Source organism: Schistocerca gregaria, chromosome 8 (genome assembly GCF_023897955.1).
Source record: "Schistocerca gregaria isolate iqSchGreg1 chromosome 8, iqSchGreg1.2, whole genome shotgun sequence".
NCBI lineage: Eukaryota > Metazoa > Arthropoda > Insecta > Orthoptera > Acrididae > Schistocerca > Schistocerca gregaria.
This window is the reverse complement of record NC_064927.1, coordinates 246127668-246271846: the sequence shown is the minus strand read 5'-3', so window position 1 is coordinate 246271846 and position 144179 is coordinate 246127668.

Genomic DNA, 144179 nt, shown 5'->3' with positions numbered 1-144179 from the left:
CATCTTTCAGCTAATTTTCGAGGCAGTGCAGCTTACCGAGAAGAATAGAAGCAGGCTTGTTTTAAGTTTTCTAAGATAATGGGAGAGGTTATTCCAGAGGCGAGTTCTAGCTACTAAGATGGACTTCGAGAAATTGGCTGAACAGCGGAGCGGGAGGGAAAAGTTTCGGCTCTGATGGGAAAGTGTCTCTGCCACGTTGTTTAGACAAGGGAGTTCATATGCTGCAATGTTAGTACAATGAACGCAGTAAACATTGAACATGGGCATCAGATCTTTGACGCTGTGACACAAGTACAATAAGATTTGATTTTGTTACAGCGATAAACTGAGTTTGAACATTGATTATAAAGCTGCATTCTATGTTATAAATAGAAATTAGACGTATTTTACTGACTGGTTTGTTAAAATGAAAGACGTAAGCTGTACCACCTCTATACATCAGACTATTGAATAGCATGTAAACATGATTGTTTTACGATAAAGGTATAGGAACTTTGCATTACATTCACACAAAGTGGGAAGAGAAATGTAATGTGAAACACCAGAGAAGTTTTACTGTGGTCATCTTGGACTATGGCAGTATTATGTTGAAACTATATGGGAGAAGGAGGGGTGGACCAAGCGTCAGAGAGGTGAAGTCTTGTCTTCATTTACCTTGTGGGCAAGGGTATAACTGAAGAAAAGTTAAGGGATACTGACTATTCCCTCGAAAACAAGGAGTGTAGTGCTTTGAATAGAACAGAGTACACGTTTAAAGGCAAATCACGTCTTGAAATATTGCATAATAAAAGCGATTGTAAATTAATCTCCGCATTGGTACTACATAAGTGCACGTGTTTTGTATAAGAATTGCTGTATAACGAGCAAGAAGCTAGAGATCATATCACGCAGCCTAAAATTAGAAAATATACATGGGACGAAATTTCGTTACAAACATTTTTGCGTTTTTACCATGTAAGGAATATTGCTGTGGCGTCCGAGTGAGCGAACTGTGTTTCACACTGTGTACAAACCAAACTCAAACTGAAGCGTTGGGCAGTACACTTGATTGCTAAACGTCAGTACTGCTGCTGGCCATTGAAGTCAGTGCATAATGGAGAGGTTGAGAACGGAATGTCCTTTTTGAGACAAAGAATACCTCGATGTATTGGAGTATGGGAACTCAAAGAACAACCGGCGTTGTGTTCTGATTATCTTCATCAGTTACATCAAGCGGCTCTGCGTGGTATTACAGGAATTACTGCACAGATACGTTTGCACTTTTGGTAGTTATGTGAACTATACATTATGGTATTTTTAAGAGAACTAAAACCTAATGACAATACCTGCAATTATTTCGTGCAGTAAAGTACCGAAACACACACTATAAATCTGGTCTGTCACATTATTACGATTCCTTTTTGACTGTAGCAATCATTCCATTACGGGTAGTTTCTGATGGGAACTAAATAAGACAATGGTTTTCTCGAATTTCTTTCCAGGGCCACTCCTCATTTTCAGCTTCGACTGAAACAGGTACGTTACCTGCCATATAATTTCGAGAAAATGGCTGAACTGCATATAGCGATCGTAGATTGACTACGTCATTATTAATGCCCGTATACAGGCAAGCACAGTGCTAGCGCCGTGGGGGAAACACCCTGTGCACAAGATGTCCCAGAAGGAATGGTGAGTATTCAGGGATATGACAGGAACGCTCATTTAAAGTAAAACGCTTCATATAGGCATATTCATTGTTCGGAATTCTATCCGAGATAGGACGCTTCTAAGGTACATTTGTTTTTGGGCTAATGGCGCCTTATCCAACCAACCTCTTTGACGTTTTATTCTGGCACAACATACGTCGTTACCTTCAGCCTCTCTGCTCTGCTCGGGATGTCTTCCTGCCATTAAACCAACACGTAGAACGCTCAGCGGTGTTGTGAGTGAAGCAATGCGTGGGACGGAGTGCGTCGGAGTCCAATCGTCATTTGCTTTCATTAAATTATCCACTGACGAAGCCATATTTACTTGGAATGGAATCAACAGAACATGTAAGTTCATCGACGGTCGCAGGAAAATCCACACGCTACAGTGGAAACCTTTTTCCAGGTTGGTTTCTCCATTACCTGAGTCGTACTGGATAACGTCGTGGGAACTACTCTCATAGCTACAACGCGTCTCAATAACAGAACTTGCAAAATCTAACTACTGAGATACAAAAGTCTGCATTATGTTTTCTAAAACATCGCTATCATTCTTGGTTCACAATTTTGATAATGGTTTTAAATAAACTGAAAATTGACTTTTGGGAGGTGGACAATGACTCTGAATTAATCGAACTAAGTGGCAGTCTCATTTCTTTTGACTTAATAACATTTAATGACACTCCAATAATAATTGAGCTTTCTCTGAAACCACGTAACTCTGATCGTAGAATGACAAAAATTAAACTTCATATGTCCAATTTTCTTTGAACAGAATTCCAAATTTCTCTCACAATGATCGATAAATCCTAAAAAGAAAATGAAAAGTAAGAAGATTCCTAATCTGGATGCCTAACGAACCAAGAATGCTGCAATATCAAATCATTACAGCAAATAAAACTTAATCATTACCTATAATCTTTCTCCGTGTCATTCTCCATATCAGCCATACGACTATGGAACGCGCTCCCGTGTGATCTGCGTCTTATCCAGAACCACTCAGCATTCAAGAGGGAACTCAAGACTTTCATATTAGGGACAGTATAGCCACCACTGTTGTGCCCCTCTCATCTCTTTCTTTCTCCTCTCCATCATAGCTTCGAATTTTACCATTCTATTTCTCTTCCTCTAACCTATCTACCTCTTCTATATCTCTTTCACGCCATTCTATCGTCTTATGTGTCTGCTCGATGAGAATAACTCACAAGCTGGAAGAATATAACAAGAAAATTCCCAACTAGCAATAGGACTGACATTCATAAAAGAAAAATATGTTTACTTTCATATACATAGTTATTATTATTATTATTATTGATTGTTATAATTATATTTCGACTGTTATAATTATCATTGTATTACTTTTATAATCTCTATTTTTTTCTTTAACGTTAATACTGTATAGCATGTTATATGTCCTTAATGTTCTGTAGAAACCGAAATTTGTTCAATCTGAGTGTGCCTGGTTAGGTGTAAGAGAGGTCCTGAAGGCCCTAATCTTGCCAGGTAAAATAAATGCATAAATAAATAAATAAATAATTTTCCGCTCCTGGTAGGTGAGCGGTCAGCGCGACAGAATGTCGTACCTAACGACCAGGGTTCGATTCCCAGCTGGGTCGGAGACTTTCTCCGCTCACCGACTGGGTGCTGTGTTGTCCTTATCATCATTTCATCGACACGCAAGTCGCCGAAGTGGCGTCAACTCGAAAGACTTGCACCAGGCGAACGGTCTACCCGACGGGAGGCCCTAGTCGCACGGCATTATTACTTTATTACTTATAATTCATTCTTCACAAAGAGTAACCACTGTAAAAATCAATTCTTTTTCTCTCCAAAATAAATTTTCCGTTAATCTATAATATAATTTCCAAAAATCTCTATTTTTTGCTAGATACTGTTACTAAACCTAAACTCAACTGTTCACGTTTGTCACCGAAGTTCAACTGTCTGTCTCCTCTCCTCTCGACCAACAGATAGACCTGGAGCCCATCTTCGCAGAACAGGCATAACCTCTAAGTCATGTCTGTGCAGCGCAGCTTCTCTGCCGAGGCTTCGCGAGCGTGTGCAAACAATTCAAACCTTACGAGTGCGTCTCGAGACATCCAAAACAAGAAAAATTCCTACGGAAATTTACACACTCTTTTCAAAGTGTGAGAGAACACCTCGACCGCAGTTACCCTAATCGCCAAATTGGTCGTCGTAGTTCAGTTAAGTGACCGCGAAGATCGTCCGATCATAAGCCATTTGCATATGGGGTTCGATTACGATCGAGGTGTAGAAACGAAAGCTGAATACGTGAGATCAACTGCTTGGTCACATCACAGACGGTGGTTCCCTTGTTAGGGAACGTGCAGAGGAAATGAAGCAAGCAACACAACGTGTTCTCCAAAGAGCGCAGAAATACACTGAAACTGGAGGTGGGACAGACGAACATTTATTGTAAACTGTACAGCAGCTGTAATGTGAGGACCGCGAGGAGTGACCGCGAGGTTAGAGGCGCCATGTCACGAATCGGGTGGCCACTCCCGCCGGAAGTTCGTTTCCTCCCTCGGGCATGGGTGTGTGTGTTGTCTTTAGCGTAAGCTAGTTCAAGTACTGTGTAAGTCCAGAGACAGATGACCTCAGCAGTTTAGTCCCACAGGAATTCACACGCATTTGAACATTTGTAACGTGACGTGTTATGCTTGGTGGTGAATGTGTTAAAAATAAATATTTTTCAATCCATGCTTTGTAAATTGCATGTTATAATGTCTATCAACTGTTACACATGAGTTAACTTGACAGTTTTTCAATAATACAGAAACACGTAATTCTGGCTTCAAATGATAGTTCCTATCACATCCCTGCGTATTGACCACTGCTCCTCGGACACGCTACATACGCAACTGTTTGGAGAAAGTGAAATACCAAGACTAGTAAGTGTGATTACAATGAAATTTTTTCCACCGATTACGGACCGACGCTACACAAATGATTAGATTCAAAGGTCTGTGCATGCACTGTGAGTGTGGGAAGTCAGTACGGAGCAGCGCCACCATGTGCTGCAATCATAGCCTCTAGATGTCATGGTATGGAATCAGAGAGAGCGTTAATGCGCTGCTCGGGAACACTGGCACGCGGTTTTTAGGCTCGCTCACAAAGCATCTACTGTGACTGCAGGAGGTCCTGAACGAACAAGGTGCCGGCCGAGCATACCCCAGACATGTCCGATGGGCAACATGTCAGGCGAACGGACCTGCCAGGAAAGCCGCGATACTCCCCGTTCTTCAAAGAGGGCTTGCACATTCATCGCCACGTGCGGCTGGGTGTTGTCCTGCTGAAATATGGCATGTGGAACGGCCTGCAGGAGAGACAGTGCCTTTGGCTGCGAAAGTTCCCTGGTGAAGCGGCAGTTCTTCACATTGCCCTCAAGATGTAGGAGAGATCTTACGCTACAGGCAATCACGCCCCAAACCATCATACTTTGCATTTGGCCGCTGTGCCGCTCAACAATAGACAGCGCGATTGTGTTCACCACAACGGTGTCGAACGGGTAAGTGGCCATCATTGTACGACAATTTAAAACTGGACGCATCCGAAAACAACACATTTTACAGCTTAGTATGCCACTGTCGGCGTTTACGTGGCAATGCATGCAGCGTCGGTGGGTTCTGGTCAGTGAAAGTCGATGCAGTGGCATGAATGCCAACAGCGCAGCTCGTAGATATGTCTACACCCGCAGCAGTGCATCAACATCGCGCCAACACTATGGACGAATCTGCTCCGTCTGTTAAGGCCAGGCAGCAAGAAGGTGGTCGTGTCGCGCTGTTGTCACATTGGGTCGTCCAGACCCTGTAGGCGCTGGGACGGCACTCTTCTCTCCACTGGTTTCACATACGCCTCATTGCTGTAGCAGCGTGCCCTGTAGGAGCCGCAATGTCACCATACGACAGTCGTTCTGACCCGTTCGAATGCACCCATATGCCGATATTCCACCCTGTGATGTCGGCGGGGTATAGTGGCACTAGGTTATCCGTTTCCACTTCTGACGACGATTCCGAACATAACACGGACCTGTCTGGTCAAACAAAAGAGGACGCTGTTGGGCCTACGTGCACACCTCCTTTCTGACATTCAAATCACTTATTATACACTGAATAGCCAAAGAAATAGATACAGCAGCTTAATATCGTTAGAGACCCCGTGAGCACCCAGAAGTGCCGCAACACAACGTGGCATGGACTCAACTGACGTCTGAAGTGGTGCTGGAGAGAAGTGACACAATAAATCCTGCAGGGCTGTCCATAAATCCATAAGAGTACGAGGGTGTGAAGATTCTCCTGAACAGCACGTTGCAAGGCATCCTAGATATTGTCGATAATGTACATATCTGGTGAGTTCGGTGGCCAGTGGAAGTGTTGAAACTCAGAGTGTGTCCCTGGAGCCACCATGTACCAATTATGGACGTGTGGAGTGTCTTGTTGTGTTGGTGGAATGCCCATATCCGTCGGGTTGCACAATGGACATGAATGGATACAGGATGCTTATTTGTGTGTTACCTGTCAGACTCGTATCTGGATGTATCAGGTGTCCCGTATCACTCCAGCTGCACACGTCCTTCATCATTACAGAGCCTCCACCAGCTTGAACAGTCCCCTCCTGGCATGCAGGGACCATGGACATCGTCTTCATACCGTACACCCCCATCCGCTCGATGCAATTTGTAACGAGACTCGCCCGACCAGGCGACATGTAAGTCATCAACAGACCAACGTCGGTGCTGATGGGCCCCGGCGTAAAGACTTGTGGCCTGCGGTCATCAAGGGTACACGAGTGGGCCTTCGGCTCCGAAAGCCCATGTTGATCATGTTTCGTTGAATGGTTCGCACACTGACACTTGTTGATGACCCAGCATTAAAACCTGCACCAATTTGTGGAAGGGCTGCACTTCTGTCACGTTGAAGGATTATCTTCAGTCTTCGTCGATCGCATTCTTGCAGGATCTTTTAGCGGCCGCAGCGATGTCGGAGATCTGATGTTTTACCGGATTCCTGATATTCACAGTACACTCGTCAAATGGTCGTACGGGAAAAACCCCACTCCATCGGTACCTCGGAGATGATGTTCCCCATCGCTCGTGGGCCGACTATAACACCACGTTCAGACTCACTTAAATGTCGATAACCTGCCACTGTAGCAGCAGTAACTGGTGTAACAAGTGCGCCAGGCACATGTCGTCTTATACAGCGTGGTCCATTGATCGTGGCCGGGCCATATATCTCACGAAATACGCGTCAAACGAAAAAACTACAAAGAACGAAACTTGTCTACTTCGATGGGGAAAACCAGATGGCGCTATGGATGGCCCGCTAGATGGCACTGCCATAGGTCAAACGGATATCAACTGCGTTTTTTAAAATAGCGACCCCCATTTTTTTATTGCATATTCGTGTAGTATGTAAAGAAATATGAATTTTTGTTGGGCCACTTTTTTCGCTTTGTGATAGATGGCGCTGTAATAGTCACAAACATATGGCTCACAATTTTAGACGAACGGTTGGTAACAGTTAGGTTTTTTAAAATTAAAATACAGAACGTAGGTACGTCTGAACATTTTATTTCGGTTGTTCCAGTGTGATACATGTACCTTTGTGAACGTATCATGTCTGTGAACGCATGCTGTTACAGCGTGATTACCTGTGAATACCACATTCATGCAATAAATGCTCAAAATGACGTCCGTCAACGTCAACGTATTTGGGAATACGTGTAACGACATTCCTCTCAAGAGCGAGTAGTTCGCCTTCCGTAATGTTTGCACATGCATTGACAATGCGCGGGCCATGGTATGGTGCTTCGACGGCCAATCCACCTGTCATGAAATATGCTATTCAATACCGCTTCAACCGCACACGAGCTATGTGTCGGACATCCATCATGTTGGAAGTTCATCGCCATTCTTTCATGCAGTGAAACATCTTATATTAATATCGGTAGAACATTACGTAGGAAATCAGCATACATTGCACCATTTAGACTGCCATATATAAAATGGGGGCCAATTATCGTTCATCCCATAATGCCGCACCATACATTAACCCGCCAAGGTCGCTGATGTTTCACTTGTCGCAGCCATCGTGGAATTTACGTTACCCAATAGTGCATATTATGCCGGTTTACATTACTGCTGTTGGTGAATGACACTTCGTAGCTAAATAGAATACATGCAAAAATCTGTCATCATCCCGTAACTTCTCTTGTGCTCAGTGACGGAACTGTAGACTACGTTCAAAGTTGTTGCCATGCAATTCCTGGTGCATAGAAATATGATACGGGTGCAGTCGATGTTGATGTAGCATTCTCAGCACCGACGTTTTTGAGATTACCGATTCTCGCGAAATTTGTCTGCTGCTGATGTGCGGATTAGCCGCGACAGCAGCTTATACACCTACTTGGGCATCATCATTTGTTGCAGGTCGTGGTTGACGTTTCACATGTGGCTGAACTCTTCCTGTTTCCTTAAATAACGTAACTATCCGGTGAATGGTCCTGACACTTGGATGATGTCGTCCAGGATACCGTGCAGCATACATAGCACACGCCCGTTGGGCATTTTGAACACAATAGCCATACATCAACAAGATATCGACCTATTCCGCAAATGGTAAACGGTCCATTTTGACACGGCTAATGTATCACGAATCAAATACCGTCCGCGCTGGCGGAATGTTACGTGATACCACATACTTATACGTTTGTGACTATTACAGCGCCATCTATTACAAAGCGAAGAAAGTGGTCCAACTAAAACATTCATATTTCTGTATCTACTACACGAATATGTAATCAAAATAGGGGCTCATATTTATAAAAAAGCAGTTGATATCCATTTGACCTATGGCAGCGCCATCTAGCGGGCCAACCATAGCGGCATCTGGTTTCCCCCTTCAAACTAGACGAGTTTCGTTCTTCCTAGTTTTTTCGTTTGATGCTTATTTCGTGAGATCTTTGGCCCGGTCACTACCAATGGACCACCCTGTGCAGGCGTTGCCGACCGCAGCGTCGTATTCTGCATGTTTATATATCTCTGTATTTGAATACGCATGCCTGTACCAATTTATTTGGCGCTTCAGTGTAGTTCCCCCGTTCTACACGTTCTCTTATCGTGGTTTTTTGCCGATCATTGATTCTGCATATTTCAATTTTTTAGGAACAGTGTGTGCTATGTATTACTAACACTCGTGTTTCTCAGTTGTTCTAAGCAGTCTTTCCATATTTGGAAATATTTTCCTTTATCCTCTTCTTCCTGTGCTGTATGCTTCGAGTTTTTTCACTGTGCAACAGGATATTATAACGTTTATCTCACGTAGGCAGAAGCGGGTATTTTCCGCGGTGAACTTTCCCGGCGGCTTCTTCTCCGACGCGGCCGTTCGCTCGGGAAGAGGAGCGTTGCCACACAGAGCGAGTCGCGTTTCGGCTCGTCCCAGTCCGGTCCGGTATCCTACATTCGCGAGCCAAGGGCGCCTTCACAGAAGCTTACGACACCGGAGAGTGCGGGGCGGGATGCGATGCGATGCGATGCGCCGGTGAAAGGTCAGCCCCGGGCCGGAGTTCCGGACTTTATTTGCGTAACGCCTCGATTCGACGTGGGCGGAACCGGCAGACGTATTCACACTCTGCGCAGGCTCCACTGTCGCAGTCTGCTACGCCCAAGATAAACGCTCTATCGGAATGTCGCTGTTGGGGAACGCCTTAGAATTAAGACACCAGGGCCAATGAGACTGGCTGTCCTCGACATACATCCCCGAACAGTGGTGAAGACAGGCCGCTGCTAAACTATCAGCACGTCACGAGTGGCAATTGAATGCCCACTAGTTGTAAAGTTGAAAGTTTTCTTATCACGTAGTGGAAAAGGCTTCTCAACATATCTGCATCCATACCCTGTAAACAAGTGTGATGGTAGAGGGTATTTTCCGTTCTACCACATACGAGTGTTAGTGTGAGTGTCTTCCCCTTACCTTAGTATGTATAAAGCGGTAAGAATGCCTACTTAAACGCCTGTGCGTGTGCTGTAATTGGTCTACCGTGTTTGCGGGATGCCTACGGGGAAAATACTTTCAAGAGGACCACACGGAAATCGGATTTTCGTATTTTTTTCGTTTTAAATTTGTGGTAGTGAAGTTCAGAAGTGATATATGACTCATGCATAGCAGTTTCACGAACTCTTAAAAAAATCTCCAGGAAAGCCACTTTAATGCCCTAAGATCAATGACAATAACAACAATACTGATAATGGAAGCTATAAAAACAATTGATAGGTGAACGAAACAGATGTTTTATGATATAGCGAGTTCTGGAGCTAGGTAATTTAAGGAGACTGTACCAACTAAGAATACTGGGAGATGGGGAAGATCTGATTGGAAAGAAGGATGTACAAGGCTAACGAGTGTTTACAGGGACAATGGTAATCATTATTGCTGCTTTAGTAGATATGTCTTTAACTGTCTTCTAAAGCTATACATCCTATTCAGTCCTTTAATATACTGGGGGAAGTTATTCGAGTTGGGTTCCTGCTGTTGAGAAGGACCTCGAGAAAGTGGCTGAACGATGGAGTGGGACAGAAATGGTTTAGCTCTGATGGGAAAGTGTGATTTTGCCGTGTTGTTCAGACAAGAGCTTTAAGGTCTAGAGGAGATATGGGAGACAGAGTGCGTTGATAAGGCTGTAGAGAAGACAGAGGGTATGGAAATCTCTGCGCTTCAGCACTCAGTCAGGACAGTTATGCGTATGGCAATGAAATATGATCAAAGAGTAGAACATTACTTACATGACGAACACAGGAATTCATAATGAGTTCCAAGAGCCCTGAGCTATTCTGAGGTTGCCTTTGGGGAATAACATCACTATAATCAATAACTGGAGCTATAAGTGTTTGTAGAAGTTTTTTTCAGATACAGGAAAGATTTTTTTATACTGTTTGAGGGTACGGAGAGACGCTGATGCCTTCGTGCACATTGCAGTTGGGTGGCCAGCCTCTGGGTGACACTTGATACGAACTGTCTCCATTGTGACTTTGTGGTGCCGAACATGACGCATTGCATTGGCCGAGAAATCCAGTATGCTAAGTGAGGCAAGTAAAATATCGACGTCTACAGGGCCAGGGGCTTTGATAAAGCCTAAGAAACACATGACAGTCGAATCTTGCGCGACCGTGGAAAGCTTCTGGTCATATGTCTGATGGTAGATGTTGTGCTGAGATGTTTGTGGAAACCTGCTGGTATTCGTATAGTAGGTTGTTTGCGGTTAGGTAGTTTATCAGCTAATCATGGCTATATATTGTAGGGCCTTGGACAGCGCAGGAAGAACGCAAATAGGTCGGTAATCAGAGGGTGCTGTGGCAACGTTCTTGTTTCGTAGTGTTTTCCAGGCGTCATGGAAAACACTTGTGGTTAGGGAGTGGCTGAAGATATCTGTTGTACTTGACAGTACTGCGTCAAAAATAGGCTTCATTTGGACTGTGATGCCATCGTGTCCAGTAGGTGCTCATCTCACACGCATGATGCGTTTTTGACTGTATTGCAAATAACATGAAGTAATCATTGAGTTTCTGTATCGTTTGTGATTCAATTGCGGCTAGGACTGCTGGATCAGCTGCAGCTTCCACCTTTTCTACACCAAGACCATGCACGTTTCTGATAGGACGGTTGGACTGTTGCTTTCGTTACAGATTGACTGAATCTGTTCCACTTGTGCTTGTAAGCAATATGATTTTCACACGTAGGGCGTCGTTTGTATGCCCAATATGCAGTACCTCTGAGATTCATGAGCTATTTTAGTCCTTCAGTTACACAAATTGCAGATTTCCTTCTTACTATTCCGGTCTTTAGGGAAGCGTATTTGTCTTACACTTGAGTAAGTTTATTGGTAAACCCATGAAGTGTTCGTTTACATCCAAGACGGGGATTGCAAGGAGACCCTCAAACTATTTCTTACACATAAGTTGTAACTTCAGATGAATTGATATATTTGAAGTCACAGTATGCAATCAGTTGTGGCTCCTTTCTGAGGCAGTCTAGTGAATACGTTATGAAAATTATTTCATAGGCAGATATGTCACGGCTAGTCCCGGCGGAGGTTCGAGTCCTCCCTCGGGCATGGGTGTGTGTGTTTGTCCTTAGGATAACTTAGGTTAAGTTGTGTGTAAGGTTAGGGACTGATGACATTAGCAGTTAAGTCCCATAAGATTTCACACACACAAACATGTCATGTGCAGATATTTGAGAGGTACACACTACTCTGTTTGGGGATTTCGTTGCAAATATGTCCGTGAGGGTGTGACTACTGTTCGTATGATGGGTAGGAAGAAGCTGAAGAAGCGACACATTTGAAGAACAAGGCATCCGCTTAAACGTAACACTGGACGGAACTATTGTACAGAAAATTTATGTTAGTGTCACCAGCTGTAATTGTATGCTAATATGTCGATTCGAGACTTAAAAGAGAAGTTTCGGCGGTAATTTATTCGGTTGAAAGTAATTGGCCGCGCGGAGTAGCGGCCCGGTTTGAGGCGTCCTGTCACGGACTGCGGCCGGCTGCAGTGGCCGAGTGGTTCTAGGCGCTTCAGTCTGGAACCTCGCGACAGCTATGGTCGCAGGTTCGAATTCTGTCTCAGGCATGGATGTGTGTGATGTCCTTAGTTTAGTTAGGATTAAGTAGTCTAGGGGACTGATGACCTCAGATGTTAAGTCCCATAGTGCTCAGAGCCATTTGAACCATTTTGAGCCAGGGACTGCGCGACCCCTTCCGCTGGAGGTTCGAGTCCTTCCTCGGACGTGGATGTGTGTGTTGTTCTTACCATAAGTTAGTTTAAATAATGTGTAAGTCCAGGGGTCGATGACCTAAGCACTTTGGTCCTTTAGGAATTCACACACAGTTGAACATTTCAAAGTAATTGTACGGCTTTTTGAATAAAAGTTCTGCCATATCATGGTGTTTTCGTGCATTCTATAGAAAAAGAATATGCTTGAAAGTGATATTTTTACCTTATTCATGTAGTTATAACAAGCAAGTAAAGTATCGAAGCTATCGTACAGCTTGTATTTCGAAGAGAATGACAGTATAAGTAAGGTTTGGAGTGGATGTCTAAGGGGAATGCATTGAAACAGTAAGAGTCAGTGAAATGTTTCCTTTGAGGTTGAAAGTAAAGAATATGTTCTATATTTGTTAGATCGAATGGACATCTTATACTGTGCTGAATTTGTGTTCATTTTAAACGAATAGGATACGTAAATCGTAAAGAGTATCTGCAACCCTAACACTGATTAGCTAAATATCAAAACCGGGAAGAACTGGAGACAGAAACGTGAAAGAATTCTTCTAAGTTGGAAGCAAAATAATAAAAGTTTGCCGATGAAAGCTGTATGGCACAGATGAAGAAAAAGATAATCACTGAAACAGCCTAATTGTAAAAAAAAAAAAATATTCTTGGTAATGAGAAAGTTCCTAAATCTGTACGTGTGATAGCAAAAAAGGAAAAATATTGGTTGGATAAGTACAGCGTTAAAGAGGAGGAAGGTAATATTGCATGGAATGAAATGTGAACTGTTGGAATGCTCGACGAAAAGGGAGAGGAAACTAGAATAGTAACTTAAAAATGAAGTCGGTAGACAAAGTATGACATGAGATTTCAGAAATGATTGACGTGATATTAATTGGAAAATATCTATCAAAGTAATGGACTGCTTAGTGTGACACCTGTTGAATCATCCAGAATTACTTAACTTGCCATTAGAAAGAGTACATTGGAAATCGTAAAGATAGACCAATATTGGCATAAGTACAGTGCCGGAGATTCTGGATGTAGTAGAAATGTAGAGATGAAAAGATTGGCTGAAGATAATTGTTGACCCCGTTGGATGTTTTCCTGTGGGGGTGGTTGAGAGGCATAGTCCACAAAGAAAAATAAACACAAGGGACAAATTGATTGTTTGGATTATGTATAATTCAGCCCTTATAAAATAACACGAAGACGACCACAAAGGAGAGTCATGTGATGCTGGGAAGAGTATTCGAAAGTATGTTGAAGTCGGAGATGGAGTTTATGGAAATCAACTTTGAACATAATTACTTGCCTTTGCTCTATACCATCTGCATATTTCTTAAAAGACATCATAGTCGCCGTTGACTGTATAAAATATTTATTGTTACTGATGCAATTTCGGCCTTATGGCCATTTTCAAGTAACAATGCAAAGTCGCATTCTGTCAGAATATAAAACTATCTGACATGAGTACATGTCGTCATCAAAATGCAGCCTTTTGACTGTGAGAGTCCCACAATATATATGTCTGGGTTACATTCCAACAGTTGTTCGTATCGCGGTGGCCAATAAAAATTAGACACTTGTTATGTGGGAAGATTTATTCCAGTTTTCTCTAGTAGCACACATTGAAATATTCAATGAGCTTCCAGGAACACCGCATATGTTTAATGCCTTTCTGATGGTTTTGAGAGAATGCTTTAGTCTTCTTTGTCGTTTTATTAAAGTAGACCCCTACTGTCAAGAAAGCTGCAGATATAAAACCAAGGGACTTTCCAGAGATAGATCGGTGGCGTCATTAGCAACATTGTAATTAGTAGACAAGTCATGAGACGGAGGACGAGCTTCTGTTGGGGAAGGGTGTGAGGAAAATTCAATCTTGACCGTTTTAAGGGAACTAACCCGAAATTTTCCTTAAGCGATGTTAAGGTAATCAAGCAGAACCTAAACCTGGATCGTAGGATGGGGATTTGAAACCTCGTCCTCCATAGTGCGAGTCTAGAGTCTTGTCTCACTCGGTTCGTGATTAGTGGACTGTTACACTGCTATGAAATACGGATTCTAGTGGCGTCGTAGTGGTTGCCTCCGATGAAACGGGGGAAATATAGGTCTCGGGTGACTAATACCAATCGAAGGATGTATGTGTGCAAGCTCATGTGAGACAACCATGTGGAATGACCAGGACTGGTCGAGATGTTGTGGATTAAGGTCTGTCAATAGGTGCCGTGTGTCGAAAGAGAACGCACTTGTGGAGCGCCCAATGAGGTATAGACACGCGGTGAAAGTCAGAGGTGCTCTTCTGAAACCATACAAGCAGTTACAGAGTAGCGCGGCTACTGTGTACAAACATCTCGTCGGTCTGTGTACGCTGAGAAACCCCAGGGGACGAGTAAGCAATGAATGCAGTTAATTTAGACGAGATTGCATTTACGTACAGGGATTTCCAGGAGGAAAGGACCATATTCCGAAACGTGGCAGAAGTGGTCATGTGAAACAATGAAGTTCGTATGGACATTTGTTCTACCGTAAATGTTATCATATGAGAAAACTTATACAGATTTTAATAACTGTGAATTTGCATTTTTTGTTTTGTTTTATTTCCCAGGTACAAATTCGCAACATGACATTATAAGCACAAGTAAAACAGTGAAACCACAGTCACACCAAAGTTTTGTTTGGTCACGACATTCGATGTCATAAGCTATGGTCTTCCTCCTGCCTTAGAACGAATTAGCCAGACAGACCTAACAGAAGCGACACAAGACAGTGTGAGGCCCTGGACACTAACCACAAACCCTTATTCAGCAAGATTGACTCAAACTTTGAAATGCATAATTTTACTTACATATGATATATGACCTTAATGACTAACAAAATTTTATTTCACTAGTTTAAATGTCGTATTAGTAGAAACAATTACTTTCATTTTCGTACAAGTGTCTGTCGAACACAGTAAACGGTACTCCGGACTCTAAAATATCTATTGTAGTTCATTTTTATTACTTCCATTCATTTAGCAAAGAGAAGCAACTGTTTAGACAAGTAAATAATTCGATGTTGCCTTGTGTTTTGTGTCCTTTCTTGATAATGAAGCTGCTAACTCGCTGTGCAGTAGCGTATAAAGATTATCATACGTTGGAAGTGTTACGGCATACAGTCAGCGCCGGCACGCCATTCGGGGACGACAGAGAAGAGAAGGCTGTGAGAAGAGGTCAGCCAGTCGCACGCTGACCGATTTCCCTTCACGACGACAACGCTGCAGCAGCGGCCCCTAGGTGAAGACGACATAAGCGCTCGATAGCAGCTTCGACGTTAGACACTTCGTTAGAAGAGGCATCGTACCCTCTTCATTAGCAATCTCCACGCAGCACAGTTAGAGATCAGCAGTCACTGCAGTTCGGTTGACAGACTATTCTTACTAGCGGTCGCTTGGACCATAAGTGTTTCTTTTGTTTGGCTATTCGGAAGAAGGCTGATTATTTTGTATGTTTCCCTTTTCTTGCGACACATCTGTGTAATTGCACTTGTGGATGATCGTGTATAAAGGACTACAAGACTTCTCAGGTCAAAGTTAAGTATTTGTACTTGTCTTGCTGTAATAAAACTCATTAATCCGAGTTGTTTGATTGTTTGTCTACGTAACTGAGTATGCAGGATTCCTAGAGACAGAGGAGGCCAGTGTTATCTAGATTCAACTCCAGCTTGTTCCGAGTCGTTGCTGCTTCCTCTAGGAAATTTCGGTCTGGACGAGAGTTTCGCCATCAGTTATGCTTTTCACAAACCGGAACGACACGAAGGAACATGTCTACATTCGAACTCTAATACGTAGATGCATTTCAACATTCATACATCCGTCTGTAGATTTAATCATTAACTGTCCTGTTTAGACAAAACATACACAGATAGGTATAGTAGAAAAATGTGAGAGTAGGACTCGCGCTCTGAAAGTTCCGAACGAACTTAATTATGTACTTTGGTAATAATAATCATAATCAGTATAATGATTTCGTGAGGCACAATGGCGGGCTGCAAGTACATCTTTTGGACACCAGGGCAGCGGCTTGCATGTCCCTATCGATCCCACTTATCTAACAGGAGAAAGGGGACCCCTAGCTTAACGTGAAATCCGAACCACGTCTTGTTTCTAGCGATTACATACATCATTGACAGACGATATAATTACAGATAACCAATTTTCAGGTTTCTCCATTTACTTGTCGTATGAGACCTAACTTATTGTCAATGAGCCATGCTGCGGCTCGCGTTGGCGCTGTTTGTAGGTTTCCGCCCTCTGTTGGCGGCCAGACGGTATCGTTTAGTTGTCTTCTTCTCGTGTTGACTGGCGCCACTCGGTTTTACAAGCGTTGCCTGTCCGCTAGTGGCAGCAGAAGCGGTTATCGATATGTATTAACTGTTGTCCTATCTTTGGAGAGACGTCGTTGTTTTCCGGGTCGTGTGAGTGGGCCAGTGCGGTGGGGGAGTCAGGAGGAGCCAGGTCCGCGCAGTACCAGAACACACCGAGACTGCTGGCGCCACGCATGGGCTGCCGGATGGAAGGGCTGTGGTCACGAGGGTGCACGACCTCGTCGTAAACCGGATCCAGCAAGCTTTGAGATGAGTGCTTTTCAATCCAAGTATAGAAACCTCCACCATTGTGATATCTTGCGATTCTCCAGTGACTTGGGTTCGCGTTGCTGCTCGTTGTGTCGCCGAGGTGAAGAGCAGCGAGTGGAGTGCTTGGGGAAGGCGGATCTGATTAGCTTTCCTCGACGTCTTATTACCATTTACTGCTTTCAACTTGTTACAATTTGTTCAACCAGCGGTAATGTTTCTTGTCTGGTGTCTGGTGCCCACTAACGCCCCAGTTACCTGCCCTCGGGATTAATGTATGTAATGGCAGTGTACGATTCCTAGCCTTGCCGCTGCTGCCCGGCAGGTCTGTAGTTTTGACAGCTTTCTTGGTTGGTAGGCCGGTTGGTGATTCTTCCACTCTGGTCGAAGTAATTCCTTTCTCGTTCTGAGCACTCTAAATACGTTAGTCTGGGCACGTACTGCAGACCGTCGGTCCCGGCTGTGGTGTATTGTTCTACCGTTGCATTTGGTTTATCGGGCGACAAGTAGCTTTTGCAAGATTATCATTAGCCATTCCTTAAACTACCACTAGTATGAGTTACCATATTGTGAAGTGAATGCAACACTTGGCAACCTATCTCATCGCTCGCGAAAGTGTTTGTTGCCGAACCGTCTCAGAGGTCGATTCCTGGAGCACCGTCTGGGGCCTCTTGGTTCTTCTAAGACATTGTTGTTGTTGTGGTCTTCAGTCCTGAGACTGGTTTGATGCAGCTCTCCATGCTACTCTATCCTGTGCAAGCTTCTTCATCTCCCAGTACCTATTGCAACCTACATCCTTCTGAATCTGCTTGGTGTATTCATCACTTGGTCTCCCTCTACGATTTTGACCCTCCACGCTGCCCTCCAATACTAAATTGGTGATCCCTTGATGCCTCAGAAGATGTCCTACCAACCGATCCCTTCTTCTAGTCAAGTTGTACCACAAACTTCTCTTCTCCCCAATCCTATTGAATACCACCTCATTAGTTATGTGATCTACCCATCCAATCTTCAGCATTCTTCTGTAGCACCACATTTCGAAAGCTTCTATTCTCTTCTTGTCTAAACTATTTATCGTCCATGTTTCACTTCCATACATGGCTACACTTCATACAAATACTTTCAGAAACGATTTCCTAACACTTAAATCAATACTCGATGTTAACAAATTTCTCTTCTTCAGAAACGCTTTCCTTCCCATTGCCAGTCTACATTTTATATCCTCTCTACTTCGACCATCTTCAGTTATTTTGCTCCCCAAATAGCAAAACTCATTTACTACTTTAAGTGTCTTATTTCCTAATCTAATTCGACTACATTCCATTATCCTCGTTTTGCTTTTGTTGATGTTCATCTTATATCCTCCCTTCAAGACACCATCCATTCCGTTCAACTGCGGACACTATAGAACCGCGGTATTGACCGTCTAGGCATGGTTGAACAACAGACAACCCTAGCCGTGTATCCCTTTTCTGGTGGAATGACAGGAACTGATCGGCTGTCGGATCCCCTCCGTCTAACAGGCGCTGCTCATGCATGGTTGTTTACATCTCTGGGTTGGTTTAGTGACATCTCTGATCAGTCAAAGGGACTCTGTCTGTGATACAATATCCACAGTCAACGTGTTGTTCAGGAGTTTTGGGAACCGGGGTGATGCAAAACGTTTTTTAATATGTACATCAGTATTGAATATACAATCTTCAGCATACTCTCACGAACTGCGAAGAGAACAAAACTATTACTTATTTGCATTGCCGAGTGTACGAAAGGTTTATGAATTGTGCGTATTACGTATTAGGATGTGTATGCTGAAATTGTTATTGTTGTCAATAAGATAATGATGATGATGGCGATGACGATGTGTTTTTTGAGGGTTGGACAGCAACGATTGTAGCGCTCAGTGTACAGTTTTATGACAGAGCTTGGATAAATGTGACGGAATCACGAAATTTCAACAACAATTAAAATATGAAAACACGCTGAAGACATGCGCGCTTGCGACCACATACACACACACACACACACACACACACACATTATGTTTAATCGGGTTACTCCTGGCTATTTTTTAGTGATCGCCGTATGAAAAGTTTGACGTCCTTCCGTGGTTTCTTTCTTGTTATGTTCTGACAGTAGATTTTACTATGATGCATACATCGATGTATCTCAGGGATGTGGAAGAAGACAAAACAATTCAGGATCCAGCTTAAATACAGTTCACTATAACTGGTAACTAAACGTCGTTTATTTACTTCTCTAATAGAAATTAATCACAGATAAAAAATGTTTTTCATTGTCTGCTTTCGTAGTTTTGGGTCTAACAACTTGAAATGTAGTTTGCTTTGTATCCAAAACCCACTTTTTCGTTGCGAGAATGATTTCAATACTTACTTTCTCCAGCGACTGCAGATGCTAAGCTGACAGTTAATATTAGTCGATTATTGAACAATGGGCCATCGCTTAGCGTTATGTTTGCTAATAATTTCGGTCTTTTTGTCTATCTCTATTTCTGTACATGGTTTATCACACTTGTGAAGAACTCGTGATCTTTGGAATCAATACTGATTATACGGCGAATTCACTTTTTGGAATAAATCGGATAAAACACGGATTTCAGAATACTGATATATTGTGTAAACTTCCAATTCACAATTATATATCACGTCGAAGCGATTAATGCTAACGGACAAGGCTTTTACAGAGCTGATCTCAACACAGTGAGAGCGAGACACTATTGTCTATGTTACTTGTAGATTAATACAAAAAAAAAAAACCAATTCTAATCGACAGGATTCTTACTCCTTTACACTCTTAGGTTTTCATCGTAATCCTTTTTTATAACTAATACTGAAATATTTCAATTGAACTAATTGAAGTTTATTTTTATTAAAATTACGGCTTAAGACCGTCAAAGACTGGCTACAACACACACACAAATACGGAAAGCACGCATTTCCTCAGATCTAAAACTTACGAAAAGAACGTGAAATTCATTGTAAAGGATTAAAACAGTAAAACAGATATCTAATCCTTGGAATAAAAATCACGTGCTGGGTATATATCACGGCGATCTTCCCTTGTGGTGGTCAGATGTGGTTGTCCAGAACTTCGGCGACGAACTTCTATGTCCTCACGTTCGCATGCAATTGAAGTATCGTTCCACTCTCACATCCTAACGCCCCACAAATTTGTCTATTCCAAGAATCGACCAGCTGGCCAAATGTAGCTGCACAATGAGACACATCTCAAGCTCTGTCAGGTGGGAATACAGTATGTGATCAAAAGTATCCCGACACCTGGCTGAAAATGACTTACAAGTTCGTCGCGTCCTCTATCGGTAATGCTCTTCTTTCCTTCCTTCTTTCCACATCAATTCTTACGACAATTCACTTAAACTTCAGTTTACTCTTTATCAATATAAAATTCTGATGCAAGTCTGTATCTGCTTCAGGATTCTTCTTACAATCCAACACCTTATTTTTGAGACTCTGTCTCACAATGATGTAATGGACGTGGAAGCTTTCCGTGTGTTCAGGCCTTTTCGAACTATACATCATCCTCTTCTGATTTTTGTACGGCGTATGCTCCACTACTATCTGAAATTTATTTCAGAACTCAGTTGGTCTTTCTTCCATGTCATTTTTACTACCAATTCAATATTCTTCCGCAACTCTTACTTCTGTTCATTGTCCTACTGCTACGTTTGAATCGACCATTGTTATTACAGTATTATCTCCCTATACATACGGAATTGCCAGTTCAGTATCCTCATATACTCTGTCTCTTCTTCTTGACGTCGGTGTGTATACTTGAACTATTGTTGGCATTGGTTTGCAAACCTTTCTGATGAAAATAGCCGTATTTCAGTAACTCATTCTCTGGTCTGCCCATCTATTCATAACAAACCGTACTCCCGGTACACTATTTTCAGCTGCTGTTGATATTCGACTGATATTCGCCTGATCCCTGTCATCTTAGTGACCCCCAGTATAATTAGACGCAGCCTTTGCATTTCTGTTTCCCTATGTTCTGTTTTCCCTATCACCTTCAAGCGTCTGACATTTCACGCGCCTACCTGTGGTAAGTTACAGTTATCTTGAGTAATGGCTCTTTCTCTCGTGACAACTTTCTTCTTGACATACCTCTCCCTGAGTGCCGAGTGGGAACCAAATCGTCTGGCAAAGTGGAGAGATCACCGTGATATTTTATTATATTTTATTCACTCTTATGGATACACATTACGTGCTTTTGTGCAAGGGTTACCATTGATTTCCACATCTTCACGCTGCTGGATACTGCTGGTTCTTCTGGCTTTTCGAGGTAATTTTCCACCCCAACTGCAAGAGCTCGCCCATGAACTCTGTCGGGTCCTTCATCTTCTTCGGCAAGAATATTGATAGAGAGATCACCATGATACTTTTTTAGTTACAGGCCACATTACTTGTGGATACACATTATGTGCTTTTGATGCAGGGATTTCCACTGTCTTCCACATCCTCACGCTGTTGGATACAGCTGTTCCTTCTGACTTTTAGAGGCAATTTCCCACCCCAGTGGTAAGAGATTGTCCTGAAACTCAGTCGGCTACTCCGTGTGCGTTGACAAGAATGTTGCTAGGACAGTTGTGACTCCGTATACCAGAAGTCTTCGTCCGCTGTTGCTGCTGATTTTCATTCAAAATTTAAGCAGCTGCTGGTATAGAACTGAGGACCGAAGACGTCTTGATGGTTTGTCATAAACTCTGTCGCTGGACCAGTGGTCAGATCCTAAACATAAATAAACATAATTTAATTCACATAAGAAGACGAAGAGCACCGACATAGTTTCATTAAGGGATCGGCAATCAGTCACTGCAATGTGAAAGCCTTCTAGGTGTGAGTAACGCAGATGGCATACTCAAATTTATTATAAGCAAGATAACAGGAATTAGTCACTGGAATGGCAAAGCCTTCAAATATCTAGGTTTTTCTATGCAGAGCGATGTAATCTAGCTGTGAAGAACGCAGATGGCACACTCAAATTTATTATAAGCAAGGGAACATGAAGCGTGGTGCAGAGATGGAAGCTTCTCTTACTCCCCCCTCCCAGCCCCCCTCCCGCTGCTAGGCAAATAAAGTATTCGATCTTTGTTCACAGGACCCGCATCCGTCGGACAGACAGATGTATCGGCTCGACATCAGTCCGAGGAAAGCCGGAAAGTGTAATGGAGACTGACTGGTAGAAAGTGTACACCCACTTATACCGATTATACCGACATGTTTGTCATGAAATCTCGAAACGATCGTCCGCCAATATTTTCCTTGTAAAATGAAACTGCAAGATGACTGTAAAACCTAAAAGCTTCCAGCAGAGTTGCGTATTCATTGCGAGATGATTTTTTTATTGCAATGTAAGCCATGGAAATATCTACCGAAAATCTGTGACAGAAATTACTTGCATGTTTCTGAAGGTGTAGAACGCTGGACATACACCATATAAGCGGCCACTAATAGGTGTCTGGATATTTTTTATCGGTAATGTTGATCTCTTCACATGCTAACCTTCCTTACGTGTTTTAATTCTAAGAAATGTCCTGAATTCAGAACATTTTAAATTAAAGTTAATACTTTGTGTTACGCTTCGTTGACTCTTTAATTATGGCTGGTGCTTAGAGTGTAGCTCTTGTCAACGACGCACAATAGCATGGGATAAAATGCTATTTCACGACATTGTACTCTGTACTGTTCTGCGGTAACGTCAACAAGTGATATATGAGTCCTTAGTCGCTACAGTCACTTCATATCTGCGTCAGCTGTACATATCACGCTTTAAAAAAGGAAACTGCAATAACGAATTTTTTAATTTGCGTCAGACATCCAGTTCTGCCTACGTGTGGTGCCAGGGAGGGAATCATTCGAAATTACGTATTTCGGAAACGTGAACCAGGAGTGACGCCTGATTTACCATTGTTCTGTTGGTCTCACTGTAATGTTGTTGGTGATGTTCCATTGATTTCAGATCTTGACTATGGGCAGGCCAGTCTATTTCAGGAGAGTCAGCAAATCATTGGTTCACAGATGCTTTTTTATGAAAGGGTGCAGTGTCATGCTGATGTAAAGAATCATCGTCATTTTGTTTGTCACTGCTTCGTCAATTTCGACTCTTTGAGACGTGAAAATTAAAATCTGTAACTTTATGAGGGACTTTTCTTTCGTGTTCAGCAAGCGCCTATGGCTTTCCATTTCACATGACTCTCACATGTGTCATGTACCTCAAAAATCCAATTTAACTGTATTTGCACCGAAACGCTCCGGGAAAAGCATTTACTATGCACTGTATTTCTACATATATATTGATAATTGTATATATTATTACATTCTACGTATACTTTGTTATATTCCGAAAATTTCAGTCCTGAGTTACCACGATTACTGTTGAGTGAAGTATAAGCCGTTACCCAAACCGTAAGATCCCGTGTCGGTATACCTATACACTAACATGAAACGATTTAACTTCTAAATGTTTCATAATTACATGTAATGGAAGGATTTAATGTTACGGGTACCGCTGACTGTCAGATAAGAGATGATAAAATCTCTCATCCAAAGGAATGACTGTCAATGTCAGCTAGTTCATATGGCAGTGAGAAAGTGAAAAACAAACCACATAGTTTCCGTGACGAAAACCGCTTAACGAGAAGCAGTTTTCGCCTGGTAAGAGTGAATACCGTTAAACAACCTGTTGGTCGGTGATGGCAGTCCTGTAGCGTCTCATTACATAAGTTATAGCGGCGCTTTACTTGCTCGCAGACACGCATACTTCTTGCTTTAACGAAGGCCACCGCCGCACCTATGTCTGCATCGTTTCAAATTTTACACTGTCCAAGACGCTTCTCCTATAGGACAGAGCCATACGACGCAGCTGTTAAGAAACCTCAAACTACTAGAGGAAAGGAGACAGACGTCTTTGTCTATCTAACTTATTTACGTTTCCTGTTGCTTTCATAACGTAAATTAACGATGATTTTATTTAGATAGTTAGCCTATGTAAAGCTAAAAACATAATGACATCAAGAGGAATGTTGATGTCCATTGCCAGATATTTTAGTTGCGACTATAATGGAACAGTGGAAAAATAAAATAAGAGTGGTTCTGAAGGCCCCTTATTAACCTAGTTTCACTTCGAGAATGCCGTACAACACGACGAGATGGGTTGGGTCGCACTTCCCAGACAACCCCCCGAAAAGATCGACGCCTTATACGAATGGCGTTCCGGGATATATCTGCGTCCTCCTCGGCTCTGGCTTAACAGTGGAACGGTGTAACACATCGTACACTATCAGAGGTGACATTCCATCGCCATTTATTACGGCACTGGTTACCGTAGTTAGTGCGTGCTCAGGCCATTGTGACCGATGTGATCTACGTGACTGATATCTCGCGACCAGTAGTCATAGCATTTCTGCACAACACCACAGACGCCACTTTTCAACAAGATAATGCTCGATAACAAGTTGCTACACGCACACATGCCTTCTTGGTGCCACATGATGTCAGCTTTCTGCCCTCTCCCGCCAAATCACCTGACTTGTCGCCAATCCAAAATGATGGAACGATGGGTGCAGCGCTGTGACAGCCACCACAGATGGCCTTTGGAACCAGGTGAATGTAGCATGGACGGCACTATTGTCTTATGTCACCTTCACTCATTTGCAAAAACGTGATTCCAGGTGAGTACAGGATACGAAATTTTAAAACTTACGACAAGTGTTTCAGTGCAGCTGGGTCAATTTGAAAAACTAAATTAGTGTTTGTACTTTCACAGTATTGTGAAACAAAGTCTGTAAATGCATCCACACTTCTTTAAAAAATAAACGGAGGCTGCTTTACGAATAGTCCTCGGATTTTAATTTTTCGATTTTGTTACATTGGCATTTGAACTTTGAAGCGATAATGTTCTTAAACGTAACAGCAACATTCAGTTGTACACTCATCACTGAAGTTTTTACATTGTGTTAGTGGAAGTTGGCAAGGTTCCAGGGCCAGTGTCAGTTTGAATCAAATCATATTGTTCGATAGTCTGCTACGTTATCTAGAAGTTTCTGATGTCTGGCTGCAAAGGCTAGTCTCAGGTACTACTGAGGGATTATGATACTCTTTTCACTAATAGATAGCCGTCCGCTGTGGCCGAGCGGTTCTAGGTGCTTCAGTCCGGAACAGCGCGACTGCTACGGTCCCAGGTTCGAATCCTGCCTCAGGCATGGATGTGTGTGATATCCTTAGGTTAGTTAGGTTTAAGTTGTTTCAAGTCTAGGGGACTGATGACCTCAGATGTTAAGTCCCATAGTGCTTGCAGCCATCTGAACCACTGTTTTATGAAGGCTAATCTCAAGAACTACTGTAGGGATTTTGATACGGTTTTCACTAACACCTAGACTGATTTGTGTACGTAATTTATTACCGTCTGACGAAACAAGTTGCCGGGTCGCCGATACTTAACCGTCTGCCGCCGGAGCAGGTAGCTAGTAAAACCCTAGAACAACTGCGTCATTGAAGTTTCCATCGTCTTATTGCGGGCATCTTCTGGGAATAACACTGACGTTTCGATCGACTCGGCGACAGTTCACCACAGGATATATGGAAAAGGAACTCTGGAATGTAGATAGCATGCCCAGAATAGGGCTGCTGCAAAGGCTCTAGAAATGTCGGACGTGTAATTGTTTTATTGTTTCTTGAAAGAAGCGGAGAAACAACGAGGGTTATATTATTCAAGTTTGATTGTGCTGTTAGGCCTTAGGAATGTTCCACAACGCCTATATTCCATGTCATGACGTCATAAGCTCGTTACACCATGCTTCCGAGTTCGTGTTCACGGTAGATGTGAACACAAGATCAATTTTTCTTTCCTCGCTTCATAAGCGTTTGAAAGACAAGAGAGCAGATTTTTAACGACACGAAATGTCGTCCACCGTGGAATGTCCAGTGTCAAGTGTATATACAGTATGTGTCATTATAAATGGATGAAGTACTCAGTACTAAAATAAAACGTCTCACGAAACATGCGCCCTGCAATAGAACCGTTTGAAACATAGACAAGAATTTGTTGTTAGCACTCACTGCTAATTCTGTTGTTTGTATAAATGTCGAAATGTTACGAAAAATGTTTGTGAGACATATTTTATAACTGCATTAATTGTAAAATTCTATCACAGTTTTTTTTTAATTCTAAAGAACAATAAATATAAAACTGAATGTCAATTTTTATTTTATAAAGAGGTTGGGAAGCTTGTGTTTGTAATCAACCATGTACGGAATTCAGAGCCGAAGTTAATTACTGTGTTACAGTTGAAAGTATTGGATAGGTCTCATTCACTATGAACGTTGAACGTTGGTGATTTGGTGAATGTGAATAAATTACAACGGAAAAACAAATGTAAGGAAAGAAAATGCTGTTTCCTTATTTTGTTCACTACGTAGCGCATAGGCGTCAAAAAATGTTTGGTTGATTAAAGTAAGAAAACAGTTTACTTTTTTATTTTCAGAAAGCTAAGCTTAATTCCAATTTATTTTTGACCGCTTCAGTATGTTTATCAGTGGATAAAATACTTTTTCTCCCGTTGCTTAATCAGGAGTTTCCCTTTATTTTACCATAAAAAAGTACATCTGTATCTCAGAAAGTGCTGCATGCAATGAATCTTTTATGTTTTCTATGCTTGCACCCACGTGTAACTTTATAGGTTTATAAGTTTGTAAGATATGTGCTGAGACTAATATTCAGTTTAAGTTTTCTTCTTTCTAAGTTCCTACCTGTGTGTATTTCTAAGTTGAATGTTTCAAAAGAGTGTTTCTACTTCTCAATGAAACCTTTTTACTTTAATCTGACGTAACAAAACTTTGTGCTCTCTAGCACCTGTATGTAATCGTTACTTATACTGCATGTGCGGTTTCTGTGTTAGAGGAGCCTATGTGCATAATTACGTAGACTGTACGCATTCCTTATGACCGATCAGTATCTGATCTGCCACATGTGATAACAGTACTGGTGTGTGAACCTTAGACGTAATCTCAACGATTACTTCTCCAATGAAAAACAATTGCACAGCTGCAGAACTAAACATCTGAAAGTCATTTAAATCTGAAAAGGCAACCTCTGTTGCCTAATTGCATAAACAATTATCAGGTTGTCTTACGTGTAAGACAACGGAAAAACTGCTACATATTCCAACTGTTTACCCGTAACAAATTACGTTGCTTTGCATTATTAAACTAACATTGCCATGTAAATTGTAAGATGTAGTGCCAGCTTAACATAAATTGACAGATGGATCTCGTGAATTGCAATGCGAATCCAAAATACTTTTCTTTTAGAACTTATCATTAGCAAGTGGGATGCGGAGGCTCAAAGTTTAATAATTTTAAAACTAATTGAATTTAATGTTTGTAATAACACTATTTAACAAATTTAAACTTTTTTCTGCATCTGGATCATAAATGGGTGAATTTACCTAATTTTGGGGTGCTGAATACACTGGTAAAATCAGTTTCTCTCTATGACGTCACATTTCATAGATAGACAGCAGAATAAAAATTGGTTATACTGAAAATTGACACAATTAAGTCAAACAAAAATACATATTCAGAACGTTTGAAATCAATACTATCTTGTATGTATGCATGGGCATGATGGCAATGAAAGGTCCAAATTAGTTCAGAAGATATTTTCACCTTTAATCGTCTTTGGTTTTTGAAAAATGCGACGACGGGGCTCTTCTTTTGTTTGCCGTATCACCACTCTCCCTAACAAGACCCCAGCAGTAGTCACCCATCATCGAAGGGTTCCAGTGGCCTTGGCAACGGTGTTCCATGGTAAGAACGTCTTGGTGAAAGTGTTCATCATGCTTATCGCTTAAAGCTCTCAAATTTTCTCAGAAGAAATCACGGTGAGAATGTAAAAACTGAATTTTAAGCGACTTTTACACCCAATGTTCTCATAGTTGTCCAACAGATCATTCACAATGGTAACATAGGTTTTGTCTGTTCTGTTACCCAGAAAGTCATTCACAATTACTTTAAAAGAAGGCCAAGCAGCTAATTCGATCTCCATGAGTTTGGTATCAAAGGTTGGGCATTTCAACAATATTCTTATTTGTGGTCAACAAATATACCCTCTTTCAGATTTGGGAAATCTTCTTTTCAAGTGACTGAAGGCCTGACCTTCTTTATCCAAAGCTTTTACTGAGTTCTTGATAAGGCCCAACTTGATATGAACGTGAGGCAAAATGGCTTTATCGGGCTCAACCAATGGGGTATTGTTCACATTTACGTTTCCAGAAACATATGACTTCTGTATAGGCCATTCCTTGACTGTATAGTGGTTCTTGGTGTCACGGCTGTCCCAAAGGCACAAAAAGTAGCAGTATTTCGTAAATACAGCCTGTAAACCTTTAAGGAGCGCAGAAATTTTTAAATCACAGCAAATGTGCCATTCATGATCCCTATATTTGATTTCCTCCACAGGAAAGTAAGTTTCTTTCATGTTCTAGTGAGTAAGCCAAAGGTACCAATGGAAACACATTGCTATTATGCAGTAGTACTGCTTTAAAGCTAGTTTTACTCGAGTCAGTAAATAGTCGCCACTTCTGTGGATTATGTTGTACATCTAGCTCCATCATCAGATCATTAACATCGCTACATACACACACTGAATTATGGATATCGAAATATTGAACGAGGGAAGCACCTCTTGATCTGAAACATGAAATTTTTGTCCCTGGAGGTAGAAGGTTCCGTTGTTACAGTCTCGGCCCCAAGAGTTCAGCTTGCTGTTTCGAAAGTTTTAGATCGCGAACCAAATCGTTCACTTCCTTTTGATTAAAGAGCTGGAGCGAAGTGTCAGGCTATTGAGGGCAGAACTCTTCCATATGTTCAATACTTTCTGATTCACTGGACATGGTGCCTGGTTCCGTGGTTTTCAAGCTCCAGACAGGAACAGACAACCCTTTGTCATGGGGCTCAGGCAACTGCACTGAAGATACATTTGGATACTTTATTTTATTTTGTTTGAATGTCCCGAAATATTAGTAAGGTAGATGTAACAGTCTGAATACTGGTCTTTAGGCTCACACCACACCATTGGAAAAGCCAATGGCATGGCTCGGCGTTTTCCTTTCAACCAGTCGGTTAATGTTGTAGTACAGGATTTTTGTCTTGATCACCAACAGGACACTCAAAATACAATTTATGTGCCTTCTTAACCAATTCAGTGATTGGTTTTCTTTGGGACTTTGGAGTGAATTTGCCACACACATGACAAAAGTTATCGGGGTGGTTTAGACAGAAACGAGATTTACTGGTTGCCATTTCTCTTAGTGTAAGTTTTAAACACGAAAAGTTTGCACTATCTTTCACAGGAAACACTCAATGAGGCTCTCTTTCACACCACTGGATTAACCACACCAACCATTTAATGACGATCTGTAGATCTCCTAGCTCTCCTCTGCAAATCAAAAACAAACAATTAAACATCAAACAGAAGAACAGCAAAAAACGAAATACTGTATACGAAAAATAAAAACAATTTTTAAAACTCAAAAATAGTACGTGCTATAACATTTTGAAAGATATGTTAGGATTCTACACACCAAAATACGTACTATTTGATGTATCACATCACAGATGCAAAATGGCTGTTGACTAGTGTAATCAACAGAAACCAAATATGAACATATCTACGTCATTGGTTATTAAAATAGCTGAAATTTGGTAACTTGTAAGGTTAATCTTTGTGGCAAAATTTTCATGAAAACTGAAAATTAGTTCTTTAAATAAGATTTACGTTCAGAATTAGAAAATGAGGTGTATTTCATCCTAGATTACATGCATTTACGAGATAATGAAAGAGCTGAATCTTAATAGTCAAACAACACAAGTTAGGAAAAGTTACAAACAAAAACTGAAAATGCTTCCTGAGCGTGACATACACTTTCTGCAAAGCGTGAGCACGCCTGTGGATATTACCTTCTTTTAATAAATTCCAAATTACAACAACAGCTTTCTAAAATTGGGCCTCAGAACTAGTAAACAAGTCAGTTTCCGACCACGCTATACAATGCAGTCTCTTTCTTCTCTCTCTCTCTCTCTCTCTCTCTCTTACGCTGACGCGGACTGATTACCTGACAACAACTTATTCTTAAGAATCCAGAGAGTCTCCTTTATACATGTACCTAGGAAAAGTGCACAGTGTGGCCAGTATCGCTTACAAAACTGCCACTTCTTATGATGTAACAAGCTTTCAATTTGGATACTACATCTCTTCAGGGCTTCGTCAAGTTACTCATTCATATTTGCAAGGGAGACTGCGCATTCGATTTACTAATAATCGCTCTTAATCTCTTGGACGTTAGTCAAGCTAGCAAGTTACATTTCTGTTAATCTGATGGCAAATGAATAAGCTAGACCGCAGACGCGTTTTGGAGTTATGTTTCTTAGCACATTCAGTATGGATGTAACGGCCAGGTGAAAGGGGTTCGCCCATGTTTAAAACAACATGCGTACGCTGTACGAGCAGCTTTTCTTTCTGTCACCGGATTTCTATGCAAATGGCTCCATAATTAATTCATTTGTCATGTTAATGACGCACGGCAGCTGTTTCTGGTCCACCTACGCAGCACCAGCTGTGACACGAGCAGGTTGAGAGAGCGCTTCTGGATGAAGTGCCCAGCCTTCCAACACGTGTCAGCCACGTTCCTTTCCGAGGCTGCGCGTCCTTTCTCTGGGCCGACAGGAGTACTTTTCTTCAAAAGTGACTTTTATGAGGAAAAACTGTCTGCCACCATTTTCTTTTCTTTAAGTGGATAAAAAGCGTTTTGATTTTTTTTAACCAAAACATGATTAGTGAATATTAACTATAGGTTCTTCAGTAACCAGTATTAATGCGAACTGCTACAATGATAAAAAGTCACAGACACATCACGTAGTTCTTAGTGTTTGCTTCACAGGTATTTTCAAAATAGTCAGTTCCCAGTTCCCAGTTCCCGATTTCTTCTGTTTCTTTTTCTCATCAGTAAGAACACGTTCAAGAAGCAATTCATGAAGAGAAAGGAAATTTCGGACAAGCAATGGAAATGTAAGTGGAACAGGCAGAAATGCTAAGATTGGCAGACGACTTAGTCCTTCCGCTTTTATCCTAGGGAGACGTAGAAGACTAGTTGTCAGGAATACACAGCAAAAGAAAAAGGCTGAAGGATAAGAGAAGGGAAGACGAATCTGATGAAGAGCAGTAGAAAGAAGAATAAACAATTTGCTTACCGTAAAAACAGCGAACCAACACCAGTGGAAGACGTGAAAGAGTTCTGTCTATGAAGCAAGATTACACAGTATGGTCGAAACCACAAGCGAGATTGAAAGCTCTGTTGTCTTGTAACTTTATCCAAACGCACAAGAAAAATTTTGAAAGACTTCTTTAGCTGAATCATGGTCCTTTTTAATGTATAACCGTGTGATAACGCTTTCTAACTTGAATAGATTTTGCGGAAATTATTGAACTTTCGCGAGTGCAACATCAGTCTCATAAATATGTTTGTCATTGAATTTAGTTCCTAAATGACTTTCTGTACGACTAGTGAATGCTTCGACTTACGGACCCCGTCTTATAGACGAAGGAATGTGCAGTGCAAATGCCTTTGTAGATTGTACGATCTGAATCTAATTGTACAAAAAAGTGAATATTGAAATCCTAACAGTCATTGACGAAATTATACAGAGGCCTCAACTGATTTGTGATTGCCGGCGGAATTGCGTTCTGCGATAAACTGCTACACCTGTATTTACCGTGGAGCTGAAAAGAGCACTGAAAATACAGCGTAGTGCATGGCGGTAAAAAGCACGTGCATTACTTGTACGAATAGAGTCGTTAAATGGGGCAACGAGTCCGGTAAATACCAGTACTGACCGTGAATAAACAAAAACACGTGGTTTCAAACTCACACTAAGGGAAAATTTAATGCAATGAAGAGACGAATGCTGTAACATTTTATAAAGACGTTCTAATATTCAAATTCTTTGTTTACATGTCAGGCAGTCTCAAATCAACAGCTGTAAAACTTCTCAAATGTCACATCAAACCCATAAAATACATAATTCTACTATTGCAGCTGAGAAATAACACGGTCAACATACTCCACAGAGAGATAGAGAGAGGGAGGGAGAGAGAGAGAGAGAGAGAGAGAGAGAGAGAGAGAGAGAGAGAGAGAGAGAGAAGAGACAGAGATTGATATGTATGCTGAGAAGCGCAATTGGATGTCTTTATCCACATGGGCCCAAGTTTTCGAACCAACAGGAAATAAAACCGTGTCCCAGTTCAATTAAATAAATATGCTCCACAAAATATTACTCTGTGAGACACTACATGTACCAAAAACAACATGCCGTAAGTGAAACACAGACGAAGACACGAATCAAGCCAAGAGAGTTTAGCGATCTCACCCAAGTAAGTGTTGCAGCATGATGAAACGGCAGATCTGTACCCTCACGATATCGAACTTGGCCCAGAGAGGCGTCTTGTTTAGGAGACCATGCTTCCACTAACCGAAATTCGCTACAAATTTCTGATTAGATCTCGGAAGAAAGTCATTGAGCTCCAGGAGAGATACCAAGCGAGGCTACACAGAGATAGTGTGGAAGCGAGCTAAGATGTGCAGCCTGTTAGAAATGCTATGCTTCGAGAAACAGCAGAATGGGCATCAGTGTGGGTACAAGTTTTTTTGCTGAAGTGTTCCATGCTCAGGAGTAGATTGATACAGGTGGAGAAACTTTCTTCAGGAAAAGAGCTCTTCCGGTATTAGTTGTTCATATGGGACTGAGGAAGAAGCTCTGTAAAGAACGTATATAGTGTACAGCTCTGCATGCAAGAGGTATGTGGACCATTGTAAATCCGGAGAAAAGGGAAGTGGAAGAATTAGAAATGTGGAGAAATTAAAGAACGTTTACTATTCACTGTTCGCATGAAACACATTTGAAAAAACGCCAAAGATAATATTTGAGGAATATGGAAGACCCTTATCGAAAGCAACGGCAAGTCAGCGGGGCATCTGGTACCAATCCATGGCGGTGTGGTACAGCAACCGATGGCAATAATATGAAAGAACAAACACTCTCTGGTTTCAAATCAGGATTTTTTTTATTTTATTTATTCTCCAATGACGCGTTTCGCCTTATACAAGGCATTTTAAGACTGGCTGGCATAATATGGTGTGAAGCACACAGGATGTCCCACGTACAAATGTCCCAGCAGGGGACCATTCTGGTCAGAATTTGAAAAAAATGTTGTGCAGTGTCTGATAGAGAAATTGTTAAGTAGACGGGAAACGGGGCCTAAATCATCTGAAATCCTCAGCGGTTAGTAGCTCCTGTCAATTTATTTTCTTTTGTTAGTTAAAAACCCATTTAAAAATTGACAGGGGCAGCTACCCACTGTGACTGTCGTGTGGCTAAGGCACGGGTTCCCGTGTACTTAACCTATATGTATATATAGCGGCACAATGATTTTTCTTTTTTCCAATTTTTGCGTCGGCGATTTCGTACTGGGACATTTATATGTGCAGCATCCTATGTGCTTAACACCATATTACGCCAAGCAATCTGAAAATGCCTTTTACAAGACGATACGCGTCATTGGAGGATAATAAAATAAAACATCCAGGTTTCCAACAAAGACTGTTTGTTCTATCATGCTGATGCTTTACTTGGTGCTAGAAGTAACGCTGGAGAAAAAAAAAATCACTGCTGACAAACTTTAGAATATGCAAAGCAGATTAAAGAGGACGTTGGATGTAGTAATTACGGGGATGAAACGTTTACCCCATTAAAAGTTACGGGAGAATATTGTTGTGGTCTTCATTTCAAAGACTGGTTTGACGCAGCTCTCCATGCTACTCTATACTTTCGTTGTAGCTAAAAATTTTGTTGGTATTGGTATTAGCTGTGGTGTAGTAGTATTAATACAAGTAGTTGCTTTCTTAGTGGACAGGGAATTTCAAGACCGCTATTGTTAATTACATAAATAGTTCTACTGGTGTAACTGAACTTAGGCAATGTAGACGTGTAGGGTTTTTCAGTAACTGTAAAATTATACCATGAGTGAGACGTGTGGGCCCTGTTGTAGGTTTGTGAGTAGTGGATTATGGTGTGGGATTTGTTCAAAGTATTTTTATTGTGGGGAATGCAGTGGGGAAGCCAGTGGGCATTCTAGCGAGATCCTCTCCTGGGAATTCAGAATCTGTAGTAGAAATAAGTTGATAGAAGAGCAGGAGCCTAAGATCTGTGCCCTTCAGGTGCAGTTACAACGCACAAAGGAGGAACTAGATAGGCTGAGGAGGGCGAAGGGTATTGGGAATGGAAACTGCCAGTTTTCAAGAAGGTAGCTCGGAGGAGAAGGTATTCGGGCAGTTATACTTTGCGTATATGCAATAGATTTGGCTGACTGTCAGAGTGGAGAAGAGCCTCTTGTAGCTGTAGATGTAGGGAACATGCAGCAGTCCTCAGCAGTTAGGAGACCTAGGTTAGTTGCTAAGTCACACAGAAAGAAAGAGATTCTGCTGCTAGGTAGTTTGCGCGGTAGAGGTCTGGACCAGCAGTTGCACGAAGTGTTGAGGTGTGAGTACCAGGTCACCAGCATTGTGAAACCTAGTTCAGGGTTAACTCAGGTGACTGACAGCGCAGGGAAGTTATGTAGGAATTTTACAAAGTAGGATCAGGTAGTGATAGTGGGTGGAGCAGGGAACAGTCTTCATAGGGACGAGGAATATGGTGTAAGTGGTGACCTGGTAAAGATAATTACTCATACTGGTGGCACTAATGTGCATTTCGTGCACCTGTTTCAGCGTGATGATCGGGCTCATTTTAATGCGGATGTCAGGCGCGTTAACATGGGACTGAAGAGGGCGCTGATGGCGGAGGGCATGGGTCACATTTCAGTGGTGCCAGTTGGGTCTATCAGTAGATCAGGTTACACTTAGCATTGCCCGCATCTCAATAGGTATGGGAAGGGGAGGCTGGCAAAGCTTATAGGTGACAGTGTAGTGGGTGGTGGCGATGGTAGTGGTATCACTCATGGAAAAATTCCTGTAGTAGTTGGTGTTTGGCCTGCACCTTTTGTAGATTGAAGTCAGCTGATAGGTATATCTATTTAAAGGAAGTCCCTCTAACTAAGGGCTAACTTACAGAGGACGTCATGTATACAGGTAGAGAAGGAATTAGATTTCATAAAAATATAAGAGGTATTAGAGATTAAGTTAGTGAACTGCTTATAGATGTTGACTCTGAAATTATTGGTATGTCGGAGCACCACTTAAATAATTTCACAATTCAGAGGCTTCCTTTACAAGGATAAGATTAGCTGGCTGTTTTTCAAGTAGTTGCTTGTACGGTGCGTGAGTGGCTATGTACATAAAAAACAGTATTCCATTTGAGTCCATAGACCGATCACAGCACTGCACCGAACACATATTTGTTGTGCAGGGGCAGCTGAATTTAGTGAAACTAAACTTCTGATTGTTGTTCTTTATATGTTCCCTAACTCTGACTGCAGTGCATTTCTGCTCAAGCTAGAGAGGGCTTTGGATTCACTTTGTTGGAAGTACCATAAATTAGTTATATGTGGAGACTTCAGTATAAATTTTGTGTATGATGGTGAAAGAAAAAGGATGTTGGTTTGTTGTTTTTGTTGTGGTCTTCAGTCCTGAGACTGGTTTGATGCAGCTCTCCATGCTACTCTATCCTGTGCAAGCTTCTTCATCTCCCAGTACCTACTGCAACCTACATCCTTCTGAATCTGCTTAGTGTATTCATCTCTTGGTCTCCCTCTACGATTTTTACCCTTCACTGCCCTCCATTGCTAAATTGGTGATCCCTTGATGCCTCAGAACATGTCCTACCAACCGATCCCTTCTTCTGGTCAAGTTGTGCCACAAGCTCCTCTTCTCCCCAATCCTATTCAATTCCTCCTCATTAGTTATGTGATCTACCCATCTAATCTTCAGCATTCTTCTGTAGTACCAAATTTCGAAAGCTTCTATTCTCTTCTTGTCCAAACTATTTATCGTCCATGTTCCACTTCCATACATGGCTACACTCCATACAAATACTTTCAGAAATAACTTCCTGACACTTAAGTCTATACTCGATGTTAACAAATTTCTCTTCTTCAGAAACGCTTTCCTTGCCTTTGCCAGTCTACATTTTATATCCTCTCTACTTCGACCATCATCAGTTATTTTGCTCCCCAAATAGCAAAACTCCTTTACTACTTTAAGTGTCTCATTTCCTAATCTAATTCCCTAAGCATCACCCGACTTAATTCGACAACATTCCATTATCCTCGTTTTGCTTTTGTTGATGATCATCTTATATCCTCCTTTCAGGACACTGTCCATTCCATTCAACTGCTCTTCCAAGTCCTTTGCTGTCTCTGACAGAATTACAATGTCATCGGTGAACCTCAAAGCTTTTATTTCTTCTCCATGGACTTTGATACCTACTCCGAAATTTTCTTTTGTTTCCTTTACTGCTTACTCAATATACAGAATGAATAACATCGGGGAGAGGTTACAACCCTGTCTCACTCCCTAACCAACCACTGCCTCCCTTTCATGTCCCTCGACTCTTATAACTGCCATTTGGTTTCTGTACAAATTGTAAATAGCCTTTCGATCCCTGTATTTTACCCCTGCCACCTTTAGAATTTAGTATTCCAGTCAACATTGTCAAAAGCTTTCTCTAAGTCTACAAATGCTAGAAATGTAGGTTTGCCTTTCCTTAATCTTTCTTCTAAGATAAGTCGTAAGGTCAGTATTGCCTCACGTGTTCCAGTATTTCTACGGAATCCAAACTGATCTTCCCCGAGGTCGGCTTGTACTAGTTTTTCCATTCGCCTGTAAAGAATTCGCGTCAGTATTTTGCAGTTGTGACTTATTAACCTGATAGTTCGGTAATTTTCACATCTGTCAACACCTGCTTTCTTTGGGATTGGAATTATTTTATTCTTCTTGAAGTCTGAGGGTATTTCGCCTGTTTCATACATCTTGCTCACCAGATGGTAGAGTTTTGTCAGGACTGGCTCTCCCAAGGCCGTCAGTAGTTCCAATGGAATGTTGTCAACTCTGGGAGCCTTGTTTCGACTCAGGTCTTTCATTGCTCTGTCAAACTCTTCACGCAGTATCGTATCTCCCATTTCATCTTCATCTACATCCTCTTCCATTTCCACAATACTGTCCTCAAGTGCATCGCCCTTGTATAGACGCTCTATATACTGCTTCCACCTTTCTGCTTTTCCTTCTTTGCTTATAACTGGGTTTCCATCTGAGCTCTTGATGTTCATACAAGTGGTTCTCTTATCTCCAGACGTCTCTTTAATTTTCCAGCTGGCAGTATCTATCTTACCCCTAGTGAGATAAGGCTCTACATCTTTACATTTGTCCTCTAGCCATCCCTGCTTAGCCATTTTGCACTTCCTGTCGATCTCATTTTTGAGACGTTTGTTTTCCTTTTTGCCCGCTTCATTTACTGCATTTTTATATTTTCTCCTTTCATCAATTAAATTCAATATTTCTTCTGTTAACCAAGGATTTCTACTAGCCCTCGTCTTTTTACCTACTTGAGCCTCTGTTGCCTTCACTACTTCATCCCTCAAAGCTACCCATTCTTCTTCTACCGTATTTCTTTCCCCCATTCCTGTCAATTGTTCCCTTATGCTCTCTCTGAAACTCTGTACAACCTCTGGTTCTTTCAGTTTATCCAGGTCCTATCTCCTTAATTTCCCACCTTTTTGCAGTTTCTTGAGTTTTAATCTACAGGTCATAATCAATAGATTGTGGTGAGAGTCCACATCTGCCCCTGGAAATGTCTTACAATTTAAAACCTGGTTCCTAAATCTCTGTCTTACCATTATATAATCTATCTGATACCTTTTAGTATCTCCAGGGTTCTTCCATGTATACAACCTTCTTTCAGGATTCTTGAACCAAGTGTTAGCTATGATTAAGTTGTGCTCTGTGCAAAATTCTACCAATGTTTCCTTCTCTCCCTTTTCCTACACTCGAATTCCAGTCACCCATGACTATTAAATTTTCATCTCCCTTCACTATCTGAATAATTTCTTTAATTTCATCATACAATTTTTCAATTTCTTCGTCATCTGCAGAGCCAGTTGGCATATAAACTTGTACTACTGTAGTAGGTGTGGGCTTCGTATCTATCTTGGCCACAATAATGCGTTCAATATGCTGTTTTAGTAGCTTACCCGCATTCCTATTTTTCTATTCGTTATTAAACCTACTCCTGCATTCCCCCTATTTGATTTTGTGTTTATAACCCTGTAGTCACCTGACCAGAAGTCTTGTTCCTCCTGCCAGCGAACTTCACTAATTCCCACTATATCTAACTTTAACCTATCCATTTCCCTTTTTAAGTTTTCTAACCTACCTGCCCGATTAAGGGATCTGACATTCCACGCTCCGATCCGTAGAACGCCAGTTTTCTTTCTCCTGATAACGACATCCTCTTGAGTAGTCCCCGCCGGAGATCCGAATGGGGGACTATTTTACCTCCGGAATATTTTACCCAAGAGGACGCCATCATCATTTAATCATACAGTAAAGCTGCATGCCCTCGGGAAAAATTATGGCCGTAGTTTCCCCTTGCTTTCAGCCGTTCGCAGTACCAGCACAGCAAGGCCGTTTTGGTTATTGTTACAACGCCAGATCAGCCAATCTTCCAGACTGTTGCCCTTGCAACTACTGAAAAGGCTGCTGCCCCTCTTCAGGAACCACACGTTTGTCTGGCCTCTCAACAGATACCCTCTGTTGCGGTTGTACCTATGGTACGGCTATCTGTGTCGCTGAGGCACGCAAGCCTCCCCACTAACAGCAAGATCCATGGTTCATGGGAGGGGGGGGGGGGGGGGGTAGAGGATGTCGGTAGATCTCCTAAATTCAAATGAAACGTTGCAGACTGTGATTTTTGTAACTAGGGTGCCGGGGAACAGTATCATAGCCATGGACAATATTTTTCATCATTCTTCATTACTAGATTGGCAATTAGTGAAAGCTTGAATCTCCTCTCAGACCATGACGCACAAATTTTAACACTAAGAGTCTTTTGCACTCTAACAAATATCACATGTAATTACAAACTATGTAGGAAAGTTAATGCAACAGCAATAGAGAGTTTCTTAAACCTTGTCAAGGAACAAGAGTGGCACAATGTTTATAGTGCCATTAATATAGATGACAAATATAATGTTTTCCTTAACAAATTTCTCATGCTTTTTGAGAGTTGCTTTCCATTAGAACATTCTAATCGGGATGCAAGCAGTGATAGGCAGACCGGGTGGCTGACTAGTGGGATTAGGATATCATGTAGAACAAAGCGGGAATTACATAAAAATATTAGAAGTATTCACTATCAAGTTGCAGTAGCCCATTACAAACAGTATTGTAAGATGCTTAAAAATGTTATTAGGAAGGCAAAGAGTATGTGGTATGCAAATAAAATAGTTAATTCACAGCTTAAATTTGAAACCATATGGTCAGTTGTGAAGGACGTGTCTGGTCAGCAGCACAAGGTCGACGATATAAAGTCAATTCGCAGTAAAAATATTTTAGTTAATGATAAATCATATACATCTACAGTATTTAAAAATCATTTCCTGAGCGTTGCTGGTGAATTAAATAAGAATTTGGCTTCTATAGGGCATCATATAACTTTCTTGGCAAATACCTCACCGAGATTGATGTCTGAAATAGTCCTCTGTGTTACAGACAAGAAGGAGGTTGAGTCGATAATTAAAGCACTGAAGGGTAATAACTCTCATGGTTATGAGAGAATATTAAAGTACTGTACTGTACATTTTATCCCTGTATTTAGCCATAATTGTAATTTTTCTTTTAGGGATGGTCAGTTTCCTGAACGACTAAAGTACTCAGCTTTATAAAAAGGGGGAAAGGGATAATTTAGACAATTTTAGACCCATTTCTATGCCATCACTGTTTGCTGAAGTTACTGAAAAGGATTATTTATCATTTTATGTTTCGCGATTTGCTATCAAATGTACAGTCCGGCTTTACAAGTCACTTATCAACTGAATTGCTATATTGTCTTTTCTCTGTGAGGTACTAAATGGGTTATAAAACAGGTTTGGAATGCTCGGCATATTTTTTTATTTAACTAAGGCGTTTGGTTGTGTTGACCTTAAAACATTGCTCCAGAAGTGGACCATTACAGAATACGGGAAGCAACTCACAATTGGTTCACCTCTTACTTCAGCAACAAACAGCAAAAGGTTTTGTGTGGTAGCTGAATGCAAGAAAGGCTCTTAATTAATTTTAACTCCTTTCATCACTTGCTGGAGTTATTGGTACCATTAACAATAATCTTAAAGGAATGGGAAGATCTGAGGCCTTCTTTGTTTGGCCAAAAGTGTAGATAGTACTGAAATTTCTTCTGCTAATTCTAACTAATTTTTGTCAACAGAATCACCATCACTTAAAATAGACCCTAAACTCTTATCATTTCTTTCAAAATGGTATTTGAAACACACATGTATTAAATAAGAACTGCAATGATTACTGTGAATACTAAGTTCTCCATATCGAACATATAGTGCATATAGTGGTGAGTAGAATTTAAAATGAAAATAATTGTATTTGGACATCTGACAGGTTCATCTTGTGCTTCGTATGATAAGTTCCTTTTCGTTCTTCTAATGTGGTTGTGATGTTATTGCTGATCAAAAATTACCCTCCAAATCAGTTTCAGTAATAAGTTCTTTTGCAACAATAAACGTATCATAGAGGTAGAATCCAATCAAAGATTCACATAAATTATTATGCAGGTTTGTAGAAAAATCATGCACAAAGGCTAAATCAAACTTTTGATTGCATCAGCTTGGTTACTGGACAAATGAAATTTAGTAATCTGTGCCAAATAACTAATAAAGAAAAACTTAAACCAATTTCTTGGTTCTGGTAAATGCTTTGCAAAGAATCATATGCGCCTACCAGTTGGATCCTGAAAGGCTTTAATGTATCCATTCAACTGTTCCGTCTGGTGTCACTTAATGGTTTCAAAGCTGAACCGTAAACATATTTTAACAGTATTGCCTATCGAAAAGTAAATACTCAAAAAATAAATATATTTTTTGAACACTGTTAAGCAAATTACAATTTTCAAAGTGTGCCTTTGCCATCCTATTAACAATAATGTTGAGAGAGAGGCTACTACATGGTACACAGAAAACTTGTGAATTATATTATTTAATTATAGATTACGCTTCTGCTTTATCGCCCTTCATATTGAACTCATTGTCTTTGCCTTGTGATACCCTGCTAATCTAAACCAAGAAGATTTAGTTCCAAATTATAATATCAGTGTTTTCCTTGTGCATCTTTTCGACTCGTAAGAATCCAGGAAAGCTGTAACTGGTTTTAAATTCAACATCAGCGTCTAATTTATTGATCGATATATACCTGATTACAGGCGGCAACTGTTCTACATTACTAATGTCAGGAATACAGCCTAAAATTATGCAAAAATATTAGGATACTTGTATTTCATTAGTAATATGAGATTCTAAAGAGTGATGCAGAACATCTATTATCTCTTTTACATATTTCTCCAGAGATAGTGAGATTCAGTTCCTTCTTTCTTTAGCGCTTTGCGGACATTCTATTCAGCCGGCCGGGGTGACCGAGCGGTTCTAGGCGCTACAGTCTGGAACGGCGCCACCAGTACGGTCGCAGGTTCGAATCCTGCCTCGGGCATAGATGTTTGTGATGTCCTTAGGTTAGTTCGGTTTAAGTAGTTCTAAGTTCTGGGGGACTGATGACCTTAGAAGTTAAGTCTCATAGTGCTCAGAGCCATTGAACATTCTCTCCCATAATGGGATTAAGTTCATATGACAAGTCAACTATTTTTAAGAAATTACCGTTATTGTACTCGAAAAACCTGTCGCTTGTACTCAAATATTCCAGATCACTTTTACCAAGCATTTTAGTAGTTGCTACCATTCTTGGAAGCACTTCGTTCCAAGGATTCGTTTCGGCATTAATAACTTTTTGAGTGGTCGCATGTCTAATTTTATAACATTTTTAACTTTCGTTCATTTCTAGCCATGATTTTGGGACTGAATAAAATTTTCGGGAACATTATGCTCTATTGAGGTTTCGCCTAAGGCTTCAAAATTCTGAAAGCCGCCTTTGTATGAGAATTAACTATACAGCCGAAAATTTTGCAACAGGAACAGTAAACGTTCTTTGGTGAAAGAGAGCACATTCGTCAACTGATCTATTGTTTAAAATTCGTGTATAATAATTAGTGCTGAAATGTCGACCAGTGTCACTGGAAGGAAATTTGTAATTATGCAACGGTTTAGGTGGACCTTATGTTACTACAAAACTTATTTCGTCCTCTCCTACAATTACTGGCTAGTATGCTGGCTCAAGTTTTGTAAGACGCTTTCTGTGGGTGTCACGTTGGTGTCATTTTCTTCAAATCATTCATCTGGTGAAGATTAAGTAAGAGTGCCGTCAGTCCCAATTGAACATGGGACATTTATTTGTTATTGTCTTCCTTTTATTATAGCATTTTCTTGAACAAACGTACTTGACGATAGATTCCCAGAGTCGTCATTTGTTTTGGTAAAGCTGTGATGTAAGATTTAACGCGCCAGCTTGTTTTTACCTTTCGTCTTCCTATTCCAGGCTTTTTTCTTATTACTGGTAACCAGACAGTTTTTGCTTGATAGACATTCTGGAAAAGGCATGCACATAACTCACATTATGGAGAGTAAATTATAAAAAGTACTACAAAAAAAGTTTATCCTTGTTCTGATAACTATAGAATCATATTTCATATTCCCTGAACAGACATAAAAATATCTGTATCTTACACAAAATATTTTTCGTACTCTATGAACTTAAAGAAATTGTAGTGGTACTGTATATGTATTTTACAATGACAAATATTTCATCATATCATAAATATTCATTAAAAATAATCGTGCAACTTTTGATTTTGAGATTTTATGCAGTTCAGTTGTTCATGTATATTAATATAAAGCCAGTTTTATCGATTCAACGAACTTAATAAATGTCTTCTTTTATTCATTCAAAAAATTATTTTCTTAGAACAAAAATATAAATGATTATACCTATAGAATACCTTCAAATCTGAGATAATATTTTACTGATTCATTAAACAACTTTTTGGACGAATTAAATATTTAATTCCTTTAAAAACTCTTTCATTGTTTCTATGCGGTAACCAGTTTATGGCAAACAAGTGTCTATGTAGCTAAACAACACTTTACTTATAGGTGCATTTACCTTTAAAAAACCGGTAATTGCGTGTAGGACATGTGCTTTGCGTATTTCGTACCACGAATGGTGTACTGCTGAAACTCGCTTTACAGCGGCTCACATAAAAATAGGTCGGTCACACAACGGCGAAAATGATGTCACAGGGCATTCGGCACGGCAGGGAGCGGTGAAGATGAAACGGAGACTCTCTATCGCGCAGCTACAGGCCTCGCACCGAGAGACGTCATCATAATAATGAGTGAGTAGGTAACCGACGCGACAGACCCCACTCGCATGACTACAGTTTACATGTTATGATCGAATCAGCAGTAACTTTTTAAAACTTTTTTGCTATTTGTCACATCAATTTTTTCTCAGACTTATAGCCAAAATGGCGCTCCTGAAGTTTGGCGCAGCGGACAAATGTCCTGCTTATCCGCCCCTAGCGTAGGCCCTGTTCAATATGCGTTAGTACTCCCACACATTCATGTCATTGTTCGATTACAACTACAATGACTGGATTGCGATTTACTGTTAGAGAGGTCACAGTTCGTAGTAATTGACGGAAAGTCATTGAGTAAAACAGAAGTGATTTCAGGAGTTCCCCAAGGCAGTGCTATAGGCTCTTTGCTGTTCCTTATCTATATAAACGATTTGGGAGACAATCTAACCAGCCGTCTTAGGTTGTTTGCAGATGACGCTGTCGTTTATCGACTAATAAAGTCATCCGAAGATCAAAACAAACTGCTAAGCGATTTAGAAAAAATATTTGAATGGTGCGAAAAGTGGCAGTTGACCCTAAGTAACGAAAAGTGGGAGGTCATCCGCATGAGTGCTAAAAGGAACTCGTTGAACTTCGGTTACACGATGAATCAGTCTGATCTAAAGCCGTAAATTCAATTAAAAACCTAGGTATTACAGTTAAGAAGAACTTAAATTGGAAAGAACACATAGAAAATGTTATGGGGAAGGCTAACCAAAGGCTGCGTTTTATTGGCAGGACACTTAGACCTGCTAAGGAGACTGCCTACACTACTCCTGTCCGTCCTCTTTTAGAATACTGCTGCCCGGTGTGGGACCCTTACCAGATAGGACTGACGTAGTACATCGAAAAAGTTCAAAGAAAGGCAGCACGTTTAGTATTATCGCGAAATATGGGAGAGAGTGTCACAGAAATGATACAGGATTTGCGCTGGAAATCATTAAAAGAAAGGCGTTTTTGGTTGCGGCGGAATCTTCTCACGAAATTCCAATCACAACCCTTCTCCTCCGAATCCGAAAACATTTTGTTGACACCGACCTACAAAGGGCGGAACGATCACCACAATAAAATAAGGGAAATCAGAGCTCCAACGGAAAGATATAGGTGTTCATTCTTTCCGCGCGCTATGCAAAATTGTAATAATAGAGAATTGTGAAGGTGGTTCAATGAACCCTATGCCAGTCACTTAAATGTGATTTGCAGAATATCCATGAAGATGTAGATGTACACGTTACAGTAACAGTATAAGTCATGATTTCGTTTTGACTAGGAATTCAGCTTGTGCCTCTGTATCGCAGTTGTGGAGCACCTGTAAATAGAGCCCGACACCGATGTTTATCAAGTGAAAATGTAAATGAACTCGCCCACACAAAACTGCTGTTACAACAATACTGTCCCGCACAATCGGTTGTCTACGACCAGTAGAGCCACACAGTTACCGTAGAGCACAGTGTGTATCTGCGTAGCTGATACCAGCGCGAGGCTGCTTGAACCTGCGCAAAGATGGTTGCGCCGATGGTAGCGGATACGCTCCTATCTACTGAACGAATCATTGCTCGCGTGTTTTCAGCAAGCCGGTAACTGACACGCTGGTGTGCCAGAGTGGATGTGTTTTCACGTCGGCTACTCTGCGGCTATTTTTTGACTAATTGCCTCTCTTTTCATTAAAGGTCATAGTTGCTCGTACTGTGATATTTAGGGACTACTTACAACACTGCACGAAATTCGAATTGTTTTCAATCAAAAATAGGAGTCATTGCAAATTTGTGTGCAGTGTATCTCAGATCTTATATTGCTGCATATGAAATTAGCTAACATACTGAATTTTTCGTCAAACTACAGAGGAGCAAAATTTCTACGTCCAGTTACGACAAAATGGACTCTATGTAGCGATCGCGTGCGAGCGAGAATTAAGTATTCATAACATCTCTCATATCTCCTAAACGGCCCGAGATAATGAAACGAGATTTTCAGCTAACAACAACACTCAAAAAGCCAGTTGGTTAATATGCGTAACTTTTTTATCTACTGTGACGTATCAGTATCTACATCTGTTTTACGCTGGAATAAAGAATTTTTAAGGGTCATCGATAGCTGTCGAAATGTAAGGCTATTACACAAGATAAGTTAAGAAGTTACACGTTTATTTTTATAACGAGAGTTAATTTTTTAGTAACGTATTGACCTAACTTGTCGTCGGTTCCTCATTTGTTATGCTACTGTTTCAGCATACTGCCACAGTTACCACTGCATTAGCACGCTAGTGAGGTGAACTTGTGTAAACTGTGATCTGCGCTTTGTTGTTGCAAAAGAAGACAGATTTTAACATGGCAACAAAAGAAATATAAATGCCACTCAATATTTCTCTCTGGCTACGCTTCTCTTAGTGTAAGGAAAAAAGGTTAAAATCTCAAGCGAAAAATAAATTGTTCCTTTTGCTGCTGTTCCAGCGGATTTCTGTTAACCAGGCGGTTTTTTAAAAATTAGTAGCCGGTATTCAGGTCTTTCTATGCCTCAGTGATTTGAGAAATATGAAGAAACTCACACTAAATGGAACATCTTTTTTTATCATATGAGTGAAGCACTAAACTAATTCACCTCGGACATGTTTGGGTTCGTAAGAGATATTGATAATGTATTTTTCCCTTGACTAATAGACAACACTGCAAATTGTCAGAGTAGACAGTTTTAAAGCAACGAAATAAAATGTTACGACAAGAACTATTATTCTGTTTCCTAAAATGAGCGTAGTTCTATTCGTCAAAACACAGTTAATTCCTTTTGTTCGACCAATCTAAATAGCCGACAATTTTCATCAGTAGAACAGCTCTATGACAACTACTTTCCTGCTTTAGAAAATAAACAATTCACTGCCGAGCGTTGAAAATATATATATGAATAATTTGAGGCGTGTAATCTGAGTCAAAGTACACTTTCGCGGACTCAACGAAGACAACGTACTGGCCGGCAACATCTTGCGGAATAATTGCCGTCGAGTATCCGTTATTTTCGGTTACCGATTCTATCCGTCAAATATTGCTGGAAAATTTTCGCCAGTGGTGTCAGTGTTTTGAAAGCGAGGATCCGAATGAACTTCGGGTATGATCTAAAATGAGGAATAGCTGACTAAGACAAATGTAAAGTAGATATGGAAGGTCTATGTTGGATTCCTTTCATGTTAATTTTTTAAATCTGTTGTCATTTACGGCATAAATTCCTCTTCTAAATTTACTGTGGAGTTTCTGACTATCTGCGAGGAGACTGAGCAGTGGAACGTGTTACTTTTACACATAAACAAGAACGATCTGTCACACTACCACTCTTTAAAGCACAGTTTATATCTAATTCATATATGTAATTCATGTCACACACTCTCATACGGAACCTACATCCGCTTTCTTTTATATACAGTATGTGATAAAATACTGTAATCCCCCTTCCCTTCTGTGTGAAAGAATGAATGAGCAAATATATTTCTAGTTGCATGCTGGATGGTAGTAGACAAGCCTGTCTGCTAGAGAACAGTAGGACCAACGTCGGAACAGGTAGCTACGCTTTCTAAAAGCAAAGAAGTTTCTATTCTTAGTATTGTCCTGTCCGTCCCTTGTCATGTTGATATAGGAAGCTGCCTCTCTGGTCACTTCCATTTTGTATATGGAAGCACCCTTGGTAGAAACCCAGGTCAGTCTGTCCGTGGCGAGCGTCTGAAGTGGTAAGATCTCCGGCTAAGCGCGTGTCTGCTAAGTCCGTAGGACAATGGATTTCTTAAGTTCAGCCTAACTGAAAATTTAATCACCTTTATTTCAGGTTTAGCTCTAAAATATATAATGTTGTCTTAAATTGCAACGCAGTGTGATTCGAGTGTACAGTTCAGAATATCTTCCGGTAGTTGCTTTGTCACTACTTTGTGAGTAAAGTGGGACCACGTGTTGATCAGTAACTCTAACTAAGATCATCAATCTTAAATGCGAATGTGCGTGAGATTATAACGTCTCGTCTTGACAATATTTTTCTACATAGCAACTTTTCTTTATGTTCAACCCACGTGGGGTGTACTTTATGAGACCAGTACCACGTGCGTATACAGTTGTTTGACCCATCAGGTTAATAGTAGGACGATAGTAACCAGTTCGAGGTTTTTGTTTTGTGAATTGCTTTTCGATCTAATTTATTTTAATTATCAAGATTATTGTGGAGTACACTCTTTTGTAAACCAAGTTGACCACGTGAAGCATGTGGTGTAATCATCAAAGTAGCCCTCAGCTATTCTTTTCGGGAAGATTTCACAGAGAGTTAGTATGAATTTAGTACACCAGTGTGTGATAATTACATGACGGACAGGATTGCGCTACGAATGTAACTTCTTTAGGTGAAAATTGAATCGGTTGGTTGTGGTTAACTTCCGCTTGCATATGTTTCAATGTTCTTCGTGTGTTATTTTATGAATGTGGTGTCGTATGCAGTCTCCCAATCTTGGCTCCATATTTGATGTGTTCCGTAAGATTACAAACTCACATTTTCACAATCCTAAATAAGGCACCAGCTTAGTTATGACTCAAGTTTAATATGCTGAAATTTCAATGATCAATGTTAAAATAAATTTCCAAATATAAACTGATTTATTTATTTTTTAAAGTTCACTTTTTTATATATATATCACCGGTTTTCGTATGTCTATTAAAAGATTATAATTAATGTTGGTCTGATTGGGAATTTGGTAAGCTAGATTGGATACCTGGTGAAACAGTTGCGCAGTAATGCAAGGTTAACTTCCTCAGATAGCTCACAGCTTTTAAACCGCTCTTATGGTCAAGATTATCAGCACCGCTTTCATAAGAAATTAATGCAACAACGTTTCAGATAGTAACATGAAAACATCACAACCTTTTTAGGTTTGGTTGAAAAACCAATAAAAGGAAATAAATTCAGTTCGTTACAGCGTTAACTAAATATTATTTACCTCTTGTCACTTTAAAACAGAAATGTCAATATTCATTTCCAAAAAGAATGGCTGTCTGCTTAACTTCGTTGAGAATAGTGGCTGATATCTAATTTCGTTCAGAGGTAACGATAGAAGAAAGGTAGGAAACTAATGATGTGTTGTTGGTGACCGCAGAACCTAAGACTTTAATGAAATCCGATGGCACCGCAGGTCCTAGTCCTACAGGAGAGCACCATAGGACGTGCTCCATACAGGTTTTTGTCTCCATACTCACTGAGCCACGTTCAGAATACGACCCAGAACAGTGGTGCAGACATTAACGATGATGGACTGTACGCCGCTACTTTGCTTCACCTTGTCGGCCACATTTTGCAACTGGAATTTACTTTCATCCCTAGAATTCGAACCAGTCATCTCTCAGGCAGTACCAGGGCATTAGTGTCCTGGGTGGACTTGGTCAGAGAGACGAGCATCGTTTCTGATGCAACGCTTCTATTTCCGTATCACCTCCACATGAATATTCATCCACACACACCCACTTCAGTGTTACACGGCATACTTGGCACAAGGTGAACCTCACCAGCGCCATACTTAAGACCTCGGCGACATCCTAGGATTTCGCACTGACTTCTTGGTAAAGTTTAAGTGGAGATGATTTCTCATTGTCATTAGGCTAGAGCTGGACGATATGTGCAGTGATGACTTCTGAAAGATTGCGCACAAAGCAGAGGATTTTAAAATCATGTGCGAAAATGGTTGCGGGGTCCAGTGATTCCGAATTTCAGTACTCTGTATGCCAAAGATGCCACAGGCTGAAATCCCTAACACAAGAAAAGAAGTCAAATATGTAAACTAGATCTAAATGCAATATTATAAAATGAGTAAGTTTTGAGGTATTCTCATATTACAGTGCTAAAATGGATAACATTGTAGCTAAAACTATTCATTTCAAAAATCCAACTGAAAATAGAAGAAAGAAATTATCTTCTCGCTTCTAAGGAAGTGTAGGCCATATGACTCATTCTAACTCCCATTTTGAACCTCTTGCTAGCTGTTCCGATACTCCATCGACTTACTGGCTTGTACTCGTATAATATTTTCGTTATTTTACTTTTCCCCATTCATGATCCTCTCTCTGCCTTCTGTTATAATCAGTAGAAAGTAATAGCAGTCTCCAACATAAACGTCTTTGATGGATCCATCAACTCCACTTTATTGCCGACAACACATTTACCGAACTGTGATAGCATGATGAATACCTGTTGACTCAAACGAGTGATTCCTTTGTGCAGTAACATGAACTTTTAATGTTTATAAATTTCGATAATGTAATTTTATAGCCACATTTTGCCGTGTTTCTTTAAAAAGAGAAATATTGTGAAGGACTTAAATAAGCACAGATGTTGCGAAATAGCTGTCAAAATACGACTTCCTTTAAATCAGCGAGCGTGGTCTTCTTAACCCCTTGGCTATCCGTGCACAAATCATGGTCAGAGCTAAACTTCGTTCCTGCGTCACAGCCTGTACTCGTACACACATTACGTAATTCCTGTACAGGGGAAGACATTTTAATTGAGAGTTACTGCCTGGTATCGGTGGACATACACGATACTGCAGTGCATATGTTGTTAAGAATAAAGATGCATGCATTCATGCATGCATGCATGTCCGAAGGAACGTTAGATCTTTCCTCTTAACAAAACTGGTGCTGTAATATCGTAATAGCAGAATAGTAGTATCAGAGTGGCCATTGCTTCACATACGAGGGTTGGAGCTTTAATAGTGGCAACTATTTATTTACTGCTCGTACAAAACAGATACGTGTTTAAAAGTTTTACTGACCTTCAGAGTAGCCACCAGCGTTGTGAATAACCCGTTGCCAGCGATGTGGAAATCGTAGGATACTCTTAGCAGCGCCAGTTGTGTCGACCGTTCGATCGGCACGGTGTATTGCCCGGCGAATTTGTAGCAGTTCTGAAGCGAACTGTAGATGATGATGTCATTTATCGTCTTGTAAAGTCGTCAGATCTTCAAAGCGACGCCTAATGATTTACATAACATATCTGTATCGTGAGAAAAGGGACAACTGACCCTGAATATGGAAAGGTGTGAAGTTATTCTCGTAAGTACTAAAAGAAATGAGCTAAATTTCGATTACGCGATAAGTCAAACAAATCTTAAGACTATAAATTGAGCAAGCAGTGAAGGAAACAAAAGAAAAATTCGGAGTAGGTATTAAAATCCATGGAGAAGAAATAAAACTCTGAGGGTCGCCGATGACATTCTAATTGTGTCAGAGACAGCAAAGGACTTGGAAGAGCAGTTGAATGGAATGGATAGCGTCTTGAAAGGAGGATATAAGAGGAACATCAACAAAAGCAAAACGAGGATAATGGAATGTAGTCGAATTAAGTCGGGTGATGCTGAGGGTATTTGATTAGGAAATGAGACACTTAAAGTAACGAAGGAGTTTTGCTATTTGGGGAGCAAAATAACTGATGATGGTCGAAATAGAGAGGATATAAAATGTTGACTGGCAATGGGAAGGAAAGTGTTTCCGAAGAAGAGAAATTTGTTAACATCGAGTATAGACTTAAGTGTCAGGAAGTCGCTTCTGAAAGTATTTGTATGGAGTGTAGCCATGTATGGAAGTGAAACATGGACGATAAATAGTTTAGACAAGAAAAGAATAGAAGATTTCGAAATGTGGTGCTACAGAAGAATGCTGAAGATTAGATGGGTAGATCACATTACTAATGAAGAGGTATTGAATAGGATTGGGGAGAAGAGGAGCTTGTGGCACAACTTTACTAGAAGAAGGGATCGGTTGGTAGGACATGTTCTGAGTCATCGAGGGATCACCAATTTAGTATTGGAGGGCAGCGCGGATGGTAAAATTCGTAGAGGGAGACCAAGAGACATATACACCAAGCAGATTCAGAAGGATGTAGGTTGCAGTAGGTACTGGGAGATGAAGAAGCATGCACAGGATAGAGTAGCATGGAGAGCTGAATCAAACCCGTCCCAGGACTGAAGACCACCACAACAACAACATAAATTCAACTAAATATTTAGGGATTACAATTACAAATAACGTAAATTGGAATGGCCACATAGATAATATTGTTGGTAGACCAAACCAAAGACTGCGATTCAGTGGCAGAACACTTAGAAGATGGAACAGGTCTACTAAAGAGAATGCTTACACCACGCTTGTCCGCCCTGTTCTGTAGTATAGCTGTGCGGTGTGGGATCCACATCAGGTGGGACATCGAAAAAGTACAGAGAAGTGCAGCTCGTTTTTTACTATCACAACATAGGGGGTAGGGGTATAGTGTCATAGACATTATACGTGAATTGGAGTGACAATCATTAAAACAAAGATGTGTTTCGTTATGACGCGATCTTCTTATGAAATTTCAGTCACCTAACCTAACCTAACCTAAACTAACCTTTCTCCTCCGATTGCGAAAACATTCCGTTGGCACCCACCTACATAGGGAGAAATGATTGTTGTTGTTGTTGTTGTCTTCAGTCCTGGGACTGGTTTGATGCAGCTCTCCATGCTACTCTGTCCTGTGCAAGCTTCTTCATCTCCCAGTATCTACTGCAACCTACATCCTTCTGAATCTGCTTAGTGTATTCATCTCTTGGTCTCCCTCTACGATTTTTACTCTCCAAACTGCCCTACAATGCTAAATTTGTGATCCCTTGATGCCTCAGGACATGGCATAGCCAAGTTGTGCCACAAACTTCTCTTCTCCCCAATCCTATTCAATACTTCCTCATGAGTTATGTGATCTACCCATCTAATCTTCAGCGTTCTTCTGTAGCACCACATTTCGAAAGCTTCTATTCTCTTCTTGTCCAAACTATTTATCGTCCATGTTTCACTTCCATACATGGCTACACTCCATACAAATATTTTCAGAAACGACTTCCTGATACATAAATCTATATTCGATGTTAACAAATTTCTCTTCTTCAGAAACGCTTTCCTTGCCATTGCAGTCTACATTTTATATCCTCTCTACTTCGACAATCATCAGTTATTTTACTTCCTAAATATCAAAACTCCTTTACTACTTTAAGTGTCTCATTTCCTAATGTAATTCCCTCAGCATCACCCGATTTAATTTGACTACATTCCATTATCCTCGTTTTGCTTTTGTTGATGTTCATCTTATATCCTCCTTTCAAGACACTGTCCATTCCGTTCAACTGCTCTTCTAGGTCCTTTTCTGTCTCTGTCAGAATTACAATATCATTGGCGAACCTCAAAGTTTTTACTTCTTCTCCATGAATTTTAATACCTACTCCGAATTTTTCTTTTGTTTCCTTTACTGCTTCCTCAATATACAGTTTGAATAACATCGGGGAGAGGCTACAAGCCCGTCTCACTCCTTTCCCAACCACTGCTTCCCTTTCATGCCCCTCGACTCTTATGACTGCCATCTGGTTTCTGTACAAATTGTAAATAGCCTTTCGCTCCCTGTATTTTACCCCTCCCACCTTCAGAATTTGAAAGAGAGGATTCTAGTCGGAGAAATGATTATCACGATAAAATAAGAGAAACCAAGGCTCGTACAGAAAAAGGTGGTTCATTGAGCCCTCTGCCAGGCACTTTATTTGAATAGCAATCACGTAGATGTACTTTCTGGTTAAGTGGTGGTGATAAGTGCTATGGGACCAAACTGCTGAGGTCATCGGTCCCTAAGATTACACGGTACTTAATCTAATTTGAACTAACTTACGCTAAGGACAACACACACACATGCCCGGTGGAGGACTCGAACCTCTGACAGGGCGGGCTGTGCAAACCGTTACAAGGCGGCTACACCGCGCGGCTTTTTTGTACACCATGGGTGCTTTATTTCTTCTCTTGCTTGAGGCGTATCCATACCTAAGACACATTATGAACCCTTTTACACGGTCGGGTTGTAAGGTGTCAGGCAAATCCAACACCTTACATGAAAACCCTGACATGATAAGGAAATCCAGTAGTATGTCACATAGCTCGGAATAAATCGTGACATTAAATTAACCAAAGTAATACGAGTAACGAATGAGCAAATGGAATACCACAGACTAACACAAGAATGCCTAAATGCATGTCGTACCTTCCCACCGTGAGGCAGACGCAGTTCCGAGGCAAGAAACGAGGACAGAAGCCGAGAGCAGAACCGTGTTAAGCTAGAAAAGGGAGGGGCTGGGCACCCACGCCGTGAGCCTACCTGTACAACTATACAACCCGCACGTTTTAGCGTGAGGCTTTTTCGCGTCTCAGGTATGTCAAGGACAATCCCCAGCCCATGTAAAAAGCTAGAGCCCTCCAGAAAAGCAGTATAGATCTTACGATAACACAAAAAGGGCCACTACCACCCGCAAGTTTTAGCGTGAGACTTTTCCGCGTGTCTGTTACATTAGGATCACTCCCCAGCCCATGTTAAAAGATAGAGCCCTCCAGAAGAGCAGTATAGACCTTACGATAACGCTAAAAGGACCACAGTAGCTGCAGGTTTTAGCGTGAGACTTTTTAGCGTCTCTGTTACGTTGCAAACTTTTAAAAACTTTGCCCCACCACGAAAAGTATAACGTTTCTCATTGGATAGACAGATTTTTTGTAGGCGGAGCTTAAGGTTAACATTGAGACCCTGATTGGTCAGATGAAAACATAGCCAGATAGTTTTTTTAAACTAACTTCGGTAAATTGTAGTAAGGAGAAGTTAGAAAAGAGTTAGTTCCGAGACGGCGGGCTGGATGGCTGCTGCGCCGGCCACTGCCGCCCTGACGCTGCTTAGATACCGACAAGGTAATGAACGCACGCGATGCCGCATTTTTGAGCGCATAAGGCTTCACTCAGAACTGCAGAAGTCTCATCTGTTACACCCCTTTTTTGCGTAATACTAATGACGATCGTTAAATAAAACTCATGGTGTTCACATTTGCCACTTGAAGTAAAAGTCTGAGTCGCGATAATTTTTCTGTTATATAGTTGTTGAGAAGCCACATCAGCCACTGTAATTTACGACAAGTTAGACAAGTAATTAAAGATAACTGAGGGTCACAGTAGACCATTTTGATAGTTTTCTCTTTTGTGAAACTTAATTTAAACCTAGATTATAGAAGTGATATGGCATAGGTCATCCTTCGATCGATTGTAGAACTTGGAAACCCATTCAGGGAATATTCGTTCACATTTTTGTTGAACGCAGTTGGTTTTTACCATCCTGTATTAAAAACATTTCCTTTTATCAATAGTGCAATTTATAAACGATGTTTTGTGATTAGAAAAAATTTCCAATGGTAAACTTAACTGCTTTTTCGACGTTATTTTACCAGCTAACTAAAAATAGGAAAGCCTTGAACCCTTTCCACTATATTTAGTTAGAATTAAGATTCTTTCACAGGGAGTGCAGTGGAGCTGACGCTGAGATCATTTAGTATTTGGTTATATCATCGCTAGTCTCACTGAACTCTTCTGACTTCTACATGTCATGTGTGGTCTGGCGTCTCCTTACCAGCAACAGGTCCCAGGTTCAAACTAGTTAATTCCCTAAAAAACACGCTCAGAGCGTCGTTGAGCGAAAGTGGTAGGGAGACACGATATAGTACAGTCAGACACCACCATGAATGTTTAGAGGGTATCGGGAATTTCATATTATACATCCAAGTATTCGTATGAGATTATACTTTCTAAAATTCTTCGTTTCAAGCACAACTATTTATATCTTTATAAATTTTCAAGATATAGTCCTATCATAAAACACCTTTAAATTTAAAGTAATAAAATTTTATTAATTTCTTTGACTGCCATGCAAACCTATTTGCTTTAAACTGTGTCTTTGTATGTCTTGTTGGAATGTTGGCGGGATGTTGTGGAGTTACTGAGACATGTCGTGTTTGTGATGGGGTAGAAAGTCGATATTGTAGTTCGAAATGACTGTTCAGGGAAGACGATGAGAGTTACAGTGTGGTTCCGATATTTGAAGATTTCAAATTCAGATGTTCAAAGTGCAGATATTTTTATTTCAAGAATCCTAGAGTCAGTATTGTTATTCGCACAAAGCAAATTTGCGGCTTTATAATACCTCCATAAGATGACAAAGATGCCAACTTCGAGGCAATCAGTTGAGTAAGAATTATATTTTAGAAAAGTGAATATAGCATTCAATGCAACTCCATCCAAAATAATAACAAATGTCCGTTGCAAGGGCAAGTCACTGTATATCAAGTACTGAACAACTGTATTATATGCAAGATATCTCTGATGACGTAAGCACTGACGATACGTTACAATCTACCCCTCCGTCCTGGCTAGAAGGGATGGGCACCGAATGTCCGACCTTTCGCCGCTGCAGTATCGATACAGGTCATCTGACACGTTGCTGACTCCTTATAGAGCTCACGTGCCTGGCAAGGAAATACGAGGTGTCGGTTCTGCAGCGTCTTCTCTATAATGAGGGCCTTTTGGGCCTTTTGAGTCATCAGTCGTCTGACTGGCTTAATGCGGGTCACCTGGAAGTCCTCTCCTGCGCAACCTCTTCATCTCAGAATAGCACTTGAGACCGATGTCCTCAATTATTTGCTGAATGTATTCCAGTCACAGATGTCCTATCGTCCTCCCCCCTCTCCCTTCCGATTCTGTGCACAGCCTCCTTATTCATTATCTTATCAATCCACCTAATTTTGAACATTTATCTGTAGCACCATATCTCAAATGCTTCGATTCTCTTCTGTTCCAATTTCCCCACAGTCCATGCTTCACAACCGTGCAATGCTGTGCTCAAAACGTAAATTCTCAGAAATTTCTTCCTCAAATTAAGGCCTATGTTTAACAGTAGTATCCCCCATCTCGTGGTCGTGTGGTAGCGTTCTCGCTTCCCACGCCAGGGCTCCCGGGTTCGATTCCCGGCGGGGTCAAGGGTTTTCTCTGCCTCTTGATAGCTGGGTGTAGTCTGATGTCCTTAGATTAGTTAGGTTTAAGTAGTTCTAATTTCTAGGGGACTGATGACTATAGATGTTATGTCCCATAGCCATAACCATTTTGACAGTATTAGACGTCTCCCGCTCAGCAATTCCCTTTTTGCCAATGCTAGTCTGCTTTTGATGTTCTCCTTGCTCCGTGCGTCACTGGTTATTTTACTGCCTAGGTAGTAGAAGTCTTTAACTTCATCTTCTTCGTGACCGTCAATCCTGACGTTAAGTTTCTCACTGTTCTCCTTTCCGCTACTTCTCATTACTTCCGTCTTTCTTCGAATTACTCTCGGGACTATAATCTACAACAAAGAGTAAAGTAGGGGAAATTTGGACAAAACCAGGTACCTTAAACCTGATTTACATAAATTATTTTCAGCGAACAATAAATTAGGGTTATTCAGATTTTTTATATTCAACAACATGATGCTAGTTTGGTTTCAACACACAAAATAATAATCTTGTTAGGTGCAGAATACACTGTTTTACACCACCCTTGGGTAAAATGGGGCATCCATTAAACAAACTTGAAAAAAAGGAACAAGTTTTATTCTCCTGCAAAAAATATATGAAAACAAAAAGAAACCCTTAAGAATACTACGAAGGGATACCATAAACCTATTTTAGCTACCAAAACTGTTTTTTTACAATGAAATTCAAAATGTCGTAATATAACAGTAATATAAACACTGATTTTTATTACTCGTCCTAAAAGACATGTTATAAAGAACCGACATCGCAGACGAAGTACTGGTCTTTTTCCTGATCACTGGACTGCTGTTCATGAGGCCAGACACGACGATATAGAAGCTGGATCCGTCCGTCCTTTGATAACACATCAGCATGTAAGCTATTACAAAACAAGCATGATTCACTTGCGTCTTCTTCTCCTGATGAAGTAGAAGAACCTTCTTTCTTTTTTCTCTCTCTCTCTTTTTGAGCTGGTCTAGTCTTTCCATCAGTGGTTTTCTCCCTCCATGCCTTCTTCACAGCTTGGGGCCTTTGGTTCGTCCCAATAAAAATCTTTCGTTTCGGGTTTTTTTCTTTTCTTCTCTATTTTGTGCTTCCCCTTTAGCTTTTAAATAATTTTTGTATGGACAGGAGGTAAATATTTCCGCATTGCTCTCTCTCCTATTGATGATTTTATTTGCACATTCCGCGGAGCCAGCTTCAATAAAAGGCACTGGAATCTTTGGAGAGACAGAGAATGACGATGGCGTACCAGAAGTTCGAGCAACCGCAACCCAAACCATCCGATGTCATTTCCGAAGCCCCTGGAACAGCTACCAATTTATTATCTCGTTCTGGAATATTATCGGTTGTAGAAGATTCAGAGATTTTGTCTTGAAGCGTTCTAGCTTGCGGGACGTCGTCTTGAAACGTCTTAGCTGCTGGCAATTCCTCCTGTGCTTTTTTGCCCTCTGGTTGTTTTTTCCTTTGCAGTGTGGGGCCCATCCGGGTAGTTTGTCTGCTGAAAACGCTGCTCCAAAAAGCGCCAACACTGGAAAAAAATGAAGCAAAAACATTAAAAATCTGGAAGCTTTAAAAAACAAGCATCTTCTAATGTAGATTATCTAGAACTCTCCGGCATGGCGGATGCTTTTAGCTACGATCGTAATCAGACCCACGTCAACGCTACTCGCAGGGAACTGCAGGTAACCGTTTACCCGCATGTCTATTTTCACCTATTTCTCCCCTACGTTACATTTGATTTGTAAAGAGACGTTGGTGTTCATAGTCTTTCTTACTCACATCAACGGATATGGAAGTAGCTACAGACTTGTTTAGGGTAGTGTGTTTTGTGACCCTTGTTGTCCATGCTGTATATTCTTGGCCTGCAAGAGAATATTAACAACATCTTGAGACTTTTCGGAGATGATACGTTTATAATGAAGTTCTGTTTAATGAAACCTACACACATATTCAGTCGTATCTTAATAAAATATCAAAGTGGCACAAAAATAGGAAACTTCCGTTAAATTTTCTGAACTGTAAAGATGTGTACTTGACAAAAGGAAAACCGTCGTCTGCTAGGTCTACAATATCTTTCTTCGTCTTTATTCTGGCCTTTATCCCTTATCTTTACGGGGTTGGCGTTTTAACTTTCGGATTTGGCAAATGCTAGAGGCTGGCTGAATGCTCTTTCTATCGCCACACTCCAAACGCTTCGATTTTCTTCTTTCCTAATCATAGTCTATGAAGCACGTCCTTACAGTCTTTTGCTCCAAATGTATATTCTCAAGAATTTCTTACACAAAATGAAGCCCATGTTTCAAACTGATAGAGTTCTTTTGGCGGAGAATCTGTTTTTTCTTGTGCTAGTCTGCTTTTTTTGTCCTCTTTGACTCGTGCGTCATATATTTTGCTTCCAAGGTTTCAGAATTTCTTTATTTTGCATACTTTGTGATCCATGATTTCGATAGTAAGTTTCTCAGTAATCTTGTTCCTACTACTACTAACTACTTCCGTCTTTCTTCAATTTACTCTCAGTTCACAGTCTATCTGCATTAGACTGTACATTCAATTCTGTATGTCTTGTAATTTTTCGTCGCTTTCACTGTGAACATTAAATACTTTCAGCGAATCTTATCGGTTCATATTCCTTCACTCTGAATTGTGATCCCACTCCTGAATCTATTTTTTATTTCTGACAGATGTGTTCTCGCGGTTCTAGGTGCGCAGTCCGAACCCGTGCGGCTGCTACGGTAGCAGGTTCGAATCCTGCCTCGGGCATCGATGTGTGTGATGTCCTTAGGTTACTTAGGTTTAAGTAGTTCTAAGTCCTAGGGGACTGATGACCACAGCAGTTGAGTCCCATAGTGCTCAGAGCCATTTGAACCATTTGACAGATGTGTAGACGTATAGATTCAACAAGCTTTTCAATCTTGGTCTTTGATATTCCTGTTCCTTCTTTACTTTTACACATTACCTGTCTTTCGCTGCAGCTTAAACCTATTTTTCTTATAACACCAAATCATATGAACGTGTTCTGATTTTTCCTAAGCCTTGCTAGGAATGTTACGCGTGGATGTCGAAGCCGATGTGGAGCGGCTCACAGTGAAGGTGACGTTGGGACATCAAATGAGAGCGGGGTGACAGGACACAGGAGGGGGACTTGTAGGATGGAAGGTGATTCGAATCTGTGGAATTCAGAGGAGCTGGTGTAGGGTGGAAAGATCCAGATATCTCAAGTTGCAAAGTAGCATTTAGAACTGAGCATATTGTGCCATTGGGTGGTCAGTCTTCATTCTTGGCAACAGTTTGGCAGTGGTCATTCATCCTGTGGACAGCTGGTTCGTAGTCACACAGACATAAAAACTGTGCAGTGCTTGCAGCAGAGTTAGGGTACGGTTGGTGCATTAGGCAGAACTTGCACCTGGTTGTTCCTAAGGTATATAAAATGGTGGTAAGAGATTGGGTGTGGCACAGGGATGGAGTAGGGTCTTGTTTGGGAAGGTGATGAATCCCGTAAGAGTTAGGGCAACATGTGCGCATTCGCGCAAACGAAGGTGGTGCGAGTAATGAGTGGATGGGCAAATATCTGTTAGGAACATTACGTATGTAGATGGTGGACAGTTGGGAATGTGGGTCTCACGGGAGGCGTGCTAAGGATAAGTCCCTGCAGACGCTCTATCCACCTGTGCCCTCGGTGGCTCAGATGGATAGAGCGTCTGCCATGTAAGCAGGAGATCCCGGGTTCGAGTCGCGGTCGGACACATATTTTCAGCTGTCCCATCGAGGTATGTCAGAAACACCTGTGGCCAACTGAGGGTTTGAATTAATTTTCATTTAAATCAATAAACTCCTTAGATCTCACCATTGACATCAGTACACGCAACGATTATTTCAAAAATTATAGAAAAACTACAACTACAGACACAGTAATATCTTCTTGCTTACAAACATGAAACTTTCCACTCAATGGTACACATTCTCATACGTATCCCCATGAGGTTGGGTTGGGTTGTTTGGGTAAGGAGACCAGACAGCGAGGTCATCGGTCTCATCGGAATAGGGAAGGACGGGGAAGGAAGTCGGCCATGCCTTTTGAAAGGAAATATCGCGGCATTTGCCTGGAGCGATTTAGGGAAATCATGGAAAACCTAAATCAGGATGGCCGGACACGGGATTCAACCGTCGTCCTCCCGAATGCGAGCCCAGTGTCGTATCCCCATGTCCAGAGATGATTTTAAATCAGAGTTTGATACAATAAAATTTATTGCCACAGCCAATGGCTTCAGTACAGTTATTATTGACCACTTTTTGCACAGGAAACAAAAACGGAAAATTATGTTCCTCCTCTATGCTCCACCTGCTTCCCCATCCACTGTCTGCAAGAAATGGTGTACACTACCAAATCTAGGTAAGGTATCACAGACAGTAGACACAGCACTGAAAACATGTAAGTATAGGCTTTCCTACTATGTCAAGAACACGAAAGCCCAGTCTATTTTAAATAGCAAAGATAAGATCCAGTTATTAGGCAACAGTGGGGTATACAAAATCCCCTCTTATGATTGTGACAAATTTTACATCAGTAAGTCAGGCAGATACATAGCAACTACGCTGGCTGAATATGAACGCACATGGAGGTTGCAAAATGCTGACTCCACAATTGCTGAGCACGAACGGAGTGAGGGTCACAACTACAAGCCAATGTGCCATGTACTTCACTTAGTAAACAAAGGCCATAAACTCAATCTGCTGGAAGCCCTGAAAATAAACATCTTGCTCACAGTCCAGATCTAATCCTAAATGACCAGACGCAGCTTAACACCTTCCCTTACCTAAACTTCATATAATCATCTCTGTTGTTAATTACTTACCACACTGCCTGTTCCTACAAGTTCCGATTTTCTTGTATGCATTAAGTTCGTTTGTTTCATTGAAGTTGTCTACGAATTCCATATAGAATAAAGTTTCAATTGTTAAGGCTTTCTCTTAACTGGTGCATATATTAATGTCCATGTTTAACACCTCTTGTAGTTGTCTCATCAAATATTGTTTATATTTGACTTGGTCCATTTATTTAATGCAAACTGTTAAATAGCCACAATCTGAATATAGTGTTAATGTTGAAGTGCACTACCACCACACTGTCAAAGACTGCATTTACTGTATGCGTCCTCAAACGCCTCCATTTTCCTGCATTTATTTATTTCTGTTTACCTTATTGATATTGCTTAAGTTCCTTATGTATTCTGTAGTGACATTGATAATTGTTTCTTCTTTTAATTGCTTTATGTATCAGTCCTCAAGTTTTATACCTCCTGCTGTAGCCTTGTCAAGTACTAATTTTATTTTATTTTATTAGTTTTGTTTATTAATAGAAACAGTTATGTAGGCATACTTTTCCTATTTTGTGTTGAAGTGTTTTCTGTCTATTCCATTTTTATTTATTTACTGTTCAGTTTTTTACTTCTTCATTGCATAACCACCACACTGTCAAAGATGCTACTTACCGTGTGTTTCTGCCTCAGTCTAGACGTGTTACGTCTCTTCCAAAGGTGTTTGCAAACGTTGTAACTCCTGTGATGACAATACTCAGTAAATGTCTGAAGATGGCTTGTAAGCCGAAAACCGGTTAACACAATGAAAGTAATATTGTGGAACAAAAGCAGTCGGGTGCTTATCATTTATTATAATGTTGTTCTTCCACGAACCGAGGGAAGATTCTGTTAAAACAATTATTGAACATTATAAAGAGAAAGAAACGAAACTGGATTGGATAAATCTTAAGAAAGAAAGAGGGGTGGGAGAGGGGTATGAGGAAGGGAAGAGGAGGTGAGGGTGGAAAAGATGTCAGATCCTAAATGATGCCGTGGACAGCAGTACATACACCAACGTTTGAAGGGAAGCAATGGATCGTAGGAAATGGAGACGCAAAGGAACTGTTGTTCTAGCAGAAAACTGATGATAATGAGGTGGAAAGAATGCATTTAAGTTGTGTAGGATGGAGAAGACGTCAGAGATGATTCAGATTGTATAAACGGAATGGAAGAAGCAGAAAGTCAATTCATACGCCCACCAGTTAGCAGGACAGTAAAGAAAATTTTTGAGACAACGTGAACAGCTACAAAGCGACTGGAACAAATAACATCCTTGTCGAGATATTGAATTATACTGAAAATAAAGGTAAAAGAACAATAGTATTGAGTTATTTTTGTCTGCTATGTTAATGGAACTCTATCAACGGAATTAATGAAGAGCAAAACGGTTACCACATTTAAGAAAGTAAATGTCAATGATTGTTCAAATTGTAGAACCTTCGTGTTACTAAGCCATGCTTCAAAAATCCTCCTTAGTATTGTGAAGAAAAGATTAAAAGCTAAGATTAACTAACGTTTAGCAGAAGCACAATTGGTTTTAGGAAAGAAAGAGGAACCAGGAAAGCTACAATGGGACAACAACTGACCTCAGAAAGAAGAAATGAAATGCACAGGAAAATGTAAGCCGCATTCATCGACGTACAGAAGGCATTTGACAGAGTGGACTGAAGGATACCGCTTATAAAACTAAATAAAACTATAATATTGTAGAGAGAAGAAAGGTTGATTATCTATCTATACAAAAATCAGGGTACAGAAATAAATACCAGTGGCATTATGAAATCTATTAATTGGAAGCGCAATACAAAACGAAAATTGACCCAAATGAGATCGTAATTAATGGTAAACAAATACATTGTATTTGATTTTCTGAAGACATAGTACTCTTTTCAGATTCTGCGAAGGTCATGAGTTATATGTTACAAGTTTTGTCTTGTGCCTCAGGCAACTACACAATGAAAGCAAACACAAACAAGACTAACATAATGGTGACCGATAAATCAAAGCATACAAATAAAGGCAAACATTAAGACAGGAAATAAAGTAGCCTGCTATTGCAAGTAAGTGAATTTTGCTACTTTGGAAGAACAATAATAGATGAGAGTATATATATGTAGTGGAATATGTTGTGAAAATTAAAAAAAAAGAAAGATTTGCAGTAACTAACTTCAAGCATAACAGTAACTTATTCACAGACAACCACATTAATATAAGTACAAGAAAGAAATTTATCATGACATTTATTTTGATCATTTTAAGCTATGGTGGTGAAGAGTGCCCCCTAGAGAAACAAAACGAGAAAACATTTAGCGCCACAAAAATTCATATATTGAGAAGAGCTACTAAAACGTCTTGAACTCAAAGAAGAACTAATAAATAAATACGAAAAGAGACTGAAGAGGAAAGAGTATTATTTAATACGATACATGGGAGAAAAGCATAATTAATTTGGTACCTACTTTTAAAACAATAGTATTATGAAAAACATTTTAGATGGAACAATGCTGGGAAGTGACACAAGCGGCAGGCCCAGAACATCCGTTTCACAAAGTGTTACCAATGAAATGAATCGTAGCAGCTACAACCAAGTGGTACAGATGGAAAGGGACGGAGAAAGCTACTTAAAAAGCGTGTTGAGGACACAATGATGGTAACACAATTTTTTTACTTCTCAGAGTTCTGTCAATTTCTGTTGTCACCTCATTTCAGACGCTGTTGTCCACTGAGCAGATTCTAGACAATTTGAGAGTGACAATCAATGAGTAATTTACCACTGACCTAAACCAAATGTTGCAAGGAAACGTCTTGGACACGAAGTTTTGGACAAAGATACATCAACTACTATGCCGGCACAACTGTAGTGCTCGGAACACACACTCCGAAAAGTTTTCATTTCACTTGGTTAGCCTGAAATCGATCCAGCGGCCCTTGGTATGATGAACCCGTAGAACACTAACATCCATGCATCCCTGGATCGAATTGCAGTCTCGTCCACGAGTGTCGAAGCCGTTCGGTATAAGGGCAAAACAGCATTTACTGGCTGTAGGCGTGTCTCCAATAAACATACAGAGACAGGGTTGGAGCAAAGTACCGCTGTTATTGACAGGGTGTAACAAACTTTTCATTCAATACTATGTTTTAAGAACAAATTTTGCAACTTTCTAACTGATTACCAATACTTTAATGCAATATATATTGATGCAAGCAAACGGTAGGGCACTCCTGGTCGTTCCGTCGTTACTGCCACCCGCATCTTCAGATTCCGTCTACCTAGTTAGTTTACGGCCTTTAACGCCGAATATGCGAATTTTCGAATTGTGGATCAGATGAAACGTGATCGTGGTTTCAAATTCCTGATCGGTTCTTATTCACTTAGTATCCCACACACCACCAGGATAAGTACCCAGCAGATATATGATCCAATCACATTATTGTGATTACAAATCAGAAGCCACAAAAACCACCTTTGGTTGCATGGACGTCCAGGAAGAGGGTCAATGAGGATCTGGAAGGTAACGACAGGAACGTGGAGCGGATTCCATTGCCGCGGCCAGCTGCGCTTGGTTTCTCTATTGGGGATTCATGGAGCGAACAGCGCGATCGAGGTGGTACACCCATACTCTCGACTGGGCTTAAAACCGAGTTAGATGGCCAGGAGGTACTGTAAACTCATCCGGGTGCTTCCAGAACCACGTATGGACTGTGTGAGCTGTGTGTTGGGTTGTCCTGCTGGTAGATGCCATTGTGCCGTGAAAAAAAAAAAAAAACTTCATGTAGGGGTTGACATGGTGTCAAAGTACATATACATGCTTTTGTACTTTCCAGGATGGAAAGATCATCCAGGAAATGCAACGAAAACATTCCCCAGACCATATTGTTCCCTCCTTCAGTCTGGACCTGCCTCAACGAAAAACGCCATTGTTTCAATGACAGCTACCCTAATTCGAGTATAATATCTGGGCACTCTCTCCTCTATTTGACGATAATACAAAACGAGGGGCCCCTCTTATATCTTTTTCATGTCCACCGTCACTCCAACTCAATGCAGATAACACACTGCACAGCACAGCAATACTCCAAAAGAGGTCGGACAAGCGTGGTGTAGGCAGACTCTTTAGTAGACATGTTACATTTTCTACATATCCTGCCAATAAATCGTAGTATTTGTTAGCTTTCTTTCCCCACAACTTTCTCTATCTGATCATTCCAATTTCAGTTGTTAGTAATCGTAATCCTTAAGCATGTAGTCGAATTTACATCCTTTGTGTGATTTATCGTCTAACCGAAATTTGGGGAATTAGTTTTTAGTGCTCATATGGATGACATCATTATTTAGTGTCAACCCCCACTTTTCGCATCAGATACCTCGTCTGAATCATTTTGCAGTCGGTTTTGATCATCTGATGACTTCAAAAGGGGTTAAATGCCAGAGGACACCTCAGATTGTCACCTACATCGTTTACTTAGCTCAGGAGCAGTGGGGGCCTGTAACACGTCCTTGAGGAAAGCCAGGTATTACTTGTGTTTTACTCGATGACTGTCCGACAATTACAACGATATGTGACCTTTCTGAGAAGAAACCACGAATCCAATTACACAATTAAAACGATACTCCACAGGCATGCAATTTTACGAGACGTCGCTTGTGCGTAACGGTGTAAGGATACTTCTCGAAATCTAAAAATATCGAATCAATTTGATGTACCCAGTCGACAGAACTGATTTACTTCGTGAGAATAAAGACCTAGTCGAGTTTCCCAGAAACGGTATTTTCTGAATTCGTGAATTTGTGTTTATATCGTTTTCCTCTTGGTAATTCATGATCTTCTAATACTGTTACAGTTCCAAAATCTTTCTGCGAATCCATGTTAGTGGTAAGGATACTGACGTGACTTGAGAAATTTTCCAATCATTGGGTACGGTCTTCCGACGGGCGAGCGGGGTGTACGTGATTGCTATGTATGGAGCTATTGTATTAGCATACTCTGAAAGAAGCCTTACCAGCATGCAATCTAGACCAGAGGCTTTGCCTTTGTTAAGTGCTGTTAGCTGCTTCGCTACATCGAGGATAGGTACTTCTAAGTTACTCATGTTGGCAGTTGTTTTTTCATTTGAAATCTGCAATATTTGCTTCGTCTTATTTTGGGGAGGCATCAATCGAATTTTTATTTGCTTTGCTGAACAGTTGTATTTGGCGTTCACCTCTGAACGGTATAAGGGAGCATACTGACCAACTGTCACATCACAGTGGAAAAAAATTTGTTTGCGCCCACCGACTCAAAGAGAAGTGATCATCATAATAAAGTAAGAGAAATCAGAGCTCAAACGGAAGGATAAACTTCTAATTTTTCCCTGTGCTGTTCGAAAGTGGAATGGTAGAAAGAATGGAGAAAAATTGGGTTTAACGTCCCGTCTACATCGAGGTCATTAGAGAAGGAGCACAAGCTCGGGTTATGGCAATGATAGTGAAGGAAAGCGGCCGCGCTCATTCAAAGGAACCATCCAGGTGTTTGCCAGTAGCGATTTAGGGAAATGTGGATAGCCGGACGCGGGATTGAAGCGTCGCCCTGCCGAAAGCGAGTCCAGTGTGCTAACCACTTCGCCACCTCGTTCGGTGGGAACGCTAGAGGAGTAGCTTGAATATGTTGTGATGAACTCTCTGCTAGGAATTTAATTGTGAATTGTAGAGCAATCATGTAGGTGTAGATGCAGATGTACACTACTCGTCATTAAAATTGCTACACCACAAAGATGACGTGCTACAGACGCGAAATTTAACCGGCAGGAAGAAGATGCTGTGATATGCAAATGATTAGCTTATCAGAGCATTCACACAAGGTTGGCGCCGGTGGCTACACCTACAACGTGCTGACATGAGGAAAGTTTCCAACCAATTTTTCATACACAAACAGCAGTTGAGAGGCGTTGCCTGGTGAAACGTTGTTGTGATGCCTCGTGTAAGCTCGTGTAAGGAGGAGAAATGCGTACCATCACGTTTCCGACTTTGACAAAGGTCGGATTGTAGCCTATCGCGATTGCAGTTTGTCGTATCGCGAGATTGCTGCTCGCGTTGGTCGAGATCCAATGACTGTTAGCAGAATATGGAATGAGTTGTTTCAGGAGGGTAATATGGGACACCGTGCTGGATCCCACCGGCCTCGTATAACGGATCGTGCTGCCACGTCTCGATCCCTGAGTCAACAGACGGGGACGTTTGCAAGACAATAACCATTTGCACGAAGAGTTCGACGACGTTTGCAGCAGCATGGACTATCAGCTCGGAGACCATGGCTGCGGTTACCCTTGATGCTGCATCAAAGACAGGAGCGCCTGCGATGGTGTACTCAACGACGAGCCTGGGTGCACGAATGGCAAAACATCATGTTTTCGAAATGAATCCAGGTTCTGTTTACAGCATCATGATGGTCGCATCTGTGTTTGCCGACATCGCGGTGAACGCACATTGGAAGCGTGTATTCGTCATCGACATACTGGCGTATAACCCGGCGTGATGTTATGGGGTGCCATTGGTTAAACGTCTCGGTCACCTCTTGTTCGCATTGACGGCACTTTGAACAGTAGACGTTACATTTCAGATGTGTTACGACTGTGGCTCTACCCTTCATTCGATCCCTGCGAAACCCAACATTTCAACAGGATAATGCACGACCGCATGTTGCACGTCCTGTACGGGCCTTTCTGGATACAGAAAATCTTCGACTGCTGCCCTGTCGAGCATATTCTCCAGATCTCTCACCAACTGAAAAGGTCTGGTCAATGGTGGCCGAGCAAATGGCTCGTCAGAATAAGCCAGTCACTACTCTTGATGAACTGTGGTATGGTGTTGAAGCTGCATGGGCAGCTGTGCCTGTACGCGCCATCCAAGCTTTGTTTGACTCAATGGCCAGGCGTATGAAGACCGTTATTACGGCCAGAGGTGGTTGTTCTGGGTACTGATTTCTCAGGATCTATGCAAACAAATTGAGTGAAAATTTAATCACATGTCAGTTTTAGTATAATATATTTGTCCAATGAATACCCGTTTATCATCTGCATTTCTTCTTGGTGTAGAAATTTTAATGGCCAGTAGTGTAGATGGGTGTGAGGAAGAGTGAGAGGGACTCCATTCGTCTGATGCAATAATTGTAAGGGGGCTGACGCTCGCCATGTTGAGCGTCCTAAACGAGCAACTGGAGCAACAACAACGAAGAACACTCTTCCCGTGATGGGTCTGGCCGTGTCACTCGCTGACGCAGAACGAGAGGGAAAGCGGTCTCCCGGAACAGAAGCAGCTGAGGCCGGCCGAACTGCAACGGAGTGGAGAATACCGGCGACCGATTTATGCGGCTGTGGCTGTGGCTGCGGGGGCGGTGGCGGGGGCGGGAGCGCCGTCCTACTTTCTCGGAGGCGGAGAAGCAGGCGAAGGTGTCGGTAGACAAGAGCGGCGGCCGCCGCGTCAGCCGTCACCGGACCACACGCTGACGGCAGGCCGCGTTGCGTCAGGTCCAGGAGGTCTGCAAGACACAGAGCGCCTGTTACTCTCGCGGAGCAGGTCACCGGGCGACGGCTGCGGCGTTGCAGCACCGCCACACTGACCTAAGGGAATTAGGCACGATGCGCGGACACGTCGCTCGGATGCTGCAGCACCCAACTTGCAACATGAGTCACCTAAAGCTACATGCAACGTGACAGTCCAGTTATTACATACCGTTTCAGAGCGTGTAGAGCACGAGAGGCCTACCGTCGACCGCTGTGACCGAGCGGTTCTAGGCGCTTCAGTCCGGAACCGTGCTGCTGCTACGCTAGCAGGTTCGAATCCTGCCTCGGGCATGGATGTGTGTGAAGTCCTTATGTTAGTTAGGTTTAAGTAATTCTAGGGGACTGATGACCTCAGATGTAAAGGCCCATAGTGCTTAGAGTCATTTGAACCATTTTGAACCGCTACCAGCGTACTCAAATTCTACTACATTCCGCAAAAATATAAAATGTAATTCATTATTGTCATTGTTATTATTATTATTATTATTATTATTATTATTCACGTATGGGCCCAATAGGACCACCCGAGTTACAATCAATCAATGTCGCTTGTGTTGGTTGGTCCTCCATTGTGTACAAATTTGTTTCATACTCTCAGAATGAAGTCTCTTTCTTTCATCAGACCACGTGTTACAGTTCTACTTTCTCTCTGCCCAATTTTTCAATCAAATAACTTTTCTGAATGTTTTCCTATATATAACGTCTGCCTGAGTTACAGAGGCTACTTTAAGATCCTCCTTAATCGCAGCGATCCATTTCATAGGCTCACTTTTGGCTTTACTTCTGTTTTAGTGGGATTCTACTATTTGTTTGGCCATTGTGTTAATGTGCTCATAAAATTTAAATCTTCGTTTACTCATGTCACCATGTACGTCTGTGAATTCTTCTATTTCCTCGTTACTTCTCCGTCTACAAATTTCTCCATCTGTAATTTTCGGGCCTAACATTTTCCAGATAATATTTCTTTCTTTTTTATTACTTAAATATCCCTGTTTCTATTTGAAATTAAAGTTTCTGCTCCATAAGGACATTCAGGTTTGATTACAGTGCTGTTATGCGTAAGTTTACTGAATTTAGAAAGTGATTTTTTAATATAAAAATTCTATAAATATAAATAAATATAACATAATATCTTAATATAGTTGCCATTTTTTGACAGTGAACTTCGTTCGCAGCTATATTTCAGTCCATTCTCTTGTATGATCTCACACAAGTATTTAAAATAAGAAACCGTTTTCATTTTTCCATATTTCGTGTTCAAAAACTTTGGGGCCTATTTATTGCATGTCATGTATTCCGTTTCATCGAATAATATTTGTAGTCCTAATTTGTCTCCAACTTCTTTAAGAATTTAGATTTGTTTTTGAGCTGTGGTAATATCCCTAGTGAAAATTGCCAGATCGTGAGCAGCAGCGAGGCAATCTATTCTAATGTTACTTCCACCTAACTTCACATTGATCTATATTTTCACTCGACTTTTGCTCCCACCAATCTGTAATTACATTTATCAAAATACTGTTAAACAGTAATGGGGAGATTCTATCTCCCTGTCTGATATCAGTCTTTATATCAAATGATTCAGAAATTTCTCCCATGAAGTTAATTTTAGAGCTAGTGTCGGTTACCATTTTCTTAATCACTGTTAGAGTTTTATTATCTAGTCCTTGTTCCTTGTTAACTTAATCGTAGCCCTTTTTAAAATCCACAAATGTACATGCAATATTGTTACTAGAAATCCTTTGGCGCTTAAGAATTACTTTTAAATAAAGAATTTGTTCCGAACACGATCTGTTTGGTCTAAAGCCTGCTTGATAGTCAGCAATTTTAGGTTCTAACTGTTCTTAGGTTCGATAAAGTAAACATTGCGAGAGGATTTTGTATGTGACAGGGAGAAGAGAGATTCCTAGGTAATTATTAACATCGATTCTCTCCCCTTTTTTATGCAATGTATGAATTAGTGTAGTTTTCCAGTCCTCGGGTATTTTATCAGTTTGCCAGAAATGTCCTACTAATTGAGTGATCTCTTTTATAGAGATAGGGGCAGCTGATTTTAGTAGTTCCGCAATTATACCGTCTTCTCGCTATGCTTTATTGTTTTTAAGACTCTTAATTGGTTCAGTTATTTAGATTTCGTCAGGTTCTTCAGAGTTTGGGTTGGTATTATCAGTTTTTGTGACTGGAGTTTATTCACTGGTTATGCAGAGCTTAATTTTTTTTAAAATAATTAGTAAGTACCTCACAATTTTCGTGGTTGTGAATGTTTAAACTGCTATTTTCATATTCGAAGCAAAGACTTTGAGATTGGTAACCGGTTAGTTTTGTTTGAATGTTTTATAAAGGGTTTTTCTATTATTCTTTTGGAATTCTTTTTAGATTTCTAAAAGTTGGGCATTGTCATGTTTTTTTTTTTTTTAGTCTGTTGGGTTTCTTACATTTAGAAATGAGTTGTACATATGTTCAGCTATTTCACAGTCCGCCTTGCACCAAAGGTGTTTTTGTTTTTTTTTCGAAGCGGAATTAAATTGTATGCTCTCTTGATGACGTTTTCTGTTAGGCTTTGTCAATTATTGGATTGGTTATTTTATCAAGTTCACTTGTTAGAGTTGGTGTTACTTTAGCAGTGTAAAATTTTGGTACAACATCTTTTATTTCGAAGAGTTTTTGTGGTTGAAGTTTTGGTTTTGCTTTTATTCGCGTTAAATAATGGTCAGAATCAATATTAGCACATTGAACATTTAAAATTTCTTTGTAGTTAGGGTATGAAATTGCTGTACGATCGATTTTAAATTATCCGGTAAATGTGTTGGGTGTCCGCCAAGTTTTTTTGTTTGCATAGATTCTTTTTAAAACGTGTTGACGTGATTTTAAAGTTAAAACTTTTGCATGTTTCAATAAGTCATTGGCCATTTTGGTTTGTCCATTTATGCACACGAAATCCAATCCAATACAATACAAATACAATTTGTTATACAGCCCACATAGATTGACGACGACATAGAAGGTGAAAATTAATAAAAGCGACAAGCTGCTAGAGAAAGGATTCCTGACTAAAAAACGTCCTATGAACATGTGTGTAGAACTGCATCATGGTCACGGCAGATGGCGCTGTCTGTTAAAAGTCCTCCATACCTAGCAAAACACATTTACCAGAACTGGCACGATCAGTCTGCATAATCGTCATCTGTCTGCTACAGACAACCCTCGGGGAATGGTTGTCGGATCTCATCAGCATCAATGAGTGAACCGGGATTCTTGGCGACCACGTACTTGAGCCAATTATTATTCCCCAATACCTCGACAGGGTAACGTACATGGACTTCCTGCGGAATATTATGCCTGGGCTACTCGACCATGTACCTTTGGAATATGACAGGTTATTTGTGATGGAGCACCATCTATCTTCCGCATTACTGTTCGCCGACACCTGACCAACGTAATCCACGGACGTTGGATGGGACGTGGAGACCCTGCAGCATGGCCTGCTAGATCGTGGGACTCAAGCCCCTTTGAGTTTTACCTCTGGGGGCATCTGGAAGGCGGTGTGGATGCTGAACCAGTTCCTGATGTGCGTGCCCTTCAACAGCGCGTTCATGATGCCTTTGACGCTATTCGGAGTGAGGCCGGAACGTGAGAAGGAGTGTGGCAGTTCATGGTGCAACGTGTGAACGCTTGCATTGCATCCAATGCAAGCCGCTTTGAACGTATGTTGTGACCTGCATGCGATGCAGCTCTGTACTGTGTTCGGGACGATGTGTTGTCGTCGGACACACACCACCCATTTCGGGACACATGTACATTGGACATTGTTTCCTCCATTTCCAGTCAGGAATGTGGCCCTGCAGTTGGTCGGTTTTGTTAATAATCACACTTTATAGGCTAAAAAAAGAATTTAAGCTATAAAAAAGTACATTCTAACTAGCCATTTGACAATAAGTGCCGGCCGCGGTGGTCTCGCGGTTCTAGGCGCGCAGTCAGGAACCGTGCGTCTGCTACAGTCGCAGGTTCGAATCCTGCCTCGGGCATGGATGTGTGTGATGTCCTTAGGTTAGTTAGGTTTAAGTTGTTCTAAGTTCTAGGGGACTGGTGACCACAGCAGTTGAGTCCCATAGCGCTCAGAGGCATTTGAACCTTTTTTTTTTTTTTTTTTTTGACAATGTCAACAAGGACGACTGCGATGAACGGGGCCCGGATCTAGGGGTGGCTAGCAGGGAAAAAGGGGGGGGGGGGCAAACCGCCTCTACCCCGGGCGGTGATTTCAGTGGGCACCAGATTAATATTTTTGAAGAAAAAGTCTTGTTTCACATAGCGCTTAGCATTTAGTGCACGTTGACCTGTCGATTATTCATATGATTTTGAAACGCGGCCCAGTTGTTTTTTGAATGCGTGTGTGGTGTATGTGATGTCTCTGTCAGGGGAATCCCCGTCACATGTAGAAATAAAAAACGTTCCCGCAGACAAATGGGGAGACGGCAATATGAGCTGAGCCGAATGAACCCGAACGGTCACGAATGCCCATCGATGTTTATGTGGTCGATTGGGTGTGCAAATGATCAGCGTTGATGTAATTATTAGCGACATCTGTAGATTCAGATCAGCACAGTGGAAATAAACGAATAACAGGAATAACAGGTAAGAAAGATTATATATTATCTTCTCGGTGTACCCCATAAAACGATATTTTTACAGTAAGTTTTTGCGTGATCGCTACACTACCAGTTGTGCAGTCCAAGGTTAGCAGCCGCTGAAGTTCTATTCTCGGAATAGCGAGCAAAACGCCGCGTTGTACGAATACGTAACAACGCCTAACCGGAGAATAAACGCGGGATAAATGAGCGTGTTATTCTTGCAGCGTTAGCGAAGTTAACCGGAGAAAAAGTTTTCACAGTTGCAGGTATAGTTAAAGAATTAGTTATGACAAGGTTGTTTGCTAGAACGAGGAAGGAGAGGAAACGGGGACATCATACAAATTGTATGTAAGAGTATGACGATTCCAAATTTATATAAAAAATTCGTACTACCACTTTTCTATCTCATGCTTGAGAAACTGGAGCGTATGAATGAACTATGAAACTACTTCCTAACGCAAAACCTTTTGATTGTAGTCGGCCTAAAAAGCATTTGATGTTGGTACTTCGTAAATTATGTTCTGTCGTGTTATTTCTGTAAATGAGGCACATAAAAACGACCATTTGTGTCACAACAGTATCCCTTATTTGGCGTGTGTTACAGTTACAACAATATATTCATTTCATTTTGCAGACAGTGACAAAATGCACGCAATGAAGTAGAGAAACCTCACCACTCTTTGGTACTATTCGTATTAGCTGCTTTTTCAGTAGTAGACAAAGCTATTTTGATTTTTCTTGTAGCAAAACGTTTGACGAACTTTTACACCGTGTAAAGCTGTAGCAACATTAAAGAGAAAAAAAGTTCTGGGACCTAAGGATTTTAGAAATGTGTGCTGTCTTGTCTCTTGTCGTTACTGATTTTATGTTTCCTACTCTTAATTTTGGTCACATAAAAGAGGAAGTTATTAGTTAATAAGCAATAAAGAGGGCAAATTTTCGGGAGAGTTCTTACTCTCCGGATCACAAATAATCCCATCCAGTATCACTTGTGAGCTTTTCTGTAAGGGGGACAGGATGTAAAAATGGCCAGCTAGGAGCAGGAAAGGCACCACAGAACATTTTAATTTCCACTGCCCTGAATATAGGTTTGATGGCTTCCATTACAAAATATAGACGTCTGATTTCCACAGAGCGAAAACCATTAACATGCGATAGAAGAATGCTGTTTGACTAGGCATTGCACTGCACTTTGGCATACTTTAAACCAACTAACATTCTTACATTTCCTCGAACATGTATGTCTTGTATATCAAACTCTTCCGAGAGATGTGCACTACAAAATAAGTATATGTTTGAAAAATCAATTATTTTTGAAATTTTTGACAGCTTATATCAAATGGTCGAAGGGGGTGGGGTGCCACTACCAAGTGGGCTGCGGTGAAATTGAAGATTGCGCATCATTCACAAGGTCGCTGCTAATACAGTAATTGTAGTTTGATGCCACAGGAACTTTATCTCTAGGCGGAACTTGAGTTTGCAAGGTGTGAGATATTCATTCATTCGCAAGGGCGTGTTGTTAGCTTTATGTATAAAATGGTTTAATATTTCTTAAAATGGTAATGAAATATACGAGTCTGTAAATGTAGCAATATTTTTCCCACACTGTGGTAGCTCTTTGTCTTTGTTAGAGAGGTAGTACAGACACTTTCCAAACTCAATGTTGTTTTGGGATTAGAAGGAGAAATTTTTATCTTGCTTAACACATTAGGATAATGTACATTTTTCCCACATTGTGGTAGCTGTTTGTCTCTGTTAGAGAGGTAGTACAGACACTTCCCAAACTCAATGTTGTTTTGGGATTAGAAGGAGAAATTTTTATCTTGCTTTACACATTAGAATAATGTACATTTACATTGTCTAACTTCTCGCCTCCGATGACGACAATAGATCTTTCACTTTATGGATTAAGATATATACTTCAATAATTTTATTCTACACAATATACGGTGCGTCAAAGAGGACTTTACAGCTTTGGAATGACACAGAAATTTATCGATATAACTTACAGAATCGTTAGTGTGTCATTTTTAGCAAACAGCCTCAAGTTCGATTCACATAGTCCATCAGTACCCCATTCCGCCACCACGGGTGCCAACGTACTGCACAGTTAAAATGACTACTTCTTTATGCGGAGCGTGCTCGCTGTGTGATTTGGTTTCCTGAAACGAACTCTAAAACCACGGTTCGGCTTAAATTTCGCACCGAATACGCTAAGAACCTCCAAGCAGGACTAAAATTTACACTTGGTGCAAGAACTTTGTGCAGATGGGTTGGACAAGAGATGCCCGATTTGCTGCAACGAATGTGGGAGGAAACTGATTACCAACAGAACGTTTCCCGCATCACAAATGATAGTCACATCAAATAGACATTGCCACTGTTATGCGAAACTTGATGTTTTTTGCTACGAAATGAAACCTCTACTGCTTCTGTAAGGTGTCTCAATAAATTTCTATATCATTCCAAAGTTGTAAAGTATTTATTTTTTAACTTATCATGGATTTTATTACTTTTAGCTGTCATCACGACTTATGATAACAAAATGCAATCTTTAGTGAATTATTTATTATTTTTATATTATTTATTTTAAGACTGTAATGATAGTATAAGCTACACAGTTGAGTGATTCGAAGAGAATTCCAATTTGTTTACGTATCCTATCATTACAGTTCTCCGACTGTCGATTCTATCACTTGCTCTTCTTTGTTAGAGAGCTGATACAAACAGTTTCCAAAGTTGAGGTTATGCTTCTCCATACCCGGGTGCGAAATGCAACAACTGTGGTTGTTTTCTGTGTCTAGTCGTACTCCTAACAAGTCACTAAGTGTTTCACGTTATAGCCTACAACGGTTTTAAGTTTTAATGTCTGTCAACATGGAGAAAGCCTGTTCAACATCTGCATACCCATACGGCAAGATTAGTATTATTTTTGCTAGTTTGGCAATATTCGAAAAAAAACATGGTTCAAATAGTTCTAAGCACTATGGGACTTAACATCTGAGGTCATCAGTCCCCTAGACTTAGAACTACTTAAACCTAACTATCCTAAGCATATCACACACATATATGCCGAGGCAGTTTTGAACCTGCAACCGTAGCACCCTCGTGATTCCGGACTGAAGTGCCTAGAACCGCTCGGCCACAGTGGCCGGCGCAATATTCGAGAACTCATACTGTTCATCGAAATGAACATGAAACGTGTAGATTAAACTGTACGTAACATGCGCTGTCAATACTAAATCTGTATTATTCTGTAACTTATAAAAGTTTTAAGATTAATATAATACAGAATTACATATGTTTTGTACTTGGAATGGAAGTTTAGGGGGGTTTTACTTTCAGGAAAGGGAAATTAAATTACGCATCATTTTAACAGTTTTAGAATGCTACCGTTACGCCGTGAAAATGAAAATACTCCACTATACGTAGAGCAGTTCCGCTAAGGTTGACAGCACTAGGCAGCCCGCAAGCTGGATCCGGCCTGCCATTGGTTTCAGTCCGGTCTGCGGAAGAAATTCTCAGGAGAGGGAGCAAGGCGAACGCATTGTTCACCGTCCGGATAATTCCGTCAAGGCTCGGCTGTTTTCGGTTTTGCAGCTCAGGACGTAGATGTGTGATTCTTTTGGTTACTCTTGTCATGCGCAGTGCCATTTAGTCGCCGCTGGATTTGAACAGCAGAGAGAAACATATTTTCAGCCTGAGTGCGAAGTTAATGGCCCATGTGCGTCTGGAGAATGGGGAAAACAGCTCACATCTTGAAGGAGTGAGGGGAGAAGTCTCTTCATCTATGGATCATTGCTAAAAATGAAAAAGCAGTGTGTTCTGCGTACGTCTATACTGCATACTGACAGATCGCAAACGTTGGTAGTAGGCGGCAATGGAACGAAAATTATCGACTAGTCGTGGAATGTTACGATCTGAACAAGGCATAAGGGGCTATCACTTGATGAACAAAGAAGAAATCTGCTGACATTTCACGTGTAATGTTCTGTGCTATTTCTTTGTTAATTTTGCGCGAGTGTGTCTGTGGACCTTTACTGCATTTATTCGCAAAATTCCTGGCATTAAGAAGAGATAAGTAGATGCTGAATGTCACCAATTCCAGCACAAATGGATGGAGGATTATTTCTTTAACATGTACAAAAATAAACCTGTTTGCTTGTTGTGCAGTGAATAACTATCTGATGTGAAGGAATATAATACGAAAAGCTACTTTTCTACGAAACACACTGATCAAAAACTGTCTACAGGCCAACTGCGGAAAAACAAAATTAAAATAATAATTTCCAATTTGGACAAGTAAGTTTCAGAGTTTCTACGTGTAATAATGTTCACGTTCTCTTGAAAAGGCGTATTTTGAGGGATGAAGTATTGTGATGGCATGTCGGAAAGCTTATCGTCAAGTTAAAACTATTATCCATAAATATTAGCGTCACCGGCACTTTTGTACGTGAATCAGGGCAGCTGTTCACCAAGGGTTGACGATACCAGCTATAGAGAGCAGGATTTAGCAGTAATTACTTATCAGGCCCAGAAACGGCAAATATTGTTTGGATTTCCTCGCTAGTTGAATCATTACCAGGCACCTGAGTGTACATGTACGTAGGAAACCTGCAAACGGATGAATAGAGGAGTTAAAAATAAGCAAGAAAATTCACGCAGAGGTAAGGCGATTTATTTTTGCTTTATTACAGACAATTTGTGTTACTACATATTTGCTTAGTTTCTATTTCTCTTTTTTTCAGATATTCAACTTGCTAAAAATGTGTACCATTAGCTCTAACACAAGCTTCTAAACACCTCATCATAGACTGTTTTACACACTCTCATATTCCAGATATCTGCTGTACCTGATGAAATCCTTCTTGAATGCGCTGAGGAAAAACGTCAACATTCACATTAGGTCTTGAAAACAGTCTGTCCTTTAAATGCCCTCCAAAAATTAAAATACAATGCATTGAGATCAAGGGGTCGAGCACAACAAAATGTTGTTACCCGATCCATTTATTTGGCAAACAATGATTTTAAATATTCCATCATGCATAGACGACACTTTTTTACATAAATCTAAGGGAACATCTTCCAGCAAAAGGTTTCAATATGCCCTCAAAATTCATTGCATGTTGCCTCCGTCAGTATTATACGGAAAACGAAAGATCCAATTAATCTGTCTCCAATTAAGCCAGCCCGTACATCTGTGCTAAACTGTTGTCGACGTCTTGTTTCCACAACTGAAAACGATTCTCATCCTCTTATACATGTATGCTGTGAAGATTCTGCGCTCTATTCGTGGTTAACTGTGTTTCATCAATGAACTGTATTGTAAACATAACGTGTTGATCCCGAGCGCACATCCACAGTAATAAAGTACGCCGGCCACTGTGGCAGAGCGGTTCTAGGGGCTTCAGTCAGAACAGCGCTGCTGCTACGGTCGCAGGTTCGAATCCTGCCTCGGGCATGGATGTGTTAGGTTGAAGTAGTTCTAAGTTCATGGGACTCATGACCTCAAATGATGCCAGCACGGTAGCTCAGCGTGTTCGGTCAGAGGGTTAGCAGCCCTCTGTAATAAAACAAAAAACGGAGTTAATGGATCAACAACGAACTTAAACGGGTGTCCGCCCCGAGCAGATGCAACGAACCAAAGTGAACAAAATGAGATAAAAAAAATATATATGTTAAGTCCCATAGTGCTTAGAGCCATTTGAACCATAGTAACAAAGAACAAAAAGCCTTTCTGGAATGAAAATCTGTTTCAGTAAGACGATGCACTTGAAACGCTTTCCACATCGTCATTTAACAAACGCTCTCAGTTTCTGCGATTTGTCTAATACTGCTGCAATTATTGCGCTCAATATGATAAAGTACTCCATATTCTACATCAGGTATTTTAACGGTATTTGATCTTTTACCACGAAATGATCTATTCTCAAAAGAGCCTGTTTCCACAGGACATCCATATATTCTTCGAAAGATTTTTTGTTGACTTGATGTCTGTTAGAAAATCTTTCAGCCTTCAAACGTCTGGCTTCAGACGTATTGAAGTTTGCAACACAATACGTCAAGTGAATGTCCGCCATTTGCTGATTAAAGTACATTTTAGTCACAAATGCTTAATACACACCAGTCCGATAAGAATACGGCCGAGCAGGCGTTACGCCCGTGACAGGAGACAATACGTCCCTCTCTAGCTGAGGTCGCTAACGCACTCTTGTCCGGTGCGCCCCTCATGGAAATAAACAATTCGATACCAAGTGTGTGTTTGTTTGTGGAGAGGTTGGAGGAGGATATTTAATACACACTACCAATTAGAACTTTAGAATAAGCTTCCAGAAGAGATAGCGTTCTGAATACTAAAAGACTTTGGTTTTTTACTAGTACCATGACCACTAAAATAAACTTCAGAAGGCTTTGACTTAAAAGAAAAAATACCTGTAGAACTAAGCTGGAAATTTGAAAACGAAAAGTCATAAACGAAGCAGATGAAAAGAAGCAAATATGTATTAGCAAAAGTGTGTCTTTAATTAAGAACATAATGAATTCACCAGATGCATATATGAACATTTTTACTTCTTTTTAAGTTCTCTTTCCACTCCCCAGAGGTATCCCACCTATTACTCAACACCCGGCATACACTATCTGGGCAAAACTATCCGAACACCTATTAGTGGGCGTTAATACGGGATGTAGTAGTAGTAGTAGTTTTATTCATCCGTAGATCTCTTTTTACAAGGATATAGGACATGTCAAAGTATTTACAAGCTTAGATCAATTTACAATAAGCTAATTCGTATACACATATATTTACAGACTTCTAGTTAGAGACAATCATTAGATTTTACTCCTGGTATACAATAATTTATTTACAAATAACTCATTAAATAATGTAATGCCACACTATTCACTCATATTTCCCTATCAGTCACTGCACACACTATACACACATTGTTTCATAGCACTTCACTCACTACACACACACACACACACACACACACACACACACACACACACACACACACAGGTGATCCTTGGGCCATTTTCTGTACTGCAAGTTCCCATTTGCTATCCTGAAAAACTGAGTCAGCATCCCTTCATAATGAGTGAGATGTTGAGCTCAGAAAGAGGAAGAGGTGTTAGTATTGTGCTATGCATAGCTTGAGGGGAGAGTGTCTCTAGAAAGGAAAAAAGAAGAAAAATAATAAAGTGAAGGTGTTATGTGGAATATTGGATGTTTTATAATCATCATTATTATTATTATTTGTTTGTATAACATTTTTTTATCAAACCCCTACTCTGCTTTATCTAAGTAATCCTTCAATGTATAAAATGTATTGCATAACAGGTACTTTTTAGCTGCCTTCTTAAATAAGTGTATTTTTGAAATTTCTTTAATCTCTTTTGGTAATTTATTGTACAGTTTTATTCCTTGGTAGAAAATGCTGTTTTGTGTTTTATGTTTATTTTTTCTTGGTAAATGTAAGTTGAGTCTATCTCTTGTTGCATGGTCATGGACAGAGCTGTTTGTGCAGTAATTGCCAATGTTGCTTTTGATGTGTACAACTGACTGGTAAATGTGTTCACATGGAGCAGTTAAAATTCCCAGTGTTTTGAACAGATCTTTACAATGAGCTCGACTACTATTTCTGGTTATTATTCTTATGGCTCTTTTCTGGAGTTTGAAAATTGTGTTCATATTTTGTGGATTTGTTCCCCAAAAAAGAATGCCATAGCTAAGAATTGAGTGTACATATGAATAATATGTAACTAAAAGACACTGCATGTTACACACAGATGATAGAATTCTAAGGGCATAACATGCTGATGACATTCTGTTTGCAAGTACCTTTGTGTGTTCGCACCACTTCAGCTGAGAGTCAATATTCATTCCTAGAAATTTTGCATTTGTTACACAGTCTATAGAGGTGCCATCTACATTTAATTTAACATTGTCATTTTTCCTCTTCAAACTGAAGTTCATGGCACTAGTTTTCTTTATGTTTAATGTCAATTTGTTGCTTATTGACCAATCGTAAACTTCCTTGAGAGTTTCATTTGCTTTCTCGGTAAGGAGTTCTCTTGTTCTCTCAGTGACTATAATATTGCTGTCATCAGCGAAGAGAATTTTCTCACCATGAGTAACACTACAGGGAAAGTCATTGATGTATATCAGGAATAGTATTGGTCCTAATATGCTACCTTGTGGAACCCCTATATTAATATGTTTTGGTTCTGATAAGTATTTTACTAAATGTTTAGATCTATTTGAAGTATGTGTTATCTCTACTCTTTGTACCCTATCTGTTAGGTATGATCGAAACCAGTCATTAGCTACCCCTCTTATTCCTAATGCTTCTAATTTATTTAATAGAATCTTGTGGTCGACTGTATCAAAAGCCTTAGAAAGATCCAAAAATATGCCTGTGACACACTCATCTTTATCAAGAGCATTAAGTACAACTTTTGTGAATTCTACTATGGCTGACTCCGTATTTTTGCCACTTCGAAAACCAAACTGTGATTTGCTTAAAAGATTGTATTTATTCAGATAATTCATTAATCTGTCTTTCATAATTGCTTCTATTATTTTTGAGAATGCTGACAGCAGGGAAATGGGCCGGTAATTTTCTATGTCTTCTGCATTACCTTTCTTAAGCAAAGGTACAACTCTTGCCTGTTTTAGCTGCTCTGGAAATGTCCCTGATGTGAAGGATTCATTTATTATATTTGTTAATGGGCCTTGTATAATCCCTATGCATTGTTTCAGTACACACATTGGTACATCATCTAAGCCTTCTGACTTTTTATTTTTTAGCTTTTGAACAGTTTTATTGACTTCATTCTCTGTGGTTGGAAGTAACATCATTGTATCTAGTGCAACAATTTTTGCAGGTGTTATATTTGTTTTGGGGAATTTTTGCTGTAACTTCTCTGCAATACTTGAAAAATGCTCGTTTACATAGTTTGCTAAGTGTTGTGGATCATTTATTACCTTATCCCCCTCCCTTAGCAGTATGTTATTCTGCGTTTGTTTGCCTCTCCCCGTTTCCTTTTTTATAACATCCCAGACTGCTTTGCTTTTATTCTCTGCATTATATATTATTTTGTCATTAAATGACTTTTTTGCAGCGATCAGCACCTTCCTATAAATTTTTTTGTATCTATGATAGAAATTTAAGAATTCTGGATCATTGTGAATCTTTTTCATGGAACTGAGGTGTTTAAGTGTTTGGGAGGACTTCTTAATACCTGCTGTTATCCATCTGTTTTTGTGAGATGATGATACAGTCATGCATACTTTTGGAAATGCTGTTTCAAAGTTCAATTTAAACAATGTGGAGAATTTGGAGAATTTCATATTCACATTGGTTTCCTTATACACTTCATCCCAGCTTTGTTTTTCTAGTTCTTTTGAAAAATCTTTTATTTTGATTTCTGATAGATGTCGTTTATAGGCTTGTAGTTTAGGGAATGATTCGATGCCTGATTTTACTGTTGTTATTTGACAGAGATGGTCTGATAGTCCGAGATCTTTTACAGCTACATCACATTTTTCCCTGTCTATATTTGTGGCCACATGGTCAATTACTGATGCAGTCATTGTAGTAACCCTTGTTGCACTATTGACCAATAGGGACATGCCAAAACTTTGAAGGATATTTATGAAGGTGCTGCTGGATTCATTTATGATATTAGTGTTGATGTTTATGTCCCCACACAGAATTATGTTGACCTTTGTACTTGAGACTTTATCTAGAACTTCTGTTAATTTATTGAAAAAAGTGTCCACACTACCACTGGGAGATCTATACACACACAAAATAATTAATTTCTTGGTGATATCGAGCCCTGATAATTCAATAGCTGATATTTCAATGTGTTTGTCTTCACTTACTGTACTGAGGTCATGTCTAGATTTGAACTGTGTTCCTTTTCTGATATAAATGCATGATCCTCCACCCCTTGAAGTAGTTCTGCAGTAAGAGTTTGCCCTTTCATACAATGATAATACTACATGTTGGATTTCTGTGTCTCTACACCAGTGCTCAGTAATACAAACTACTGTGCAGTTCAAAGATTGGAGCTCAACTTCTAATGCTTGTATTTTATTTTTTATTGATTGCATGTTTTGATGGAGGATTGTTAAGTCTGTGAAATGCCCCATGTTACTCTTTCCGATGGTTTGTTTTTCTTTGTGACATCTGGTATGTGTGATTTTTGGAGTGTTATAATCTGTCTTGTGAGTGATTGTTTCAGTATTTTTTGAACTGCTAGAGATACTCTTTAGGCAGGGGAACCTGTTGTCTGGATTTATCCTAAAAAAGACCTACTTTTCCTACCTATGACAACAGGTATTTGACCATGTGTGGCCCGAGATCCACCCCCTATACTTTCATGAATCAGCTGTACCAATCTTCCCTTCCCAGTCCTGTTTAGGTGTAGGCCATGCCTAGTGAAACCCCATCTGTTGATAGTCCCGACGGGCACCAGAGAAACATGAGCAAAGTTGGCCGTTCTCAGAGCCATCCCCAGCCCCACATTGATTCGCCTCACAGCTCCATCAAGGCGTGGCTGATCATGACGCCGGAACAGCTCAACAAAGTGTACATTGGTGCCATGAGTCAGGGAAGCTATCTTTGTCCAGGTCACCACCTATTTCATATGCCCCATCCCTGTCCAAACTGTTTCCCGCCCCACCCACTATCACTACATGGTCCTCTTTTGTAAAATCCTTACATAAAGACCCTAGGTCCTCTATCACATGACTTAGCCCTGCATTTGGTTTGAAGATACTGGTGGCCTGGTACGCTGCCCCTAAACTTTCCTGTAACTGAGGGCCTACACCTCGCCCATGGCTACTACCTAGCAGCAGCACTTTCTTCTTCCTAACACTTTGTACATTCCTAGGCTTCTTGGCCTCGGTTGAAGTGTGCTGCACATTTCCTGCTCCTCGTTCTACCTGAGGCTCTTCTCCACTTAACTCTGGCAGTGGCAGATACCTGTTTTTGGTGTTGATGATAAAACTATCAGATCGCGTTCTCTTTCTTCCTATCCTCCTACCAGCTGCCAGTTTCCAACCACCCTCCTCCCCCCTATTTCCCTTGATCCTTATCAGTTCCTTCCTTGCTTCCTCCAACTGTGCCTGAAGGGCACAGATTTTCCTTTCCTGCTCCCCAATCAAAATGTTCCTACTGCATACTCTGCAGTTCCAGGAGAGAGCCTCTTCTGTTCTCCCAACATTCTCCCCACTGCATCCCCCCCAGTGAAAATATTTCCTACAAGATTGGCAACAAATCCCTCTACTCACTACCCTATAACAGCTCCCACATTTCTCACTCATGGTCAGTTTCGAAAGAATAGTTAAGTTTAAAGAATGTTTTAAATTTGTCAAGGTCGCGAGATTGTATGTCTGCAAGCAAAAAAAAACGACACAAAGATCTTATGTGCGGTGTTTGTTGTTTTTCTACTGATTTAGAGATGCAAAAACAGAAGAATGAATTTGTAATTACTTTGCTTTAGAGAATTTAAGTTATCAGGCGTGTTTGGTCAGGTTTTTAAACGTTTATAACTCGGAAAATTTAGACCTAGATCGCGTCTATCTAACTAGTAAACAATACGAAATGTGTTAGTTAAATACGATTTAGAAATGTTTAATTTACACTTTTATTGCGACAATAGACACTGATGAAACTAGTAGCTGTCTTTTTTAAACGATTTTTGCACTATCAAGAAAACTTGAATAGAATTTGTTGTGTTTATGTCACGCAAAATTACGGGTTATGTCGCGATTATCGGGACCTCAGCTAAAGAACAAGTTTTTTCAAGAATAAGCTCTGCTTGGACGCTAATATTCAGTTGTGTGACAAGAACGGACACTACAGCAAGTAATAAAAACAAGGAATATTTAAACTTGGCACTATTTCCTCTTAAATAAGTTATTTTAGCGGACGAAGAAAATACCTGTGATCTCACTCGGCGGCCATCTTTGCCATTACGGCACCTTCTTCTCTGCTGGTGACACTGTCGATGAGGGGTTTGAACGTGGAGAAATGGCAGCCAAAACTTCCTCAAGAGCCACAGCTGGACAAGGTAGTGATGTAGGACACTCTACGTTATCTCAAAGGCGGTTCATTGGGTTCAGGCCAGAAGTCTGTGCAGGGCAGCCCAATTCAGGAATGTCATTGTCCACAAACCGTTGCTACTTTAGTAGGGAGCTGCTACAGTCATCATCAATGAACGGTTTCTTTCCTGTATACGAGAGACAATGCTGCCAACTATATGCATATCCTGTAAAATGTGTTCACATCCTTCAGCACACAACGTTTTCTTAGTCGCAATAAGGGGACTACGATATAACCACGCATAATACATGTATATCGTAACATCACATCCCGTGTACATCGCTGTGGTGATTATGCATAATGGAGGATAACATTCTGTACGTATTAGCCAAGCCTTCCATCAGATTGCCACAGGATATAGTGCAAGTCGTCTCTCCGAATAACTCGTTTCCAGTCATCCACTGTCCAGTAACGCCGCTTTTCACACCTCGAGTGACATTTCGCATTGGCTGTAACAAAGTTTCGTTTATGAAGAACTGCTCGGCCGTGCCGGCCGCGGTGGCCGTGCGGTTCTAGGCGCTTCAGTCCGGACCCGCGAGACTGCTACGGTCGCAGGTTCGAATCCTGCCTCGGGCATGGACGTGTGTGATGGCCTTAGGTCAGTTAGGTTTAAGTAGTTCTAAGTTCTAGGGGACTGATGGTCTCACATGTTAAGTCCCATAGTGCTCAGAGCCATCTGAACCAGTTTTTTGCTCGGCCGTGGGAACCGATTCTTTTTAACTTCCTACACACTGCCATTCTGTTAGCCGGACTGCTGGTAACAATTTGATATCGCGAGTGACTCCTTCAACTGATTTCATGCACTTTTTCTACGAAGAACCTCCGCCATGCTAGACTGTCCCTGTCTGTCAGATATGAGATCTGTTTCCAGAATGGGATTTTCACTCTGCACTGGAGTGAGCGCTGATATGAAAGCCATGTCTCCGCAATATCCTTTCTTTCGGGAGTGCTAGTTCTGCAGGGAGAGCTTCTCTGGAAGGTAGGAGACGAAATACTGGCAGAAGTAAAGCTGTGAGGACGGGCCGTGAGTCGTGCTTGGGTAGGTCAGTTGGTAGAGCACTGGAACACGAAAGGTAAAGGTCCCGAGTTCGAGTCTCGTTCCGGCACACAGTTTTAATCTGCCAGGAATATACTTACAGATTCCATCCATGGGCATCCTCCTCTCATTTTATCTAGAGAAAATGCACTGAAGCACCGAAGAAACTGGTACAAGCATACGTATTCAAATACACTGATCTGTAAACAGGCAGAATACAGCGCTGCTGTTGGCAACGCGTTTGTAAGACAACACTTGTATGGCGCAGTTGTTAAATCGGTTACTGCTGCCACAATGTGTATTTTTTTTCTAGACTTGAGTGTGAACGTGGTGTTATAGTCGGCGCACAAGCGATGGGACACAGCATCTTCGAGGTAGCGATGAAGTAGGGATTTTCCCGTAATTTCCATTTCATGAGTGTACCGTGAATATCAGGGATGCACTAAAACATCAAATCCTAGACATCGCTGCTGCCGGAAAAAACCTGCAACAACGGGCCCAACGACTACAGAAGAAAATCGTTCAATGTGACAGAAGTGCAACTCTTCCGCAAATTGCTGCAGATTTCAATGCTAGGCCATCAACAAGTGTCAGCTTGAAACCATTCACCGAAACATCATTGATATGGGCTTTCGGAGCCGAAGGCCCATTCGTGTACCTTTGATGACTGCAAGACACAAAGCTTTACGTCTCACCTGGGCCCATCAACACCAGTATTGAACTGGAAACTTGTTGTCTGGTCGGAGGAGTCTCGCTTCAGATTGTACCGAGAGGATGGATGTATACGAGAATGGAGACCATCTCATAAATCCATGGACCCTGCATGTCAGCAGGGAACTGTTGAAGTTGGTGGTGGCTCTGTAATGGTGTGGGGTGTGTGCAGTTGGAGTGATATGGGACCCCTGATACGTCTCTGACACGTGACACGTACATAATAATCCTGTCTGACCATGTCCATTGCGCATTCCGACGGGCATGGACTGTTCCAGAATTGCTACAAAATGGCCCCAGGAATATTCTTCTGAGTTTAATTACTTCTGCTTTCCCCAAACTCCACAGACAGGAACATTACGGATTTACCGACAGCCCTGCAGGATTCATGGTATCAAAGTTCCCTCCAATACTACTTCAGACATTAACATTAGTCGAGTCCATGACAAATCGTGTTGTGGCACTTGTACTTGCTCGCGGGGGTTCTACATGATATTAGACAGGTGTACCAGTTTCTTTGTCTCTTCATTGTATATTTTAATAGACCAATAACCGAAACAATAAACATCATGGAACAAAATCTTAATACATGCAGTACACATTCACATGAGTAAATGAAACAAACAGCCACACTGCTAGAGATAATAACAGAACAGAACTATTTCCAGTTCAATAATGAATTCTATTTGCAAAGTAAAGGACCGCTAGTCATATCTGCAGTGTCTTCAACCACGGAAAACATATTTATGAACCACGTGGAACAGATTATATTTAACAAAATGGTCTTTTTTTCATTGCTGTCGCTTTTCTTCTGTTGATTGTATTACTTTCATATATTTCAAAGTGATACATTGAGAACATTAGTTTACATATGTAAGAAAATTGAAAAATTACTTACTAGTTCCAGTGCTGGATGCATGGTACTGAAATACAGTGTAAGTAGAGATGTATAAGTACATACACTCACTTTCTATTACATACCACATTGGTAAACACAAGTCAAAAAATAAAAAAACTCTTATATTATTAACTATATGTAGATATCATTTATAAAACAAATATTTGTATGTCAAATGTGGCTCTATCTTATCAGATGGCCAGACTATTTTCGCAAAATAAACAAATATTTAGTATGCCAACATATTGATGACATAAGACCACAGTTGATATATTCATAAACATTTTCTTTACATATGATATATATTTATAATTAATAAGCTAACAACTTTTTATCTGCTTTGAAATTATAACGCCTGTATGCTTGTAGAAATGCAACATCTTTATATTTCCTTGACTTGTCCTGCCATGTGTTTACAAATGTGCTACATAATAGAGAGTGTATATATGTACAGAAATAAATCTACTGATTCTGTACTTCAAAACGATGTATCTGCTACTCGAAACAGTATGTTAATCTTAGATTTGTAAACGTGTATTCACAATTTGCCACTTTGTAATATACCAATGACGTATTACCAGTACAAGAATTAAACTAAATTTGAAAATAAAATAGGTGTAGATTGCTAGAGCACATGAAAATGAGGCCCCAGGAGTCGAAATGTATCGTGCACTAAAATAAAAAATCGCGATTGTGACTGAAAGCAGTAGTTTTTTATTTTAACGAAATGTTGTGAAATAAGTACAATATTCTATACTGTGTTAGTTATGTGGAAGACATCCTGTGTCTAATGCATCAAATAAGCAGTAAAATTTATAGTTACATAATGCCATCAATTCTGTTCATGGTGAGATAGAGTTTATTATAGGAAAAGTGCAAAATAGACAGTTTCCTTGTATATTGCTGTAAAGTTTCAGAGCAACCAACACATGTTTGACGTTTACTAGCAAGCGAAAAGAACAGATACAATGATACACTAGACATAAAATCACCCAAACTCTCTTGAACAAGCTGCACTTAGATTCATGCTCCATAGATTAAACACTGTATCATTAGACACAGACAACTACGAAAAAGAAATGAATACTATAGTACGTGTAGGAACAAATAATGGATCCAAAGAATACTTACTAGCAAAGCTGACTAATAGAATAAGAGCAAATGCTCAGATGTCCCCATCAAATGGACAAGACCCCACACAAAGAAACATATAAGATGCAAGAATAGGAACAACACAAAGTAAGAAAGGAAAAGAAAACAAAATATGGTATACAATGATATGCAGTATACAATGACATACAATATCCATTGACATACAACAAAATCACACATAGAACATACAGCATTTTCGAAAAACAATGGAACCCATCAAACCAAGGTCAGACCAGAAGAACATTTGACACGATGTACAAAGAGCATGTAAGGGTATGGAAGTATAGGACAAATCATTTCACTATCGAACAACTTTTTTATCGACACCAACACAAAATTTCCACCAGAGACCTAGTTATGGAAATCACAAGGAGAAACAACAAGAAAAAATACCTTCTCACACCATAAGAAAGTTACAACCTTCAATAAACTGTAACAGAAAATAAATACGTCATAAACGATCAGACTAACCTGGCAAAGCACACACTTTTTAAAGTAATAAACCATTTAATACAGCTTTAAACATAGGCATGTCACTGTATTCTTACATATGTCGCCCACTCACCAGTACCCCTCTGTCTGGTCTCATTCACCAGTACCATCTCTTGCCAGTTGCTTTCCCTGTAATCTCTATCTCCCACAGTAAAACTTGAACTCCTACTTTCATCTCCCTCCCTGCCACCCACACATCTGCTTAACATATAGGACATCTTCGGTAATTTGCACCTACTCACATCAGTAGTTTGCACCTACTCAAATTTATATATCCACACATTCACACATCCACTCACCCACGCACCTACTCTCTCACACATACACAATGCATGCACAGGTTGGCAACACATTCTACACAGTAAAACAAATGAATAAATATGAACACTCTTCTGAGTGCGGAGCACATGTAGTTGCAATTCTGTTTTTCGTGAGGAATTCTACAGAGTGAGATGAAGTGAAATATTGCCAACGCAGCGTAAGACAAAGTCGTTTGAAAACAGTCGAAAAATTGGCAAGAGTGAATGTAAAACCCAGTTTCTTTCTGCATCAGACTCCAGTAGCAACTAAGGAAAAAGCAGTGGCTTGGAGAATATGTAAACAAGAACAGTAATGTTGTAAGTTAATTGCATGCCAACTGTGTAAAGAAATACTATCTTCAATCTGTAATAACCAAGGTGTACAAATATATTGTGACTCCTTATTTCCAGTGTAACTACAGAAAATGCTTTGTAAATAAAACTGCAACGCATCTAGTGCAAAATACTCTTTAATTAACTACAGTAAGCTCAAAAAGGAGCAACCAATAATCATTTATCAATTTTTTACTTTTTTCTTTAGAAGTCATATATGGAGAAATCACGACAGAAAAAGGATGAGAATAAAGTGAAGAAAATCGTAGACGTCCTGCATCAACAGTTACGGAAGCGAATGGTAAATATTTAGTTCCAAGAAAAACCTTAAATGATAGACTGAAGCTTTACGAGAAATCAATGACGCTGCTATGAAACACTTACTAGGAAATGAGGAGTTCTTTTTCTGAGACGATTCAATGATGAAAAGGAAACTGTACTGCGGGGTCAACGGAGACTCCGAAGAACGCTGGATTCAATGTCATATTTGTGAGGATTGAACCCATGAGAGTTATACTCATGAGTGAACATTCTTTGCTATGCCTGTGATAAATATTTCAATATTTACCTACTCTATTCAACACTTTAATCTAGTAGCTTTATCACAAATTTTTGCCTTATAACTCGTACTTCCTGTAGTTCAATGTTTATAACAGTTTACGGCCTAATTAAAACTTTTCTTCACAAACGAAAAAAATCAAAGGATGGTAAAATAAAGAAACAACGAATGTACATTCTTATGACATTGAGTTTTAAATTTGTATTAAGTAACGTATTATAGTGCTGTTTAGTGTGAAGACTGTCCCAACACAACCTTTCGAAAAAATTATTATTTCGTAAAAGCATAACTTGTTCGATACTACCTGAACTTCCCCTATTATATGTGGCGTCTCTATAACTCATTTCACAGATTAACGATACATCGTGTAAATGATCTTGTGTAACTGTAGGGAACGAGGAATAAAAAGAAATTGTCACCTGTCTTAAGAAAATTTCGTTCAAACGCCCGACAGACACGCTGTTTCGCATATTTCTCCAAAACGGAACGTGAAATGTACCTCTGGTGCCGTGACAAGACGCTGTTTTGTCACTGAACATTACCATATCTGGGACGGAAGACGTTGCCGAGGTATGAAGCCGCGACCTTCTGCTGCTGATCACACTACCGTACCGGCAGTGGTATGTGGCCGTGGGGCCCATGACTTCGCCTCCGCGACTTGACATTTGGTCGGAACGTGGGTCACTCCGCTGCGACCCCGAGTAATGAACCTTGCCATCGCGGAATGTTGATTTGTTTACCACTTTCTACTGACAGCTGCACTAAGTTATGTTCTCAGATCTGCATACGCACTTGTGAGTAAGAATCGAACCCCAAGAAACGCACAAAGCGTTTCAACGCAGAGGACATAAGAAACTCTAAAACTTACAGTTAAAAAAGGAAAAAAGAAAGAAAAACAATACAGGGGCATATGCAGCTCCCTACAGCTCAGTACAGCCATTGTCAAGTGCAGAAATGTAGCTGCATGTGGAATTATTTTGGTGATTTGTACTGAAACCTGTGTCTCATAAATGTAGCGAACGTCTAGTCGAGTAATATTTGGTGGTATTACAAAATAACCGTCTTTTAGTCTGAGACAGTTGTATTAGTTTTAAGGTGATAAATCATTATTATTAGTTGTGGGTAGAGCAGATTTTATGTTTTTGTGACAAATTCTTAATGCTGCTGCGTGTGGCTGTTACGGTATATTCTTTTAAAGTGCTGGCCTGGTGCGCGAAAAAGCAGTGGAAATAATAACTGTTGACAGAAATTAAAACATATTCAGTTTAAGAATGATATTTACATGATTAAAGAGTGCTGTGGAACTTTGGTACAGAAACATGTAAGATATGTTGCACATATATAGTACTCCTACCGTTCTTGCAGATATAAGAAACAAAGGTCTTGAAAGGGAAGGAGTAGTTCAGAACAGGGTGAGTCATGGTTGCAGCCTATCTAAACTGTTGTATAGTTTGAATAAGCTATAAAGCAAACCGAAAAGAAATTAGAAAAGGCAATTAAAGTTCAGTGAGAAGAAATTCAGACTTTGAGGTGTGTCGATGATGCTGTCAGGGACAGCAAAGGCCTTAGAGGAGCAGTTCAACGGAAAGCATAATGTCTGGAAAAGAGATTTTAAGATGGAAGATGGACAGCAGGAAAACTAATTTAAGCGTAATGGAATAAAGTCGAATAAAATTAGGTCGTGCTGAGAGAACTAGTTTAGGTAATGAGATACTAAAACAGTGGACGAGTTTTACTATCTGTGCAGTAAAATACGAGGGACATTCAATAAATAATGCAACACTTTCCTTTCCTAGGTCAATCTAGGTTGAAAAACTGCAGAATTAGTTGTGGGATGACGAGGAATATCCTCGCTTCAGTTATTGTTTAATGAAGATTCGACAGGTGGCGGCCTTCAAAATAGCATCTGTACCGGAGGAGCGTTACAAGCACAGAGCTGTCACTGAGTTTCTTTAGGTGGAAAACCAGAGCATCACAGACGTTTACAGGCGCTTTGCAGAATGTCTGTGGCCTGTCATCTGGCAGTGAACAAATGTACGGTGAGTCGTTGGGAAAGGCGCCTGTCATCGTCGCATCGAGGTAGCGGGAACTCGTCTGCCCTCCCACGTGCCACGCACAGCAGTGGTTCTTGCTTCTAGGAACGTGCGGACACTCTCGTTCGAAATGACCGATGGATCACACTCAAGTATATCGCTGCTCAAATGGACATCTCTTTTGGCTGTGCTGACACAATCGTCCGCCACCTGAGGTACTCAAAGGTGTGTGGTTGCTGAGTTCGTCGCCGCCTAACAGAATACGAGAGAGAGGAACGAAGGGCCTTCTATTTGGCTCAATGGAGTATGCACTCCGCGGGTAGCGATATGTACATGATTGTGGTGGTGGTGGTGGGGGGGGGGGGCACAGAGGCAGCAAGACGCTGGCTCCAACGTCGACCAATGGAGTGGTACTATGCGGGGATACAGGCCCTCCCACTAGGGTAGCGTAAGGCTGTAGCATTGAATGGAGATCACGTTGAAAACCTAGGTTTTGTAGCCTTAAAAAAAAGCTCTTTTCAGAAAAATGTGTAGTATTAGTTACTGTAAGCCCCTCTTAAATGATGACGTCCGAAGTAGGGAAGACATAAAATGCAGATTGGCAATAGCAAGGAAACCATTTCTGAAAAAGATAACTTCGTTAGCTTCGAATATTAATTCAAGTGTCAATAAGTCTTTTTTGAAGGTATTTGTCTCGAAATACAGAAGTAAGGCGTGGATGGTTAACAATTCAGAGGAGAAGAGAATAGAAGCTTTCGAAATGTGGTGCTACAGAAGACGGATGATGATTACGTGGGAAGGTCATATGACTAACGTACAGGTACTGAATCGATTTCAGGAGAAGAGAAATTTACGGCATGACTGAAAGAAGCGATAGATTAACAGGACCCACCGAGAGGAATCAAAGAATGGTGTGTTTGGAAGTGGAATGCAATGTAAGTGGTGGAAATTATTAAGTTCTTCATTTGTGTGGCCATAGTGTCCGTAGTTGTTTTATAATTCTTGAGAGTATTTTGGTTCTGTCGTTCCAAATGTGCGATTTTTTTCACCAGACGCGTTTCGCTTTATTGAGGTAAAGCTTCTTCAGTGGCCTGTAATTAAGTTATTTACATTTTGATTTGCTTTTTAATCGAAAAACAGTTCGTTAAGATTAGGTTGATTTGTACTTGCGATGATTTTCCGGCTGATTTCTCGCTTACATCGGGAAATGCCGTCACATCGTTGTTTTTCTGTGTTAGACACTGGTAATTTTGGTCTAATTTTTGGATGTTCTGCAGCACTATGCATTTCTTAAGTTTTTCACTATACACTTTCGTGCATTCCACTGTATTCTGTTTGTTTTTGTACTTTAAGTATTTGTTGTTGTTTGTGTTTCCTACTGTTGCCAACATAAACCTTTCCGCTACTTAGTCTTTAACTACAACATTTTTTGAAAGTATTGTATGTGTGTAATTCTGTTTAGTTATGTTTCTTCAGTCTTTTTAAGGATGTAAAAATGACTGTACGGCTATAAGTGATTAATTTATAAGACCTCCGTATTTTATTTTGTGTCTTTATCTACAGTTATATGTATGACTCGAGTACGCGGAGTCTTGTTTCCCACTCTGACGTGAAGACCAGTGCAGTCATATTGTTTTAATCCTTATGCTTTCACTTCATTAAACTGAATAGCTATTTTTCTCCTCATAGACATATACCGTGGTGCATGACCTGGGGCGCAATACAAGTATCCCTTCGTAATAGGAACGTGGTCAGCTCGATGGTCCCACGGTCTGTATTCTATTTTAGCAAATAGGCATATAAAAACTGTGTCCGAGTTAAAATATCAACAGTTAACATCAGGAAATATTTAATACAAAAGTTGTACCATTCATTCCGTGTCACGGTAATGCGCAATCTGAGAGTTTCGTTTCCCAATCTGCTTTGTCTCATTTGTATTACAGCGAATGGAAGAGAAAGTAAGAGAACGAGAATTCGTAGACGGATGGAAAGTTTTTCACTAGCATTCGCTTCTAGCTGTGAAGAAACGTTTACACTAGAGGGAACCGAAGAAAAAACCAAAGAGTGAGCCTAGCATGCCACCTTTACGAGCGCTTCTTGTACGTTTCTTTGGTGCTAATAGGCGTCACACAGTTTCCATTCCATACAATACTACACTGCGAAACACAGTCGGAGTATTTATTTTTCGAAATACCGTAATTGCCTCCCACTGCAAAGCACAAATTTGAAATTCGGCTCAAAGGTGCCTACCATCTTCCTGCAATATACTACGAAAGCGTGGCGTCCTGCGACGTCACCCTCGGGCATGGTGTCGACACAAGCCAAAAGGAGCCAGAGCTCACGAGTTAATGTGACGTGTAAGGCTGGTTAATGATCTCACTTTGGCATCAAATGTCACCACAGTTCTACCCAACGCTATCGAGGACATGTCACAAGATGGAAAGATTGGCAAAACCCCTCTCCGCCACATTTCACCACTTATTTTGACCTTCTGCGATGGAGGTCACAATCGTGGCACCCAGCGTTAAATCTGAGCGTTTTTTTTTTTTGTGGTGGAGAAAAGCATTTCGACGCACCGCCACTCGTAATTGAGATGGAAAGGCTTTAGGGGTGGCATAAATGGCATCAATGGAAGCACAACTTTCCCTGAGACTTTGACTTCCACACATTTCTCAGGCCGTGCGATGAACATAACTACGTCTCCACAATCTTTGGCGCTGTTGATACATCTAGACGTTTCAGCTCTTTGTCATAGAACAATGTGGGACTGCATCGAGGTGTGCAGTGCAGCCATAGTTTCAATCTCATGTACAGGTTGTAATGACAAGGGACTGTTCACAATCATTCTACGAAATTTAAATGTGATCTTAAGAAGAAAAGGCTGCTTATGATTTTTGGGGCCTGATGTTTCGCACCCTTCTGTGGCGTAATCCCAAATGGTGCTTACGCATTTTGAGTTCCGCTGTCTCGCATCTTTCTGTGGTGTGTTCATTGGGCGAGGGAGGGGCGGGGGGCGGGGATACGACATTGACACCTGCGTGAATAAAATAGCAAGTGATCTCTCTAAGACCCTCTAACGTAGAAACCCGCCCGGTAGCATACACGTAGCTTTATTGAGAAGATTAAAAATATACCCCTACAGAGACAATCTGCAAAGCAGTCCTAGATGCCTTCAGGTAGCCATTTAGAATCAGAGAGGTGTAAAGGCGTCGCCTGCCTGTAGGAGTCTAGGACTACTTTGCAGAATGTACTCCTTTACGAGTACATTTTTAAAATTCTCAGTACAGTTGGGCAGGTCCCACCAAAGGTATTGCCGAAATGGAGGATCTTGGAGGGACCCTGTGTCATGTTAGTCACGCATGTGTCAACTTCACACCTATCCCCTCCCCTGCAAACCCACCAAACATCCCTCCTCCTTCCCTCCTCCCCCCTCCCCCCCCCCCCCCCCACCCATACGCCAGCGATCCTCGAGATCACGCCATAGGAGTTCGCGAACTGAAAATGCATAAACAACCTTTGCTGTTTCGGTTGGTTCAAATGGCTCTGAGCACTATGGGACTAAACGTCTGAGGTCATCAGTCCCCTAGAACGTAGAATTACTTAAACCTAACTAACCTAAGGACGTCACACACATCCATGCCCAAGGCAGGATTCGAACCTGTGACTGTAGCGGTCGCGCGGTTCCGTACTGTAGCGCCTAGAACCGCTTGGCCATCCCGGCCGGCTGCTGTTTCGGATCTCATTCAAATTTCTTTGAGTGGTTTTGAATGGTCCCTGGTTTTGAATGGTCCATAGTGGTTCTAAACAGTGACGAGAGGCAAAATATTGCTATCCAAAGGAGTGCGATCGCTTTGGATGGGGGTGCAGTCTTATAATGTACTTAGGCAAGGGCTGTAACGTCTTGAGTTGTAAGCAATGTGAAAGATTGTAAAGAACGTCCTCCTGTAGTCAGAGGTGAATTTAGCTACTTGCCGCCCTTAGGGAGAGAAAAATACTTCTGCTCCTCATTTCGACTGCACCACCAAGTTACTCACATCTGTACATATCTGAATACTATTACTACTGCTACTACTGCTAATCATAATACATTACACTCAAGTCGTTCAAAGCTTTTTACGATGTGCATTCTTTGTAACAAATTCGTCGATCAGAGCTTCGTAGTCTAGTTACTGCGTTATGTCAGAATTCATGGAGTGGACAGCGACAGGGATGGCCACAAATAACTCTTGAATATTTTTGAGGAGTGAGAAAGAGTTCTAGACCGAACAACTGGTTGCAACGGTTGACAAAACTATTCATAATTTAATCTCCAAATTAGGAAACAGTTCTTCAGTGAGGCTTTCACGCAACAAAGTACTAAGAGAGGAGGTTTTTGTGTCGTTACTCTTCACATATATTTTAAAATGAATAATCTCATCACTCAGTAGCACTGTAGTAGTTCTCTAACGTATTTCAATTGTTGAGTGTTGTCCCGTCTAGAAATATTAAATAGCAACTCAAAACTGCTATAAAACACTTTCAGCGATTTTATTCTTTTCCATAATTCAGATAACAGTCTGCCTATAATAACCAGAAATATATTCACTCGCAAATTTTCCTTTCGCTCAAAAGTTGTATCAAGCGAGGCAGTTTCGTGCACTTTTAGTTGCCGGCCGGAGTGGCCGAGCGGTTCTAGGCACTACAGTTCGGAACCGCGCGACCGCTACGGACGCAGGTTCGAATGCTGCCTCGGGCAGGGATGTGTGTGATGTTCTTAGGTTAGTTAGGTTTAAGTAGTTCTAAGTTCTAGGGGACCGATGACCTCAGCAGTTAAGTCTCATAGTGCTCAGAGCCATTTGAGCCACTTTTAGTTTTCTTGATTTTTTTTCCTTTTTGTGGCTGTTTTGTACATATTTATTTTCTTCTTTTCATACCAACGTTCAGAAGTGCATCGAACATATACCAATTGTCTCGAGTGTATTCATGTTTAGAATTGAAACTTTCTTGGAGTCCCAATATCGGTATCAACACTTTGCTGCACTTTACTTGTAGTATTAAATCTCTTTAACACTGACCAAAAAGTTGTCATTGTCGTTATTTTCCAGACTCTGTAGACTGTTCCGCATTTCAGTCAAGCCATTTGAGTTTGATCATCCTGAATAACTTCCAGAGCTGATATTATTTCTTCCCAGGTAATACTGAGGCTATAACAGCAGGACTGACGCCCTGACCAGTACTATTGTGAAGAAGTTTTGACTGCAAAACATTCCAACGGCTCGTCGAAGAAGAGAACAAAGTGTAAATTCGTTGCAACAAACAGCGGTTGAAGACAACACCGAGCTACACACGATCCTGCTAAGTTAAGAGAGTCAACTGTCACGGAATACACACAGCAAGAAGGTTGATTCGTTTAATTCTAGCTTGCAGATCAGCGTAACATTTAGCCATATTGCTTACATTGTCATATGACTGATCCCTGATAAGCGCGTATCCAGAATCATATTTACTTAGTAAATTTATTGGTGAATCAGCTAATTCTACTGATTTGTGACCCGAATTTCGAACGAAATAGACAAATCTTTCGATAGGATAAATGTTTATTCATAAATGTCTTTTAACAAAGGACAGCTGATCCATATGTGCAGCCTCTGAGGTGAAGTCTGATGTTGTGGAAAAGAATTTAGTTCGCTACACTTCATCTACAATATACTTCACCATTCTTTCTGCCAAATGTGATAGAAACTCTTCACATGTTGGAAAAGAAAGATAGGATGTATTCCATTTTCCTTTCCTTCCATTAAGTTCTATACACTGAGGCGATAAAAGTCGTTGGATCTACCTAACATCGTGTCGGACCCCGTATTACGAGAAGAAGCGCAGCAACTCGACATGGGATGGACTCAACAAAGCAGTCATGGACTGTGCGGCTGGTCCTGGCAGAGGTTCGAGTCCTCCCTCGGGCATGTGTGTGTGTGTTTGTCCTTAGGATAATTTAAGTGGTGTGTAAGCTTAGGGACTGATGACCTTAGCAGTTAAGTCCCATAAGATTTCACACACATTTGAATATTTTTTTGGACTCAACAAGTCGTTGGATGCCCACTACAGAAATAGTGAGCCATACTGTCCATAACAGTGAAATTCTTGTCGGTGCAGGAATATGTGTACCAGCTGACTCCTTGATTACCCACAAATGTTCGATGGGATTTCATGGCGAGCAATCTGGGTGGCCAAATCATTCACTTGAATTGCCCAGAACAACTGTGGATCGGTGACATGGTGCATTGTCATGCATAACAGTTCAATTCGTTGTTTGGGAACACAAAGTCCACGAATGCCCGCAGACGTTCCCCACGTAGCCAAACATAGCCATTTACTGTCAACAGTCGGCTCAGTTGGACCAGAGGATCCTGCCCATTACATGCAAACACAGCCCACACCATTATGGACCCACCTCCATCTTACACAGTACCTTGTTGATAACTTGTGTCGGTCAGTTCAGGATACGGGGATTACATGAAACATTCGTAGATTCACGTCAGTAACGCAATATTGACTTTCTAATACACATTCCATAAAAATAATTTTGATTAGTACCTAGTTGTAATCACTTTCAACACTATTTTACATCACTTTGATCCGTGATAGCTGTGGATTACGTAGTATGCATGTTTGCGTTGTGATAACATGTAGTTGACAGTAACACCGTTACTGCACAAACACGTTAATGGTAGTTTAGGTTTCTGCACATTCATTAGTATCGTCAGAATACTGTACATTACACATGTTTGCGAAGTGTTTATCAAATCTTTCTTTTCTTAAGCGCTTAGCTTCGATTCGGTATGTAATAATCACACGTGACGTCACATTCACAAAGTTCCAGCGCTACAATCTGCTTCACAGTTTAAGCGCGATACACATTATTTGGGGTTCATTTTAAACTAAAAACATTTTTCTGTGTTTCACTTCAGTGGATCACCACATCACTTCAATGCTGTCCTCTTGCTGAGTACACAAATTAAGTTCACTTGCTGCTAAGAGTGCTGTCAATATTCGACGTTAGTGCAAAGTGTTTGTCATTATCCCACCAGGCGAAATTTTACAATAACGCGTTTAACGTCTCTTGATAACACATATTTCTCTTTGCTCTCAGAAGAATCCGACAGCTTCAGTACTCTGTTGTAGGTACTAACTGTAAGATTTACATAGTGTTTATGTTCTACAACTTTCTAACTTGTTCCTCTTACAATTCTTCTTGACTGTTTACGGTAGTGATGGCTAGCTTTAAAACGTTTTTTCAGTATGTAATGCAAATTTAGCCATTACTGCTGGAGTTAAGGACATCACTGATCGCTGATTGTTTTTACCCCACAAAACGTGGTGTGTGCCGTTGAAATTAGTTGCGAGAACCAGCTCAAAAAACAAATCTGCTTATGGCACAATATTGCCATTTCCCTACTATCGGACTAAAATCTCACTTGTTTTATCACTTCACTTTAAAAAGACTACCCACAGTAGCTTGCTGTTTATGTCAACAAACTACGTGTTAGGCATAAACAGAAAAATCATTTTACACTACAAATCACTGCATCTGTACAAAAATTAAAATCTCCTGACAGAAAAACTTTATCATTTGCATGGCTTCTGACTTACTTTCTTTACTTAGAATTGCATGGCAAAAGAAATGGAATAATTGCATCCGTGGAAAATGTTACTATGATTACATCAAAACAAGTATCTTGTTTACTTTCCCCTTCATAATATTAATGAAATGACTTTAGTTAAAAGATTACACCTGACCTTCTACTATTAATGTGAAAATTTGTTGCTCAGCGAAAGGTTTACTTAAGATCTTATGCACACAAAGAAAGTAAATATTTCGTAATACTGCTTTGTATACTGTGAAACGTCTTACATACTAACATATTTACAAATTATCAGAATATTTATACTGTACATCCACCCTATGAAATGTCTACTGAGCAAAATATTTCTTTGTATTCTGGTGTGGATATAGACCTTTGATCTTGTTTGATTCTGGATATGCTAGCAGACAGCTGCAACCATGTGGTTTTGCTATTACTTTAAATGGTCCAGAAAATAACATCTACCACTTCCTGTTTCTTTTCTTTAGTAGTAACGGTTACACAAGAGCCATATGCATCACCTTTGCCCTTATGTTAAAAGCCTATACTTTAGATAGCTTTTTGTCGTATCTACAATTTCTCAGTTTTGCCTGATGTGTTACAGAAATGACAGCTTATCTTTTCCCTCATTCCAACTTAATTCTTCTCGTGGTATGCAGGGCATTCATTATTTTCTTTAGCATTAAACATAAGCTCATTTGGAGTGTATTTGTTTGACATATGAGGTAGGTTGTTTACCACTTACTCAAAAATTTTTTAATTAAATCTACCAATTTAGTTTGCAGCTTTGAGTCATATGTTCTCACAAAACGTTTAAACTCGCGAAACGTTCTCTCTATTGGACTTGATTTGGGATGAGAAGAGAGTATGAAGACTCGAGTTATACCATTTTCACTCAAAAATGATTTCCAAATTGTGCTTGTAAAATTCGAAGCATTGTCTGTTACTATGACTTTAGGCTTTCCGACTTGTCGAATGTATTCATTAGTAATGATTGATCCTGATCTTATTGACTTCATGGCATACAGTTTTACATGCTTAGAGAAAACATCTAGATATGCTAATATGTAAATTCCTCCTCCACGTGCTATGGGGAGAGGTCGTGCTAGATCGATGAGTGCTAGGTCGTGCAGCTGGATAGGAAAAATCGAATGTAATGGTTGGTGACATCCCACATTCATGGCTTTACCTTTCTGGCATAGTAAACATGTTCTTAATGTTTTGTGTACATGTCTCCTTAAAATAGGGAAACAACAGTACTTGTTAAACTTTTTACAAAATTTCTTATACCAATGTGTCTCCAAAGTAAGTGTGTGTGCCAGATAAGTGTTCCTAGGTTGGTTTCTGGTATACAAACACACCAAATGTCAGATTTTGGATGTCTCCTGTGAAACAGTACTCCCTTGTCCACTTTATAATATGTTCCTATTTTACGAGAGGTCTTTTGCTGCAATAACTGTTTTACTTTATTACAACTTTAGTCTATGTTTTGCAGTGTCTACGTATTTTTGCACATGTCAAGATAATACTTTCTATAAGTCTGATCTTTTATTAGTAATATTTTGAATTTCTCAGTAGCATCTGAAGTTTCCATCAGTCCTTGTAGTAGATGAGAAATTGCACCTGCGATTATGTTTTCGCGTCCAAATATGTTTATAATCTCGATAGAGTATTCTTGTAGAGCTAATGACCAGCGCACTAGGTTCAAAATGGCTCTGAGCACTATGGGACTTAACTTCTGAGGTCATCAGACTCCTAGAACTTAGAACTGCTTAAATCTAACTAACCTAAGGATCACACACATCCTTGCCTGAGGCAGGATTCGAACCTGCGACCATAGCAGTCACGTGGTTCCAGACTGTAGCGCCTAGAACCACACTGGCTGGCAGCGCACTAGGCATTTGTGCATTAACTTGTACTCTAGGAAAAAGATTAGAGTTTGGTGGTCAGAATGTACTTTTACATGTTGTTGTTGTGGTCTTGAGTCCTGAGACTGGTTTGATGCAGATCTCCATGCTACTCTATCCTGTGCAAGCTTCTTCATCTCCCAGTGCTTACTGCAACCTAAATCCTTCTGAATCTGCTTAGTGTATTCATCTCTTGGTCTCCCTCTACGATTTTTACCCTCCACACTGCCCTCCAATGCTAAATTTGATGCCTCAGGACATGTCCTACCAACCGGTCCCTTCTTTTTGTCAGGTTGTGCCACAAACTCCTCTTCTCTCCAATTCTATTCAATACCTCCTCATTAGTTATGTGATCTACCCATCTAATCTTCAGCATTCTTCTGTAGCACCACATTTCGAAAGCTTCTATTCTCTCCTTGTCCAAACTAGAAATCATCCATGTTTCACTTCGATACAAGGTTACACTCCATACAAATAGTTTCAGAAACGACTTCCTGACACTGAAATCTATAATGTTAACAAATTTCTCTTCTTCAGAAACGCTTTTCTTGCCATTGCCAGTCTACATTTTATATCCTCTCTACTTCGACCATCATCAGTTATTTTACTCCCTAAATAGCAAAACTCCTTTACTACTTTAAGTGCCTCATTTCCTAATCTAATTCCCTCAGCATCACCCTATTTAATTTGAATGCATTCCATTATCCTCGTTTTGCTTTTGTTGATGTTCATCTTATATCCTCCTTTCAAGACACTGTCCATTCCGTTCAACTGTTCTTCCAAGTCCTTTGCTGTCTCTGACAGAATTACAATGTCATCGGCGAACCTCAAAGTTTTTATTTCTTTTCCATGAATTTTACATGGTGCTAATAAGTATAATATTTGAAATTTTTAAATGCCTGTACTACTGCTAATACCTCTAGTTCTGTTGCATAGTAAACTCGTTCTCTTTGTGACAATGTACAGCTGGCGAAACCAATGATTCTTACTTCTATTTTCTCACATACTTCAAATGGTTGGAATGAGAGTAATCCAAAACTGTAACTGGAAGTATCTGTTGCAATACAAAATTCTTTGGTCATGTCTGGGTGGTGTAATATCTATACATTTAACAATACTTATTTTATATTCTGTAAAGCTTCTGCTGTCCACGGTTTTCTTTATTAAACTTAAAAATGTTTGGTTGTTAAGCAACTGTCCAGGTACAAAACGCCTAAAAAGTGACAGTAGTTCCAAAAAGCCTTTCAATTGCTTTTCCGACCTCGGAGGTGGCATGTATTTTAATGTGTCCATTTTCTTAGTGTCAGATGCTATGCCTTCGGGTGTCACTATGTGTCCCAGAAATTTTATTTTGTCTGTACCAGATTTTTACTTTTTTAGTTTATGGTTACCCCCACATTACTGAATTTTTCTAATACATGTTGTAATGTTTCAATGTGTTCTGTCCAAGTTGCAGTAGCAATCAATAGGTGATCTACGTACATAATGATTCAGGTCTGAGCACAGTATCTAAGGCAAGAATAAAGACCCCTGTGCTTACATTGAGACCAAATGGTAGTAGTTTAAACTGATAATTCCTACGTGCACAAATGAATGCTGTATATTTCCTAGAATATTTTAAAATCTCTAACTGCCAGTATGAGGATTTCATGTCAATTGATGTGAAATACTTTACACCATAAAATCTCTGAATATGGTGCTATAAATTCTCTGGCCTCCTCTGTACAGGTATGATAAATTTGTTTATATTTCTTGCTCATAGCATAAGACTCACGCTACCTCCTGGTTTAGCCACTGCAAGTTGTGGACTACTATATGGTTACATGGATGGTTCAATATTATCCCATTCTAACATGTAACGTATTTCATTTGATATAGCTTCTCTGTTGGCCCACACGACAGAGTAAGTAGAGTGGCAAAATGTTTCATGAGGCTTTACTTGCATTGTATAACCATATCCTTTAACTACACTGGGATTTTCATCCAAAACAGATATATATTTGTTTAAAAGGTTTAGCAGTTCGTTTTGTTATGCAGTGTTTAAATAAACTGATCCATTACCTTTGATTTGTATTTCTTGTCTGCGAGACTGTACATCAAATTGCTGTCGACTGTTCTGTGTTTGATCTAGAAACATAGGAAATTGACTATCACATAAAATTACTTCTATTTTTTTGCATTTGAGTTGGACTCTTTGACATAACTTACTGTGCAACTGCTTGCTTTTAGTGAGCATTAACTTACACATGTGCCACAAGAAAGATCAATTACTGCATCTCTTCACCATATGCAGTGTGAAATGCAGCTGGTATTGTTTCATTTTCTGTTTGTTTACACAAATGGGTTTCTTCATAAAGTTCATCACTCAGATTTTTTCCCAAATTACACATAATTAAACACATCCTCTCACGACATTCGTCCCATTTCTTCCGCGACCGCCATATGATGGCTGTATGAGGCCGCATTTAGTTTAACGCCTCTGAAGTGCTGGGCCTAGTGTTGCCCGCCACTTCTAGAATTCTTACCGGTGGCTGTTGCCTCCGTTTTCGTCCAGAACTATTGTGTTCAGCGGCACCGTTCTGTGGAGCAGAATCTCCAGCTGATTGTGTGTTGGGTTCTGTATTAGGATGCCAATTACTGTTTGACTGCTGTGGTGGTGGTGCCCAGCGGTTTGACTGATTATTGTTATTACTATTGTAGTTTATGTACCCTGGATGATATCCGCTGTCCTGCCTATGCCTCTTATTAAAAGGAGGAGAATTTCTTCCATCCCTTTGTCCTAGGTTATTATTACCAAAGTAAGATTGAGGCAAACTACTCCCATTTTTATTACCATTATTGTTCTGATTGTGATATTGGTTATAGTTAGCGCTGTTGTTGTTTGACACTTGTGCATTACTGCCCCAGCTCAACTTCGCTTCTTCATGCAACAGGTCAATAGAATCAAGTGTTGACATGAAAAGTTCTACGTCTGAATCTGGTACATGAAGTAGATTTTCTTTCATTAAGACTGGAAATTTTGATTTTTAAAAGTCAATGACCTCCTTTTTTGGCATTCGTTCATCCCAATATTTCGTCTTATTTACATACTTCTCAAATTATTTAGCAGTGTATCTGATTTACTATTGTGCATCTCTGGATTACGGACCTCACGCCTTAAACTTTCTTGTTTTTTTTTTCATGTAACATATGTACATACAAAAATAGGTCCTGCCACTGTCGTCATTTTACTGGAGGCTTTTTACTATTACTTATTATTATTGGGTTTTGAAATTAGTATTTAATTTCATATTATTCTATCTTTCAAAATGTTTGAACTCTAATGGAAGTCTGACTCTAATCAAATTATCTTTCGCTAAATGAGTCTACAATTAAAGCATGAATATTACATACTTGAAAAATTATTTAAAATATTTTTAAATATTGAAATTTGAATGCAATTTGACGGATATTACCACCATACTAATTAATGATTGATATCTCTTAGCTAGGCTTCTCCACTGGGATTGTTTGTTGGCGAGTATAATTCCGGGATTTGATTTGCGCCTAAAAGTAATCTGACTTTGTCTTGTGAAAAGTGAAATATTAGATGCAGGTTCTATTCTGAAAGGAAAACAAACGTATTAAACTGATTGACACCGTTAATACGCGTCATTAACTAACAGACATAACCACACAAAGTAAGCCACATTTCATTATCAAATTCATGAAAAAGAAAAGCTTAGGAAAGAAGGTATGATTAGTCATAATAGCAAACACAATGAAGTTGAATAGTTATTATTAGTCAATATGAGCACAAATAATAAAATCTGTAGATAACATACGCCAGGCAATAGATTTTATGACCATACCAGACAATGGCTGAAAAGGAAGAGAGAGAACAATAAAGTTGTGAGTACCTTTTCGCTTAAATTACATAAATAATCCAATTATAGAGATATTAATTTCATTGTAATCGCAGCGTCCATTGTCAGCGATAAAATCGTCTCAGCGCTACTGCTCGAAAACATACAGTCATGAAATCCACTACTAACACTTGTGGAAACATTTCATTATGGAATTCCAGCTCGCCCTGCAATTCCCTGCTTATGGAGCTCCGTTGTTTTAGTTTTGATGCTGAAATGGTTTACTAGTGCGACATTTAATTCTGCTGTGACGTTTGTAGCTGTCGTCTCTACTTTTTCGTCGTAATCGTCTTCGATGACCGTTCTACATGGCCACTACATATATAACTTTGTCAGCGTTGTAACTTAGTGATATTTTTCCGCTTTCCCTGTATATGGTATAAATATTGGATACGGTGCGTGTCGAAACACCAAACACTTCGGCTGCCTTGGTTGTGGAGATACTCGCCATACGAGCACCAACACGTTCGAATGCACTGAGATCTGACATAATACTCAAATATTGAGAACGCTGATCTGACAGGACTGCCACTTGTACCCCATTGAGGACCTTGGACACATGAAGTTTGTGGTCGAATACAACAGCACAATCAGCCGACTTGGGTACAATCTGCATTTACTCTCAAGCACGTAGAACACTGGAAGAATGTTCGCTATGACATTAGTGCTGAACGAGAGAGGACACCAACATCATTTCATTGCTTGCTGGAAGACCGAAAATGAGCAGAGATGAGCAAAGACCAAATCCTGTTCGCTCCCATTCAGACCACTGTTTAAATCAGAGGGAATACTCAATCGCCGATGTTCGTCCACTCGAGCGTGCTCCGGTGTAAACCAGGCTTCAAGTCATGGTAAAAGTCATGGGATATCTTCTAATATCACGGTGGACCTCCTCTTGTCCAGTGTAGTGCAGCAGTTCGAGGTGGTGTGGACTCAGAAAGTCGTTGGATTTCCCCTGCAAAAATATTAGCCATGCTGCCTGTGCTGGCGTAAGCTGTCGCCAGCACACCCGTCGGGCAAAGGTGCAGGGAGAAGATCCACAGTAGGCGCTGAATCAAGTGCACCTATTAGGAGAGAGGCCAAAGACAGATGTGGACGCAACTTGCTGCCAACGCCATCCCGACTGCGAGCATTTAGGTCGCTGCCGCTGACCAGAGATCTCAGTCTGAGTCTCTTCATCACTAGTGCAGTCGCTCCGTCTCTAGCTCACTCTCAATGACTCGCTACAGTGGCGACGAGGATAATTCAGTGCAGGCTAAAGATTTTGCTTGCTTCCTTGGCAGGAATGCCGTTTCTAGTTGCTGAATTGTTTCTGTGTTCTTGCATGTATTTCAGGAGTGGAATGGCAGAACTAATCAAATTTCTCTTTTTAGGGGTTTGCTTGCTTTTTGCTAATCATATTTGTGTAAACCACGAATTCCCCCCCCCCCCCCCCCTCCACCCTCTGCTCCCGCGCCTCAGTCGCAGACGGCCAATGTGATGGATCTACCACAAGTTTTTCAGTTTCAGAATCAACAAACTAATGCCCTATTAACCACGGTACAGCTATTACTGGCTAAACAAGCTGTGGGGGGAGGGGGGGGGGGCACACTTACCAACCAACCAGCCCAACAAGTGCCGCCGACCGGCACACCAACGTTCCGGCAATTCAACGGCAAAGAAAAGGAATGGCTCGAATACCTGACTCAGTTCCAAGCACATTGACAAGTTAATCGTGTTGAAGGTACTGCAAAGCTGCAATACTTCCTTTCGATTGCGGAGTTTCCTGTGTTCAGGTAAATACAAAAACTATTCCCAACAGCGTCTCCCCACTAACTCAGTTATAACGAAGTAATTTCTGTATTAATCAAGTACTATGACCAGCAAATCCAAGTATCTGCAGCCCAATATCAGTTCTTTAGTTTGTAGAAAAATCCGGAACAGACATACCGTTTTTTAAAATTTTTTTTTAACTAGGCTGTGATGTTATCCGTGCCACTGGGTAAGACTACGCATTAACATGGTCCATCAGGTGATAGATAGTGGACGAAACGCGAGTGAGGGTAGCGATTTGAAGAGCATAGGGATAAAGTGACAACGCTCGTGCCTTGGAAAAAAAAAAAAAAACCCTCTGCGGCAGTAGGATGGGTAGTAAGAGCAGTAGTGTCTTACTAGCTGCGATAGTTCATGCAAGGTTGGATTTATTAGTATGGGTATCATGGATCATTACCATGGCAAGCGATGGCGATGTATCCCAGTTGCTGCAGCCGCTACATTCCTGGAACAATCAAGATCGTTATAGAGTAGTGGGAGATCGGCCATAGATCATCTCACTGTGTGGAGGATGTGTGGAACTTGTCTGCATGCAGTGCACGGTACGGCTTCCCTTCCTGGTGCCCGTTATTCAACAGTGTATTCCAGCTGGATATCCAGTAATGGCGTCTGATTAACAGGGGCTCACCTGTACCGTTATGTTTGCGTATGCTTGATCATAGATGTTATGTCCTTACAAGTATGTCTTTTGGTCTTTTATGTTTCCATCTATGGTTGTGGTCGTAGTTCCCCACATTCAGAGTAAAAGGGTTCTGCGTATGTCTGGAGTTTCTGTATAGTCTTGTGGTGAGTTTGTGGATTACCTCCGTGAGAGTCTTAAGTCGGTATTCCCGGTGAAGTTCCGCGATGCGTGTGTATCGTGGAGCATTGCTTATGATTTTGAGTACTTTGTTTTGTATGAGCTGCAGACGGCGCAGGCGTGCAGGCGCAGCGTACCCCCAGACACGAGCTGGTACGTTATCAGGGATCGGATGAGTGTCATCTACATGGACCTCCACACCCTTCTGTTCAGTCTGCTACGCCTGTTGAGCATAGGGTACAGCTGTTTGAGCCTCGCGATAGCTCTTTTGGCCATGTGTTGTATGTGGTCCCCCCAGAGTAATTTCTGGTCCAGCCAGACACCGAGGTATTTGACTTTCTCCCGTAAACGTATTGGACATGCATGTAGATTTATTGGTCTGCAGTATCGGTGTTTGCGCAGTTGCTTCGGTCTTCTAGTGAACAGAAAGGCTTCGCACTTGTCGACGTTTACTCTAACACGCCATTTCTCCAACCAAGGCTCAGCCACTCTGAGTGCAGTCCTGTAGGCGTGACGTAATATTTGATGGTTTCCAATCTTGCGCGAGGATGGCTGTGTCATCCGCGTAGATTGCCATCGTTGTGTTGTGTGTGGCTGGGAGATCGTTTATGTAGACGTTAAACAGTAGGGGCCCTAGGGATGCTTCCCTGGGGTACTCACGCGTGTATACCGTGTCGTGTTGATTGTTTTCCCTGCACGTCAGTGTTCAAACTCCTGTCTGTGAGGTATGAGTGTATTAGACGCACCAGCCCGTCGGGGAATCCCGCGTCGCTGAGTTTGCGAATGAGGCCGTTGTGCCACAGCCGGTCGAAAGCCTTTTCGATCTCCAGGAACACCGCTCCTGTAGCTTTGTTTATGTTGAACCCATGTGTTATATGTTCAACGACCCGTAGGATTTGTTGTGTTGTGGAGTGGTGGTTCCTGAAGCCGAATTGCTCCAATCTCAGGATGTCATTTGTTATGCAGTGCCTAGTGATGAGTTTGAGAATCACCTTGTCAACAATTTTACTGAGCGAGCTCAGAAGGCTCATGGGTCGGTAGTTCTGTGAGAGGCTTTGGTCTTTCCCTGGCTTCCTGAACATCAAGACCTTGGTCGTCTTCCAAAAGGCGGGGAAGCGTTGGTGTTTTAGTATGGCATTCGTTATGTATGTTAGGTACTCAGTTGCTTTATCCGTGAACTCTTGGAGGACACGGTTTTGAATGCCATCATGACCAGGGGCTTTCCTATCAGCGGATTGCATTATAGCCCAGGAGACTTCGGCTGTGTTAGCATGTCGAATGTCGTCGCGCGATGGTTGGGCTAGAATGCGTGTAACCTCTTGGTCAGTAGCAAGTGTGAACACTGGATCTGATGGTACCAGGTTCGGTGTGAATGACGCAGTGAGTGTGCGTGCCATTAGTTCTGCTTTCTCTTCCGCTGAGTATGCAGGTGCGTCAGGCCCTTGAAGCGTTGGGGTGTATATTTTCTCCCTGGTGAAGAGTCGGGCTATTTGCCACACGCCAGGTCGTGCGGTGTCCAGCCCTTCGAGTTTTTGGTTCCACTGTTGTGTTCTATGTGTTTGTATTTTATCGTGCATGATGCCCTGTAGCCTGTTAATCTTCCGTTTGAAGTACTGACGCCTAGTGCGCTGCCATTGTCTCCTAAGGCGACTCCTCGTTGAGATTAGGCCCAGGATTTCCGGGGGAAGGGCCGCTCTGTGTTGTTGCGAGGTGCGATCAGGTACCGTGCCTGACATTGCGTCCTGGACGGCATTAGTGAGGGTTTATACTGCCTCGTCAATTTTTGCTGTTTCATTAATTTCTTGTGTGGGTGGGATGTGGCTATCGAGTGTCAGCGATACACAGAACTAACGGGATCTGTGCCGCCTTCCCCGTCGAAGGTTCGAGTCTCCCCTCAGGCATAGGTGTATGTGTTGTTCATAGCGTAAGTTAGTTTAAGTTAGGTTAAGTAACGTGTAAGCTTAGAGATCGATGACCCCTGCAGTTTGGTCCCATAAGACCTCACCACAACTTACCAAATTACCAACTAAAAGGCATGACTAGGAAGTGTAAATTTAATGTAGATGTGGAAATTCTACAGTGATTTTATGATGCGCAATCCTATAACATTGAATGTCGCAGGTAGAATACGGGAGAAAGTCGTAAAGTACTCTGTTCCCTCATTTCCTCAAGCATTGCAGATCTTAGAACAATATGATTCGGGTGCCATTGCGCTAGGTAAGTTTGACTAGGCCCCGATTTGTCGGGTCGAGTCACCCCTTGTTCATGACCGTCCCAAGCAGCCACAACAACGAGCGCGGATAGCCACGTAGACAGGTAAATAGACCTGTGAACTTAGTGAAAGCTTGCCCTAGATCTTTTTCTCATCATAAAAGAGAGGATTGCCCACCACGTAACACAACGTGTTACACGTGTGGGGAAAAAAAGGCCATATCCGAGCACTTTGTTTGCAACGGTACAAAAACAGTTATTTTGATCGCTCCCAGAAAAAAAAACAGGCTCGTGCACATGCAGTGAACGCTGCGTTTTCAAAACCTACAACATGTTCTGACAAAAATAAGATTAAGGTTGTGCCTCCTTCTTGCCCTAGTGCTGAGCGACGACGTTCTAACAAACTGTTTCTCATTACGCATTACTGGCCGTCGTGTGACCTTTAAGCTATACACAGGTGCGTCAATAAATTTGCTTAATCATGCCACGTACGAACGGTTAGGCTCACCACGCCTTTCTAAATCTAGCAAGCACCTCACTGCTTACAACGGACAGGGAATTCCAGTGGTTGGACAGTGTAGTTTTCTTGCCACTTACAGACCTCAAACTAGGACGGTGAATTTTACTTGAAATCAAGAGACAGTGAGAACACATTCGGTTTATATTGGCCTTAGTATCCAAGAGAATGTACTTTTAGTATCGGCTTTTGCACCGTAAGACAGTGTCGGTAGCTTGCTTAACGACTTTTCTGCACAATTTTGCCGGCCGCGGTGGTCTCGCGGTTCTAGGCGCGCAGTCCGGAACCGTGAGACTGCTGCGGTCGCAGGTTCGAATCCTGCCTCGGGCATGGATGTGTGTGATGTCCTTAGGTTAGTTAGGTTCAATTAGTTCTAAGTTCTAGGGGACTGATGACCACAGCAGTTGAGTCCCATAGTGCTCAGAGCCATTTGAACCATTTTTGCACAATTTTCCGAAGGAAAGCTACTAATTTTGTAGCGCATTTACACTGAAAGACAATGCACAGCCTAAGTTTTTCCAGGCTCACCCCATTCCAATTGCTTTAAGAGACAGAGTAGCCGGTGAACTGAAAGAATTGCAAGATAATGGTGTAATTGCTCCTACTCAAGCTAGTCAGTGGGCAACTTCTCTTGTTTTGTTGCCTGAGGCCTTCTGGTCGCAATCGCATTTATGTCGACTTCAAGTCTACAGTTAACCCACAGACAGTAATTGACACTTACCCGTTACCTCGTCCTGAGGAACTCATCGACAGGCTTCGTGCAAGACGTTACTTTTCTGAGACAGATTTGGTGATGCCTATTTGCAAATTCCGTTGGATGAAGAATCACCGAAAGTGATTGTTATAAATACACACTTAGGACTGTTCAAATACTTACGTTTGCCCTTCGACAGTGCTTCCGCACCCTCCAGTTTTCAACGTGACTTGGAACAGTTGACTGCAAGGATGCCAATTTGTTCAAACTAGCTTGACAATATTTTCGCCTCATATCGTACACCAGAGGAACACATTGCCAATTTGAGTACTATTTTTCGAGTGTTGTCTGAATCGGGACTCAAGTGTCGTCTCGAAAACTGTGACTTTTTTCAAACTGAATTACAGTACTTAGGCCATGCGATAAACAGTAATGGTACGCAACCCCTCCAGTCTCATTCATTTGCAATCCGTGACCTGCCTGTTCCTCGCAATGTGTCTGAACTGCAGTCAGTACTAGGTAGTATTATGTATTACATTCGTACCGAATGCCGCTCAGATCGCGGCTCCATTGCATCGCTTGCGTCGAAAAAATGTTTCTGTGTGGGCTAAAGACGGTTACGACGCATTTCAGAAGTTCAAACGTGCTTTGTTTAATAACAAATGTTTAGTGCATTTTGATCTTGCCAAGCCAGTAGTTTTGCAAGTAGACGCTTCTTCCTAAGGAATCGAAGGTATGCTTTCGCACAGCATTGGTGCACAAGACAGACCTATTGCTTTTGCCTCAAAGTTTTTAACTCAAACTCAATGCAATTATTCTCAAATTGAAAAAGAAGCTCTCGCTGTTGTGTATGAGGGATAAAATTCCATCACTATTTGTTTGCTCGCAAGTTCTATTAAGTGACAGATCACAAGTCTTTGCAGTCCTGGTTTCATCCGTCAGAGTCGGTTCCTACCTGTTCTGCTCAAAAATGGCAACGTTGGGCTTTGTTGCTTTCGCAGTATCAGTATGAAATTGTGTACAGACCTACGGTAAAGCATGGCAATGCAGACGCCATATCTCTCCGATTTTGATGCATCTGCCGCATCTAGTTGCCAAATCGATGCGCAGGCTCTGATTGCTGGAATCCCTTCCCTCGCACTACAGAAAGATTGCACAGGCCACGGAAGCAAACCCAGACCTGAAGATATTGTTGTATTACATTCTCACGTCTTGAACAGTAACCAAAACTCAGTCGTGCGTTGATATTTTGCATGTCCGCATAACCTTTCAGTTCAACAGGTTCTGATTGTTGATCAAAATGGTTGTGGACAATGGCTTGCGGTTATTTCCAAGTGTTGCAAAAGGATGTGTTGCGATTACTCCATCAAGGACATTGGGGAATTGTTCGCACTAAACAGTTAGCGCGACGGCACTGTACTTGGCAGGGCATGGGCGCCAACATTGAACAGATGACGTCACAGTATGACGCATGAGTGGAAAGCTAATCCGCTCCACCACACATTCTCAGATTGGCGTAAGACTCAATCGCCACGGCAACCAGTGCACATAGACTTTGCAGGACAATTTTGGAACACTCGTTGGCTCATAGGGGTAGACTCTTTTAGCAGGTTCCCATTTGTGGTGTGTATGTTTTCTGCCACATCACATAGCACCATTCAAGCACTGTCTTCCATATCTTGTGTCGACGTTTTGCCAGTAGCACTTGTGTCGGACAACGGACTACAGTTCACTTCACGTGTTTTTGAGCAGTTTTCTGAACGAAACGGCGTTCGTCCTCTATCAAGTGCTCCGTTTCACCCACAGTCTGCCGGCCGGAGTGGCCGTGCGGTTCTAGGCGCTACAGTCTGGAACCGAGCGACCGCTACGGTCGCAGGATCGAATCCTGCCTCGGGCATGGATGTGTGTGATGTCCTTAGGTTAGTTAAGTTTAATTAGTTCTATGTTCTAGGCGACTGATGACGTCAGAAGTTAAGTCGCATAGCTTTTAGAGCCACCCACAGTCTAATGGAGAAGCAGAACGCTTCGTACGCACTTTCAAACAACAGAGGGCCAAACTTCGCACCTTCCGCACATGGTAACAGGAGCTGCTACTCTTTCTCACCTCCTATCGCTCCCGCCCACGAGACGGACCATCACCGACGGGACTTCTGCTTGGCCGCCGGCATCGGACGCTGCTACTCTAGCTGCACCCACCGGAGCATCCGTCGCCGGCAATGGTCCGCAAGCGTCGCTTTACGCCGCACAACCTTGTTCTTTTCAGGGTTTATCGCAACCGTGGGCGCTGGGAAAGAGGCGTGAGCCAGGAATGCCTTGGCTCTTTTATGTACTTGTTTGGAGGTCCTGATGGTTTGCTGCGCCGCCACTAGAACCTAATTTGTGCTTGTCATTGGCCCCATGATTCTGCTGCTTTTCTTTGCCCACAATTCAAGGCCTCACCGGACCGCGCGCCCTACGCAACCGACCGCTGGTGCCACACACCCCAGGAGGAGCGGATGGACGATGCGCCCTCGTTCCCGCCGTCCCCGCTTGCGGACCCAATGGACCTGTCCCACCATCGCCGTCTCCTTCGCCGTCATTGCCTGAGGCCTGCACCTGTACCCTGGTAGCACTTTTCCGGAGGATGTTCCTGGTACCTCGCAAGCCAGGTGGCAGGATACGGTCGAAAGTACGCTGTCCTCCACAGTCATGGCTCCCGGCTCATCTTTACGTCCGGCGCCCTGCCTCCCTTCCTGGTGTCGTTCGCATCTTCCCTACATGACAACACAACAGTAGTAGGAGCTTGATCAAACGTGCCCAACAAGAGAGGGCCAAAGACAGACTCGCACCTAACACGCCTCCAATGCTCTTTCGACCGCAAGTATTTAGATGTCCGCCGCTGATTAGAGGCTCAGTCTCAGTCCCAGGCGGCTGCTGTGACCGAGCGGTTCTAGGCTCTTAAGTCCGGAACCGTGCTGCTGATACGGTCGCAGGTTCGGATCCTGCCTCGGGCATGGATGTGTGTGATGTCATTAGATTAGGTTTTAGTAGTTCTAAGTCTAGGGGACTGATGACCTCAGATGTTAAGTCACATAGAGCTTAGAGCCATTTGAACCGCTTTATCAGTCTCTTAGTCGCTAGTGCAGTCGCTCAATCACTAGCTCAGTTACTCTCACTGACTCACTTCAGTTTGGCGTCAATCATTCATCGCATAGCGGAAGCTGTACTTTACCAGCAGTGAGGTTAAGATGGACTATTATTTGAAGAGCTTCTACCACAGCACATGGACTCTCTTACGATAAGTAGCTTCGTGTTTATGTAAATAAAGACTCCTGTTAATAAATGTGTACAGTTGTGTTGTAGAGAGTGGATACCAGCCACCACACTACATGCTCTCCCTTGATTCCTGTGGTACAAGACTCAACACTGACTCTATAGCCGTCCACAACAGCAAAAGTGTTTCCAGTTCACGGTTTTGTGTACCAACTGGCCTCCCAATTATGTTCCGTAAATGTTTGATGGGAAGCATGTCGGGCGATCTGCGTGACCAAAGCATTCGCTCGAATTGTTCCTCAAATCAGTCACGAACAACTGTGACCAGGTAACATTACATGGTTTTTTGGTAGCATGAAATCCATGAATTGCTTAAAATGTTCTCCAACTAGCCGAATATCACAATTTCCAGTCAGTGATCTGTTCAGTTGAACTACAGAAGGCAGTCCATTCCATTGAAACACAGCCCACACCGTTTGGAGCCACTATTAGCTTACACACTATCTTGGGACCAAGGCTTGGTGGGATACTCGCAATACTGGAAACCACTATCGGCTCTCACAACTGAAATCGGGAATTATCTTATCAACCGTCCACTATGATCGAGCGGTTCTAGGCGCTTCAGACCAGAACCGCGCTGCTGCTACCGTCGCAAGTTCGAATCCTGCCTCGGGCATGGATGTGTGTCATATCCTTAGGTTAGTCAGGTTTAAGTAGTTCTAAGTCTAGGGGACTGATGAGCTCAGATGTTTTCAAATGGTTCAAATGGTTCTAAGCACCATGATACTTAACATCAGAGGTCATCAACCCCTATACGTAGAACTACTTAAACCAAACTAACCTAACGACATCACACACATCCATGTAAGAGGCAGGATTCGAACCTGCGACCGTAGCAGCACCTCAGATATTAAGTGCCATAGTGCTTAGAGCCATTTGAATCCTATCTGATCATGCCACGGTTTTGTCTGGAGTCCAACCGATATGGTCACGAGTCCAGGAGAGGCGCTGAGGCGATGTCGAGCAATTATCAAAGGGAGTCGCGTCGGTCGTCTGCTGCCGTAGCCCATTAGCGCCAAATTTCGCCGCATTATCCTAACGGGTACGTTTTTCTTACATGCCGTATTGATTTCTCCCGTTGTTTCACGCACTCTTCTTGTCTGTTAGCACAAACAACTCTACGAAAACGCTGCTACCCACGGTATTTATGTAAAGGCTGTTGGCCACTGAGTTGTCCGTGATGAGAGGTAATTCCTAAAACCAGGTTTTCTTGGCACGCCCCAGACATTGTCTATTCTGAATATCGAATTCCCTAACGATTTACAATTGGAATGTCTCATGCGTCTAGCTCCAGCTACAATTTCTCGTTCAAATTCTGTTAATTCCAGTCGTGTGGCCGTAATGACTTCGGAAACCTTTTCACATGTATCACCCGAGTTCAAATGATAGCTCTGCCAATGTGCTGCTCTTTTATACTTTGTGTACGTGATAGTAGCGCGATATCGCTATCCCACGACTTTTGCCACCTCAGTGTAGACTGCCAAGTGTTGAGTTGGCCCATTGCGCAAGCAGTGTCACCATTCCAGCGGGGAAGCAACTAAACATTTATAGCTCCAAGCATGTTGTTCATTTAGACCTCGGTATTATGTAGATGAGTATATAGTAGTAAAGAGAAGTATGAAAGTTTTACATTCACTTCAGTAGATAGTTAAGTATGATAGTCAACAACGAACAAAAATTTATCGGTGTCGGAGGAAATTTTTTGTAAGAGACAAACGAAGTGTATTGTGGTCGGTCGTATTTCAGACCGGCTATAACTAATCAGAGAAAACACACAAGCCAAAGGCATTCATCACTAATACATTCAAGTCACAGTTACTGTCGCCCTCACTTAGGCTCGAGACATGTAGGAAAAGGTCGTTGTTGTGGTTTTCAGACCAGAGACTGGTCTGATGCAACTCTTCACGCTCTCATCCCGTGCAAGCCGCTTCAAACTGCAACTTACAGTCATTTCAATCATCCACAAACACATATCTATGATACTAAATTAAAGATTTCTTGATGTCCCGGAATGCCTCCTATTATCTGGTACCTTCTTTGAGTCCAGTTTTTCCACAAATTTCTATTTTCCCTAATTCTGTTCAGTACCTCCTCGTTAGTTGTGCTGTCTCCCTGCGTAATTTTCACATTTCAGAAGTTTCAATTCTGTTCTTATGTGAATTGCTGATCGTCCATGTTTCACTTCAGTGCAAGGCTATTCTTGAGACTAACAACTAATAACGGACTCCCTAACACCGTTTTATGCGATGTTACAAAAGTAGTATATCGAAGGAACCATTGGTGCACAGTTCAAGATTCAACCACTAGGAGGTGCAGCTGTCGCTGGTGGCAGCAGGGAATTCAAGCGTCCGAAATGGTGGGTGGCAGAAAATATAAAAATGCAAAATGGCGAGAAATTAAATATGGAATGATGGTGGAAACTCAGAAAAACAAAACAAAAAACATTGGAAAAAATAGAAAAAAACGAAATGGACGCTCTAGCCCTGTTGAAGTTTGCAACCCTTACCCACGTCTCCTTCCTCTCTCTCTCCCTATCACAATAATTATCATAATTTAATTAGTAATAAATTAAATAGTATAAATAATTATAATGACGTATAACTTAAATAAATCATAGCTTAGTTGTTTACTGGGCATTAAAATGAAATGATAGTGTAGTAAAAAGTCAGGCACCTTGCTTCTAAAATTAGCGAATGATCTGAGTTCTTTTGCACCTTGTTCAAGAGTATATACCCCAAAATTACAAAAATGTGAAAAGCATCAAGCCGTTTTATTTTGACATGTAGGTTTGATTCAACACTATGTAGATCATGGAAAGACACTTGTGGCGTTTGGTAAAGCTGTAAGAGTTCTTGAAAGGGCCGGTTTTGTTTCGTTTTCTTTACTGTATTACAATTATTCTAGTGCATGTTGTTATAATTATTTCTTTGGGTGAAATTTCTAGCTGTGGCATGCTTCAGTTCAGCGGACGGGACATTTAGTGTGATGCAAATGAAACACACAGCTCCTGCAGAAAAAGGACAACGTCCACAACGAATTTTTCACTCTGCAGCGGAGTGTTCGATGATATGAAACTTCCTGGAAGATTAAAACTGTGTGCCAAACCGAGACTTGAACTCGGGACCTTTGCCCTTCGTGGGCAAGTGCTTCGCACGAGAGATTCTGTGAAGTTTTTAAGGTAGGAGACGAGGTACTGGCGGAAGTGAAGCTGTGAGGACGGGTCGTGTGTCATGCTTGGGTAGCTCAGATGGCAGAGCACTTGCCAGCAGAAGACAAAGGTCTCGAGTTCTAGTCTCGGTCCATTGCACAGTTTTAGTCTGCCAAGAAGTTTCAAACGGCAAGGCGTCCTGGCTAGTGACCGAGAGAGGCAAAGGCGTTTGGGGTGCTATGCATCGTCTATGTGAAAGCATAGGACTGGATGCAGGCTCAGTGGCGCCAGTGTGCCAGTGCCAATAAATCTGGCACACTGTCAAACAAGGCGGCATAGTGAGGCGAGGTCGACCTGGGATGTTCTTTTGTGGACTGTGCCCTATTAAAGAGTGGTGCTGTGAAAGTTCTACTTGCTCAGGGAGATATTCTGTAAGGCAGGGGCAGTAGTCAGGTCTGGGTCAAAGAAATTTTGTATCGTCTCATTATCACTGTGGGCTTGTACCATGGAAAGCAAGGAGAGGGTGCTGTATGTTGGCTGGTATGCTCATTCTGTAACACAAACTGCACGCTTGTATTGACTGGGTACTTTAGTAACATTAACAAAGAGGTACTAAACTCAAGATAGTCCAGGGTACAAGCTCTCCGTTATAGTCCACGTTAGTCTCAGTGCTTGTGAAGTACAAACTCCCACTATTACACTACTCTGGTCACTAGGTTCTGACTAGCTCTGATCTAAGGGCTGAGCTAACTGCAACTGCAACTCCCACTGGACTGCACCTGATGACTAGTCTTGTCTCACTGGATGAGTGACTGGAAGTGACTGGGCCCTCCTGTCCACGGCGGCGATTTAAATACTAGCGGTCAAGAGGGTGTAGGCGGAGCGTTTCTTGCGAGTTTGTCTTTGGCCTCTATCGATCTTCTCGCAACCTATTTGCCACCTGGTGTCCTGTCAACAGCTTACGCCAGCATGGAAATATTCAGTGAGAGACGTGTCTCAACTGCCATAAAATACAGGGAAACAGACCCTAAAAAGTTGTAGCTTGGCAAGTGATTGGTAGGCTGTGGCCTGGGAATTGAGCTACTTTTTCTCTTAATTTCTTTTGTAATGGCTACAGAAAACCGTGCCAGCTGCTGAAACTACCACAGATTGGTGGCTGAAGTGTATCATAACTATGGCATAGCATTTGAGTTGATTTATTCGGTAACAGAGGGCCAGAAAACAAGCTTATTCGATTTGACGTTTTTATCTTCATCTGGTGGCAGATTTTTAACAACAAAACAATCACCTTACTGGTGGGGAAAATGTAGCTTTTAAGTAGTGTATTACTTGACGAAATTTTCTAGGTGCTAAACACAGACAGTCTTTGCTATTACTTTTAAAGAAGGAGGTTTGGGCTTCTGATGTGGCACGAGACGGTAGAATTATTGGCTTCACTTCAGCCAGAACAGGAGAATTCGAAAGCAGCTCTCTGCTAGGGCAGAGACAAACAGTGTCCAAGGTTCGAGTTCACAGGAGGCACTTACAGGTGCTCATTCGATCATAGACAGCCATGCCATCAGCGCTGTACTCACATTACGTTAATGAATATAGTGGGAGTAACAGGCAACGTTAAGACGACATGAACTTAGTAAGACACCATTCTTGGTTTAGCCTTCCCATTTTCGACAGTACATTCACTGTTTCATGGGCAACTACAGTTTGTCTTTCAAGCCGCACAATTACTGCTGTTAATGCGTAGACAGGCTGCGGTAAATCTATTGGAAAGAGGAAACGATGTTTAGCAAATTACTATTTTCCAAATTAACTGTGGCCTCTGTTCTTTGTTTTATGTTCATTTAATCGAAATCAGTGTTTAAGTGCGCATGAAGTAATTTCATTTTATGCTTTCCCACGTTTTGTAAATTTAGAGAATCTCAAATCACGCCTTCGATTCGTAGTTAGCGAATCCTTTGTCATAACCAGAATTTTTGAATGATAACTGGTGAATACCCCTTCTTAAGATCCACTGCTAGGGCCACAATGTGCTGAAGCATTAAACCGATCCGTAGTCCACATTTAATCCACCACTGATTCTCAAGCGTGCATCTGTCTCACAGTCTATCGCGACACAAATTGTTATTTTTCATAACACTGGCGTTTCACGAGGGTGTATCTTGCACGTTTCCACATATTGAAATCGATCAGCCTTCCCCCCCTCCCCGCCCCCCACAATATTTATACCGTGAACTAACAGGTTAAGCTGCACTACTGAACATTCGACTTCTGTGCCGCACGTGATGTAAGGTTATAAAAGCCTCAAATTAATTATTTTCCACATTTAAATTATTCTATGGTGCTTGTAAAGTGTCATAATCATCTCCTACTGTCCAAAAACTCTGCTAAAATACATGAACAATAAAAATGCAATGTTTACTTCGAGTACCACAAAATTATTTCTACGCCTAAATAGTTACAAATAGAACGCTAAACAGGTAGCTAACATTGCAAGAGTGTGTGTGTGTGTGTGTGTGTGTGTGTGTGTGTGTGTGTGTAAGGAGTCAGGAGGCAAACACACAAACAGACAGAGATTGTAAACCGCTCCTAGCTCCTGGAAGAATGTAATTAATTCTGTAGTTTAGAACTAATTTTGGTGTAAGGCTCAGTGCACCCTCTGTTAAATATTCCCATATCCACTTCGATCTTTGATGCCTGCGAAGTGTTGCAGTAGTATCTCCACATCACATCACCATTTTACTTTTTGTTTCAGTGTCCTTATATCTGATTCAAATAGAGAAAGTGCAAAGACATCATATTTAAGAACTTGTAGTTTGACTTTAAACCTCAAATAAAGTTTTTTAGCACGAAAATGAGTTTGTAAATGCTGCAAGTATCAGTTAAATGTGAGATTTAATTCAGCTTCAAGAGCCATCACATGAATTATCGGTGCTTTCAACATACGTCATTTTGCCATCTCTTTTACTTCCAACACCTTTTACATAGTGTTTACACGGAACGTTGTTATCGGTGCTTTCAACATACGTCATTTTGCCATCTCTTTTACTTCCAACACCTTTTACATAGTGTTTACACGGAACGTTGTTATTTTTTGGTCGGAATTATTGTAAATTATACTTTTCTTCTATTGATCTGTAAGCTAAAAGAATTGAAAAGTCAGATATTCTGTTTAAATGTTCTTTAAGGGCATCCAGTGAATATGCAAATGTATATCGTCAAGGTGCACAAAGGCTTTTATACCTTCACCGTTACTCTGAATCTCTTGAGCCATGTCTTTCAGAGCACCTGGGAAAATTAACTCTCAGTATAAAATGGGAAGCAGAAGAACCTTCCCTTACTTCACTCTGAACGATCATTATTGTCTTTTCCTTTCTTCAACTGCCTTAAACGCCATTTGATTGAAATAGAAGTTTACGATAATACATAGCAGACTACTGCACGCTGTAGGACAACGCCGAATTGTGTTGTATGGTCAATAAAGCAACGGACGACGTAGCTCACTTTCTGACGTCACTAAGAGAGAATCTGCAGTTAAAAGACATAGTAGAATGAAAAAATTCTTCAAAGACGACTAATCTACGTCACCACTGACTCTAGTTTGCACAAGAAAAATTGTAACTGTAAGATGTGGTCGTTCTGTGGAGAGTAGCTTGATTTAGAAAGTGGTTACTGTAGTTTTGAAACAGATTTCAATTTTAAGTTTGGATGTATGCCAGTAAGTTTCAAAAACGAACATAACAGTTTATAATAAATCATCGCCAAATAAAATCACCTACAGAAGGTGCTAGGCGCCTCTTCATGTATTGGCATAGACTCAAGCATATTACCTATCGGTCTGTGAGGTATGGCATAACGCTTGAGTAACAGCAAAACGTTTACTTGCATCATACACAGCAGCTGAAGAATGTTTGTACATAATCACAAACGCTACGTACGCATGTATGTGGCCCATAGAACTTATAACCACTTAAACCTAACTAACCTAAGGACATCGCAGACATCCATGCCCGAGGCAGGATTCGAACCTGCGACCGTAGCGGTCGCGGAGTTCCAAACTCAAGCCCCTAGAACCGCTCGGCCACACTGTCCGGTCATTACTTTCCCTAGTGTGATATGGCTCCCACACATTCATACATTATTTTACTATTAACGGTACAAGTGTTATTTTTAAGCAACGTCTTTTTTAGACCAACTATCTTTCCCTACAGTCTACCAACGAATAGAAGCAGGCATTTGTTTCACCTACGGTTAAGCATACGTGATAATGCCTCATCAAATTCCCACACAGTCGTACTCCCAAATACCTTTACAGCACTTACATCTCATGATGGGACTTGTATATCCCTGAGTCAAGAGCTAGCACGTTTTATGGAAGAGATTCATTAACGTGGGTGTGCAACATATAGAGGTACCACTCGCCTTAGTCAGGTCGGTGTACCGTTTCTTCAGCCATAAGAATGTATCTCACGTTGATTATTACAAATAACTAGAACAATTACAGCCGCTAATTGACTTAAATAGATGAAAGGTACATGTTCGCAGACAAAACTGTGTTTAGTATTACATACGCATAAAAATGACCTTAACCATGGTTGTATTGATTAAGTCACCTGTGGTGGGTAGAAGCGAATGCAACAAAGGGATATGAGTTCTGCTACTTGTTAAGCTGTACGATTTCCGTAAATTAGTTATATTTTGATAAAAATTTACTAGTAGAAACCTCAAAAACATGCTGACTATGTGCCGTAGTGAATGACTTTGCTTCTGTCATGAATGTATAATTTCAAACATTACTGCTGCCTGGAGTTCATTCACGAATCTATCTCCAATATACTCTAATCAGAGACCCTCCGTGGCATTTCACACGCAAAGCTAAGTATTTACACTTGGCTGGGTTGTATGGCCTAGTGGTAACATTAGAGGCGATGACAGTTTCCAGTTAAGGGCGTTACTGCAGCGTACATGCAACGTAGCGCGACTCCCATGCTGGTATATGACCACCGACGTGTTGCCAAAGGATTAGTGTGGCATGCGTGACTTTCTAACATGTGTGCGGTAGATGCGGAAAAGTGAAATATGGCGACTTTAATACAATATCCGTCCATACAGGACCAACGTGTGTTTGGTCTTTTCTTGGTGCGTAAAGGATAAAAACCAGTGGACACCGATAAAAGAATGAATAATGTATACGGTGTACCATGTGTATCGAAAATCACCGTTGTGGAATGGTCCGGAATAACTGCGACAAAGGGTGGTGCTGCTGCTGCTTCATGACACACACCCATGCTACAAACATCGTATCGCAGAAGTTATGCGAACTCTACTGGGAGACACTCGAATACCCGCCCTATAATCGTGATCTCTCTCCGTGTGGTTATGACGCCTTGAATCCCTTAAAAAAGATTTTGAACGGTCGAGGATTCCCAATGGCAGAGGACGTGCAGAAGGCAGTTGACTTCTTCACGCAGCAGGAAGCAGTGTCTGACCAGACAGGTATCTTCAACCTGGGGCGTCAGTGATTTAATTGCTCCATTGCTCTAGGCAATTTTGTTTCATAGGCGTACCTATTCTAAACTGCATGGCCTTGGAACGGAAACTTCTCGATCGCCGCTTGTACATCGTATGCGCAAATCTTCGTTGTGATACGTGTATCTGCTGCATTCCAAGGCTTATGCCCTCTTACAGTACAGCCCGATCTGTCGGGTTGCCTACACTGCAGACGTCAATAACATAATAACCAACACGTTTAGAGTCAGTCTTGCGGAAGGCATCACTCAAGCAGGTGGCGCCAAAGTAACCATAGATGGCGTCAGAGTCGCCACACTACGTCCTTACATCACATCAGTTGTTATTCAAGTGAAATAAAGTGATCAGCAATTGGCTCCGAATTTTAAGAGTGGTTGAGTTCATACAATAAACTTACAGAGACCTTCCAGATTTCTACTCTAGTTTATGTGTACTTACAGGCCATACTATGCTGAGCAAGCTGGATAATCTGGATTGGACTCTAAATCGGGAATGCACAACTTATCCACTTTAAACTTGGGTTTTAACTTATCTTTAACGAATTTGTTCACTGAAGAGCCAAAGAAACTGGTACACATACTTAATGTAGTATAGGGTTCCCGCGTACACGCAGAAGTGTCGCAGCACGAAGTGGCATGGACTCGACTAAAGTCTGAGGTAGTGCTGGAGGAAACTAACACTATGAATCCTGATGGTTATCCATAAATCCGTAAGAGTACAATGGGGTGGAGATCTCTTCTGAACAGCACGTTGCACGGTCCCAGATACACTCGATGGTATTCATGTCTGGGGAGTTTGGTGGCCAGCGGGAGAGTTTGAACTCAGAAGAGTGTTCCTGGAGCCACTCTGTACCAATTACGTACGAATGGGTTGTTGTATTGTCCTGCTGGAATTGCATAAATCCGTCAGAATGCACAGTGGATACGAATGGATGCAGGTGATCAGACAGGATCCTTACGCACGTGTCACCTGTCACAGTCATATCTACACTTAACAGGGGTCCCATATAACTCCAACTGCACACTCCCCACACCGTTACAGAGCTTCCATGCGCTTGAAAATTTCCCTGCAGGGTCCATGGATTCATGAGGTGGTCTCCATACTCGCACAAGTTCATCCGCTCGATACAATTTGAAACGAGACTCATCCGACCACGCAACATGTTTCCAGTTATTAGCAGTCCAATGTCGGTGTTCACGGTCCCAGGCGAGGCGTAGAGCTTTGTGTCGTGCAGTCATCAAGGATAAAAGAGTGGGCCTTCGTCTCCGAAAACCCATTTCGATGAGGTTTCGTTGAATGGTTCGCACGCTGACACTTGTTGATGGCCCAGCACTGAAATCTGCAGCAATCTGCGACAGAGGTGCACTTCTGTTTCGTTGAAAAATTCTCTTCAGTCGTCTTTGGTCCCGTTATTGCAGGGTATTTTTCCGACGGCAACTATATCGGAGTTTTGATGCTTTACCAGATTCCTGACATTCACGGTACACTCGTGAGATAGTCGTACGGGAAAATCCCCACTTCATCGCTATCTCGGAGATACTGTGTCCCATCGCTTGTGCGGCAACTGTAGCACCACTTTCAAATCTTGATCACCTGCAATCGTAGCAGCAGTAACCGATCAAACAACTGGGCAGGCACTTGTCTTAGATGGGCCTTACCGACCGCAGCACCGTATTCTTCCTGTTTACACATCTCTGTATTTGAATACGCATGCGTATACCAGTTTCTTTGGCGCTTCAGTGTATATTTCCTCCAGTCTTCTCATGTGATTCTAACTGTGTGTATTGTTCCTTGAATTACTATCTTGACTTCTGTTAATACTCTTATTTGTTGTCATGTAGCCGCCTTTGAGAAACAGACATTTCTTTGGTGTGCAATAGAATACTCCCTGATGTGCTTCACAGCACCATCTACTAGGCAAAACCATATCAAAATACCAAGAACAGTTCCTGGGATATGCTTTTACACACAGACGGAAAATCGTTGTGGCTGACTTTAAATTAACCATTTTTCATTGAATTTGTAGTAATTTGCAAAATTTTGATCAATATTCTCGTCACAAGTAACTACAACATTGATGATAGATATTTGCCTTAATCAATCTACCATCCTCTACACAGATAATCATACTGAAAGATGTAACTCAGATTGATGCATATTAGACAAGAAGTGAGCAAGGTAGTGGAGCGTACTGAAATAGGTAAACCGGGACAGTTACTGCTGCAAATGAGTGTTTTCCTGATATCGAAGAAGCAAACTGTAAACGCTAGTAACTGCTACAAGGACTCTTAGGTCCGTTGGGCGCTGCAGAAGTGCGGATATAATCCTTTCTTGTTTAAGTGACGCCATCTTAGGGTGTCCTTGAGGGCCCCGTTGCAAACTCCAATCGCAGCAACATCGCCAGTGGTCTGTGTCTAGATGAAGCCGCGTCACCGTTAAAAATATGTGTGGATCGGTTTCAAGAACGTACGCGAGCGTCATCTGCCGACTCCTGCAAAACTGGGTGCGGCGCCAGGCAAAAACACTCACGGCGTACCTCGCGCATAACAAATGTTTATTCGGGATGGTGAATAAGACAAATTGGCGAAACGAACCTGTTACCGAGATTACTACGACGTAAGCTGAATGTGTCGACTGAACTGTCATAGGAGTGCAGCAGTCACAGCAACCCCAGTCCAGAAACTGTTTGAACATAGCAATGCTTTTCCAAACAAGCTTACTTAGAAATAAGGCAACTATAAAAGAATTTGCTGCATAGAGCATGAAGCTCCACCCACCCGCATCTGGGGTGAATGTGTAAACAAATGCACGAACTTATTTTGTTATACCTAACTTACAAATACCTTTTTTTTCACACTTGGTAACAGTTAGCTCAAAAATAATAATACGCTGTTCATGGCAAAATATAATTTTCTCTAAGCGACAGTTGCACCAATTTAATGTACACATAAGGAAAGACCAATCGGTCTGCGGACTACTAATTGTTAGCTGACTTCCAGAAAAGCGCAGTGTAGTATATTTTTTTATTGTTATGTGTCATCTCGCACAATAAAGTATAATATTAATTTTTTTTTGTAGGTTGAAATTAAAGTTCTACACTTAATGCCTTACATTCCTAGTGAACTTTATAAATTTTCTTAAAATCCATGAGTCATTATTTTAAATCTCCATCGAACTAAGTAAGTTTTCTTAAGCCCAAGCCGTGGAATCAGACACTTGCGAAAAATACTATCACATAATCATAGCTAACACTTGGTTCAAGAATCATAAAAGAAGGCTGTGTACATGGAAGAAGCCTGGAGATACTGACATGTTTCAGATAGATCATATAATGGTAAGACAGAGATTTAGCAACCAGGTTTTATATTGTAAGACATTTCCAGGGGCAGATGTGGACTCTGACCACAATCTATTGTTTATGGCCTGTACATTAAAACTGAAGAAACTGCAAAAAGGTGGGAATTTAAGGAGATGGGACCTGGATAAATTGACTGAACCAGAGGTTGTAAAGAGTTTCAGGAAGAGCATAAGGGAAAGTTGACAGGAATGGGGGAAAGAAATACAGTAAAACAAGAATGGGTAGCTTTGAAGGATGAGGTAGTCAAGGCAGCAGAGGAACAAGTAGGTAAAAAGACGAGGTCTAGTAGAAATACTTGGGTAACAGAAGAAATATTGAATTTAATTGATGAAAGAAGAAAATATAAAAATTCAGTAAATGAAGCAGGCAAAAAGGAATACAAAAGTCTGAAAAATGAGATCGACAGGAAGTGCAAAATGGCTAAACAGGGATGGCTAGAGGACAAATGTTATGATGTTGGGCTTTATCTCGCTAGGGGTAAGATAGATACTGCCTATAGGAAAATTAAAGAGATCTTTGGAGAAAAGAAAAACACTTGTAAGAATATCAAGAGCTCAGATGGAAACCCAATTCTAACCAAAGAAGGGAAAGCAGAAAGGTGGAAGGAGTACATAGAGCGCCTATACGAGTGCGACGTGCTTGAGGACAATATTATGGAAATGGGAGAGGATGTAAATGAAGAATGGGAGAATGGGAGATATGATACTGCGTGAAGAATTTGACAGAGCACTGAAAGACCTCAGTCGAAACAAGGCCCCAGGAGTAGACAACATTCCATTAGAATTAGTGACAGCCTTGGGAGAGCCAGTCCTGACAAAACTCTACCATCTGGTGAGCAAGAAGTATGAGACAGACGAAATACCCTCAGACTTCAAGAAGAATATAACAATTCCAATCCCAGAGAAAGCAGGTGTTGACAGATGTGAAAGTTACCGAACCATCAGTTTAATAAGCCACGGCTGCAAAATGCTGACGCGAATTCTTCACAGACGAATGGAAAAAACTGGTAGAAGCTGACGTAGAAGCCGACCTCGGTAAAGATCAGTTTAGATTCCGTAAAGATATTGGAACCAGTGAGGCAATACTGACCCTTCGACTTATCTTAGGAAATAGATTAAGGAAAGGCAAACCTACGTTTCTATCATTTGTAGACTTAGAGGAAGCTTTTGACAATGTTGACTGAAATACTCTCTTTCGAATTCTGAAGGTGGCGGGGGTAAAATAAAAGGAGCGAAAGGCTATTTACAATTTGTACAGAAACCAGATGGCAGTTATAAGAGACGAGGGGCGTGAAAGGGAAGCAGTGGTTGGGAGGGGAGTGAGACAGGGTCGTATCCTATCCCCGATGTTATTCAGTCTGTATATTGAGCAAGCAGTAAAGAATACAAAAGAAAAATTTGGAGCAGGAATTAAAATCCATGGAGAAGAAGCAAAGGATCTGGAAGAGCAGTTAAACGGAAGGGACAGTGTCTTGAAAGGAGTATATAAAATGGACATCAACAAAAACAAAACGAAGATGAATTAAATCAGATGATGCTGAATTAATTAGATTAGAAAATGAGACACTTAAAGTAGTAGATGAGTTTTGCTATATGGGCGGTGAAAAAAAACTGATGATAGTCGAAGTCGATAGGATATAAAATGTATACTGGCCATGGCAAGGAAGAGAAATTTGTTAACATTGAGCATAGATTTAAATGTCAGGAAGTCTTTTCCGAAAGTATGTGTACGGAATTGAACCATGGACGATAAATAGTTAAGACAAGAAGAGAATAGAGGCTTAAGAAATGTGGTTCTATAGAAGAATGCTGAATATTAAATAGATAGTTCACGCAACTAATGAGGAGGTACTGAGTAAAATTGGGGAGATGGGGAATTTGTGGCATAACTTGACTAGAAGAAGGGATCGATTGATAAGACAATTTCTGCGGCGTCAAGGGATCACCAATTTGGTATTGGAGGGACAGCGTGGAGGGTAAAAATCGTAGAGGGAGACCAAGAGATGAATACACTAAGCAGATTCAGAAGGATGTAGGCTGCACTAGGTACTTGCGGACGAAGCAGCTTGCACAGGATAGGGTATCATGGGGAGCTGCATCAAACCAGTCTTTTGACTGAAATCACAACAACAATGTCGACTTTATACTTAGTTTTCGAACCTGCTGGGTTTTATATGGGTTTGCTTTGTGGCTGTGTTATTTCACTATAACAGTGATAGAAACCAATATGGATAGGTTCACTCATGGAGAGCTGCCAGATATGCTCCTCATGTATGGTTTCACTGAATAAGACCACGATGTTATGCTGAAGAAGTTCCTGCAGCAAAGGCAACAACATAATACTACCTCAGCATTTGTTTTAGTCGCGTGTAAGAAACGGGATCCTCCCGTGTTACTTGGTGATCGCGTAATACAGATTTTTATACTATTCTGAAGACATGTTTATGGAAGTTGGTAAGTGAGGCAGAAACCGGTAAAATCATAGTTACGGTACTACTTTCTAACGGGCCATTGGAGATTACGGGTCCTTTTCACCAAAAAACTAAGAACATATCTTCGAACAAGTTCGAAACTTTTGTCCTTGGAGTTGGGATCTATCCTTTACATTGTTTACAACTTCCATTTGTCCTTCATTCGGTTGGTTCTGGCGTTTCATCTGAGCTCTTTTTATTCACACAGGTATTTGTCCTTTATTCAAAGTATTTACTTTTCTATAGACGGCATTTATCTTTGCCACTCTCATCTATGCTTTACACTTCGCTTCTCGCCAATCCTGATTCACCGTTGGCACTTTCTGTCGGTCTCATTTTTAAGACTCCTGTATTTCATTTCGCCTCCAGCATTTGCAGCACTTTAAATTTTTTTTCTTTTCATAATTATATTCAATAACTCCTGCGTTATCCAACGATTTATACTGAGTATTCTTCGTTTGCCTATTTTATCCTCTGATGCCCTCACAATTTCCTCTCTTAAAATTACCCATTCGTCATGTATCGAATTATTTTCCCCTGTTTCGGTGAACTGTTTTCCATACTGGCATTGAAACTTTCAGAAGGAAACTTCCAGTAATTTGTGAATGTCATCTTGAACAGAGTCGTTATTATTATTGTCAGTGAAGAGTACTTCGCCTAGACGACAGTGTACCTAGAAACAATTTATGCAGTTTGGTTGGTACTTCATTCTAGTGATTTATTTTAGAATCATATGGAGGAATGCGCACTAGAGACCCCTATAATCGGTTTCTGCCGTTTCCTACATCTTCTGTTGTCGCTTGAAATGAGGTTGTATTTTGTGCAGTATTTGTAAATTTTTTGAGCTCTACACCATATATTTAAGCTATTTGGAAATGGTTTTAGCACTTTAGTTTCAGAATTTTAGGGTAAGTGTAATTCTATATATTTTCAAAACGGCTTACATTTCTTATGGACTGTAAAACCATATCTTGTCGATCGTGGACCGTCTTGTGTCTTGAACAGAAGTAGGTAGTTTACCGTGGACCATCTAATATCTGCAAATCGAGTTTCGTTAATGTCTTAACAATTTTACCGGTTTTGAAATGAAAATTTGTTTTGATTTCCATTAGTTTCAATTTCAACATTCATTAACATCTGTCTGGTTTTTGATAATACCTTAGCTTAACTTTCTTCTCTTCCTAATTGCTAATGTGTAGTAGAGTAATGATGTAACAGACACACGACCAAATACAGTACCGGTACTGATAAGAGTTTCTCGATTACAACGCTTTTAAATTTCAATAAAATATTTGTTCCTACGTAAATGGCCGTGTTGTGCCTTGGAACATGTTTTTACATATGGAAAAACCTTAGTTTTCCAAAGCATTTTTCTAATTTCAGAAAATGACTACAGCGCATAAAAAGTGAATTTTATCATTTAAAAATTGAATAAGAAAATATATTAAACTTACAGAGCTGGCTAGAGGTGAAATTGTGAATAGTATCCCAAGGCACAACACTTCCCTCTACTACTGTTATTACGCCTTTTTTAAACATTCTTCGTTTAAGGTATCGACACATTGAATCACCGAGTGGCAGTTTTACAGTGGTCGTGTGAAGTGCAAACGGAAGTAGGAAAATGAACATATAGAATTTGTGAATTTATGCGCAGACATAAAAACTAAGAAAGTGACTTATTGAGAACAAAAAGCGCTCAACTCTGTGCCAGTCACCCCTTCTCCCCATTGTGCTCACCTTCTCACCTTGAGGCTATCAACAAGGTTTCGAAAAGTTACAAAGTTTTTATCGGCAGATTACACAGCAATGACGATTAAAACTTTCGCTACGTGTGGACAGTCCTTACAATATTGAACAATGCTGTTAAACTAACTTTTTGGGCTTTTCGATTTCGACTGATACTCTAGAGCCAACACCACTAAACGTCTAACTGCCAGAGGATTGAAAATTGAAGATAAAGTTCTAGAACAGGATTTTGGGACGAAAAGGACGTGTTCTGGAGTGAAAATTCTTTGATGTCCGATCATTTCTCTTTTTCCTCAAAGCAGTAGATCATATGGTACGTTGCGACGAGAAATGTACGTGGTATCTGTTCATTCTGACGCGTATGAAAGAAAAAAAGAAAAGAGACACCACGCATATACATATAATGTCCCTGACGGTAGTTATTGATCATTCAGGGATTCAAAGTGAGGCTGTGAACAGTGAGGGTAATGGACAGGAGACGCTGCATATGTTGCGTACGACAAGTTGAGAGATTCGGTTGGATGTGAAGCGTCCGCGGATAGTCGAAGCAGTTAAGGCGACCGCTCACGAAAAGCGAGAAATCTCCGGATTAGAGTCCTGGTCCGGAGAAATTTTCGCTTGTTGATACTGATTTTATTTCAACTTCCGAAAGTGGCTGAAGTTGAAATTTCAATTTTGACCGATCTATGGTGTCATCTGAAGAAGGAGGTCCTCTAGCAAAGTTGGCACCTTATGACGGAACCACAAGCTGAGGGCAGTCGCTGCCAGAGCAGCACACCCTGAAGAGTTTCCGTACACAGTCGCTGTTGGAAGTGTACTTACATCGGAGTGCTGTGCTACTCACCCTCTCTCTTTGTTCATCGCTAACTACCATAGCATCGTCTACTTTAGATAGAGCAGTGCGAGTTGTATTAGCAATCGGAACTGTATCTGTGTTAATAGACGGTTGGACATTTAGAGAAGATTGTACAATTCTGAACTGTATCAAGTGGGTGGTTGACTGGTAAATTGATTTTGGGAATGAGGACCAAACAGCGAGGTCATCGGTCTCACTAGATTAGGAAAGGCTGGGAAAGGAAGTCGGCGGAGTCCTTTCAAAGGTACCAGGCCGGTATTTGCCTGAAGCGATTTGTAGGGGAATCAAGGAAAACCTAAATCTGGATGGCCGGACGCAGGTTTGATCCGGCGTGCCCCCGAATGCGAGTACAGTGTGGTAACCGCTGCGTCACCTCATTCTCTATCAACTGGAAAGTTAGACCTCAGCGATAGTAAGAAATACTTAGAACTTCCTATAGACATGTACTGTTTCCAAATTAAGTATGTCAGAGTGTTCAAGTTTTAATAAAGTGATCCAACATTTTGTGTGTGTTGTAGTATCCACTCGATCTTCTCCAGAAGTAAATCTAGGCTTATTGCAACCAACTATAGCGCCATCAAGAATAGCAGGAGTTGTTGCATCTAGGGCTACAGGATCGATAATTCATTTGGACTGTCGACATTAATTATCTTTATTGCGAACCATATTTAATGTAATCTCTCGTTGGTCATCATCTATACGAGTTTTGAGCATTTTTCTGTGATCTACAATGATTTCACCTAATCTCTAGGTATTCAGCTGCTACTGACATATGTAGGAAAAGTGACCTAGGCTATAGGAGGAGAGAATTTTATAATTAAAAATACTGTCTTGATGTTCAGAAGTTCACCATGGCATGAGAGTAATTCAACCAGAATTAATTTGTGGACTGTTAAAACAATGAAGATATGAGCAAAAAGGAAAGAAAGAGTTTCAGAATGGTATTAGGAAATAAAAAAACGGAAAATAAAGTAAAAAGTGAAGTATGTGACGCAAGTATGGACGGGGTATTGGGCTGATTGCAGACAAAGCGCAACCTCTCTTCACAATGGTTCTAGGAGGGACAGCGTGCCGGGGCACATGCTAATCTGGAAAAGTATCACGGTGCTCAGCAGGCTGATTGGATCTGGGACCGTGCTGGAGGAACTGGAATGAGGGAAACTCCCTGGATGAACCCGAGAACTCCCAGTACTAGAGTGTACCGCTGTACCAGCTAGACCACAACTGCCACAGAACACAGGTAGAAACAAATTAGGAAACACTGAAATGTTAAACAAGGGGACAAACTTTACATGTGTAATTAAGTAAATGAGACAAATTTTCTATGGGCACATCGTAAAACAGAGTCTTAGAAGAATGACAAGGGAAATGTACATTTTGAAACTTTGGAAGGCAAATCCTAACGCCTCATGATATAACACTAAGATATGGAAGACATGGACAAAAATAGAAAACTGAAGAGCTACCAAAACAATGAAACAAAATAAAGTACTGGAGAAGATTATTTATACAATAACGATAACCTTTGGTTGTGGTTCATAGCTGGCCCTTAACGAAGCAGGAAGGGATGTTTAAGATTAAATGTTAAAAATATAGGGTTAGCCTTCCATTCTCAAGTTCATACGTGAATGAAAAACAGAAGACGTGTTTTGCCAAAACCCATATTAGTTTTCACTGTTAATGTGACACCTATATCAATACTGCGAAGGTGAGTGGCGGAGAGTACACCGTAGACTAATATCGTTTTCCTTTTTTTTGTCCTATTTGTAAATTTTTCTCGGTAAGGAAGAGAGCAGGTAAACCTCAGTACGAACCAAGTTTCACTGATTTTTGTTCCTTTCGTGGGATATTTATAAAAAACATTGGTGTTCCTCGTGATTTATTGAACACATGCTCTCCATCTTTCGACAGCAAACTTCATTGATGAAGAGCAATGGTGACCTCGTAGCCTGTGCCCCTGGTGAACCGTGAGTATTCCGTGATGATATGGAGCCTACTAAATGAACCTGTGATGAGCTTCACTTCCCTTCTTTGGATCTTTCGTACTTCCTTTATCAATTCTACCTGGCAAGGATACTAGATTGACAATCATCAGTGTTCAAAATTTACTTGGGCGTGGGTTTCCATCTTGTTTCTGTATGCATATTTCTATTTCCCTGTATATGGTCTCCACTTCGTCGATCAAATGCTATGGTATACCTATCCCCCCTTCATTACTGTATCTTTTTGTCTCTGTCAATGCTGTAAAAAAATCTTCAAATACTGATGACGAAATGTATTTCAGTACTCAATTTTTTTTAAAGACTGGTCTTGTTTCTTTGAGTTGGCTCCGTTTTCCGATGTAACTGGTTCTCCTTCCAAATAAAACCAGTCGGCCACGATATGAAGCGTGCATTTCATCACCAATTTGAGTAAGAGCTTGCAAAGAATAATGAAAATGTTACTTTCGTTCTGCAATAATTTTTCATGAATATATTTTAAAGTTGGTTTTCCAGTTGTTTCATTCTTCAGTAAATTTGTCTCTGTTTCAATTTCTTGTAGTGCTATTTCATCACGTCCATTTGTTGTTTATTGTTACATGTGGCTGATATCTTTCACGCTCAGCAGTGACAACGGCACATTGTAACATTTCCTATTTGACTAACTGTGAAACATGAAGTAACATAGTGTATGCTTACACCTCATGTTGTATTTAGAGGTAGTACAGTTTACACAATATTAAATATTGCATAATATTCTTAGTAGGTTTACCCCAACATGTTCTTAGTTGGTATCTTACCGTAGATTCCGTGCCCAGAAATGTAGATGATCTTTTGAATAACAGCATAATGAATTCAAGTTAGGCGGTTTATTAAAATTATCAGCTGCGAAGCAGATGCTTGATTATTTCTGTATTCTTTAATTGCAAAGTATAAACTCTCATTCTAGAAGAGGCACTTCTCTAAGTTTATGATTTCTGTTTGTGATTGCGGTCATTAATTTTTTTTACAGCCTTTAACTATTCTTACGTTTTCCTATTTCCTGCTTCCTTCACAAACCTCTGCATATTGCAGCAATAAACAGTACTTACCAGGAGTCGTTTGGACTCATAATTGAGTAAAAGGACATCCTAAAATAGTTACATTGTAACAGAATAGACAGTAACAGAACTCAGGGTATTGCACGCAGCAATACAAAAGAGGAATCTGTAAAATAAAATTAACCATAAACATAAATAAATAAGAAGCCGAATGCCGCCAAAATCGGAACAAAGTGATTATAACAGTACTGTGATACGTACCACTTAGTTAGAAGTATATAGTGAAATTCTCGATTTCATGTAGCTTGGTGTTTTGTGCATTTCAAGCTCTTTAAAATGCCTTTACTTATCTCCAAACTGATGTTAATTTTTCAGGGAGTTGGTTAGTTTCGAGTTACATGGTACAGAATCCATTTTTGTTGGATCTGTGCAAATAATGCGCTTGTTGAATTCATCATACTCTCGATTAGGCCAATGTTTCCGACAACTTCTAACAGATACAGAAACTCTTGCTGGTAAATTCTTTTGCTTCGTCTTGGTCCAACATGCCGAGTGTTTCATACATGGAGAACTGTACTACCTCCTGCATGAATGGTTATGTTTTGAGTCGAAACAGTTGTCGACTGACTTGAAGCTTCTTAGAGCCATTCATATTTTATGTGCCAGTGGCAAATTTATCGTTCACGATTTTATTTCTTTCGTGGTACACTGCAACATTAACGTTTATGGACGGTCTGCCTTCAGCAGTAATGCCTCTAATGAAATCAGTATACAAATTGTAGAATTGCAATCAATAGAATTACTTTTGCCATTATTTGCATGCCTTACAAATTAGTAGGTAGGTGACTCCTCGGAGATTCCGAGAGTGCTAGCGGCTTGTCATTTTTCAAATGAAATCGTCTCGATTTCCAACCGCGTCAGCTCGAATAAAATACACGAGGTTTCGATGGATGTACCCACCATCGTCGTCAGGAATAAATGCCACTGACTGCTGGGGCTAGTACGGTTTTCCGCTTATATAGGAACGATTGCCACCTCTGACAGTCCATAGCGTCTTCAGCCCACCACGGGTTTGAATGACGTCAGGTGGTGCAATGGGCCAGCAACACGTTTGAAACTGTCGCTCCTGCCTCCCTACAAGGTTTTTACTCCTGACTACGATGAGGAGACAGCCGTCGACAGCTTGAATATTTTATTCGGACTGATTCGGCTTGAACACCAAGAAGTTTTTATTCAGGCATGCCAGCCGAAAGATTCTGAGGAAAACACAATATTAAAAAAAAATTGGTTCGAATGGCTCTGAGCACTATGAGACTTAACTTCTGAGGTCATCAGTCCCCTAGAACTTAGAACGACTTAAACCTAACTAACCTTAGGACAGCACACACATCTATGATCGAGGCAGGATTCGAACCTGCGACAGTGGCGGTCGCGCGGTTTCAGACTGTAGCGCCTAGAACCGCTCGGCCACACCGCCTGGCCATAAAATTCAACATGGTTGTTTTGAATCCATATGTTTCACGTTTCTGGATAGGAGAGAGATAAGTTATCAGACTGACCCCTATGCAAATTACACGTAGCACACATAATGTAGTTTATTTACTGTACATGTTTTCAAAATCGTATTATTAACTTGAGGGCGGTACTTGTAATTTTAACATTCACTTAAATTTTCGTTTATGCCCTCTATTCTATATGTTGCGCAAAATCAGCAGTAACTACTCTTAATTATGCTCCTCCTCTTTTTTAAAATAAGCTGAAATTTACAAAAGACGTAACGGTGTTAAGAAAAGATGGACAAAATACTGTCAATGGTGGCATGTTTGTTGCTGTGATTCAGTTGCTCAACTTAGCGTGGACTTCAATGCGAGATACTTCTAATAGCTTCCACAACGAAGCTTTGTATCGAAATCTGACACAAAACCCAAGGAAATCACTGAACTTTACCAGTGGCATGCTGAAATTCCTTCACCAAAGAAGGATAAGCAAATATTCCAGAATTCGAACAGCCAACATGAGTAACTGAAAACTGTATATCCTCGGTGTAGCCAACCACATTAAAGCATTTAATAAAGGAAAGTCTTGCGGTCCAAATAGCACATTAATTAGGTTTCTTTCAGAGTATACTGATACAACAGCCCATAATTAGCAACCACATATAACCACTCGCTCGACGAAAGATCCATACCTATGGACCGCAAAATTGCATAGGTCACGCCAGTCCTCGGGCACGGAAATAGGACTAATCCTCTGAATTACAGACCCATATCACTAAAACTGATATACAGCAGGATTTTGGAGTATATACTGAGTTCGAACATTATGAATGACCTAGAAAGTACGGTCTATTGACATATAGTACGGATTAGGAAAATATCGTTCTCGTGAAACACAGCTAACTCTTTATTCGCACAAAGTAATGCTATCGACAGAGGCTGTCAAATTTGATTCCATATTTCTATATTTTCAGAAGACTTTTGGCAAGGCTCCTCACAAGAGGCATCTAATCTAACTGCGTGCAAAACGTTGAACCCACTTAGTGTATATATGATTTTTTTGCCAACGGTGTAACGGAATTTTCATTTCGCTCTCAGGAGAAATACTCACATTAAGTAACTAACGTAAACGACTATAATTGTACACCTAGGTTCGAAATCTTAGCCACCCATTACGATTAAATTACCCTTCCTTTAACTGTATGAATAATTTCCTTTTTATTCGCACATTCTTTCAATCTATTTAGAATCTGTGGAGTTAGTTGGCACATAAATTTGTATTACTTTCAGTGTCGTCATTGCTTCTGCCTTGGTTATGACAATGTGTTCACTGCGTTGCTCATAGCAGCTCAACCACATTCCTATTTTCTTAATAATTATTAGGTCCTTTCCTACATTATTTCTAACTTTGTGTCGATGGCCCTGTAATGATCTAGTTGAGAGACTTTGCCGCGCAGGGGAGTCAATGATCCGTTAACTGAGTTGTTTCAGAAAAGTTGATTTAATTGCTAGGAAAAGCCAAAATTTTTAAATCAAGTTTTTCAGTCAGGTAGACAAAAATGAGTTAATGCAAGCGGTTATTTCTGCAGCCCAGTCTGACATTTCAGGAAAACAAGACGCTACATGGAGAGAAATTGCAGAGGGATAGGAAACACTGTGGTCTGCTCAAATAGTGATGTATACAAAAATTTTGGAAATAAAGTTATAAAACCTACCAGAATGCAAATGAACTGATAAGGTTGTAGCAATAAACCAATTGCAAGCTGCGTTATCAGTAACTGTTCGTCGCCTCTCATAAAAAGTACATAACACAGCTGCCGCACAAAAGACAATTGTACTTTTGAACAATTCGTAATATGAGACAACTTGGAAAAGTTTTTGCGGCTTAGATGTCTGAAAATGACACTGAAATTATTGAATCTATTGCTGTGAAATTCCAAGCAACAGTTTGCCGTATAACAAATCAAGTCAACTGAATAGGACAGTCGAATTAGTATAACTCAGAGTCAATTATGTAACATTAAAAATGATAATCGAGTCAGTGATAATGGAATCATCTGAAATAAAGCTCACGGTGCATGTCAGTTAATCAGTAGCACGCTGCTCGTAAGATATGCGTCCTCTGGATCACGGGGTCCTCGGTTCGATTCCCGGCTGAATTGGGGTTTTTCTCCGCCCAGGGACTGGGTTTTTGTGTTTTCCTCATCATTTCATCATCATTGGGGAAAATGAAACAACTGGACAGTGAACGGATTGGGAAACTGTACGGCGCTGATAACTACGCCGTTGAGTGCCTCACAAGCCTAAATCACCATCACCCTCAAAAGATACGTACAATTACTAATTGACATCAAACAGGCAGCAGCAAGTGCAGTGTGAGCCGATGGCTCAGTTATTTCTAGAATTGCCATGTACTATGGGGGATGCACTGATTCTTCTTCATTACTTGAAGAAAATTTTGTTAAACATGAAGAGATTCCAGAGTTTTTAATGAACAGAAAGGTCATACCACCAAGTATTATCGTGCTCCTCGTTTGATATTCGAGATGGATATCGTAAATTGCCTTATTTTAGAAGGTGCTGCGCTCTGGGCGACAAAGGTAGCCAAATGCAGCCAAATGTATGATGAATTTAAAAAGTCTTTCTTGGCGAAATGTTGGTCTACATGAAGACAACAACGACTCTGTAAAGAAGATTTCAACCCAAAACGTTTAGCATATGACAGGGAAGCATAAAAATGTGCAAATTAATTACTGAATAATAACGTAGGAAAGAATAAGTGAATAAATACATTCCCATAAGTTCCCAGGTATTACGTTTGTTGGGAGGAAAAGCTGTGACAAGTTATAGTAATGCTAACATATACTGCTAGCTAGAGGAAGCAACGCTTTGATAGAAATTATCTAAAGTATAGAAGTTTAAAATTGGAAAGAGAGAGTAATGATCAGAAACCACAGAAAACACTCACTCCAAGGTAAAAGAAACAACAAATTGCAACTGTAACATGTAGGACCATCTGAAATTGCTAGAATACCTCATACTGTAATCTATTTCCTTATATATCCTAGAACTAATAAGATTATGAGCCTATGTCCCACTAGGATAGAGACTTCTAGTGATACTTTATGTTTACCTTTGTAGATAATTAGCTATATGGACATGTTTCGTGCAGTGTGAAAGTATGTTACTGAACATTTTTACTTGCCGAGTGAAAAGATAATTGGATGTGAACTGCCAATGAGTAATTTTTGCATTGATGTATGTCTGTGGTTAAAAGTATCTAAGGTGATCATTGATGGTTTATAGGTAATAAAATTATTTATGGTTTTTAGTTATTTGATATACCCGTTTTTCTGTACATATAAATGAACTTTTATAGTTGGAGAACATTTTATGTAATAAATGAAAGCACCAAGTCTGTAGACAATAGTGTGTAAATACGTAAAATAATAACCTGAATTGCAAATGCAGAAAGATCCATTATTACATGATTGTGACTAGAAGGGTACATGTGAATTATATATGTCATAGGGGCTTAAGCGCTGTTTATGTCTGGTGCTAACAAATGAGTTAGTTCATGTTACTCTGGTAGTTTTGCAGAGAGAAGGTATTAGTATCATTACGAGTATTTACTTGTAAAGTCTTTGAAATTTAATTTCATCTAACAAAGATTCCTCAACAACTAAAACAGAGATGACATAGGATTTCGCTGGATTGTGAATGGTTTAAGTTGAGCAGTTGGATGTAAGTTAGGACGCTTCTTTTATTTAGACTTCATGTCCAATGTCATTGATTTTATTGTCTTAGCTAGTCACTAAATCATTAGAAGGTTTGCTGAGCCTTCTTACAACTATAACCAGTATAGACTGGAAACAAGCAATGATATACTATTCACTCTATACTGCTTATTACAGGGATATTCAACCTCTTTTACCTTCCATCCACTTTTGTGCCTTATTTTATAGTAAAATTTCTCATCATCCATTGTTTCCACAATAATGATTTATAAAATAAGGAAGTAAATCAACAAAATTTATGAGGCAGCATTACAGAAAGTTAAGGCACGTAATAATAATTTCTTACCAAATGCTTTCTCAAAATTTGTTGAAAAATTAATGAAAATGTTTCTAAAATCTGTATCATCTGCTGCTCACTATGGAAGCTGGAACATCCACCAATGACTGCCACTAGCCCATGCTCTGTACACAAAAGGTAAATGTGTACAATCTCTAACCACATGTGTGCCCACGAAATCAGGCTTAAGGCGGTGAGGAGCGATTTGTTAATAAGAAATTAGATGATAGATGGTTAAGGCTTATTTGATATGTTAACTTTACATAGTCATACCTGTAGACTAATTTTGCTTACAGTCCATAGAAGTAGTCTAAAATGTACGATATAAGTCTGACCTATTTGTGTTCGCAAATTGACAACACAAACAGTGAAAGAATGGCTGAATAAATCACTTGTGGGTGAACAGCCAAGTGAAAAACAACAAAACTTCAGTTACACATGCTTAGAATTGTGAATGGTGACTTATTTTCTATCAGTGTATCGGATCGTGCGTGAACAGGGACCTCCGTTTTCGTGTTATGAATGAAAAACAATATGTGAACGTGAATTTAAATGTGTCATGAGGTTAACGCTTGTACTTTCCACGCAATCCACACAAGAACATTGGTAAACATGAGCTGCACTGTGTGTAGTTGCCCTAGACGTGTAACCCTACTCGCTTGATTGCACTGTTGACATTAAACTGGGTATGGACGTCTTGATTGCATAAGTGTGGAAGTGTAAATATTGTGATTAATTAACTGCAACGACGTCTATGGATGTGTTTGGGGGCATTATGAACAGTCCTGATTACTAACTGCAATTTGTGCTGCGAGTAATCATATGATGGACAGCTAACTGTGTTGGGCAATAGATAAAATTTGATAGCCACTGTCATGTGTATCAAAAATAATATTCCACCAATCGTTATTTTTATAGCTTTTTATTTAGGCTTTCAGTTTCGACTCCTCGATAGTCATCTTCAGGCCCTGTAGCATGAACGACAAAAAGCACTCAATTGTACATGTATATAACGGGAGTTATACCTGGAACTGGTTTTGGTAGAAGACTTCATGAGCAATGGCTGTTGCGAGACTGTGTCTATAATCATCTAGAGGATCTATTGAATCAGTACATCAAAGTCTTGATTGTATTCAAGTCTATGCTTCACTGACCATCAGATTCACATCTGATGTTACTAACCACCAACGTCTTGTCTACCTTTGAGACTGAATTGACATCCTGCACTCACAAACTGAAGAAAGAATATTATAGAAAAATTCAAATAAGAATTTGTATAAAAATTATACTGAATATAAAAACAAAAGGAAAAGTAACCAAAAAATTGTACTGTAACAAATACAAGATATATGTTAGAAACTAAAATTCACATGAAGTTGAAAGGCCTGTTTGTGGTTTTACCTGGTTTTCCACAAGACAAGACCAAATGATGGAGTAACAAAAGAAACACTTAATCCAGGGTGAAGAAAATAATGCAACCTGATGTATAAATTAAAGATAATATAATTTGATTGATTCTATGTAAAGTACACGAGTTCTAAGAATGAATAAATCTACATTATATTTAAAGAAGAATGTATGTAAGAGTACATGAATTTTTCCGATTCATTATTGCATGTTTTTCTTTGATTACTGAAGAATTGTCAAGATTTGTATCGATGTTTTTCTGTATACTTACACTACACCAAATAACACGGTACCCTGATACATCCCTGCTCGTATCCTATCCAAAGAATACAAAAGGAAAGAATCAACTTAAGAATGTGTAAAAAGAAATGAGAAAAAATCATTATGTGCTTCAGTGAATGATATAAATTAATGATGATTTGACTGAAGCTAAAATGGCGATAGACGTATTTACGTAGTAAAAATGTCTTCCCATATTGGGGGCTATATATATGCTATGTATATGCTTGAATAGAATCTTGGAATCTGTGACAGTATTAATCTGTGCCAACACAATCGTAAGATTCCAAAGATACTCTGTATGCGAGTTTTGAATCTTTGCCGTTCCTCTCTTTATCCTCGGACCAGTGGCAGAAATATAAAAGATATTTCACCTTTATAAAAGTTCCAGTTAACTTTTGTCTGTGATGGAGAGCTGCAGAGCTGCAGTGGATGTCTGTATTGGCGCACGTGTATGGCGCATTCTGATATTAAACTACTGTTTGCTTAGTGATATAGTTAAACCAATGGACATTCTGATTCAACTGATTGTGATATGTAGCACTTTTGAGCTGCTAGTGATGAAACAGTATTAAGGATGTCGTCTCAATGGTGGGATCTACTTCATGGTGACAGACTAACATTCACTTGAACGCTTCACTAAAAAGTTGGCAAATATGACATACCACAGCCGAGGGCAGGTGGGGAGAACCTGGACAGATGATGGGAAAATAAAAAGGGGGGAAGGAGAGGAAAAAAGAAGGAGGGAGAAGGGGGTAAAGGAGCTGATGAAGGATGAGGATCCATAAGAGGGGAGGT